We start from the raw sequence: 144,179 nt of genomic DNA, 5'->3' as shown, positions 1-144,179 counted from the left end.
AGGAGCTAATGCAAACTGCATCGGGCGATACCAGGCAAATAATATACTTTTACTAAGCATTTACCACTATTTATTACCATCATTACTATTTTAAGTGATGGTCATCCTCCTCTCCTGAGCAATAAGCTGCAGGCTCCTGGCCTTGAGGAAAGGCTGCGTCATCCAAAGGGGAAATACAGTAATACCGCAAAGCATTATCTTCCTAACCTCCAGTTTTTAATATAATAGTTCTGTTTGTTTGCTGGCTTCTCTTGGATTTTTGAAATACAACAGAGACGTAGCTATAACGTAACAGTGATCGGTTCCACATTTAGAGGAAAGCCGTGACTGTCTGTCAGTGAGACTTCTTAAAGTAACATAGATGTAAAGTCAAGCCACACTTTTTACCCACTACCCTGAGAAATATTGTCATTCAACTCTGGGCATCCATAGCCATAAAAGGGTATTGGGGGGATAGTGATCTTTTTAAAAATTTTTTTAGAAGTTTATTTTATCTATTCTGAGAGAGATAGAGTGAGAGAGAGAGAGAGAGAGAGCACACAAGTTGGGAAGGGGCAGAGAGAGGGAGAGAGAGACAGTCCCAAGTTTATAGTGCAGAGCCCAACATGGGGCTCAAACCCATGAACCGTGAGATCATGACCTGAGCTGAAATCAAGAGTCGGTCACTTACCCAACGGAGCCACAGAGGCGCCCCATAATTCCCTGTGTTCTTAAGACAAATACACTTAGGTCTTTGGCCCACAAATAGATTTGAGAGCATAAGGAGGCACAGATAGAGCTATCTCTTCACAGTGGCATCAGACAAATGATGGCTTTAGGGGAAATAACGTCTGAAGAAGACATCCACTTCCTATTAAAGCCCAATTAGAGAAGTAAATCAGAACACAAAGACTGGATAAAACTGCTGGTTTCATAGACAGAAAAAGTTTAGAGGTTTATTGAGGAATACTCGTATAGTATTTCTTTCTAAAACAAAACAAAATCATTATCACAGAGGTTTGCTTCTGCAAGCAGCCACAGCTGTATACAATATGTAAGTATCGATCTCAGGCTCAAAAACCACATGAAAATAAAGTTAAGAGCCTGGCTTACATCTATCAAATTTTGGGTAATGTCAAGGTTATGCCAAGTCTCCCAGCCACAGAACACCCCTGTGTCATGCCAAGGCCCCTCCACTCATCTGGTTCTTTATATTGGGCTGTTTGATCCCCAGTCGGTTTGAATGCCTCCAAGCAGAAGATCTGGAAAGCAGAGACTGAGGTTAAAAATTCCACTTAGTTTTCATTTTCTCATCCCTTGCAGTAAGCACGACGTCTATGAGCCACCACACTTTCTAAGTCTTCATCTTTGAAGGAGTTGCCATTCTAATGAGTAAGAACTTGGAGAATGAAAAATCTGAATGAAACATGATGGTGGTATTCCCCACTGCAACTTGGGGGGGACTAAGAGGGAAACAAGATCAGACCAAAGAACATCCAGGGGATAATATGATGAGATCCCTGCCCTAGACTGTGGATTTGGAACAAAGGGAAGCCTTCAGTTATAGCTAAGCAACTTCTGTCTTTGAGTACTTATTTTTAATGTTTGTTCATTTTTGAGAGAGAGGGAGAGAGCAGGGGAGGGCAGAGATAGAGGGAGATACAGAATCCGAAGCAGGCTCCAAGCTCTGAGCTGTCAGCACAGAGCCTGATGCAGGGCTCGAACCCACAAACTGTGAGATCGTGACCTGAGCCGGACTTGGACACTTAACCAACTGAGTCACCCAGGCAGCCTGCAAGTTCTGTCTTTAAAATGGACTTGGGGTTTTCCTCTAATGAAGAGTGCAAAAAATTCTGCCGTGGCATTGAGTGTAAATAGTGAATAGTCGTCGGAGGCTTCAAGTTTAAACTAACAAAGTGACAATTACACGTTGATTGTGTAAATATCCTCTACCTAAGTTTATCATGCGCCTTTCCACATACACGATGTATGTACAAGAGGCAAGAAACATTGTCTGCTCTGACAGGTCTCTCAGGTGGAGGAAGGTGGCTGCATAACAAATTGAGATAGCACAGCTTAAATCCCTCATGGTGATAAATACTGAATATGTCTCTACATATTTTGCTGTGCTGGGCGTCAGCCCAAATTCCACCTCACGTCCACTCTGTGACTTTAGGGCAGTAGTAACTTCCCAGCCTGTTCTCCATCTCTCTGCCAGTTACATAAAAATAATTACTAGAAAGAGTTATAAAATCATGTCGGTTTCTTCAAGCTTTTGGGGAGTCATTGGTACTACCAATCAATACATTCTAGAGCAAAAAGGAAAAGGAAACAGCTCCTTATATTTGCCAAACTTTCGCAAGTATATATTGATCGCAGTTTCTACGTCCTGCTGTTCATGCGGCCCCTCTCATCACAGACGAAACTGCCGTGTAGTTAATCCTGTCACTCTGGCCTCGTCTAGAAGTTTCTGTTCTATTCTAGTCTGTTCTATTCTATTTCTGCCTTCAAAACCTTTGAAGTCAAATTATGAACTGCTGAGCATATCATAGATGCAAGGCACTGTATACAATAAGGAATCTGATCTAGGCATAGGTGAAAACAGGATCATTGTTAGTTTCCATGCAAGTACAAGATACTGTTTCCGCATTAGCAAATATAATAAAGCCGATTTATGGCACCGTTCAAAGAATGAAGAAATGAAACTTTCTCAAATGAAATAACTGCCTGTGTGTATATTTGGGATCTGGGATAAGTTCTTCCCTTCCCTGAACCTCCATTTCCTTACCTGTAAAATGGGGCAATAATAATACCTAATTCGTAGGTTTGCTATGTGAGAACTGGATGAGGCAGCATGCATAAAGAATTTAGGAGAGCCTTAGGGCGCCTGGGTGGCGCAGTCGGTTAAGCGTCCGACTTCAGCCAGGTCACGATCTCGCGGTCCGTGAGTTCGAGCCCCGCGTCAGGCTCTGGGCTGATGGCTCGGAGCCTGGAGCCTGTTTCCGATTCTGTGTCTCCCTCTCTCTCTGCCCCTCCCCCGTTCATGCTCTGTCTCTCTCTGTCCCAAAAATAAAGAAAAAAAAAAAAAAAACCAAAAAAAAAAAACGTTGAAAGAATTTAGGAGAGCCTAAATCATGAGTGCTATTATGGGCTCACCTGCGCTAAAGCCCCAGTACTCCAGAACGTGGCTGTATTTGGGAATAGGGACTTTTAAAGAGGTAATTACGTTAAAACGAGGCCATTATTTACATTAGTAATGATTTAATATGACTGGTGTCCTTATAAGAAGAGATTAGGACACAGAGACACGAGGGGTGCATGTGCACCGAGAGACAGCCATCTGTCAGCCAAGGAGGGGACTTGGAACAGATCCCTCTCTCATGACCGTCAGAGGAAACAATCCTGTTTGGCACCTTGGTCTTAAACTCTTAGCCTCTAGAACTTAAAGAAAATTCATTTCTGGCGAATAAGCTGCCCAGTCTGCAGTATTTGGTTACGGCAGCCTGAGCAGACGAATACAACTGCTCAGTAGATGTTTGCTCTACAGAGAGGGTAAGGGCAGAGCGAGGAAAATGAATACGTACATGGAACACTACAAGGAGATGTGGTCACCACTTCCCCTTGGGTTGACCTCCCTGGATGATCTCAAGGAGCTCTCTCTCTCCGGCACCAGAGCAGTATCATTGGATTGTCTTCTCCAGTCGGCAAGGAAATTCTGGAAAGAATTGCAGGTACTCGCAGACAAAGGAAGAGCAGAGCATCTCATCGATATCACTTTATACATTCATTTGGAAGAAGACTGGGCTTTAAGTCATACCGAAGTAACACAAAACACAAGGAGCCCTTATTCTCCCCGAGACGCTTGACGATTTGCATGTATAAATCAAGAGTGCATTTTCAAAATGCTTGGCTTCTTTTATGAACGTCTTGATTTCTCCAGGCCAAAGTATCTTAGAATCCAGAGTGCAAAATAAAATAAGCCAGGACAATATGTATCAGAGTCTATTCACAGGGACCTAATTGGTGCAATCATTAAACGATATGTTCTCAGCCAGTCAGTTGGGTAATGCATGCGAATATGTAATTCCTTACTACAGACCCAGCCTGCTGATATATGTCTTTCTGCAGTCAGGTCCAGGAGGCTGAGGGAAGTCAGGCTTAGAATTCTGTGGCATCTCAATATCTCAGTGTTATCTCAACAACAACACAAATTCAACAAGGATCTAATAGTGTATTGCTGCCAATATCTGGATCTTTTTATTGCTAAGTGTTCCTTTTCCTTTGCTTGCAGCATAGTTTTAAAATCATGTAGTGCAGCTTATATTATTTAGGAGAAACTAGATGATATCTCTGTACCCTGAGGTCAGACCCCAATAGCCATCAGTTAGCCCCTGACTGCTGTGGGCCGGGCACATGATGTTTTAAGTACTTCATTAGTCTGGGGCCATGTTCCCTGGGGCTTCCATAGAACAAAGGGTATTATGGACGCTTTCCAAATGTTCATTTGTTTTACATCATTGTTATTAAATGTAGGCAGGCCGAGTAAGAAGGAGAAGCCTAGGATTTTCGATGGCACCTTTGAAAATTTCCAGTCCAGGGGTGGCAAATAGATTTTATTTCCATTGTTAACTCTTATCAATTGATTGTGGCTTCACCCAGAGCATGATGTTGAAACTGTGCCAAAGCCAAGTGTGGACTCAACGGAAAATAATGCCAAGGTTGATACTGATGTCCTCTGTGGGCACAAGATTGGGGAGTGGCAGACTTAGAGATACGAAAGTCTTACTCTTTCTTCTTATGTAGGAGGAAACTGAGCTCCAAAGACATTAAATGATATTCTGAAGATCACACAATTAGTTAGCAAAAAAGGCCAATATCCTGACTCCCTTTCTACCGCATCACTGAAGACCAATGCATGAGTATAGCTTAATTCTGCCCTCCAGGTGATAAAACCGGTCTTCGTCTCTGATGAGACTGTAATCCAAAAAAAGCCTCCCGTCCCCAACACACATATCACCCTTCTTCCCTGAAGGATAGGTTTCCTCTGCATTGACTTAGAGGTATTTTTCTCCTGAGACCCTTTTCATGTTAGAAATAGGAGATAAAGTTTGTCTCCAGGTTCTATTTACTCATCTGTAAACGGGAGAGTAATACACAAAGTCTGAATTCTGCGTGAATTTCCATTATTAAAGCCCTTTGAGTTCTTTACAAAAAGAATTCAAACCTGAAAATCTCTTTGGTTATCGGGGAGCCTGGGTGGTTCAGTTGGTTAAGCCTCCGACTTTGGCTCAGGTCATGATCTCGCAGTTCATGGGTTTGAGCCCTGGGTCAGGTTCTGTGCTGACAGCTCAGAGCCTGGAGCCTGCTTCGGATTCTGTGTCTCCCTCTCTCTCTCTGTCCCTCCCCCGCTCACACTCTGTCTCTCTCTGTCTCTCAAAATGAATAAACGTTAAAAAATGAAAATAAAAGAAACATTTACAAAAATTTCTTTTGTTCTCAATATGCCAAATACAGGTAAGAAAATATAAACCTTATATATGTAAACACAAAATGTTCTGCACATGAGTTGAGTGAACCACGGGGGGGAAAGAAGTTTTAAAAAAGGGTAAAAATCTAGTGAACCTTCTTAAGGAATAAGAGCAAGGAGTTAAATTCTAATTCTTTGTAGCAATTATTTTTTCCCCTTGGGAAAGGACATTAAGAACTTTTGCACCGTAATGCCATCTATTTTTTATTGCGCCAATGAACAAGTACATCTTTCCAAACTGCCACTATTCATCACTTTTAAATAAGAATAGATGAGTTTGAAAAGATATGAAGATTCATTAGTCCCAGCTCTAAATATTGCAGGTGAAATTATTTCCATCCATTGCGGCCTACTGCAGACTCAGAGAAGTGGCACATGATATCCTTGAAAATTATGCTTCCGAAGAGAGTGGCCCTTGTTTGGACAAATGCAAAGGCAACAAGACCCTGTGTTTGTTTCCCCAACATATCACGTATACGGCCAGATAAGGAATACCATTCAATCTCATGGGAACGAGTCCTTTCTATATATTGAGACCATCCAAACAGCTGGAAGAGGATGTGATTATTGACACGACATTTTAATGGAGTTCTGTAGTCAGCGGGAAAGTTTTATTAAGATCTGCTTCCAGGGTGCCTGGGTGGCTCAGTCGGTTAAGGGTCCGACTTCGGCTCAGGTCATGGTCTCGCGGTCTGTGAGTTCAAGCCCTAGGTCAGGCTCTGTGCTGACAGCTCAGAGCCTGGAGCTCGCTTCAGATTCTGTGTCTCCCTCTCTCTCTGCCCCTCCCCCACTCATTCTCCCTCTCTCTCTCTCTCTCTCTCTCCCAAAAATAAATAAACATTAAAAAAAATCTACTTCCTGGAGCACCTGGGTGTCTCAGTCAGTTAAGTGTCCAACTCTTGATTTCAGCTCAGATCCTCATCTCGCGATTTGTGAGTCTGAGCTCCACATCAAGCTCTGCATTAGCAGTGTGAAGACTGCTTGAGATTCTCTCTCTCTTTCTCTCTCTGCCTCACCCCTGCTCTCACTCCCTGTCTTAAAAATCAATAAACATTAACCAAAAAAAAAAAAAAGGAAAAAGGCGGTCCACTTCCTTCCAACCACATTAACCTCCAGAAGGCAATAACTGGGGTAGTATTTACTCCCGAGGAAAAGGCATGAGGAGTCATGAGTTCTCGTGAGCACTTACCTACCCAGCGCCCTGCTTGGAGATTTACATTGATTACCATATTCATTGCCACGACACCCCAAAAGGGTAGATATAATCTGCAGATAGAGCCAGAGATACTGAGGGCATCGGCGGGTTGAAGCAGTTCAGTGCTCTGGAAGCAGGACTAGACTGTCCCTTGACTCCTTTCCACCAGCCCAACCTGAAGGCTGCTCTACGCTATACTTCCCGGCCAAGCCCTATCCCTCAGAATCCTAATTCTTTGAAGATCTTCTTCCGAGACATCCAAACCTCTACTCTAGCATTGCCATTTGATTTACCTCCACATGCCCAGGTTCCAAATGGGAATGCCTAACTCCCCCATACGTAGGAAGGGCTAGTCCTACATACTTTCTGGGGGTGGTGTTTTGAGCTTGCCTGAAATGTACACAGAGAGTGAGACACGACTAGGGAGAGATTATCATACCTCATTTATGACGTCGATTTTATCTTGCATGTCACTAGGCTTCTGTTACTTACTCGATCGAGGGCAAGAACTATGTCCTGCAGCCTGACTCCCCTATCCCTCCAGTACCTAGTCCTGTGCTTTGCACATAGTAGGTGCTCAATACTTGTGAGAAGAACGACTGACTACCTGAATGACTTAATGGGTGGATCATAGCTCACTGGTGGAGTGTCCTCATGTGCCAACCCGTTTCTCCCTTTTCACTCACCTTCTACCTCCTGAGCCACTTCATAGGCAAAAATGCAACCTCCTTCCCTCTCCTCTGCTCACCAGATGTGCCCTCCACTGTGTCACCCTCTACCGACTTGCCACAGTGTAATGAGGGCCTAATGAGAATGACTCAGCTCAATGTTGCATCTTGAAGTCCCATGACCTTTTCTTCTTTATCATTTGCTCATTGCCAGTCCGAGTGACTCAGCTTTTGGCTTAATGGAAGTGGTGACTATACAGCATAGAATTCTCCGTATCTGTATCTATACCAATAATTTATTTATATATATACAAAATAATTTTATAGGTAAATTAAGGTTATATATTTGAACTCTCTATATTCATATTTATAATCACACACACACACACACACACACACACACACACACATTTTTAAAACTCTCCCACAGCCATGATCTCATTTGACACAGCACCTTCTGAGACCACCAGGACATACCTCACAAGTCTTATCTTCCAGGAAGTAAAGGTGACTTTACCAAAGTCACACAGTTAAGCCATCAAGTGGCAGACACATGTCCCACTTTCTTTTCACTACCACCCATCTCTTCTTCGATCGTTGGCTGACCTTGTTTCCATTCTTAGGGCAAAGACCTAACACCCGTGCCTCTGTTTGAGTCTAGCACAGTAAATGTTATAAACTTGACTGTAGCCTCTAAAAGTGAAACCTAGCTTTGAAAAAAAAAAATTTACCGGAAATATCGAATATTTTAAAAACTCCCATCTTACTGAAATCTCATCAGGGATGGACACTCACATCCATTCATTTGTGAGGACTTGGGGGTTTGGAAGTAGCATAAAAAGTATCATGGGAGCTCCCAGAGGTCTTTGTCCCATTGAAGGGTCCATTGCCGAATATGGCCAGAGAACAGTCCTACAGCCAGCGTGGCTGGGGCACAGGTGAGCGGCTGATGGGCCAGATGATCTGTTTTGAGAGAGAGGGAAATTCGCCTTGGCTGGAGTGGTGGTGAAAGGGGGTTTAGCAGAAGACAGAGGACAGATGTGACAGATACCTGACTGAGAGTGCAGAATTACTGGGTCCAGGAGGGCACTAGCTTGCTATGTGCACTTGTGGGACCACTGGGATGCCCAAAATTTGTATTTAGGCCTTGTTTCTATTTAAGTTAGTTTTGTAACTGTTTTAAAATTGTTTTTTTCTTGGATCCATTTACCTGCGTGTTAAACGGAGACAAATTTGCCAGTTCTTAGCTATGGACACTGAGGAAAAGTTTTAATTTCTCTAAGTCTCATATTTCCACTTTTGGGAAATAGAAAGCCTGTAACCTGCTGCACAGCATTGTTGTGAGAATCAAATGAGATGATCTAAGTGAGGCCTCCAGGACAATGCTTGGCACAGAGTAGTTGCTCAGTTATTTATTTTCTAGGTGGGTTTACATGCTCATCTGTCCTTTATACTAAACATACCCTTGGCAACAACTGTCTCGATTCCCAAAGTCCAGATCTCCTGGAAACACTGACAGTCATTTCTTCAGTCTAGAGGCTAGATAGATAGATGGGTAGATAGTAAGTAACAAATGGGCAGATGGGCAGAGAGAAGGAGACAGAAATTGAGAGAAACACGTAGTACATACACAGATGGAGAGAGATACCGGTGGAGAAAATCAAGTCAGAGACGGGGAGAAAAAGGGGAAGAGATGGGAAGATAGATGGAAATTGATAGGGAATTGAAGTATTGTTCTTGACTCACTCCCACCTCCATGAGGCATTACCGTTTAATCTCTCTGAATCCAAAGGCTGAGTAATCGCAAATGGCATTTGGACCCGGAAGGTTTCACCGCAGGCCCTGGTTATGTGTATTTCTTTCTTGTCACTGAGTAATGATATCACAGGAAAGTGGAGCTATGAAGTAAGGAAGAAAAACTTGCAAACCTACTCAGATAAAAATGGGCCCAGGGACGCCTGGGTGGCGCAGTCGGTTGAGCGTCCGACTTCAGCCAGGTCGCGATCTCACGGTCCGTGAGTTCGAGCCCCGCGTCGGGCTCTGGGCTGATGGCTCGGAGCCTGGAGCCTGCTTCCGATTCTGTGTCTCGCTCTCTCTCTGCCCCTCCCCCGTTCATGCTCTGTCTCTCTCTGTCCCAAAAATAAATAAAAAAATAAAAAATAAAAAATAAAAATGGGCCCAAATGAAAACTGGAGAGCTAAAGGTATATGATTTCCCCCAATCTAATTGTACATTTTCAACCTTCTTCCCCTCTCCCCGACACCTCCTCTCCCCTGCCAAGCGTTCCCATGACCTCAGATTTTATGTGTAGCTGGGAGGTAACTAAAGTTAGTGTTTATGTGGAATCCAGGGGTGTTAAGAGCAGGGTGAATTCACACTGGGTGAATCGGGATAGAGGCTGGTAGGAATAGGTTCTTGGAAGAAAGAGCCCAGTGAAGCCGAGCCCATCGAGACTGGGTGCCTGAAATAATGGCACACACCTCCTATACCTGGAGCAGGGAAAGGTCTCAGGCAATGGCAGTGTCCTCACTGACCATTACCAATTCACAGAAGGCACGTATGAGAAATGGACATGACAAGTTTGAACCGAGTGGCCCCCATGCATGTTGTGACTTGGGACTGATGACAGCAGTTTACAGGGTTTATGTCCTTTGATGGCCACTGGCTCAGTTCTTCCCAGCCAGACCCTTGGAAGAAAAGTTTCATTCCCAAACTTTTCCAGTTATCAGGAATCCGTTTTTAAGCACAAAATACTTCATGCCCCCCGTCCATGATTATAACTGTAGCTAACATTTTATCATGTGCCAGCCTTGCTTAGGTGCTTTCTGTGTGTTGATTCTGTTCATGTTCATTCCATCTTTGTTAGGAAAATAGCCTGTCATCTCACAAAGGAGAAATCCAAGGTAAGGGGAAGTCACAGGACAGGTAAGGGGGAGCTGAGTTATGACACCATTCCACAGTCCCTGCTCTTAACAGCTACGCTACCCTCTCACTTGATTGTAGGTGAGCTTTCATTGCAAAACAAGTCACATAAGAATAGAAGGATTCCATACACATCCAGCAATGCTTTTAAATTAATCTCATAGAGCTGAAAAAAATAATACACTGGAGGTATTATGTATCAGATCCATAAACAACACTTGAAACAGCACGGGGGTGTGTATTACTTCCTATGACGGCAGCCTTTGCCGTGGCGACGCATGGTCAGACCATCCCCATGCCTACACGGCCCCAGGGCTCGCTGTTCCAAACCTTATCATACTCTCTTGGACATTGGCTATCTATCGGTTGTGTCCTTGGGGTCGGGACGGTGTATTCTTTGTAATTGTAATTTATGCACGCATCACTTCTTGCCCATTATAGGTGCTCAGTAAATATTTTTGGAGTGAATGAGTGCATAGTTCGGTATCTAGGTCCTCCCTTCTCCTATCAAGGCTATTTGCAAGTACAGATGATTTGGAAACAACCAGCTTAGAAGGTGTAATCAATGATCGTACCAGGTCTTTCAAGAGAGGTAGGGCTGTACAGGAGCACCCCCGAGAGGGACCAGTATAAAAAGCATGGCGCAAGGTGGGTTCCTGGAGCCCTTTTCCGCCTATTTGAAGATGGTAACGGACATCATGATCAATAAAGGGTGAGTGTCAACAGATACCTTCAGGGAAGATGGCAAGCTCTTTGGCCTGTCCCGGTCTGAGGGTGCTGCACGTCTTGAGGTTCACGTGGAACATAGGGCAGAGTGGGAAGCCCCTTCGCCAAGCAGCGAGAACCACATTGGCTGCCAAAAGGAGGACTTGAGGTGCGGTCAAGCTGCCAGGGCCTCTGACCCTGACTGGCTGTGGAACAGAGGTTTGCACCTTCAGGTCAAATTCTGGCCGACCCACGGGGAACCTTTCCCTCCCAGTCTTCTTCCAAGGGCATAACACTAGGTGGGGTTCACTCATTGGTAATTACAATGAGTAACACGGGGAGATTTCAAGTTCGGCATTATGGATGTGAAACCAGACATTGTGGGGTCACAGGAACCTGGGGTTTAGCTCGAGAGGCCAGTGCAACTCTGTGTTCGCTCCTCTTGGGTATGTCCCCTGAGGGGATGTCTGGGGCATTTAAGTAGCCCCTGTCACTCTAAGAAACAGCCAAGAAAACCCAGAGGGCCCAGTCTGAGTCTAGGATGGGATAAAAAAGCATTCTCAAAAGAGAGCACATTCTGTGTTATATCATTGAAAATGATCCATGAAAACTGGACAGCAAATCACTGATGTTGAGATTTTTTGGTCTGGACTTGGATTATATGTGCAGATTTCATTTATTGCTCTTTATAATATTAATATTAGTATCCTAATTAATATTAATATCTCCAGAGTGCCAATCCAATACAGAGAAAGGGATACAGAGAATGTGCCCAAGTAGTGTCCCATTACGGCGGACTTATATCAGAGTGGACTACTGGGCTTGAGTCCTTGCCCAGAAAGCCCATTCTGAGCTGACGACATGCTTGTCCTCTGTTATCTGACATCCCGCTCGCCTTTACGCCACTGCTTGTGACCCTTGGAGAGCCTTTCTTGACAAAATGAAGCCTGGTGCCCACCCCATGCATTCAGTAGAGCCGCACAGATTAGTCATTGCCTATTGAAACTTTAAGCTTCTTAAAAACGAGATATACAGAAAATGAGCATGGTCACCGTGTGTCAGATGTGCGCACGGAATCAGCCGTTTGATTTCTAGTGGAAATAAATCAAAAGCAGACACTTCTCTTGACCACAGATGAGACGGTGTCTGGAGCCAGATAGCGGCAGGTTGCTGAGTCTAAAGTGCACATAAAATCCAATTGTAAGTTGGCTGACCACAGAACACGACTGGATTCACTTACTGCTAATTAGGATGAATAAAAAGAGACACTAGGAGATGTGAAGCTTGGGATTATGGGTAGTGAAAGCCACTTGATGGGAGGAAACCAATTTTTCCTGGTGTTTTGGAAAATCACTTCATACGGAGTCTGGTCCGTTATTTATGTCCTGAAAATTGCACGCAGGAAGGACCAAGCATATTCTGATAAAACTACACCCCAGGAAGTCCCATCCGAAGGGATCTTAAAGACCCAAGCAGGGAAGAGTGAGTGGGTTTGGCTCCCCGTTAAAGAATGGATCTTCTGTCCCTGGCCTGTACGGAAAGACATTTTCCTTCCGCCCCAAGTGATAAAATGCATGCCAATGAGCAATGCTGGATACCGTCAGTTGAGGCTGGTGTGATGGCCAGATGGCCCACTTGATTATCGATCATTTTATTTGTACCTCCTGGTGGTAAGTTCTCTTTCTTAGGGTGATTTCACCATCCCTTCACTGTATTTGGAAAGGAAATGAACGGCCAGGCTCACGCAAGCTAGGAGTGACTGTCAGGAGGTGTGAGGCCAGAAGAAAGCAGCTACATGGAGTGCTGGTTAATAACATAAAGGAATCTTTTGTGGGAATTCTTACTCCATTATGTTGGCACATCCCTTTCCCCCGCTCTCTGGCCAGCAGTGATATGGGAGAGTTATTTTAATCTTAACTCTATTTAGGGGATTGGAGTGTTCCAAAGAGAAGGAGAGAGTTTTGCTGAGTATTTTAAACAATTGATTCCAGATGGATTCTCTTTGTATCATTTATGGAATTGTTTTTTCTAAATGAATTCTAAAGATAGAATGTACGTATTCACCGCAGACTGAAGAATGTGAAATATTAAGCAACTTGGATGGCAAATGTTGTGGTACCCAGGTGTCACTTTGGGTAAATGGTCTCATTTTCCATTTTTGTTTTGTTTTGTTTTTCTTGGTGCATCTACAACACGTCTGAGATGGTAATCCTCGTAGGGCAGGGATTACAGGATCAATCTACAGGATGAGTTATATCCACATCTCTGCCCAAGTACCTACGGGTACTTGCCATAATAATAAATGATTTTTATTTCAAATTAGTTTCAGGAGCAATTTTACTTTCAATGAGAAGTGTAGCAGTGGCGGGGGGGGGGGGGGGGAGAAAGAAACAGAGAGATCAAGAGAGATAGAGACACCCAGAGAGACCCCACAGGAGTGGGGGCAGAGAGAGAGAGCCTAGTGGAGAAGCCAAGATTAAAAACCAGGATCTGATTCCCACTCATGTTCTTCTGCACAATGCCCCTTTCTTTTTAATGGTAATCATTAAATAATCACCATGCAGAATGGTTATCACCAAATGACACCATGGGCGTCAAGACAAATGGGACAGCCCCAGCACCCCTCAAATAGAATGAATGCCAATTATAAGCTTCCAGGATGGCATACTTAACTGCACAGGCATGAATACCAACTGTCAGCTAAAGTTCCTGAAACCCTCCATCCCTGCTATACCCATGGACAGAGTGGAATTACCTGTGTTGTCTTGCTCTGGGCCATCAGATACAGGTGTCTTGACCCACAACAGACTGAACCAGAGATCGGCTCCTTGACTAAAAACTACAAGACATATGTGGCAGGCCAGTGGCTCACAAGGTGGTCAAGTGCCACATCGATGTGCTCCTTTTTGGATGAAGATCGGTGAGCCCAGTAAGAGCTTCTTTCTGGAGGAACTGACAGGTGACATAAGACATAGAAGGAAGAAAAAGAGGCAGGGCAGCCATGGAGGAAACCCAAGAGTAGAGAGAGAAGCAGATAGAAAGTAGCACGGGTTGAGAATGGCAGGCTCACTGGATTAGGTGCCAGTGCTGTTGACAGAAAGGACAATAGGGCACCAGAGCTCCTGAAGATCTGGAATGATGCTTTGATTCTTTGTGGCATCTACTGTGGGAGAGCAAAGGTGGTTTCCTGACCCTCCTCACTTCCCCAAATATTCCCTGCTAGATCCCCATCACCTGAGGTAGCTCAAGCCTATCTCTCCTCCTTGTGACCTAAAGTACTTATAATGGTAATAAGTATAAGAAACACCTGATTGCTGTATGTTAAATGTGTGAGTAGGTTGTTTTAGTTAATCATTTCAAAAACACTATGAAGTAAGTATCCTAATGATACTATCATTTTATAGATGAGTAAAGTAAGGTGAAGGGGGTCAAGTACAACAAAAAGTCTTCTTATTGAATACAGTAAGTGCCAAGAATTAATCCGTTGATTGAAAAAACCAATTGAAACAAGGAACTGTTGGGGAACCTGGGAAGCTCAGTCGGTTAAGTGTCTGCCTCTTGATTTCAGGTCAGGACGTGATCTCTTGGTTCGTGAGTTTGAGGCCCACCTCAGGCTCCACTCGGATATTATAGAGCCTGCTTGGGATTCTCTCTCTCTCCCTCGCTCTCTCTCTGCCCCTCCCCTGCTCACTCGCTGTCTCAAAATAAATAAATAAACTTAAAAAAAGAAACAAGGAATTGTTAGAAACTGATTCACGCATACCTTAAACATTCTGTTTTTTCAAATGCATAATATACATCAATTCGATAAGGGCTTTTCTTTTGGTAGAAGTTGCTGATGGGATTCAGGGCTGTTTTCCTGCATAAAGCACACATATAACATATGCTTCACATTTTCCACTTTCAGTTTCTCTGATGTGAAATAAACCTGGAGACCCAGGTGAAACAATCTGATGCAGAGTCTTTCTAGATTTCTTTTTTGCTTTCTATAATCTTCCACAGATATTTTCCCAACATCCAACTGGCAGGGCTCACGCCTCTCCAGTCCTTCCAAAACTCTCAGCCTAGTGGTCACCTCTTTTCCTACTCAATTCCATCATCAGTTATATTAAATGAAATTATGTAATGACATTGGTATCAAGTGATTTGACAACTAATTGTCAGAAACTCGTCTGGTAGAAGCAAGAATGTATGTGTCTGTTACAGAAGATTCTACTCCAAGATGGTGTACCATCTCAGATGCTCGTGCAGAATCCACGTCCCCTCCCCTTGAACCTGGAGGAGCGTTGGTAACTACCTTGAGAGTATGGCAAAAATGATGCTCTGCGACTTCCAACCTTAAGTCACAAAAATGCCATGTACTTCTGCCTTGTTCTTTTACAGCCCTGCCTCTTGGACAGCCACATGCTGCCAAGAAACCCCAGCACACTGTAGTGATGCCACATGGAGAGGAAGCAAGGCCCTTTGCCCGTGGCCTTGAGTGAACTCCCAGCCGATACCAACACCACCTCTCCAGCCCTGTCTTGAGCCGTCTTGCCAGCAGATCCTGCAATCCCAGCGGAGCCCCTCTTTTTTTTTTTTAATTATTTTTTAAAATGTTTTTATTTGTTTTTGAGAGAGAGCACACGAGCAGAGGAGGGGCAGAGAGAGGGCGAGACACAGAAGCAGGCTCCAGGCTCTGAGCTGTCGGCACGGAGTCCGACGCCGGGCTCAAGTTCACGAGCTGTGAGTTCATGACCTGAGCCGAAGTCGGACACTTAACTGAGCCACCCCGGCGCCCCAGCTGAGCCCCTCCTATACCTTACACCGAGTGGGTAATGAGAGGACCTCTCTTCTGAGCCCTTCCCAACTACAAATTAGTGAACAAAATAAAAGACCACTGTTTGAACCCATTCAGTTTAAGTGGTTTGCTGTGCAACATTAGACCAGCTAATGAATGTTTCGGGTCTCATTAGTATGTTTCACAGGAGGAACGCAGAACACGCATCAGCTAGAGGGTCTGCTAAGCCAACATCCTCTGTAACTCTTCAATGATTGGGTAACTATTAAAAGCTAGAGCTTAGGTTTGAACCCAGCCGTCTGACTTCAGAATTATATTACTATGGTCCTACAAAAGACTTTTAGAAGCCCCTACTAAACCGTACATAACAGTTGGTGATACATAATAATGTGTAGTATGTATTATCCTAACTCCATGCTTACAGACAAGCTCTTAATATTTCCAAGGTTCAAGGCAGGAGGACAGATCCCAGATGTCTAATATTTAGAAGTTAAAAATGAAGGCAAAAACTGTCAAATCAGTTTCATCCCCTTTACATACACCTTCGTGAAATCTCAATGGTCAGTTGAGTTCTTGGACCCCATGGCTATACCACTTCTCCTTCTACCCCTGGATTCTTTCCTTACTTACACGTGTGGTCACACGTGTGTGACCTCCAGCTTGTACTACCCGGCTTCATTCACACATGCCTCTTCAGCTCTGCTTGGCCAGCCCCAAGTCCTAGGGATGGTCACGCTGGAGGGACAGTCAGTCCTAGAAGAACGAACCCAGGAAAGAGGTCCGTGTGAGCTCATGAAGTAGACACGACCAATTTAGGTAGAAACTTCTGGGAATTCAGTGCTTGGTGCACGTTCTATATTGACATTTGGGCTCTGGATGGACTCTGGGTCCCTTGGCCAGGTCTTCTTGTGCCATGTGGAGGAGTGTGGCTAGAAGAGGTTGCCAGTGAGGGCCACGTGACAGGAGCTCCTTTCTTCAGGTCTAAGGATGGTTAGTCAACTCCACCTCCAAACCCTCTACCCCGCCCTCTTTCACGATGTCTGGCCCATAATTGAGGACCGATAAATATTTACCAGATAAAGTAACCTTGTCCCCAGAGGCAAGCTTTACATTTTGAATCTTGGGTGCTGCTGGGGTTTCAGACTGTCAGCCCGGAGTGAGATCATAAAGCCGGGACAGGAGCCAGACTCCCACACATCTCTGAGCCCAGCTCAAATTGATTCTAAGTGACTCTGAAGAGCCAGCGGGATGGATGAGAATTAGATTCGGCTCCATGAACGGTGGTGCAGACAAGCACCAGACGCTTGACAGTGACCCCTGAGCACTGACCGTCCCAACCTTTAGTCCTGCCAATGAATTTTCCACTGACACTGACAGTCTGCTCTAATCTCTCCTCGACACCCACACCCACCTCCCTACCCAAGGACACACACCCTTCTGGTAATGACAACCGAGTAAAATGGAAATGATTGGAGTTGAGGGCTGTAAAACACTGCAATCATGCAGTTAGGAGATTTATGTAAAAAGGGCTACTCATCCTGACTATTTCTTCAGAGAAGCCTCTGAAGAACTACAGAACCTTCCAAGTCTGACACCGGTAATGGTTGGAGAACACTGTTATTTACCAGACCTGTAAGTCACAGACCTGTGAATACGTCATAGACCCAAACCCCCTTACTTTGTTTTACTGCTGTTTCAAAGCACGTTCTCTGCTACATCCAGAAAATTCATTACCCATGGAAGTAGTTGTTTTAGTTAATTGGACCTAGGTGTTTTAATATTATTTTAGTCCAAATAGAAAAGACTTGAGTCCTACAGTCTTATTTAAAAAAAAAAAAAAAATCTTGTCTGCCTTTTTGATTAAACTTGGTGCAAGGTACAGCCCAGGTATTTTAAGTAAAAGTGGAGGGAAGAAGTGGAAGAACATTTTCAGCCTCAAATTCTGTCAAATTCAGAATCCGAATCTATTGACCCTTTTATCTATACACCCTTTTATTTGGAAGGGTGTTAATGCAAAATCTTCATAAACATGGCTAGGTGAAGATTTCTAATGGAACAGAGATTGCTGGGGCCTAATTCCCCTAGGGTGTAATTCACACGTGCCCTCCGAATTCTGTTTCCTGTAAGGCTATCCGATCTAGGGCAGACAGGAAAGATTAAATCTGTGAGAGATAAATGTCACACTCTCTTCCTGAACATCCTTCTGACATTTCAAACCTCCATCAGCCTCAGGAAATCCATCTCTGCCTAGACTCATGATTGGTGTTCCGGGCACAGACGTTGACAAAGAATTACATAAATTGGTGTCTTAAATGGTACTTTCATCTATAGAGATTTTGGGAGAGTTTCATGAATTTGGGGATATATATATCTATCTATCTATATATATATATCTATATCTATCTATATATATACATATATATGTATGTATACATATATATATATTTTTTAAATATTTATTTTTGACAGAGAGAGAGAGAGACAGAGCATGAGCGAGGGAGGAGCAGAGAGAGAGGGAGACACAGAATCCGAAACAGGCTCCAGGGTCTGAACTGTCAGCACAGAGCCCATCGTGGGACCTGAACTCACAAACCTCGAGATCATGACCTGAGCCAAAGTCGGTCACTGAACCGACTGAGCCACCCAGGCGCCCCCATGAATTTGGGGATATAAAGTAAACTGCAGAGAAGTAATTCACTAACTATTAACTAGTAATTAATACTTTTTTCCCTCTATGTCCATAGGAAACTAAAATGTAAGAGAATAATTTTCCTTCCCTCATCCCTATGGTTATGTTTACATCTTTTTCCTGTTGTGAACTGTTTTCTGTTTTTGTTTTGCTTTGATTTTTTTCTTCAATTGTTATTTATTATTGTTACTATTACTTTTCCTGAGGAAATTATACTGGGTCCTGGAAAGGGTGGGAGCTGAGAGATACAGGGAAGAGACATAAGAAAGGATAGAATGCCCCCCCCCAAATATGTCCAAGTTCTAAATCTCGAAACAGCAGATTATGTTACTTTACACGGCAAAGGAGACAAAAGACAAACATTTTCAGGGTGAATATAAAAACAGGATTCCTGGGGCACCTGGGCAGCTCAGTTGGTTAAGCATCTCATGGTTGGTGAGCTCGAGCCCCGCATTGGGCTCCGTGCTGGCAGTTCGGAGATGGCTTGGGATTCTCTCTCTCTGCCCCTCCCCTGCTTGTGCTCTTTCTCTCTCTCGCAAAATAAATAAACTTTTTTTTTTTTTTAAAGAAAAGCAGGATTCAGCTACATCCTGTTTTCAAGAGATGAAATTTAAGTATGAAAACACAAACAGTTTAAAAGTTAAAGGATGAGAAAATGTGTAAATAAGACCGTTTAAGAAGACTGGTAGGGCAGAATTAATGTCAACCAAGTAAACGCCCATATCAGCGATAAAGAACACTCCCTAATGCAAGAAAGGATGAGACACAACGACCCTATGTATATGCATCCATTGCTAAAAGCAGGGCTTCAAAACACATGAAACAAAAATAAGCTAAACAGAGAAATAAACAAAACTATATAAGAAGTAATTGATTTAAATGTAAACTTAAAAAATATTTAAGGATATAGTTTGAGCAATATTGATCGGTGTGTCATAACAGAAATGTATAGAATATCACACCCAACAATTGCAAGAACATAAATTTTTTTCAAGTGTCCATGGAACCTTCACAAAATGGAGTACATTGAACGTGACTACAAATTAATCGTCCTTCCTCTTGTCGGGAGGTAGAATCCATTTTCCCATTTTTAAAAATCTGAGCTGGTCTTGTGATCCGCCTTAGCCAATGAAGTATGGCAGAACTGATGTTATACCACTTTGGAGTCAAGGCCTCTTAGACTTTGTTCACCCACTTTTGCACTGCGGCGGTAAAGAAGCCTAGGTTAACCTCTGATATTGAAAGAGAAACCCAGGGGACCCTGGGTGGCTCAGTTGGTTGAGTGTCCAACTCTTGATTTCGGCTTGGGTCATGGTCCCAGGGTTGTGGGGTCAAGCTGCAAGTTGGGCTCTGCACTGAATGTTGAACCTCCTTAGGATTCTTTCTCTCTTTCCCTCTGCTTCTCTTCCCTGCTCATGCTCTTTTTCTCTAAAATGAATACAATTAAAAAGAGAGAGAGAGAGAGAGAGACAGAGAGAGAAGCCCAGCCCAGCCAGTGTCCCTGTTAAGCCCAGCCCCCAGACAACCCTCCATTTGAATGCAGTCTCAGGGTGAGATCAGAGGAAATTAGCAGACGAATCACGCAGACAACCAGCAGAATCATGAAAAATAATAAATTATGATTTTTAAACCACGAAGCTTTGAGGTGGCTTATTTTTTCAGGTAGTTTGTTATACAGCAGTAGATCTCTGATACACTTAAGAAAGACCATATACTTGACCATAAAATCATCTCAGTAAAGTTCAGTGGATTTAGATTATACAAAGTGTCTTCTTAACCACAATGAATTAAATTCTAAATTTTATAAATTGATACCAAGAAGAGATTTAGGAAGTCTACAAATATTTTGAAATTAACCACATAGTTCTAAATAATCTGTGGATCAAAGAAGAAACCACAAGGGAAATTATAAGATATTTTAAATAGGATGGTAGGGAAAGCAGTATGTTAAGAGATATGCAATGCCGTTAAAATGGCATTTAGAGGGAAATTTGTAGTTTTAAGTGCTTACATTAGAAAAGAAGAAATCCTTTAATTCCATCATCTAAACCTCCACCTTAACAAGCTAGACAGCCCAACTGAGGTGCCTGGGTGGCTCAGTTGGTTGAGTGTCTGACTCTATTTTGGCTCAGGCCATGATTCCAGGGTCGTGGGACGGAGCCCTGCATCTAGCCCCATGCTGAGTGTGGAGCCTGCTTAAAATTCTCTCTCTCCCTCCCTCTGCCCCTCTGCCCCCACTCATGTTTTCTCTCTCTCTCTCTCTCTCAAAAAATAAAATACAAATTCAAATAAATAAATTAAAAAGAAGAAGCCAAAGAAGAAAAAATTAAACTCAAATTTATAAAACTGAAAGAAAGATACAGTTATTGCTTACAGATACAGATTTGACTGTGTATATAGAGAACACCAGGACAATAACAACAACAAAAGCTTTGGAGACAATGAGGGAATTTATAAGGTCTCAGGATACAAGGTCCACATAGCAAAACCAATATATTTCTACATACTAGCAATAAATAATTAGATAAAAGAAAACATGATCTACAAAAACAGAAACATGAAATACTTGGAATAATTTTAACAAAAGAGGTAAAGGAACTCCACGCTTAAAATATAAGATGTGGTTGAGATAAAACAATGAAATCCTACACAAATGTTAGTGTATTGAAAGACTCCACAGTGTTGCCTACGTGCCCCTAAGTTCGTCTATGACTTCAGTGGAATGTCAAACAAAAGCCCAGCAGGCTGGCCGATGCAATCTGTCCTGGTCTGTGGAGGGGGGGGAGGGGGGGAGGGGGGCTTCAGCCTCACCCCATATTCTAGAATTCTCTCAGTGGTGTCTTGTTCTTGAAGAGTTGTTATTTGTTCTTGTGAGGGAGAGTCAAGTCAGGAACAACCTCTGTCGCCATCTTGGTCTGGAGGTTACCTTCTTCAGGAAACTTTCTCTGAACACTAGGTTTGAGTCATGTGTCTTTTCTGAAATTTTCTTTTCTGGCATCAAAGTGCTTAAACCACTTCATTCAACTGCCAAATTAATGGGCTTCCTCCTCCCTAAGATCACAAACTTCATAAAATCAGCTTATCTTTTATCTTCTGTTCCCAGGCAGCCTTCCCTCACTTGTCACCTCATGAGCAACCCCTTGGGCTTGTGCCACTGTGGCCCACTTTTTATTGTCCCTCCATCATGGCTGCCTCTTCTGATTTCTTCCTTATCTCTTTCTGGGGGGCAGTCTCTCCAGCCCATGTGGGGAGCTGGTCCTTAGTGATATACCAACAGGAACACCTCGGAGCCTCACTGTGTGCCTGGGCCATAATACTTTGAACAATGGCACAATGGGGACGGTGCCACCTTGTTGTCTAAGCCAGGGATGATGAATAAGGAAGGCGAGGTAGAAAAGTAAGTATCCCCAGAGCTGCAGCTAACAAAACTAATCACATCGTGCCGTTAAATGGTGTCGAATTGTGTTACTTTTTCTTCTCCTGGTCTCTGAGTCTATGCTTTGGCTCTTTCTTATTACTAAATCTTGACTTTGCCAAGAGTCTCATGGGAAGCGTGTCCCACGGAGCATTTCCAGCTTCTGGCCACATTGTCCTTGTTGTCATAACAGCTTCTGGGCAGATCTCCTGTGTTCCCAAAGCCCCAGGACAGCTATGCTAGGGAGCTAGAGGTATGACTACATGAGACATTTGTCTCCATGTTTCCACTCACAGCTGAGGCTCCTTCTGTGGCCCGGCAGCTAAGATGGACATCCGTGCTTGACAGCCCCAGAGAGCAGGGTTTTTAATCACCTAGGTCACCATTTCCACCCTACGCTCACTAGGCTCCACGCCCTATATGTCTTGGAGCAAATCTCTTTTTTCTACTGGCAGCCCTAGAAAAAGATACTTTTCTTCCGAAAGGCCACGTTGCATGCAGAAAAACTTCTCAGAAATATGAAGAAGTTACAAGAAAATTAAGTGACCTCTAACTTATTTTGGAAAATCAGTATCAAACGCTTTGGGGTAAAGTTTATGCATCACCAAAATTTTGCAGGAAATCATGCATAGTTTTCATTCTCCCACTGGCTCCCAGTGTCTATACTTCCTAGAGGGAAAATCCCTTAAAATAACTTTGAAGTCTTTGACTAGTTTATTAGATAAATCCACTGTGTATAAAATGGCATCTTTATGAGGTAATTAATTAATCTCTAGGTTCCACCGGGGCTCGGAACTTTGAGCTTTGCTATAAATTATGGCACCTCCTGCAATTCTGAATCACACACACGTTATGGGAGCATTTTTTTTCTGAACTGATAAAATGGGATTGAACTGCCTCCAGTATCTTCTTAAGGTTTTAAACCAATTATTTCTTAATATGTTGGACATCAAATTATTTTTATATGATATCATTTATGCAAACACGTCTTGAAAATAAAAAGCCAAATTTTGCCACTGAAGTCTGATAAATGATGAGCCTGGCAAGAAAAATTTTAAGTATCAGATATTCGTAAGCTACTGTCATTAAAATTTGCAAATCAAAAAGAAAAAAAAGAAGCAAGCTACGCAGGAAAATATGGACAAATTATGACCTTTGTGTAAAATGACACTTCCATTATTAGATGATCGCCGATCTAATTCTGGATTGGCAAAGACAAATTAATTTTGCTATTTCACTCCATAGATAAAGGAGGATTGATTAGCACATCATCAAAAACAATAGACTATGCTAGTAGTGTGGGAAAAAAAAGAAAAACAAAAAGGAAAAGGATAGCAGTCCCAGGCTGAAACAGAAGCAGTAGAGAGAGCTTGCTTTATTCTGGCATTTGTTTAGTTAATGAGACATATGGAATAAAAAAAAAAAAATTAATCATGTTTAAGAAAAATCAGATGATAGTCTTTATTCTGGGAAGTGTTTGGGAGTATTTTCAATAATAGAGACACTATCTTCCACTTCACAAAATCTCCGATGTGCTTTCCTCTTTGGAATTGTGGGTTTCGCTGTCTTCTGGGAGAGGGGAAGAGAGCCCACTCAATGCCCCCAGTACTTCTACTGCATTATCTAATTTATAGTGGTGGCACCTGCGTGTGATTGCTGCCTACTATTTCGTTTTGTAGGATTTCTCCGAACTCTTTTGAGGGTATGACCAGTGTCCATTTATTTTAGCCGTACCTTGAGAACAGAGAGTGTCGCCCATAGGAATCGGGTTAGAGGGGGATGAACATCCCCCCGAGATGACCTTGCCACGTCTGGCCACCTGCAGCTTGAACACCGTCTTCTCAGGGTTCCCTGTGGAGTTCGGACCCTGCTACCTACTGAACCCCATAGAGATGGATCATGTCTTCCCAGGCATCTTCTGCCCCCCCAGTGAGAAGCCTCTCACCATGACTGAAACATGCCTCTCTTTTACCCCCAAGGAGCCGTTCCCAGAATTTCTTCTCCATTTGTCTGGCAAACTGCTCACGCTTCAGCACCCAAGTGATGCCGGCTCCTCGGGGATTCCTTCCCTGGCCACCCCAGGGAAATCTGCTCCTGATCTGCCGCTTTCATTTGCTTGCCTGTATCCTGCCACATATGCTGTGGCACATGTCCCCAAAGTCTCCCTGCAAACCTGGGTCGTTCTGTGGCCCACTGCGAAAGTATGTGGCACACAGGAGGTGCTCTGTGGATGCCTGTCCTTCAAATGAGTGGTTGGAAAGAGACAAATTGCATACAGGTCTCAGTGTTTCTAATATTGGAAAAGATCCTAAAAATAAGGCATTTCGAACTTATTTCCTTACGTCGGGGATTTTGATATTTAAGGGAGCCCACGTTTGAATTACAGACTTGGCAACTGGAAGTTAATTATTTATATCGTAACTCGTGGTACATATTAACATTTTAATTATTTTTAAACAGTGAATTCAATTCTTTCAAGGTACGTCTCCTCCCCACCTGGAGTATTTCTTCTGAGTTTTTATGTAATCATTTCAGAGAGGGTACGTTTTATTGAGCGGAGGTTCTGCCAGATCCTTATTCCAACCTTGACTCGGGTCACATGTGGGTGTGTGACTGTGTGTGTGGGCGTGTTAGGAGGTGTGAAGGTGACGGGGGGAAACAGTGGGTGTGGGCAAAATGTGCATCCGAAGGTCAGGGTGCTGGAAAGCAGGGCAGCCTAGGGACGCATATTCCTTTCCAGGTTGACAGGCTCACTCTGAACTCTCTTGGCGACATCTCTACCTCGTGCACCCCACACTGGGCGGGGTGTCCCACCCATTACGCCTTTTTGTTTCTAGTGAGTTGATGGAATACGAAGGTGTATGCCAATTAGAAGGGCAGACTTGCTAAATACGGAGCAGTGATAATCTAATCTGTGTCTGTCTCTTTATCCGGTATTTTTAATGCGATGCTCTGAACAGTTCCCACAATTATTCTCCATTAAACGTGTTGTTGACGACGACTCCTCTCCGTGATTAAACTGTCCAGGACAAACATCAACACCTGCGGGGCACAAAAAATGGGTTGTTCCTTTGACAGCAGATTGGCATTCCTGGTGTCTCTATTAATTAATCTGTTTTTCGGTCCCAGGGGGCAAGATTCTGAGCGTCCGGAACCAGATTCATAGGACTGACTGCTACCTCCCAGTGTCTTCCCCAGGACTGTGCTTGTGTAATATCAGAATTTAAAAAGTGACATACAGGATGGGAATATTTAACACTCTCGCTTCCTACAACTGCCCCCTTAACAGTGGTTGCGTCTTCCTTCTTTCATGATTTCCTGATTCCTTTTTCCCATTTATGCAAATGAGCACAGCCTTAACTCATTTGCGACAGTTTTTAAACTGGGAAAATATTCTTTCGCGTATTGGTGGGATTTGCTACGTAGGAATCACAGTGCTACCTGTAAACGTTAACTATTCTAGTATGAATCATCCAAAGGTCATTTTTAGAAAATAGAATGTAAAGCGTTCTTATTTCATATGCTTTAAAATCTACTCATCAGTTACTTCCAATGACTTACATGTTCAACTCATGTTCCAAAGGAAAGCATGACCGCCTGCCTCTTCATTTATTCTGTCACTGCTCATTAAAATGTGCCATTTCCCTCCATTAGGAGGATTAAAAGGTGGAAAATCTCCAGGTGCCACTAGTTAGCAAACCGTTCCTAGGGAGTCAATAGCCTCATTTTTCTTTTCCTCTTTTCACTTAAAAAATACGTATCTACTGAAAGAAAACATTTCTCGCTGCGGGTGAATATATTTCCCAGGACTTCATTAAAGCGAGTGATAGCGTCCGTGTTTAAATGATTCAGTAGGTATATAAGCTTTTACAGAAAGAAAATCTAATTAAGATAGCGCTCACAGACTTCAAGACACTAATAATTAACCCAAATGACTGCCGTAGGTCTGTAAGAGGGTTATGCAAATGTGAGGCGGTGGGATTATTACTTCACAAGCAATGATGTGATGTTTTGGTGAGCTCTTATGGTTATAAGTATACAGAAGGCCCTGCCCACTTGTATATAATAGCAGTAAGTTATACGTACTGGAGGAGAACTATTTTTTCCCCACTCATCTTTAACTGTTTATAAGCTCTCTGTACTGTTTCACAAGCTAGAAAGCAAGCCAACATTCCTAGAGCTTGCATTCCTGGTGACAGATTATTCCATCCCAGCAAAAAAGTCCCGCTTACATCTGCCAGTAGATGTGAGGCACGAAGAGGACCAGTCCACAGCATCGCCCAAGCACCTGGGATCTGCGAACCCACAGGCACCTTGGCATCTGCCCACGGAGTTCTAAGCTCTTCCCCGTTCGTAGCATGCCTGAAAAACTACACATGGAGCAAAACGTTTGATAAAAAATATATTTAAAACAAGCAAGAAAAAATAGTCTCGGCCTTCAGGACAGCTTCCATCATTCTTTGAACCAAGTAGGGTTAAATTATATGTATAATGATTTCAAGTACCAACTTATAAAAGATGTGGGAAATCAGAAAACAAAGAACCAGAGAGCTATTTTTTTTTTTCAGAAAAATGTATTTGCAATTCAAATGTTCATATAAAAAGCATAAATTTTAAAAAGTTCATAGATGTGTGTTTTTAGAAGTGCTGTGGTTTCGCCATTCATTGCAATTACATTCCAAGATGTGCAGGGTGGTCTACGCCACGCCGCCTTACGCTTTTGTCACACAGAAGTCACTCTCATCACAACCTCCCCTGAGCTGTTATCTTCGGACAGATCTTCATGGGGCCTCATCCGATTGAACAGGTGCAGTAACACGTAGCCACACTGAAACCTGGGGGAAGTTAACTGCGTCGGGTGGACCAAGTTCCTGTTCCGCAGGGCCGTCAGTGGCAACCATAAAGTCCTGCTTGTGGAAGACTCTCCCCGGCTACTTTCTTCGATGTCTGTGGCTTTATCGTAATTCAATACATCCCAGTGTAAGTTAACAGCCCGCCAGCGTTTAAACACTCTGTAAACTGCAGCTCCTTCGTGGACAATGAGACCTAAAAATGGAGGTGGGGGGGGGGGGGAACAAAGGTTCGTCATAATCAAAAGTTGGTGGTTTTGTATACAAGTAAGGCATTAAAGAAATAGTTCTCTGTTACTCATTGTCACAAAAAAAGACGGTATCCTGACCACTCAACTGTCACGGCTAACGGCAAGCTACTGTCCATATTACACAGGAATAACCAATAGCCAAAGAATAAGAATACACTAACGTGCACAGAGTAAAGTTATCACGGGTATAATTAACCTGCTCCATCGTGGCTCAGAACACACCTTGGGCACTCATGTTGCCTTAAGAGAATCATTAGGCTTATTGATTCATTCATCATGTATTTGCGGACTCATTGCGGGGCCAAGTAACGTGTGGAGGGCTTGGTTTCAACGGACACCTTAATTTGGGAAAGAGACAGATGTTAAAGTCAACATCATCTTCCCAGTGCCTAAAGCACTGTCTCACACCGAGGAGGTATGAGACGACTTTTCCTTCTTTTCACTCTCTTCAACAACTCGACAAAAATGCATTGGGCACCTACGTGAGAGTTTCATGTATATTACCTCGTCCAGTGTTCGCCAAAGCCTTAATAAACGAGTATGAGCATGTCCTGCATTTTGCACACAAGGAACCAGCTCAGACGCAGAGAACTAGTAGCAGTGGCACAGGGATTCAGACCCAGGCAGCCTGGCTCCAGAGACCTAGGTCTTTGCTGCTATGCAGTAAATGGGATGATTACGCATTTCAGAGACACTCTCAGGAAAATAAACAAGGTAATACAAGAATCTCAGGGACCATAAACTCGTAGTCTGTAGATCGGATATGGTGCCCTGATACATGGCTCCCACTCTACCCAGATCCCACCACACCCTGCATTTTTCATACATCGGCATTTCAGCATGTGGCCCAAAGCTTTTGAACTGGTGACCCCTCACTAAAAGAAATTCCTTGGGGGAGGTCCGGTCAGATTGGGAAATGAGAAGGAGCTCTTCTCCTTCAGGAGGATGAAATTCCATTGAACGTCGGTGGAGGGATGAATGCAGAGTCTTTTTTTTTTAGGTGGAATAGGGCACATAATTACAGCATGTCAGTTGGCCACAAGCACTGTTGAATGAAAAATTGGAAAGTGAGCAGATCCTACCTCCCAGGATTTAGACCTTGAGTCTAGAGAAACTCTCAGAAATGTGAACAAGGAAGCATGTTCAAACATGTTTGTCGTGTAACTGTTTGTGTTTGAGGGGGAAATAGCAAACAGTCTCAAAGTACATGCGGAGAAGAATGGATAAATCGTGTCGTATGGATCCAGTGGACCATGGCAACGAAACTGAAGGGAACAAAGTCGCATACACGAACATGTATAAATCTTAAAAGAGAGGAACTCTTAAAGCCATGTGAAAAAAAAACAACATGAAAGTTTCCGAAAGAAATTACTGGGGTAAAGAAATACTACCCATTTTTACAGATTCAGATATATAGGTAAAAAGTATAAAAAGATGCATAAAAAATAATCATGAAATTTGTGACAGTGGAAAGGAAAGAAAAGAAATGAGATCCCGGAGAGATTTCAAATAGGCTTTTTGGCTGTATCTCTAAGGTCACTTTTTTTTTTCACGTTTATTTATTTATTCTGTGAGAGCAGGGAGAAAGAGAGCGCGAGTGGGGGAGAGGCAGAGAGAGAGGGAGAGAGCGAATCCCAAGCAGGCTCTGTTCTGTTAGCATGGAGCCCAACGCAGGGCTCGATCTCATGACCATGAGATCATGACCTGAGCCGAAGTCAAGAGTCGGACGCTTAACCAACTGAGCCACTCAGGTGCCCCTCTAAGGTCCCATTTTTTAAGCTGGGTGGTGGTGATGTTCAACATATTCTGTATACTTTTTTATGCCTAAGTCATACTTTCTAAAATTACAAAGAATTTATTAGGAAAATTTATCTAAGACGTATTGAGGCACAGAGAACTGAAGTCAGGAGACAAGTAGGGAGATCACCACATTGCAGGCGAGGAGCAGAGTGGGCACAGTAAGGGACAGAGTAATACACTTGTCAAAGGAAAACAATGATAGAACTAGTAATGCAAGAAGGGGAAAAATCAGTCTCATGTTATCAACCTAGAGGAATGGGTGATTGAAAGGATGATAGTAATCTTTCCAAAGGTACAACGAGTAAGGGTTTTGAACATGGTTTTTTTGGGGAGATTACTTCATTTTCTTTTGGCAGCTAAAACAATGGCAGGTAGGTGATGGAGATACCCAATTTTTAAATATCACAACTACCTAATATCCGAATTTACCACTCCCTTACCAGGACAAAAACTTCTGACATGCGTGACTTAAGAGAATTCCAAGGATGTTGGCATAGGCCACTTAAAACATGCATGTGGTTTAATCAATAAAAATAAACAAATAATAATTGTGTAACACCACCAAAATAATGAGAAGGAATGTAAACTTCTGTTAATCATAGCAACTGCAAATAACTATTTTGATCAACTCTATTTTTCTAAGGACAAACTGTCACAACTGATCAGATATTCTGGGGAAACAGCCAGAATTAGAAGTAAAGACTACCAGATAGTAATCGATGATTCGATTATTGGCTTTCTGAAATCTCTGTGGGCAATGATTTAATTTTTCTGGTTCTATTTTTCCTCATCAAAACACAATTGCAATACCTAATCTATACATTCAGCAGGATAGTATGAAGACAAATGGAAATTCATCAATTATAATGCACTCAAATTTCCTCGCGATGGTGGCTCTAAAGACACAAGACATTATTATTAATTAAAAAGTCCATAGTGAATCTACGTGACGAGAAACATTCATTCACACTAATCACAAAACCAGTGCAGCTTGCAACAGGTTTATTCTGGAGAAGTACAGTGATGGGGGACAGCTTCACCCCAGGAAATCACTCATTTCACAGGATCTTGTTCTTTTTTTTTTTTTATCGATTTCCTTTGAAAGGCCAGAAATCAGATCATTTACTAGAGCTTAACGTCACTTTCTGGGAACGCACTCCTGGTAGCCCTTTTCTAAATACATAAATCTACCCAGTGTGCAGAAATAAATCCCACAGGCCTTTCTAGTACATTCTGAATTTAGAGGGAGCTACTTGAAGTTTTCAGGAAAACACGGTCCTCTTGAATTTTCAGTTCCATGTTCTGCTTCTTCATTGCACTTCAAGTTATGAACGATGCTTAGATTTTGTTTTATTTCCTATAAGTGTTGGGAATCACTCCTTGCCCTTTAGAAGCTTAAGTTTTCTTGAAATAGGAGGAGGGCGATCCTACCCTTGAGGTCCTCTCTAATATGCATCTTTCCCTTTCTTCCTCAAGTCTTCTAGACTTGTAGCAAATGCCTTTTGTACTCAAGGTAATGAGAACATAATGGTACTAAGATCGTCAAAATCCAAGAGTAAAGATTCATTCAACTCTAGTCCATATGTTGAAAATCCAACTAGTGAAATTCACGCTGCCATACTTTCTTACTGATGAGCTTGTCTCCTCTTGTTTCACAACTGAGAAATCCACTTCCTCCAGGACCTTCACTCTCTGAGTGATACCTTAAGTTAAGCCTTAAAATGAACGTGTCATCTTGACATTTCAGGTCATGTAACAACAGGCTTAGATTTATTTTTTTCAAGAGTCACTAGACCTGAACGGAAAAGCAATGATAATTTCTATAAAATGTAAATATGAAATATTTTAGGACACTTGCTACACTAGTTTTTAATTTTTTTTAAGTGTTTTAATTTATTTTTGAGACATGAGCAGGGGAGGTACAGAGAGAGAGGGAGACACAGAATCCGAAGCAGGCTCCAGGCTCTGAGCTGTCAGCACAGAGCCCGACGCGGGGCTCAAACTCACAGACTGAGATCATGACCTGAGCCGCAGTCGGATGCTCAACCGACTGAGCCACCCAGGCGCCCCGACACTTGCTACATTATTAATAGCATGGATGTCAAGGGGTGATTCCTGAGAATTTGGGAGTTTGAGAGTTCAGAAAGCGTGTGTGTATTAAGTGTTGGTTGTTTTTGTTGTTGTTGGTGGTGGTGGTTTCTTTTTGTTTATTTATTTATTTTTTATTTCTTTTTTATCATTTTCCTCCCAGTAACATTTAATTCGAGCATCCCCTTATTGATGTGCAGAGGAACATTTTTGTTAGGGAATAATATGCTTCAAAAAGAGAAAGTTCAAATGTTTCTGGTTTCACTAAAATAAAAGCAGAGGGGTGATGTGTGGGTAAAATATATCCCAAATTTGTAAGTGGTGTGTTGGTTGAATTTTTTTCTATGGTAGCAGAAAATGAATTAATTACCCAAATACATGATGGGGAAGACCATCAAGGTCCCATGTTCACATGCTCACATGCACAAGCATGTACACACGCACACGCACACACACACGCGCGCACACACACACACACACACACACCACTTGTCCATATTTATTGCAACACAAATGATATGTTGCAATTAACAGAGACTTGCAAAAATTATAATCAAATACAAACAAATTTTGATATTAACAATCAAACTACTGATCAAATCATTTCATTTTTTTGTGTGTTACCAGTCTCAGCTCTTGTTCAAAGAGGTTTGGTTGATTTTCAGAACTTAAATTATCATCAAGGATCTATTTTGTGCCAAGCACTGTGCTAAGTGCTTTATGTGCACGGTTTTCATTTTATCTTGGCAGTAACTCTACAAATAGACACCACGATTGAATAACTTGATGGTTGAGGAAATTGAGACTTAAATGTAATAACTGTCCAACATCAAGACATAAGAATAAGAGCAGAGACTGGGGCTCAAATTTGTCTACATATAAACCTTGTGTACAATAGTCCTATCCATGCTAAATTTCCAATGCAAGGCGGTCTCTCAGAATGAAGATCAACTAAAAGAACCCTCGCTACGGACTCAATGTATCCTTCCAAAATTCATACCTTGAAGCCCTAATCCCTAATCCCTATGTGGAGGTGGGACCTGTGGGAAGGTAATAAGGGCTATTTTGAGTCATGAGGGTGAGACTCTCATGATTGGATTAATGTCCTTATATAATCTGGAAGAGACAGCAAGGAAAGGCCATGTGAGAACACATGAGAAAGACAGCCATCTGCAAACCACAGTGAGAGACCTAACCAGACACTGAATATGCTAGCACCTTGACCTTGGACTTCCCGGCCTCCAAAACTAAGAATAAATGTCCTGTGGTATTTTGCTATAGAGGCTTGAACAGACAAAGCCAGACCTTGCAGACCTACACCATCCTCATGGAAAATATGAGTAAATTAAGTCCTGGAGACTGTGATTTGGACAAAGTTATACCATTAACTGCCATTTTTAATATCTTGTAGGTCACTGACACTGTTATATCTCTAAAAGCGCCAGTGAAACAGCCCCTTCCTCCTCTTCCCACCCACAGGAAGAAAGTTGTTGAAGACAACACTGTAAGTGGTGACAGCTTCATCTGGGAAGCTGCCTCCACCTTGAGGTTTCCCAAGAAGTGAGAGGTTCTGATGAAACCACAAAGGAGCACAGGTGAAAGCCCTGTGTGCCGTCCAATCAAAACAACCTTTGGGAGAAGCTAAAGAACTTGCAATGCACAGCACACATTTGGCCAGAAAACGCTCCTGACTGTGAAAATGTCCAAGATTTTTAGACTAAATTTCACCAGTGTCCATTGCCAAGATCTCTTTCACTCTGTCTCCCTCTTTTTCTCTCTGCCCATCTCTCTCAGTGAAAGTTACACATACTCTATAAAATATAACCTATGTCATTCTGAGAAGTCAGTGGGCAAGAGAAGAAGAATGGAAACTTTGGGTGGGAACTTTGGGTCCCATTTAATCCCATTTAAGAACAGTTTAGAACCAGTTTCAAAAAATGGACACATTTAAAAACATTTCTTTAATGTTTATTTTTGAGGGGGGAGGGGCAGAAAGAGAGGGAAACACAGAATCCGAAGCAGCTCCAGGCTCTGAGCTGTCAGCACAGAGACTGGCATGGGGCTCAAACTCATAGACTGAGATTATGACATGAGCCGAAGTCGGATGCTTAACCAACTGAGCCACCCAGATACCCCAACATGGACCCATTTTTGACTCCTTAATTGCCACTACTTGAGGACCAGAGCATGGTTGTATAAGAAAGATCAACTAAATGAGACTGTGGTCCAAGATACCCTTTGATGCATAATCTTTGCTGGGGTGTCATAAAATGCATTAATCTTCCTGGCTTATTTTTCCCAACCTACCCCAAATTTAAATGCTGAACATTTAATGGAAAGTTAGATATGAGTATAGAGGTCAACGCTTGGACACATAAATCATTCCCCCATTGCTGAATCTTGTTAATATGAATCTTGAAGAAATAAGCATGAGTGATTACTTCTTTGCATAACGAATGCTTTTTGTTGAACTAAACTATATGTGGAGCTTAAAGAAAAAAAATGCAAAAATATGAAACTTAGAGATGAAAATTGAAAGACAATACATATGCCCTCACTGAAGTCACTAGACTCACACAACAAAGCCATCAGAAATTGGTATCTTAAAAGCCAACTGGGGACTACAATGTCTTGATTATACATAGGGGTTTTTGTGCAAGTCTATTTCCAGTGTTGCCCAGATCAGAACAAATAATGTGTTTTACACATAAAATGCACTTACATCTATAAAAAATGAGTTAATTTTCCTATTGTAAATTATATATATTACATATATATGTAGGTACATTGTATCTATGTATAATATGTATATCTTATACATATATACATAAATTCACAGAACCAAGTTGAGGATGGCAGGCTCATCACGAAAGCATAAAGTTCAGGAGCCCAAACACTCAAACTGTTGGTAATAAAATCTTCTGTGTAAGAAATGTAATAAGAATAAAAATTACTCACAAAGTTCCCACAGCATGAAAACCCTTGCAACTAGGCGCTGGCTAATTCCCAAATACTGATGATCTGACCCACCCCAACTGATGATCTGACCCACCCCAACTGATGATCTGACCCACCCCAAAGCAGAGTATGTAACAGTACACATAAAGAAATGATTACTAGAATAGCGAAAACCCTACGTGATTGCTTCTCTGAGAGCACACAAAAGAAAATTCACAGTGTCTGTCCTCTGACCCGCTCACTACTCTCTATGTCCTCCCGTCTGCTCAATGAAATCTGTAGTCCTCAGCCTTCACGCAAAGAACACAGTGGGGCTGGATCCTCAGGGGGTCCTGGATCATCACTGATGTCGATGACATCACTGCCTGGTGGTAGAACAAGATGGCAAATCCAAATTTCATTAAGGAGTATAATAGTTTACTAACTAGTGGGGAGTGAAGCACACTGTTTTCTGAAAGGTCTTGACATAGGTTGAATTTGCTTCCTGACCTACCACCTCTATTTCAGTTAATGACCATCCCCTGAGTCAATTAAGCTAAAACCTTGGAATCACCTAGACTCCTCTATGCACTAAATTCTGCTAATTCTATCTTCTTAGCAAATCCGAGATAAACCCATAAGACAGAGAATTCTCCAGAAGGATCATGCTCCTACATTTTCACAATGAACTATTATTAAATATGCTTCCTCATCCATAGTCTCTCATAATTTCTTCTCTGGCCCACTCGGAATTAATCCTTCCCTCCTACCTTCTGCCATTCCACACAGGAAATACCTGCCCTGTTTTACCTATTACTGGTACTGGAATACTTTGTTTCTATGCGTGTGACTTCAATCAGCTGTGTGATCTCTGAGAACAGAGACCTTATTCTTACTTCAATGCTTGAAACATAGTAGAAACTCAATAAATCTTTGCGAAATGGGAGGGGATGAGAAAGAGGTGAGCAGGCATCCCTAGGATGTAAAGGGGAACAAGGGTCAATTTAAGTCTAGTCATGAAAGTGCCACTAAAACAGTGTTCTTTAAACTGGTAGAGTAATGGGGCACCTGGGTGGCTCAGTCGGTTAAGCGTCCGACTCTTGGTTAGGGCTCAGGTCATGATCTCAGGGTTTCATGAGTTCAAACCCTGAGTAGGGCTCTGAGCTGACAGCATGGAGCCTGCTTGGGATTCCCTATCTCTCCCATTCTCTCTGCCCCTCTCCTACTCTTGCGAGCTGTCTCCGTCTCTCTCAAAATAAAAAAAAATTTTTTAAATAAAATAAAATAGCAGAGTAATATCTTAAGATATCACACTGAGACATGCACTCTAAGACTAGAGATGAAAAAAATTTAGGAATCGGGGCCCACGTTCCATACATACTTGAGCATATGTACGGGTACACACACACACACACACACACACACACACACACGGCCTGGCAGGGGGTAGAAGAGCTAAAATCCTTCACTGGGAAGCATTTTCAGTCCAAGTAAATTGTAGCCAACTCCCCCGAGGTCTTGTTGACCTGGTCATCAAACATCTGCCTGAATCAAACAATCATGAACCCAGCTGGTCATAAAATGACCACACTCAGGCTGAAAGCCTAAGTGACTTATATGCATTTGTCTCTGCTATTTCCAGGCAAAACAGGGAGACTAAAAGAGATGCTCCCCATTCATCTGACCGCTTGCTGTTCTAAGAAGCCAATCCATCAACGAATGATTTTAATGATTTCTCTTATATCTTAGTAAATAAGAAACTCCTGATCTTTCAATCTTTACTAGTCCTGCCTCTCGAATCCACCTTTGGCATAGTCACAGAACATTCCTCAAAAGCTGCAAACTTTCTTACATGTTATAAAATACATGATATGTTTTTTTTTTTTTTAATTTTTAACGTTGATTATTAACTTTTGAGAGAGAGAGACAGAGTGTGAGCAGGGGAAGGGCAGAGAGAGAGGGAGACAAAAGAATCTGAAACAGGCTCCAGGCTCTGAGCCGTCAGCACAGAGCCCACCGCCTGCATTGAATTCATGAACCATGAGATCATGACCTGAGCCCAAGTCAGATGCTTAATTGACTGAGCCACCCACGCACCTCGGTAAGTTAATTTTTTTAAAGGATTAAAAGAATTCACTGGAGAGAAGAATTGTTATATCATCTAAGCTTCTACCCAAAAGTGCTTGAGAAAAAAGTCACCTAATGAATATGGTTATTTCAATAAAAGAAATAAAAGAATTAGTCCAATGTCCTTATAGATGACAAAGGTATCCTAGAGCCCTCCTATAACTGGAAGCAAGGATTAGAACTCCTTTAATTTCAGCCAAACACAACTTCAAGTCTGCCTTCAAATCATGAACCGATGAAACACCTTGCAGCAAAGGGGTAACATCATGTGTCATGGGATCAGCAGTGGACAAACGTAGTCACTGAATTTCAAAATTAGAAAATACTGGGTATGATTTAATCTAGCCCTTTTGCTTTGGGGGATGAGGGCTCTGAGTCTCACAGAAGTGACATGGTTTGCCCAAGTGTCCACAGTTAGTTAGTGCTGGAGCCCAGAACCAGAGCCAGACCTTTGATGGCTGGTCCAGTGTGCTTGCTCGTAAGAACTCAGACCCCAGGAACCATCCTTGGCCAGAGCTAGTCCACACTGGTGCCTCTTTGGCCCAAGGGATATGATACTATGAAGTAGATAGAATCAAAATCTCTTCAATAACACCAGAGCCTAGGATGGTCAAGTTCTCCTCTGGTCTGTATCTTAAAGGGCACACGACAGCATTGGGAAGGATTACAGTGACCTTCACAATTTATGAAAGTAACTCCACAAACCCCAGTGTAACAGTATTGTGTTAAAAAGTCCTACCAATGTCCATTTGCTGTGTTAAAGCTTTTAGAGTTAGAAATCTACGTTGGTAGATTTCCATTTGTTTCCCACATTCTAAGATATGGACCAAAAACAATTCTGGGCTCCAGGCTCTGAGCTGTCAGCACAGAGCTCGACGCTGGGACCAAACTCACGGACGCCGAGATCATGACCTGAGCCGAAGTCAGACGCTTAACCGACTGAGCCACCCAGGCGCCCTGAGCATCCGACTCTTGATTCCAGCTCAGGTCATGATCCCATGGTTGTGGGATGGAGTCCCCGAGTCAGGCTCCGCACTAAGCAAGGAGACTGCTTGAGATTCTCTCTGTCTCTGTCTCTGTCTCTCTCTCAAAATTTTAAAAATTAAGAAAAATTTAAAAACAGTTCTTAGAAGGAGACTATTAGTGGAGACTGTTTTCCTCGTGGCAAGTAGAAACAAACACAGCTAATTTTCCTTCTTCGCCAATGGACAAACTGTCTACTGCAAACTCACAGAACACAATTTTATTAATCTCTAGAGTAGATCATATATGTATTGGTTGTTCTATTTCTGAGGGTGAGAATAATACTTAAAAAGATCCAAATCGAAATATCTAGTTACAACTCTATTTATCGTTGCGACTTGTAATAGGCTATCTCCTCTTTGTTGGCTTTTTTTTCATTTCTCTTAAATCATACAGGCAGTGGGTAAAAATTCCAAACAGAAGCTACCACCTAAATAAACATGAATAAACTTTCTAACTCTTTGATGTCATTCACACATCAGTAAGATTTTTGTAATTGAAAATATTAATGGGATTTTTAACCTGAATATAAAGATGCTCAGACCTTAGCTTTCCTTAATATTCTATTCTGTGATCCAGCAACAAAATCCAAGGGTTAGAGGGGATTCTTTACATACATAATTCTTATCAGGCAATTGTTTCACTCAGATCAGTCAAAAGAAAGAGATCGCTTTTGGTATGCTGTATTAAATATCTCCCATTCTCCACTGTTTCTGTATGTTCTGTATGGGTCCATTAATTTAGAATAAATGAGTAAAGACTTCGCAAAATAGCTACATTACTTTGGGCTTTTAGGGAAAATTTTTCTCCATGTCTGATCTAAAATCAGATCCCCCATACCTCAAATAAATATTTATTCCTGTTGTTATGCCTTAGGTGTTTGAGACAGCAACTCAATGTGGTTTCACTTCATGAATAAACAACAACACTTTGTAAATTAGCTATTCAAGCTCAGCATATAAGAAGGGGTCCTGACTAAATAATAAATAGAATTGACCGAATCACATAAATATTCGTACACAGGCTCTGGGAGCGACAAGGTCTGGATTCCAATGTCAGGTCCCTCTTCCAATCCGGGTGACCTTGGCAGAACTACTTAATGGCGCCTTCAGTTTTCTCATCTCTGAGATGATATAGTGGCAGTACCTACACTTAGTGGAGCAATGTGGGGATTAAGAGTGACATTTGAGGAAAAGTACCTGGATTAGGAAACATAATCTTACCTATTATTGGAGATCATGGTTTTTAAAACCTCATTTCTACCTATTTGGAGGCCCCTGAAAACACATACGGGCTTCGTCTCTATGCCCATCTCTGTGGTTCCTCATGACCCAAGTTTGTCGCCTGCTCCCTGTCAGCAAACCCATAGTCCCCAACCTGCCGTGATGTGCGCATCATCTAGAAGAATCTTCATGTTCACACTTCTCTTCAGTAAATAAGGTTCTTTGCTGCAAAACAGTCCTAAGTCAAGAGATTCCCTAAAGAGGCGGGTGTCAGTTCTGAAGACCAATCTCCAGGTTTTTAGGTTAGAGGGCCTGCCTCTTAGTGTCCTGGGTCCCACTGCCATGCAGTCTAGTCTGATCTGTCCTCCCAGGAAAACTTCCTGTTCCCACACCGAGGTGACCCTATCTCACACTGGCCTAGGGACACACTCAGATTTCTCTATGGTTGCTGCAGCCACACGTGAGCCTCGTTGTATTTAAAGTCCCACAACTACTCTTCGGGAGAACAGTAAAGTCACACAAAAGAAAGAGTCAAGTTGCACAAAACACACGTATGGCCACGTGAGCCTATGGTGCGGCCACAGGAGATTTCCTCTCCTGGCCCCTCAGCCGCTCTCAACAATCACAGAGGATCTGTCCCCTGGCTCCTGGCTCCCCTAAGCCCCCTCAACACACAGGACTCCAGGCCCATGTGGACGACCTGACCTAATGTACATGCCCCTTGCCCTCTGCTGCCCCTCCTTCACTCCAGCCTGGGGCCCTTCCCTTCCAGAAACCGTTCCAACTGCTAGCTTTGAAACTCTCCCACCCAGTGTGGACAACCACCCTCCAGGGCTTCTTACCCATGTTCTTCATCTCAATGCATCCTCTTCTACCTCCTGAAGACCCCCCCCCCCCATCTGCTACTTCTTTCTGGCTTTGTTTCCTCCCCCAGTACTGAGAAAGCACACCCCACCCCATAATCACTCTCCCAGAAAGGGGCCTGGGGGTGGGGGGGAGGAGGGAGGGCAGTGAAAAGGTAAGGTCGACATTGCTGCTTCCTCTCTCTGCAACTCTGCATTACAAACCCCCTCTGAGCCCAGCCTCATAGTTCACCTCTCTGCACCTGCTCCTCATCCCTACCAGGTAAAAATACAGAGCCACATGGCTGTGCAGACTGGGGGCTCCAGCCTCTGGGGGGGGGGGGGAGGCGCTCCATCATACCCAGTGGTCCTTAATGCTCCAAAGCCCTCCACCACCGAACTTCATTTCTAAAGCTCCCCTCAGACTCTTCCCCATGCTGCCTCTTCTCCATCTCAGCAGATTGTCTCATAGCCCTCTGCCTGATTTGCATGTCTCTGTGTTCCTCAAACTGCTGCTCTTCTCGCCCAGATCACCTTCCCCTGCAGCCAGTGGCTTCAAGTACCAGATACAAATCTCCAGCTCAAATTTCTATCCTGAGCTCCAGACTGCTATACGCAGCCACTGCCTGGCCCTATCCACTCGATTCCTCAGAAATTCTGCAAAAAGAAAATGTTCAAACAGCACCTATCATCTTTCTCTCCCATCTACCATTCAGCCTCTGTGAATCACACCTGATGGTCCCTCTCCCTTACCCCTGACCTCCACCCCTACCTCCACTGATCTGATCCCCGTTATCTGGAGATGAACCTCTTTGAGTTCCAGCAGCTGCCTATCAGCCCTGATGTTGGCCTAATCCTTCGCCTGGATTATTACCTTCTTGCCTTCCCAGCATGTCCACCACACTCCCCTGACCCCTTGAACGTCCCCTGCTACCAAGGCTCTTTCTTCACTGTCAAGCTGACCAGTCACAGGCGGCAGACCACCCTCCAGGGGCTCCCTGAGCTTTCACGGTTCCGTCCCAAATCCATGCTCCAGCCACAGGGTCCTGCTAGATGATCACACCTTATTTCCTCATTGCTACTCCCCAGCAAGCGTCTTTTGCTCTTGTCACACCAAATTCCACAGGAGTCCTCCAAAATACATGTTTTCATGTATTGACAGGTTCAGGCAGCTGCCTCTCTCTGGCCCCCTTCGTGCTCTTCTTTAGACTTTAACTCAAGATTTCTTCCTCCCCACAGACTTTGCTGCCTCTAAGTATGGTTAACCAACATTCTCCCACCTACTCTCACATGCATTTGTCTCCTGACACTTTTCATGTTGCATTTTAATTGCTTAGCTCCCTGGCCCTCTCCAGCAGCTGAAGAGCAGGGAGCATGTCAGGCTGCATAAAGCTCTTCTGGAAAGGGCCAGACAGTGAATACTTTAGGCTATGTGAACATTATGGTCTCTCAATGACGAAGTTGTAACTACTCATCGATGGCACATAAATGAATGGATACGTCTGTATTCCAATAAAGCTTTACTTATGGGCACTGAAATTTACATTTGATGTAATTTTCATATGCCACAAAATAATAACCTCCTCTAAATATTTTTTAAATTATATCAAAAGGTAAAAAACATTGTTAGATCATGGGCTGTTCAAAAACAGGCAGCAGACCCATGCTATTAATATCGCTCTCCTGCACTCCAGGCTTATAACGACATAGTCAACACTTAGCAAATGTTGGCTCAATAGATGACGGGGACCCATTTGGCTAAATGGCCTCCAGATGAGAGAGATGGCTAAGAGCGTCACATTTTCTCTGGAGGAAACAGAAGTCAACAAGATCAGCATATTTGATCTGTTGCTTTGCTAACTATGTCAATGTTTGCCCCAGAGAGCTTGAACTTTACAAGGTCAAAGGACAGGAAGGCAAGGGGTTGTGTCTTCTCTCCCCGAGGAAGCCTAAAGAGTTAATTCGCTTTGAGAGTCCATTGCAAGCACAGCACTGAAGGTCAAGTGCCAAAAAACAAGTTCCCTTCTATTTTATTTCCTGGGGTTTTAAAGGCAGCAATATCTCTGATAACCAACTATGATAATAATCTTTAGAGAAATTGGTAAACAGTATGATTAAGGCATAGAAAAGCCTTTAATTTGTACCTCCAGAGTAAAATGCTAATAATGGCATACTTTTCAAAGCATATACATGATAAAGATTTGGTTTTCCTCTAACAATTTTGAATTGCAAAGCACCACTCTGCCTCTCTGAGGGGCCTGGCCTCAGAGGTCAGAAAGCGAAGGCTCAGATAGGAGGCTGGGACTGGTGTGGGAGGATGCACTCCTGTTCGAGACTCTTTCGCGACAAAGTTGCGGCATTTCCTAGCGCATGATGCCTGCTAAGACATTCTGTGTTCGGGAAATAACATCGATACTTGTAAAAGACTCTGCTCTGTTTAAGGAATGATTCCCATCAAGCTAGCAGCACGTGCAAATCTGGTAGTGGTCCTGGCTGCAGCAGCCGACCTCAGAACCCAGCCCTCTGCCTGGGAGGAAGTTTGAAGGGAAACCCAGAGGGGCTCCGGGCAAGAGCAGAAGGAGGCTTTTGTCCTCCCTGCAGGGGTACCGATCCCCAGTCAAATCACAGATCAGGGAATGGAAGCATGTCTTGAGAGCGGAGGTGGCTGATAGTCTTTTCCTGTCTTGGAGGGAAAATTGAAAATTGTGATAGGAAGATTAAAAAAGGAAGTACCGGGCTAGTCAACTTTCCTAGTTATTCTGCCAAACAGTGTTTAAGTTGAGCTGCTTTTTTTCACATGCCTTATGATTCACGCAGATGCTTCCACATTGGTGCTTCCTAGGAAACTCTGGGAGAGGAGAGCGGTGCCGCCCTCCTACACTCTGCCTTCCGCAGCCCAAAGCTCTGCCCGCAGCTCTGAAACAGCCTCTGCGGGCCCACTACGTGCTGAGGACCTACTGACGTTCAAAGCTCTGTTCTCTGGAATGATTCTGGTGGCTCAGATCTCAGACTCCGTGGTGGTGGTGGTGGCGACAGGGGTGTAGTGCCATGAAAGGCTGGATGTGGGCTCCCGGTGTTTTGTGATTTAAAAAAAAAAAAAAAAAGTCAACATATATTTGGAGTCTTAGGATCAAACTTACTGACAGTTTTGAATGGGGTGGAGCTGCCCTGCTGGTGTGACCCTGAGAAGAGGTGTGGAGCCTGTGGGTGGCTGACAGCTATTCTCCCCCATTTCTCATAGAGGAGGCCCCCAGAACCACACTGGATTCTGCGATCCTGGCTCTCCTACTCTATCGGGCATCCTTCACCCCTCTGCGCAGGACAGAACCTACACAGGCCCTGAAGAATGCTGGTGAACGAGACTGTCCTCTTGGTAATTTTACGTTTCTCACTCGAAGCTATTTGATAGATTTTATATTTATCCATAAATATTTTGTCTCTCTGCAGTGAGCCAAGGGCTGCACATTTTACAAACTTTGCCCAAATTTCTTTTTCAAACTCACTCATCTATACGGTCGATGACCCTGTGTGACAATCTAAGAATTGAAGGCTCCCCTGTTGTCTCCTGCAAACTCATTTTTTTTTCTGCTCCACATCATGGCATATTCCAACTTCCAATGCTAATTTCTTTCAAACTCTTTAAGTAAATATCTGTTTTTCACCTAAAATGCTTTAGGAACTTCTGAATCATGCTGTCAAGTGCCAGAGAGCATGGAAAATTTTAAACAAGAGATAGTCCAACAGTCATTTATATTTTGCTTGGAATGCATTAGAATTTTTCTTCCTTAGTTGATTTACTTTCTTAATCACGCTTTGCTTATGCTAATTGGTTTATATTTGTTGAAAACAAGCCACAGGAAGAAAGAGAATCTAAAAGCCTCATTTTAGAAAGAAACAACCCTGGCATGAAATACACAACTGGCGGGGCACCTGGGTGGCTCAGTTAAGTGTCCGACTTCAGCTCAGGTCATGATCTCGCTGTCCGGGAGTTTGTGCCCTGAGTCGGGCTCTGTGCTGATAGCTGGGAGCCTGGAGACTGCTTTGGATTCTTTGCCTACCTCTCTCTCTCTCTCTCTCTCTCTCTCTCTGCCCCACCCCCCAATGGTGCTCTGTCTCTCTCTCTCAGAAATAAACATTAAAAAATTTTTTGAAATAGACAACTGGCCATCCTCAATGGGGAGAACTCATTTGTGGTAACCAAGAGTTTGATTATCCTGAAATTCTTGGTTAAAAGTCTTCACTTTTCCTCATACAATATCACAGAATTAGAAAATGTACGTTTTAAGTTTCATGTCAATGAAAGGTTCAATGATGTGTTACTTTTAGCTGCTCTGCCTGGGGAAAAAAAATAGCACAGTGAAGCAGTATGGAAAGTAAGACAGAAATGTTACCTTAGCTTTTAAAAATGTAAACACGTGTCTCCGATATAATCAAGGACCATAAGAATATGTGGTATTTACTTATTTGAAGTTCTATAATGAAATGTGAATACATTACCAACTGGTAACTCTATATCGTTTTCTTATGTGTGCCCAAGAACCTTTAACTAGACAGATCATCAACTGTGAAAAACAGATTTTTTAAAAGGGCTATAATAATAACTACAAGAATTCATATGTATTTTTTTAAAAAAATAATTAGGTTTCAAACAGAGTGAAATAAAACCTCACGTTGAAGGATATAAAATTTCTGCAGAAGGAGCATTTTTCAGCACTGACTATATAATTGGTAGATTAAGGAGAAGATATTTTGATCTGATCCTCGTTCAAGTATATAGCAGGTTATTTTTAAAAATGCCCTAATCTCTGCAGTTTTCAAAAGCAGGACAAGAAAAACTACCATACTATACTTTATATCATTATTTCAAAGAGCTCTGAGAGGGATTTTTAGTTCCTGGTGGGTACATGTGTTTCCTCCACTCTGGATGTCTGTGCTTTAATTTGTTTATTTAATAGAATAATATGGAAAACAAGCAATAACAGAGTCAGTACTTTAGCCACAGACCCAAGTGATAGAGGGAGGCAATTTTCCTTAAAGCAATTTCTGGGAGCACTTTCTGCATGAAAAAAAGAGACTGAGAAGTGAAACTCCTTGAGTGTTAATGGTATCATCGATAGAACTGTTCTCGAGAGGCAGCGATCTTTGACCTCGATCCCGTCTTCTGATTTCATTTTCAGAAAGACGAGGTGGGAGTAATCACAGGGCAGAGCTAGTCTATGTTCCTGCCCACCGCATCCCAAAAGACGCCACGCAGGACAAGCTGCATTAAGAGCACGGCTCCGTGTGGCCGTTCTTATTTTCTTAGGTAAAACCACCCCACAAACCTAAATAGTTACAAGAGACTTTAAGGAAAGCACTCTAATGGTATTAAATATAGCTCAAACTACCAATGAAAATGTCAAAAAATGGATATCCATTTTTGGCAAGGCGTGGGAAGATGGGAATTCTCATATATCTGGGGTGAGTGCAATATAAGTCAAATTTAGAGAGCCAAAATTAGAGAGCCGAAACGGGGCATGTGCTTACTACTCAACCCAGACTTGGCACTTCTTGGAATCCTGCCTACAGAAATACCGCTAGGCAGCACTGTGTCTAATGACAAAAATTGGTAACAACTTGAATATCCGTCAGTAGAAGTTAAGTAAACGGCTGTACATCCATTCTAATGGGGAAAGATCTCTAGGTCATGGTGCTGCATGAAAATGACTATGTTTTGAATAATACGAATAGTATGATCCCACTTATATTAAAACACCTATGTGTCTATGTACCCATACACATGTTAACCTAATGAAAAAGATCTGGTGGATGTACACCAAAATGTTGGGGGAGGGGGACCTTTCTGCAAAGGGAATGACATAACAGGGCAGTGGGAGTGAAGTCTTTTTTTTAAACTTTATATATGCATAAAATGGGTTTATTTGAATATGTACATGTTTATACTATGTGGACAATTAAGAGATTTTTTAAAAAGAACAAAGTGATCCACGTTCTTAAATTTTTTTAAATGTTTTATTATCCATAGATGAGAGAGAGGGAGACAGGGTGCGAGCAGGGGAGGGGCAGGGAGAGAGAGGGAGACACAGAAGTTGAAGCAGGCTCCAAGCTGTCAGCACAGAGTCTGACACAGGGCTCGAACCCAAGAACCGCGAGGTCATGACCTGAGCCAGAGTCGGATGCTTGACCGACTGAGCCACCCAGGCGCCGCTTAAATTTTGTGGCCATAACCAGCCCCTTCCATGGGTATCTCAAGGAAGCTCAAAACATATTCCAGACATGGATTCGGTCCTAATTTAGAGTGTTAATGAAATTAAGCATAAGCACTGCTATCCCGAGTTCAGGAATCCCACTAACTGGGTTCTAGCTTCATTTTATTGCTTTGACAGAAAATTGAACTCACCTCATCAGGTTCTACCAGACACTCAAATGACTTGGTAACTACTGCCCTCACTTTTTGGATGCAAGTTCCTCAAATGACTCCCTTTCCTCATGGCTGACTCTGGGTCACTACTAAATGCATTCCTCTTACGGAACAAGCTTCCTCTGAATCAGTCAATGGAAGCGATAGCCTTTTAATTTCTCAATGTGCAGAGTATGGACTTAAGAACCAAATCCTGAGCCCAAAGCCTTCCACCATGCATTTGCTTTTCATTTCTGGGTTTCATAACCTTCCTTTGCCCACCGTGCAAATCTTCTTAGGGGGGAGCCAACACAAACGAGCTTGCTTTGACTATTGTCCCTAACTTACTGTCCCAGGCTAAAACATCTCAGTGATTTAAATCCTTTATATTAGTTTTCCTGGTACACAATTATAGTTGGAATGTCAAATATTTAAATACTTAAAAGAGCTCCCCCTGTATGATATAAAGTTACCTTTTTGTACTTCATTTTCTTAAGACACATTTCCCTTTTATGGATCTCCGTCGACCTCTCGACCACCACCCTCTGACCTTTAATATCTTCTCTTAACGATCTTCAACTCATTCTTACTTTCTCCATCTCTCTTGGCACACGGCCACTTTGTGATTTAGTAAATACAACCTGGTTATATAGGCTATGGGGATTGTGTTCATCGAACCCTTACACATTCAAGTTGAATCATCATCTAGGATCGGTACTGTCCAATATAATAGCCACCAGCCACATGTGGCTATTTATTTAAATTTAAGTCTATTTAAATAAAATTGACTTTAAAATTCTGTTTCTCTTTCTCACGAACCACATTTCAAGTGTTCAAGAGCCAAACGTAGCTAGGGTTGGTCGTCCTGGACAACAGATACACTGCAGTGAGTTCTACTGGACAGCCCTAATCCAGGCATTGAAATGACAATGGCACCTAGAACCCAGGGAGAATTCAAAACTTTAATAGCAAGAAAAAACTGAATCTCGGGAAAGCAGGAAATGTATCAATTAATCATGAATAAAAGCAAAAACCAAACCCACTATGTGTAGAAAGAAGTTAACGAATTTCCCTGAGTAAATACATTTTCTACACATCTTTACATTTCTATTGAACAATCCAACAACAACCTCTTCCTAAGCATTACAAACACTGGCTGGATTATAACATTTGTTGATTCAGGAATAATCTACGTATTTTCCGAATTATTTTTTTTTTTAAACAGAAGATTTATGAAGCTGCCAGCCTGTTCCTTCTCACTGAGGTATAAACAAGTTTGAAAAGCTTGGGCAAACAGGAATGTGGGAATGTTCCCAAGTACTTTAACGCCCTCCGAAAGGGGAGCCAATCTTACCTCCTCCACCAGTGACAAGGGGCCATCTCCCCACTTGCCATGCATGTACTCATCCATCAGCCTGCTTGGCTGTCACCTCCCCGTGAAATCTGCCTGGAACCACCCCCTCCTTGCATACAACATCCCAGCAGTCATGTCTCCCGGCTTTGCCCACCTCCTGTGCCTGCTTCCAGAACTGTGCACATTCCACCAGATTCTAATTACCTACTGACATGCCTGTCCTCTTGTGTGGCTGGGAGCTCCGGGGGGTGGGAAAATGACCCACTCGGATTTGTATTCCCAGCACTGAGCACTGTGTCTGACACAAAGAAGGTTCTCAATAAATATTTATTGACCTGAGCAAACTGGGCTCAGAGGGTAACCTGCTTTCACCCTTAGACTCCTGCAGTCAGGGGGATTGGAGGCGTAATCAATGTAACCTACTTTGTTACCATCTACATGCAATTAACAGACCCTTGAATTAATTTGCCCAGCTATTATTGGCTATGATCCAGTTGGCTATTGACAACCTGCGTGTGTATTTGCTAACTTGGCTATAGTCGTTTCCCAATTTCTTGAGGAAAAAAAATAAGATACTCTCTGAAAACGAACAAGGTTGTTCAACCTGAATTCTTTGACATTTTTCAAAAAATACAAATAAATCCTGGGGCGCCTGGGTGGCTCAGTCGGTTAAGCGTCCGGCTTCGGCTCAGGTCATGATCTCGCGGTCCGTGAGTTCGAGCCCTGCGTCGGGCTCTGTGCTGACAGCTCGGAGCCTGGAGCCTGCTTCAGATTCTGTGTCGCCCTCTCTCTGACCCTCCCCCGTTCATGCTCTGTCTCTCTCTGTCTCAAAAATAAATAAACGTTAAAAAAAAATTTTTTTAAATATACAAATAAATCCCGCAAGGGTGATATTTGGATTTAATGAGTTAGAATGCAATGATAGGTTATTGTCATTATTTAAAACTTCAATAAAAATGCACTCTCCAAAGTGTAAGCCAGGAAAATGTTGATTGGTTTGTGTGCCTAAGAAACTTGTCTTCATTAAATGGGCAAATACCCAGATTTCAAAAGGAAAGCCCACATATGTCCATATTCTACCAAAAATCATTAGTCCAAAGGCCTATGCGTTTAAAACCAAAATTTAATAATTTTGATTAAGAAACTGGCATTAGCAATCAAAATTTAAGATAAGGTAACTTGGTACTAAATGCAAGCTTTGAAAACCAGGATAATGGGGGTGCATGATTCTGTCAGTTAAGCATCCTACGTTGGTTCAGAACATGATCTCATATGGTTTGTGGGGTCCAGCCCCGCATTGGGCTCTGTGCTGACAGCTCAGAGCTTGAAGCCTGCTTCAGATTCTGTCTGTCTGTCTGTCTGTCTCTCTTTCCTCTCCCCAGCTTATGCCCTCTCTCTCTCTGTCTCCTAATAGTAAATAAACATTAAAAAAAAAGAAGAAAGGAAAGCCAGGATAATGATTTCCTAACCAGGATGTATAAATATACGTTCGTTTTTTAGTGCTGTAATGATATCAAAGCCAATGGGACTTTTTCCCTCCACGTTCGACTGGAAGCCTAATGGTTTCTTTGTTTTTCATCTCTCCTTTTCGTATCAGCGGAATACCACATTTTATAACATTTATGGTGAAAAAAAATAAATACTATCTATCTCTGAATTTATTAAGGAATTTGTAGAACAGTTTTGTGACTCTTTTTTATTTAGAGCAATACCCTAGAGATTATATTTGTATAGAGATTTAGCATTTCCAAATGCTTACAAGTGCATTATCACATTTAATGCAAATTGTTCATACACGTCATTAGCTCCATTATTCAGGCAACATCTGCTCAGTTTACATATTATTCATGACATTTCCCCCCCACACCTCCTTTTTCCCTTCCTGGCCTGCAATTTGATCATTTTCTTTCCTATTAGTCTTGTGCTAGTGACAAGGGAGGAAGGAGGAAGAGAGGAAATTCTGGCTAATCCTATTTTAAAATGTATAGGGTTCTTTTAGAAAAAGTGACTGAAGATATTTAAACTGCTAGTGAAATTAAGGCTCTGGTGAGCACAGGCATTAACGTGCATGATTTGAGTTGCTTTAATGTTTGTGACTTATTCAAATACCTTTAATCTGTAACTTCCAATTAATAACCTAATTGGTTCTAATCATGATTTCCTTGATTTGGGCCTGTGTGCTAGGGATTATTATTTCCATCCAGGACACGGAGAGAGAGAGTTGATTAGTCCCCGCGGAGGCCACGATTGGAAACCGAGTCACTGGACCCCAAATTGCACCATTCCCTGCAACCGGCATCCCCCAAGCTTCGCCGTGCCTCAGAATCCCAGGGGACTTGTGATGCACAGGCGGCCGGGGGGGCCCCAATCCTGAAATTTCAGATTTGGCAGGTGAGGTGGAGCCTGAGAATGTGCACTTCTTAAGAAGCCGCGGTAGGACCATTGCTCTAAACCACGGCTGCCTCTCTCAGCTCTTTTTACGCCCCACCGAGCTGCAACCACATCAGAGCAGGGACAGTCCCCTCGAGACCGCGTGGCCCCTCCATGTGCCCGCCCCCCACTGCCAACCAGACACCATCACAGCGCCAGTGTGATAACTGCATAATTACACGCCACATAACTGCTGCATGAATTGCCTTCCACTTTCTCTTGGTATTGGGGAAACAGCAGATCAGTCAAGAGGAACGTGCAAATAACCTTTTTTTTTCGTAGGGATCTGTTTAAGCCAAAATGTTTGCTCCTTTTTCTCTTCTAAGCCACTGAATGTATTAAGCAAAACAAAGAGGCACAGGTGATAGGAGAAACTGACCCCCAGCCCCCATCCCGCCCAGGAGTACTTTGTGCCCTCGAGGCACCTGAGTCACTTGACCACGTGGTAGGACCACCAGGGGTCTGTCCCTCCTCTCCCCAAATGCACAGACCACCACCGTCACCAGTCAATGCCTTCCCAGCTTGGTGAAAGGGGGCTGATTTGCTCTCATGCCATAGAAATAAATGACCTTATTTTGCTCCCCCCCCAATAATTTCTTCCACTCTTCCTTCCTTTACCTTGCAAAACAAGTCACTTCAAACGGGCATTACTCTGTTAAATTTTTTGCAACTTGGGTATATAGACGCTATGCTTTTTGAGGAAAGCGGCCCGATCGTGACACCCCAGACAGTTAAGTACCTGGAGACCCGAGATCCCGTGAGCCACAACGTTCTACCCCAGATCCCACTGGTGAAAGTAAAACAGCTGTAAGAAATGGATTACTGACAGTTTGTTAATGTTCAACGGCATGGTCTTACCTATGCACACTAGATCCATAAAACCATACATTCCATAGCAGATTTGAAAAAGGATGTCCTTCCTCTGCCACACTGCATAGGGGCTGAAGGCAGACCAGAGGAGCCAGGTCATACTTGCTATTAAGAACAGGGATCCTAGGATTACAGCAATCATCTGAACTTTCTCAACCAGTGTTATAGAAATGCTTTGCCACTAAAAGAAAAACAGAGGCATGTAAGAAAAAGGTGCTGTGTTCAATTCAAAAAGGAAAAAAAAAAAACATTTTCAGCCCCATGTTTCTTTTCATAATGTTAGACGCTTTTCGATCTGATCAGCCCCCAAATGAATTTTTCCATTTCATCCCGGCTATAAAAAATAGACAAGCAGATAAAGATTAATGAATTGCCTTAGCTTCATTATTTTCAGTAATTCACCACTCTGCACATTTAATCTAGTTTTATTCCAGATAACAGTACTGCGAGTGAATGGCTGAGGAATATTTAGTACCTGGGATCACATTATTATCTTTCATGCATGCACAAAATTAAATATACTCCGAAGATATGCGTTGAAGTCTCCTCTATTTGGAAACTTATTTTGCTTTTTAGCACATTTGGCTACTGCAAAAAAAGGGGAACTGTCTCTTGCTTTTGCAAAAAAAAAAAAAATGTAAGAAACAAATACATAAGTTACATAAGAACATCAATGCAAAAGTCATTAAAGTAATACACTAGAATTCTAAAAGAACTATAAAATTGTACATTATCTGTTACTGGTACATTTCATATAGTCAGATATTACTGAATTTTAATTATCTAGTGAGTGATCTGTGAAGCCATTTTTTGTCAAGATTTCGAATTGGTAAACAAATGGAATATCTTTGAAATTCACAAACCGTGTAAGTACCACACTAGTCAATGGGGAGAATAATTTGGTATCCTAAGTATCAGTATTTGTGAGGATTTTACAGTCCAAATGATCAAAAGTCTTTCAAGAGTGTTATCAACTTGAAAGGATTAATTAGTCATGTTCTCCCTTTTGCATAATTGAGACAGAAACAAGACTAGGATTGCTATTATGGTTTGTCAGTAAACAATGAAACTCAAAACAACCTGCACAATTTTATTCTGTGTGAAAGGGCTCTGGCTGTTGCAACATATGGCTTGTCAGAAGAATTCCTAAACAGTTTAAATAAGCTTTAAAAACAAATGAGCTTGAACAACCGGCATCCACTGGGTGAATCCGATATTTCCTTAAACTCTTTACTTACCTTAAGTCTGAATATGTGGATCCCAAATGGTAAGTTTGTCACTACCCATGACTCCCTCTTCTCCCTCATTGCTTCTGTCTCTCGTCATAAATAATTTATATATTATATTCAAATATGCATTTTTACCTTGCATATTCATAGATATTATTAAACTCTACATTTATTAAAGATTAAATACAAAAATGCATATGAAACATTTAATTCTCTAGGGTCATTTATTTTTCTTTTAAATATTTTATTTTCTTTTATTTATTTTATTTTAATCTTTATTTATTTTTAAGATGGAGACAGCATGTGAGCAGGGGAAGAGCAGAGAGAGAGGGAGACACAGAATCCGGAGCAGGCTCCAGGCTCTGAGCTGTCAGCACAGAGCCTGACGTGGGGCTTGAACTCACGAACCATGAGATCATGACCTGAGCCAAAGTCGGACGCTTAACCGACTGAGCCACCCAGGCGCCCCTTCCTTTAAAAATTTTATAACCAAATGACCATTCTGTGGAATTCCATAAGAAACGTATTTCTAATGATTTTAAGATGCAGATTTGATTATCAAAAACTGGCTTTTGCTTTACAATTCTGGATGAATAATAATTAAATTAGTCAATATGATTTTATCATTACAAATGAATCAATTTACTTCAAGCATGTATTCGAAGCTATTGTTTTGTTTTGTTTTTTTCTGGCTTCCTGATGTAATTTTAAACTGCCAGGCAATTGAATTTAAAGCCATTTTAGCAGCACCTGGGCGGCTTAGTCCATTGAGCGTCTGACTCTTAGTTTCAGCTCGGGTCATGATCTCACAGTTCGTGGATTAGAGCCTCACATCGGGCTCTGTGCTAACAATGCAGAGGCTACTTGGGATTCTCTCTCCTTCTCTCTTTGCCTCTCTCCATCTCGTGCTCTCTCTCTTTCAAAAATAAATACATAAACACTGAATTTTTTTTTTTTAATTTGGCGTCACCAAACAGGTGTGAAGTATTAGTTGTTGTCTTAGTTTAGTTTTGGTGCTCGTTAAAGTTTTGCCTTAAATACCACAACACGGGAAGCTAAGGAGAAAATAACTTCCAACCAACATCCATCCCAGATGGCTGCTATCACATCTCTGTGCATTATGGTGTTCTATCAATTTATTAATCATGTCAGATAGATGAGAACAAAGCATGCTTTTAAATCCACGAGGCAAAGGAACACAAGTGGTATGTGTGTGTGTGTGTGCGTGTGTGCGCGTGTGTATGATTTTCATATGGTGAACAATATGTTCCAAAATACATAAGCCAGATTCACTGGAGTCTTGGGTAAGCAGCGAGCGGTAAGTAAGAAGGATTTATCAAAAGTGGTCTTTACTGATACCTATTTTCCTTTTTCAGGAATCCTTTATGTTCCAGATTCATTCCGTAATTTTAGCGGAATTAAATTTAGACAGCTCAATATTGTACAATTCATTATATTGAGCTTCAATCAGGCTTAGTAGTTAATTGGTCCAAGACTGCCCGCGTGGCAATTTAGCGAAACATGGTGGTCATAGGCAGATGTGGTGAGGTCCTACTAACCACTTAGATTTGGGTGAACTGATCAGGAGGGACGGATGAAGCTGAAGTGTTTCCTGGGACACAAGAAGTTGTGGTGGTTCACATCTGAGAGTCAGCAAGACTGAGAGGGCTGAGAGGCCACTCCGGGTTGGGCAGCTTTTTTTTTTTTAAGTAGACTTCACACCCAGCCCAGAGCCCAATGCAGAGCTTGAACCCATGACCCCAAGAACAAGACCTGAGCTGAGATCAATAGTCTGACACCTAACTGAATGAGCCACCCAGGAGCCCTGTGTTGGGAATCTTCTGACACATGAAGCTTAACTACTTCCTGGCAGGGAAGGAGAATGAGTGAATGGACAGACTTACCAGGAATAAGAACCATTGATGTTGCATACTTGTTTGGTGACACCAAATTGAAAATGGTTTAAAATTCAAATACCTGGCAGTTTGAAATGAAGGTGTTTAAAATTACATCCAGAAAGCCAGGGGAAAAAAAAAGAGCATAACTCTCAGTTCTCATACCCTGAGATGCTTATTTATTATTATCATAGAAATTATTTTGTGTTGTGGAGATAAGAAATAAGGTCAGAAATAATGTTGAGACTTTGGAAGTTTATTTCTAAAGAAGGAAACACTGCTCAAACGCTATAAAAAGCTTCCTGAAATTTTTGGCTTTATATCAGTCCGCTGATGCAAATATGCCAATGAGTCTGAAAGGCGTCGATGTTCTTCATATACTGATGATCCTTAAAATTAGCACCATTTATCTGAATAGCTAATGAGGGCAAGCCAGTATTGAAACCAAAATCATTAAACTGATTATGAACATGGGGATTTTCCCTTTGAACGCTGATGTCATCTTGGCAATTTCTTTGCCCGTTATATAATGTTCTTATTATTGTTACCATTATGCAAAAAAGTGGGATTGTTCACATTCTTCCCCCAGGAAAAATAATGTTGCTTTCCACCACTAGGAAACACCCACCTGGCGTCTTTGCCCTAGAAGGCACACATTATCTAACGGGCTTAGCCTCAAGAAGCTGTGTTAATGGACCATTAGCTTAGACAATAAAAATAGAGGATGAGTCTCTCGAGGCTATCCCAATGGTATCCCAGGCTTGGATTTCAGACTGTAAGACATTTCTGATATTTGAACAGTATTTGTCAACTGCTGAACATACTTTTCACCTCTAAAACTTAATATGTAAGCATATGTAATATGCGTGTTTATTTACATTTCTTCCCAAGTTTGGAAAGGTAAGTACTATAACAATGAGCAGATTGACTCTCCAGAATTGCTATGATTTATTTCTTTCCATAATATTGGAATATGTTTGACTTTTATCTTCCTGAAAAGATGCTCTCACTTCTACACAAACTATTGGATGTATTGTTTCTAGCAAAAGTGGGACCGAGCGGTTCCTCTTTTGAAAGTTCATCCTCATGCAGTGTACTAGAAGTGATTTAATAAACATAGTCTATGGTTATATAGGGCCAGTATGTCCCAGGCACTTTTCTAGGAGGTTATGCATATTGACTCATTTAATTCCTACAACAACTCTGTGAGGAACGTACTATTACGATCTCCATTTTAAAGATGAGGAACCTGAGGCAGAGAGAAGTCAAACAATTCACCCAAGGTGATACACCTACTAAGGGCTAAGGCTGCCATATAAACCCAGGCAGTCTGGCTCCTAGGTTCACTCTCTTATAGACCTGACCCATGAACAACACGGGGGTTAGGGGAACCAACCCCCTCTCCAGCAGGAAACCCATGTATAACTTCTGAATCCCCCCAAACTTAACTACTAATGGCCCACTGTTGATAGGAAACCTTAGCAATGACATAAACAGTCGACTGACTCATACTTTGTGAGTTACATGCTGCGTTCTTGTAACAAAGTGAGCTAGAGGGAAAAAAATGTTAAGAAAATCATAAGGAAGAGAAAATAACAGATTTGCAGTAGGGTACTGCATTTATCCAAAAAAAAAAAAAAAATCCGTGTATAAGTGGACTCACGCCGTTCCAAGCTGTGTTGTCCAAGGGTCACCTGTACCATACGATAATTCTACTACGCTCTGATGACAGTTAACGGCTCACACCCTGTTTTTGCAGTGACAGCACAATTTTCCTGGTAACAGCTTCAAGTCTGTCTTCTATGGTCTCCTGAAATAGCTCTCCAGCTGGACTGCTAGCCGTGAGTCATGCCTTAGTCCCCCGTGGCAGCCCCAAGTCTACATTCCTAATGAAAGGAGTCCCAGGAAGGAAGGCTACGCATATGGCTCAGCACATATTCCGAGTCCTTGGCATATAGCCGTTGCAGGAAGGATGAAAGGAAGGGATAGAGGGATATGATGAGGAAGAGAGGGAAGGAAGGGGGAAAGAAGGAAATGAGGAGGAAGGAAGGGAAGGAGGGAAGGGGGAAGGGAAAAATGGAAGAAAGAAGGAAGGAAAGAAGAAAGAGGGAGGGATGTGTACGTTCCTCAATTCTGCTTAATCTGCCTGCCTGTATTGTCCCAAATGCATGTACTTACTTTTTATTTTGGTCTCTCTCTGCCTTTGAGCATTGTTCCTTTTTCAGCATGCCATGCCCTTCTCCCCTTCCTCACGGGCTGAAATCTCTCACCCATCCTTAACTGGCTTTAATGCCACCTCTTCTAAAAAGCCGTCCCCGCCTCTCGTGCAGATTCCCCCGTCTGGACCCCATAATCCACTGTTTCTACTTCTGTGTGGTGTGAATTTCTCTCTTGGATCCCAGGTGATTATCTCCCTGTTGTCCACAGACTGCAAGTTTCATGAAGGCAGAGGCTCAGTCTCATCCCCCCTGATACTCACCAAACAGCTCTACAGACCCAGGAAATGCTTCACTACATGGTGTCCTGGCTTCAGTTTCCATCGTCTATCTGACTGTCACAATGATATTCTCTGCACCTCCATTCTAGTCTTGCTCCAAGATAAAGTTCCAGCTCTGGCCAAGCCACCAATGAGTAGAGAAGTGAGAATTTAAACTGTGATCTGTTTCCAAAGCCCAAGTTCTTTCTAAAATGCCCTTCTCTCCACCTGCATCAACTGACACATCCTATATTTCAAAGTGAAAACAAACTGGGCATAACTATACCTCTATAAAAATTATACCTCTACAGTTAGGGAAAAGTCAACATATGCGAAAAGCAGTTCAGCACAGCAGAGTCCCAACGAAATATCACCGATCACTTTCTAAATGGCATTCAATACTTCTTGAGTCTGAAATTTGCAGTTTGTTAACTGAATGCTAACATAAAGAAGACAACCTCAAGGAGATGTATCGCTTTTATTTTAATGAAGTTTGAAAGGAAATAAATAAATACACATTGGAAATTATTTAATATTCTCATTATACATGGCTGTTCAGAGATGCACCAAGAAAGGCCCACCAGTCCTAAAAAGACACAGACAACGTACATGGCCCGGAACTGGGTATCGTTGTGTGTGAGGGTCCATGTCTGTGTGGCATTCTTCCCGGAAAATTAAATAACTACCCCAATAATTACCACAGACTGCTGTGAAACCATGGCAAAATGGTTGCCTTTCCCAATGAAGTCTAACTGATTAGCACAGATTTATAACTTCCTTCAGAGAAAAAAGGATGAAAGAAAAAGCTGGGAATTTTCTTTAAAGAAGTGACGGGAGCCCAAGCCAAGGTAAGAGCAAGTCGTCTCCTGGTATCAGTCACTTCCAGCCAGTAAGATAAGAACTGGAGAAAGGCATACGCTCCATCAGGCCTCCAGGAAGCTATTTAGAAAGATGTACCTGTCATTCCGTTGTCTGAAATAGTTAATGCACCTTCTCAATTTAGAACCCAATTTCCTCCCCGAAAATAACACATGCTCAGAGGGAATGAAATTGAACTCAAGGAAAGTAGGTTCATTGAGTGTGCATTAAATCCTTCATTCTAAAACTGTTTCACCTTTGTTTTTAAAAGGCAGGCCAGATATGAATCATAAGCTAATAGATTTGTAGTATGATGATTTATAGCATGCAGTATGACAGGTGGGATCACTTACCAGTGTCACAGCAGGGAGAACCTGTTCTTAAGAAATGTCCTCTTCAGAAAAGTGAATTTAGCTAAAACCTATTTTCAATCATCTTTAGATGGTATTTAAATTGAGCCACTATAAGTTGGGATTTGAAATGCTGGTAGAAAACATCTCTATGTGTAATCAACCTGACATGCGGATACGACATTCAGTTAGTTATATGCCCCTTCTTTGTAGGGTTGTATTTACAAGCTGCATATTAAACGTGATTTCATGCTTCGGTGTGGGTCTTCTCTGCTAGAAAAGCATCCTCATAAACTTATCAGAGCTGAAATGATAATCAGGCAGAAGAGAATTTGCTTTGCCTGAGAAAGGTGAAAAATTGTTCTTTGAGAAAAGCGAAATCTAAACAACTTAGAGAAAATAAATAGGAAAACATGGAGCTGCTTCTTTAAAATCGTTAACAAAAACGGACAGAACTCTAGCAAGGCTAATTAAGAAATAAAATTGGGAATATAACATGACTGATCCTAGAGATAAAAAGAGTCATAAGAACATATCATAAACCATCTTATGCCAATTAATTCAATAATAGAGATGAAATAGATAAGTTATTTGCAAAACATAACTTACCAAAATTGACTCAAGAAGAAATAGAATGTACGAATAACCCTTTACAAAATAATTGTACTTATAATTAAAAGACTTCCACAAATGAACAAACACCTCATGGACCAGATGGTTTTACTGGGAAATTTTATCAGACATTTCGAAAAAAGTAATATCAAAGTTACATATACTCTATCAGACGACAAAAGAAGACAGAACATTTCCCAAGATATTTTATGAGGTCATGCAAGACCCTGATACCAAAACCCCAAAAAGAAAAATATGCATATAAAAAAATTCTAGACTAATATTCCCTATGAGCATAAACGAAAACATAATCCTCTACAAAATACTAGCAAATCCAGTAGTATATAAAAAGAATAATGCATCATGAGTGAGCGGGGTTTATCCTAGGGATGAAAGATTGATATAACAAAATGTCAATCAATGTAATTAACAATACTAACAAACAAACAAAAAAGCAAAGAAAAAAGAAACAGATCTTACCAAAAGATGCACAAAGTTACATGACAAACACCCATTCATGATGAAAACTAGGAAAGAAAGAAAACTTAACCTGTAAAGGGCATGTACAAGACTTAAAGCTAGGATCATACTTAATGGTGGAGGAAAAGAAAGAATGCTTTCCCCCCCCAAGATCAGGAACTGGGCAGAGATGTCCACCCTTATTACTCCTATGCACTAGTGAACTAGATAGACATCCTTGTCAATGGAATAAGTTAAGAAAAAAAAAAAAAGGTTTCTATTTGTAGATGATATGATGATCTATGTAGAAAATCCTAGAAAATCCACAAGAAAACCTAACAGAATTAGGAAGTTAATTTCGCAAAGCCTCAAAATACAAGGTCAATAAACAAAGATCAATTGTATTAAATACTCCAGCAAAAAGTTGGAAAATAAAATTACAAAAAATAGCGCTACATTAAAAATACCATAAATCATAAATTACTTAAGACTAAAATGTTTAAAAGATAATCTACAAGTCACTGCTGAAATAAAGAGGACTTAAAGAAATGGCTTTCATGAAGACTCACTATTGTTCAGATAATTATTCTCCCTAAATTTAGGTTCTACAGTTAAAGGGGAAGAAAAATAGTATCCAAAGCACAAAGGTTTCTTGTTATTGTTTACATTTTCAAAAAAAGAGGCCGCTGCTCTAGAATTTAAAATGAACACCAATCCGTTGATATTATCAATCTACTTTTAACTCACAGTGATTAAAAAAGAAAAACAAATCTCCAAATCATGGGTTGCAGTTTCCACAAGAATTTGGCAGAAAACTCTCTGGACTCACTTTCTTGTAGGGAATAGTCTTTAGTGCCACTCCCAGAGCTGGCGGTAATGCATATTCTGCAGGGTGCTGTGTCTTGACCACAGAGCATCATTTGGTTTAATTCAAATGCTTCGAAGTAGATCATGTGACCAACAGGAAAGCCGAGAAGTGGGTGGGCAGGTCCCCATGTGTACCAGGGCATGTTGTGAGGGCTTCGTGCTATGGTATAGGGCTCAGACCACCAATGAAAGTTTTTTCTTCCAGAAACCTGGAAATCCCAAGAGGTTTGACAAGCCATGTACCAGGACTACAGAGATGTACTCGATATGGTTTGAGGCTCAGGGAGAAGAAACTGAGAACCTCAAGGTGAGGGCCACCTTGGGGGTTCCCAGAATGGACTGTCAAGGACTCTGTCTGTGTCCTAAGATGAAATGAAGAAGGAGAGAAATTTTCGTCCCCCAGAAGAAAGCCCCTGGGAGAAGGTGGCCTTTAAGACTTGACTCTGGTAAGGAGATTCTTCTCAGCTTTCCTCACAGCAATTGGGCTCAGTTGTGCTAGACATATGAATAGGCGAGGCTGAGCTTTGACTTCAGGGCCAGGAGAATCAAGTCCTGGATGAATTGGGACAAGGTGAACCTGGTCCAAGGCCAAGTACCAACTGTCTAAAAGAGTTGGTCTTAGTAACTAGATTTTGCTCCCATATGAATTAAAAGGGACCCCAGATCCAGAGGTAGGCCAAAGTGACCAGAGAGCCTGCCAAGTTTGAAAACTTAGTTCTAGGGGGGAAGGAAATTAATCTAAAGTAAAAGTTTGGTTACTAAGTGAGAAGCAGAATTAGCAGAGCCCAAAGATGTGGAGTGGGGAGGGACACTACATGGGAGGGGCATCTGTGAATGTCCAGGGACCAGGATACTAACTACATGAGTGAGGTGGTCCTTCTAAAGAAATGTGTGTCCAGAAAAACCTTGGTAATAAAAGCTGTCCTTTATCTCGATGCCAAATCTTGGGCTAGGACACGAAGTCCCGAAGAATAGCCTACCTGGCTGTCTCTAGAGTCACAGGACGATGGTAGATCAAAGGAGTAGAAGGTGTAAAAAGTTTTCTTATAGGAGCTGAGTATCCTTATTTGGAAGGTGTAGTCTGAGAAAATCTCTCAAATGACTGTTAACAGAAGGAACAATCTTTGAACTAACAAGCATTAATTGAGCAACTATAGGGCACAGAGTCCACACGAGAAATGCCAGATTCTAGATCTCACTTAAGAAAAAGCATATTGATTCTCCCTACCCCCCCCCTTAATTCTTCCAGAACTATTCCCTATCTCATCTCTCAGTGTTACCTCTTGTTCAGTTGTTTCGTCAGCTATAGATTTTCATAATTGCCAAAAGTCTTGTGAATCCACACTTAAACAGTCCGAAAGTTAAGATAAAAATACACTCTAGCTCTTCAGGGTTCGAGAAATTATACTGCCTTCCCCCTCTCTGTATTAATTCTTTCTGTGACAAAAGCTGGTGCTATCCATTATTTCAAATCAGGGAAATCTGTTCCAAGAGCCAACTTTCTAAAAGAGTCAGTCTTAGTAACTAGATTTTGCTCCCACATGAATTAACAGTGTGTCTGTATATAATGCATTTTCAGTTCATTACTCTTCTCAATATTTGATATTAATTATGTTTAAATACAGGTTCCCGAGGATATTTCTATCTAAGTAATTAGTAGGTGGTCATGACCATATTTACGTGTCATCTCCACAAAGAGTTGAGAGCTACCTTTGCTAAAGCTTATTTAAACTTTCAGTGCATTGTTGCTGTGTTCAACCTTGATTCTGAAGCAGAATTTTCACGGAAAGCAGCCATCTTTCCATTTTAAATAATTGAGCTCATGTCACCCGAACACTGTATATTCTGGTGGTCAGACATAAAGGTGTGCACAGAACTGCACCCTCTTTAAATTTCTGATGTGTATAAATGGAACCCTTCAACATACACTCACCAGCTGCCTGGTACATGGCAGACCTTACAGGAGTTAGTGGACTGAGGAAAAATCCTCTTGCTATGAGAAACACTATCTAAGCATTAAAAAGAAGCACGAAGGGCAAAAGGTGAGCTGAGTGTGAACACACGGGTAAGAAGAGTCTGCTCAGCGGAGAGTATGGTGAAGACGTGGGGAGAGACGGGACAGGCAGACAAGAAGAAGCATGCGCAGAGGAGCTGGCAAATAGTGGGGGTTTCATTGTTGCTGAAGAGTAGAACCCATGTGGGCAAGTGGTGTGGGAGCCAGCTTGGAAGGGGCTTCCAGAATTGGCGATGCAGTTTGAACTTTATCCTATAAGGCAATGGCTATTAGGTAATGACAAGAAAGAGCCACGTCTTATGACAAGATGACTCAGAGAGGTTTACCTGCCTACTTCTGCTCTTGCTTCTGGTGTTTCCCAAAGAGGGACACGATACATCCCATCCCACACGCTCTCCTGCCATGTGGCCTTGCCAACCCTTATCAAGAAGGAGCATCAATTTCTCCACTCCTTCGAGTAACGGATGCTTTAGCCAACAGAATATGGCAGAAGTGACCCTATGTCAATTCCACGCACAGATTTTAACTGCCTTCGCAGCTTTTTTCTGAAGAAGTGTGGCTCCCTCAAGACCGCCATGCCGTAAGAATCTCAAGCCGTGAGGAAAAGCCCAAGGAGTACAGGGGCATTAGGCACGTGAATGACAGGTGATCTGGGATGTGGCTTCTCCAGCCCCAGAACCTCAGCGGATACCACAGGGATCACAGACGAATCACCCAGCTGAACCCTTTCCAACTACAAAATCATGAGCAAAAGAACCACGAAGTACTGGGATAGCTTTTTTCAATAGCAAGAGACCAAGCGGAACCCATCCATTCACGGATCATTCTTTGCATTGCGGTAATTGCGGGATGAGAATTAGAAAACCAGACTCTTGGTGTTTCGCCCCCTCACTCCGGCTCCCCAACTCTCGACCCTTCTCATCCTCATTTTTAAAATGAAATTTCAATTAGATCAATTAGAAGTCTTACTTCTACTCTACAATTCCCTCAAATATGCCTTTTTATTATATAACTTGCGTTCACACCTTTTTTCTTACCCCTCCATCTTCTCTCCATATGTACTTAGGGTTTTTGTCCTTAAAAACGTGAGAAATATTTGGGGGGTAATGGAAATGATCTAAAATTGGTATGTGGTGATGGTTGCACAAGCCAATATACTTACTAAAAATTATTGAATTGTGCACCAAAAAAATGGATGATTTTTATGGTATGTAAGCTATGCCTCTCAAGAAAACTATTTTTTAAGCCCTCAAGAAATCCTTAAAATAGCAAACCGAGTGAAATCTTTTCAGCAATTACTTGCTTGGTTGGTGTGTGCTATCGTTTACAAATGTTTTATCCTTGAAATGTGTTTAATTTTTTAATTAAATATAATTTCTAGTGCAACCCAACAGAGAGGGGACCCCTAAGAAGGCCATTTACCTGAATTCACTCTTCTCAGCTTTTCAATTCCTAGAAAGGTGCACACCAGATAAAGAGTTTGGACTCTGAGGTCAGATTCGAACACCGGCTCCGACATTTCCACTTCTTTGCTGTGGGACTTTGGACAAGAACCTTTTTTTCCTCATTTAAATTGAGATCCTGGTAACTATCTCAAAGGTTGTGGTGAGGATTAAATGATAATGCACACATACACACACAACATACACACACGTACATGCACTACATAACATATACACACACACACTGTATACACGGGGCACATAACCAGTCCTCCTTCAGCTATAATTATCATTCCAAAGACAAAAGAGCCCTAATTGACAACTTCTCTGAGAAAGGGAAATCCCTGAGCCATCTGCTTCTAGATGCTTCTAGAAGAAGTCTGACGGAAGAATGGTCAGCAGTGTGTCTGAACAAGGCTGCCCTGCCCCGCTCCCAGTTTCACCCTAAACCATGTCCCATTTCCCGACATCCTGCCACGGTGAGCATGTCACTTTGCTTGAGCACAAAGAAGTCCTTTCCGCAAACAAGAACTCTCTTAAGTGAGATCTGGCAACTCATTAAGGGGGCAAAGGGGGGAAGGAAGAGCTATGATATCTTCTCATATTTATTCTTTACTTTCAGCAATACTTTAATAAAGCAAAGGCCTTCCCACCAGCTCCAGGAATTCCTCACTGACCCATAGTTTTCTCACGAATAAGGGTTTTATAGGAATAATAAAGAAGAAGCTTTTCCTCACTCAAGAGATATCTTCCCTCTGCGTAAACTTTAGGCCATTCATTTACATTGCGATTGAGAAGCCACCGTGTGGTGGGCCAGGCAGAGTGCTGGACAGGACACTGCCACGAGATGCGCTCGCCCCTGCCCTGAACACTTGACTGCCGGGTGAGGAATTCGGACTCCCCACCAGCGACTGCAGGGGACACCCCAGCAATCGCATCTTTGCAATGACGCTATCAAAATGCATAGCAGAGATACACTTCATAATCAGAAGCCACAGCAAGCATAGAGGAGGAGGTAGTGTGCGCTCTGGGGTTTTAAAGCATCAGCAGAAGTCACTAGGTGGAAAAGAAGGCGCCAGACAGAAGACCAAATGCCTGTCATTCTCTGGCTTTAGGTCTGCTTTAATTTCATCTTCTCCTTCACTGGCCTTTCCTCATGGTTTTGAGTTCTCCTCCCACACCGAGTTTTGCGAGCCAACGGCAGTCCAATGGTGACTTCCTTTGCCATTAATGTGAATAATCCAGTATGACATCTGATCTCCACCTTCAAGTAGCCCACAACCTCTTGAGTGATTAGACCGATGCCTGGCAAGCAGGGGGCGGGGAGGACATACTGTACAAAGACAGCATGTAATTGAGCCCACAAGTTGTGCAGAAGAGACTCTGGGTTTCATAGGAGGAGTCTTGACAGACAGACAGACAGCAACACAATCTAGAACAGCTTCCTGGAAGAGACAGGCTGGCCTGTGAACGGCAGGGGGAATTCAGAGATGTGAAAGTTTAAGCTAAAACCTTCCAGAAGGAGCCACTCCAGCAAGGCTCCAAGGAGGGAGAATGAGCAAGAGACGCTCTTGTGGTGCCGTTTTAAAAAAAAGGGCCCGGAGGATAGCTTGGGTGGCTCAGTCCATTAGGCGTCCGACTCTTGATTTCTGCTCGGCGGTCCAGCCTCGTGTTGGGCTCTATGCTGAGAGTGCAGAACCTACTTGGGATCCTCTCTCTGCATCTTTTCTGCCCCTCCCCCACTCATGCTTGCTCTCTCTGTCTCAAATAAAGAAATAAAACTATAAATAAATAAATAAATAAATAAATAAATAAATAAATAAATCAATCAAGGGACCGGGAGTCTAGGATGCCAGAGAAGCTATCTGAAAAGTGAAAAGTGTAGTCAGTGAGATTTGGCTACATAACATCCAGCGACACGACCAGTGTTCTCCCCATGTGGTCCTGTTGTATATGACGACCTGTTTACACGTCTCTTCCCCAACCAACCTCTCTGTGAGCTCTCTGCAGGCAAGGATGGACCTTACTGATGTCTGAGTCTTTGCCACTTGGCCGCGTGGTGGCCTGTTGGCAGAACTCAAGGAAATTGGGTCAAGAACTGAGGTTTGCTTTTGCTTTGTCTCTTCACGTGACTGACTTGTTTGGACAGCATGAAAGGACCCAAAAGCCATTTTAGCTTTCTGATTCCAGCCTGGTGGTTCTCAATGAGGTCTGATTTTGCCCCCACTCACTCTGCACGGGTCATCTGACAATGTCCGGAGACATTTCTGCTGGTCATTACTGGCCCTACTCGTGTCTAGGGGACAGAGATCAGAGACGCTGCTCAACATCCTATGGGCTGCAAGCCAGCCGCCCCAACAAAAAACGTGTCTGGCCCAAAATGTTGACAGTGCCAAGTTCGTGAAACCCTATTCTAGTCTATCACACTTAAGACCAAAATAGATGTTGGGGCGCCTGAGTGAGCGTTCAACTCTTGATCTTGGCTCAGGTCATGATCTGATCTCACAGTTCGTGAGTTCAAGCCTGGCGTCAGCCTCTGTGCTGACAGCGTGGGGCTTGCTTGGGATTCTCTGTCTCTCTCTCTCTCTCTGCCCCGTGCATGTGCACTCTCTCTCTCTCTCTCTCTCAAAAATAAATCAACTTTAAAAAAAAAGATGAAAATAGATGCCGTGTTTGGATTGTTGGGGTTCTAGTTGTATTCTCTTCTGAACAGAAAGCATGTGAAAAGAAATGAGGGGGAAAGAGCCGGATTCTTTTCAAGATAATTGCACTTAGTTTCCTGGGAAACTTAACAGCAGAGACATCCAAGGTATGCCACGGGTCATCTCATCAGCCAGCAAACTCCATTACATGGTTGCTGCGTCCAGAAAATGTGTGAGGAACGGTGCAGAGAGGATGTTGTCAGATGGTGACTAATGTGCTCATGTGTCCGAGGTGCCTTAGTTAAAAACAAGTTCAAAGTCTTTGTGATTCTGCATGAAAGAAGCTACATGTATATATTAGCATTACATGCTACTTTTAAAGTGAATGAGAGATGATTCAATAAAGCACTGATGAAGGAGGGCAAGGCATGCTGCTTAAGGAAAGATTTCTTTATAGCATGGGAGAGATGGATAGGGAAGGAAGGAAGGAAGGAAGGAAGGAAAGAAGGAAGGAAGAAGGGGAGAGAAGGGAGGGAGGGAGGTTGGATGAGTCAGTGGTCGATGCATTGGTGGACAAAGAAACAGACTGAACTACCCTCACCCAAGGCCACTGCCAAGGTCACTATAACATCCATAATGCTGTAGAGCCATCCCGCATTGTGTCTCCATACACTGTAACCCCCCAGGTTAGTGGCAACAGTTGGCCTTTTCTGGTTTTGATTAAGAATTGGAAGGGGCGCCTGGGTGGCTCAGTCAGCTAAGCTTCCGACTTTGGCTCAGGTCATGATCTTACGGTTCGTGAGTTTGAGCCCCACATCAGGCTCTGTGCTGACAGCTCAGAGCCTGGAGCCTGCTTTAGATTCCTTGTCTCCCTCTCTCTCCAGCCCTCCCCCATTCGCCCTCTCTCTGTCTCTCAAAAATAAATAAGGATTAAAAAAAGTTAAAGAGAAGTGGAAGAAAGCCATCCACAAAGATTAGGGTGGCACCAATATTCTGGATCAGGTCACCTTTAGGTAGAGGAAACTGCCTGACACAATAAATTACTGTGTTGTAGAGGGGAAAGCTCTAGTTCTGAGAGGAATGGTCAGCACTGAAGAAAAATGCGTCCATTGAGGGCCAAATTCAGCCTGTGCCGGATCCGAACATACACAATTTAGAACCTGTCCTCATAAAAGCACATTTGGAAGGAGGCAGACAGCTCCTCAGAGGCCCTTCATTTTAAGGACAAGCCAAGAGTGGTACAAGCCGAGAAGGCTCTGGGGCAAGGCTGCCGAGCTGGCTGATGGGACATGGGCCCCAGAATCGGTCCAGGGCTCCTGGAGCTCAGCTGTGGGGACCCGGGATTTACCCTGCAACCTCACCCTTTCCAGATGGGCCATCTGCTCCTTCCATGTTGGCTCTTAGTCTCAGTCACTCTTAGTCTGGTCCTGCCGCTGCAGGACGGTCAGCCCGTTCCTTATGACGGCGGCAGAAGCCTCCTGCCCCAGGACCCTCGACCGCGGCCAGGGCCCTGGCCGCAGGTGAGGTGTGATACAGAACCGCACCTGTACTCCATCTGGAAAACATTCCTGAATGAGGAGTGTCACCGAAGGAATGACGATGAAATTATCCTCACGACAGCTCAACTGGCTTTTAAGCAGCTTTGCTGATGAACAAGATTGATCTGACAGAAGATGCGAAAGCAAATTTTCTAGAGTTTTCCCTCCCCAGAAAGAGATTTAGAGTGGGGGAAAAAAAAAAAGAAAGAAAGAAGTGGTTTGAAGATAAGAGGGCTTGAGGGAAGCACTATTGATATTTTTGGAAATCATATTACCATGTTGTTGCTTTTTCCGAGGTTATGTCCCTAGTGTAGGATAATTTATTCTTCAAGAAACTTCTTTGACAAGTTTTGCAAGTGAAAGTAGGAGTGCACACCCAGAGATGAGCACGCTTTGCAAACAGCAAAATAAGGCAACTCGCACCCCCAAATAATTAATACATTATGAAATAGCTGCAGCAACATTAAAAGGGCCCCCCCTCCCCCACCAACACACACTAAAAGAAATAAAACCTATATCTGGGCATTTTAGGGCACAGAATAGGAGAGGGCGGGCAGGCACAGGGTTGTAGTGATGGGTACAGAACCGGGAAGGTCCTTTCTTAACATCGGCCAGGGTAGAGGAAGGGGACCTACTGGTGGCCGAACTGTTCCCAGGAAAGGACAGGCTCCAGGTGGAGAAAAGGAGCACGCAAGGTCAGACCTGTTCCCTCGCAGAAGCCCCAGCAGCCTGGGACAGGAAGGAGGGGAAAGAAGGAAGGGGAGGAAGGAGCTGCGAAGCAAGAGATCCCGAGCGAGCACGGCACAGACGTCCACAACCAAGGTGGCCGTCGTGGTGGCGGTGACGTCTGACATTAAAAAGCTCTCGCCGACATGAAAAAGCCAGGACAACGGGCAACACAAAACAAGGCCCCTGTGCTTCCAGGGAGCTGAGGCTCGTGAGAAAAGCGTGCTCTGGGCTGTGTCTGTCCGGCAGCCGCAGAAGCGGGGCTCTGGGTGAACAGCTTGCCGGAGACAGCCTCTGTGTCGTGTGTGTGCGTGAGTACACGTGTGCGTTCATGGCGGTGTGTCTGTGTCCACAGACTGCTGTTGCCGACGGTCAATGTCAGAAGCCTTAGTGCAGCCTCAGTGTAGCTCGATGGACCTCAGTCAGAGTCCTAACCGCTGGGGCACCTGAGTGGCTCAATCCGTTGAGTGTCTTCTGACTTCGGCTCAGGTCACGATGATCTCATGGTTCGTAAGTTCAAGCCCCACAGGGGGGGCTCACTGTTGTCAGGGAGAAGCCCGCTCCAGACCCTCTGTGCCCCTGTCTTTGCGCCTCCCCGGCCTGTGCTCTCTCAAAAATCAATAAACAGTTTTTTAAAAAAAGAGTCCTAACTGCATTTTCTGCAGCACCTGGGAAATCTGCTTGCTGTTTCAGAGCCTCAGTTTCCTCAAATGCAAAACAGCAACCTGTGGGAATGCTGTGAGCAGCACAAGAGATAAGTTTTACACAAACACTTAGCAGTGTCCTTGGAACATAAGCACTCAATGAACGACATCTAGCTATTAACTGTTAAGAGGGCGGACCTCCCAGAAACTCACCAGCTGAGCTCTGAGAGAAAGCAAGCCCAGAGATGGTTTCTCAAATGATTAAACACAGCAACTACTACTCTTTTTCCAGGATCACTAGAGTGACTTATCAGTGAAGTCCCATTTGGGGAATATATTTTCTTTCTGGTTCTCAAGAAAACCTGAGCATATCCTATTTATATATTTTGTTACTAGTTTAGAAAAATTTAGAATGTTCGTAATTTTAAAGGCCTCCTTTAAAAGACAAAAATGATAATTTTGGGTTGGGACACTGAGCCCAAGATCACATAGTTCAGTTTCAGTATATGTAAGATCGTTTTGCACAAACGAATCATTCAATCGTGTCCCTGGTCTCAAAGGGGACCAGACGTAATGAAGAAGACCATCCATCCCATCTACTTTTGAATTTTTCAAAATTCACTGACATACAGGCTTGTAGTCGTAGGTGAAGAACCGCGTCTTTGTATATGAAGTGCACAACTATAATACAATTTAATAGAACCACATAATATAAAGTGGATATGTATTTGGACTAAAGAATATTAGAGTTTTGAAAAAAGTACATAGAAACCATCTAGTCCAAATTCCCATTTTACATAAACTGGGACCAAAGGTAAAGTGACCTACCCAAGATCACGCAGCTAGTTAATGGCCAACATAACAAAAGTTATAGATCTGTTTTGTTATTAGTACAGACCTTATTTATTATCACAATTAATAATAGCAGACTCAGAAAATGGTGTGATTTTATATTTCTAATTTCCTGCCCAGGCAGTAATAGTTACTGTATTCCTTGAGGTCTGACAAGAAGATAATGCGTTCCATATCAAAAGCTGAGGAATTGAAGAGTGATATAACCAGAAAGCACGACGGGTAGGGTATCCATGATAGGCAATTGCTCAGACATGGCCGACACCCCTAGTAAACTAAAGTCTTGGCAATATGTGATATATTTAAAATAAATCTTTGGCAGACATATTCTTTTTCCTTAAAATTATTAGTAGCCTAACATAATTTATAGAAAGCTCTTTGTATATTGGATTGGCAATATTCAAGGTATCCTATGCTTTCTTATTCTTTTGGTGATGGGGAGTTGAGACCTCCGTTCCAAAAGAAGTAAGTTATATCTAACGTACAGTTTACCATTTCTTTTTTTCTTTTTTCTTTTTTTTTTTAAGTGTATTAATTTTGAGAGAGACAGAGACAGAGAAAGTCAGTGAAGGGTACAGAGAGAGAGAATCCCAAGCAGGTTCCTCACTACCACGGCACAGCCCGACATGGGGCTTGAACCCATGAAGCTGTGAGATCGTGACCTGAGCCCAAACCAAGAGTTGGACACTTAATGGACTGAGCCACCAAGGCGCCCCCAGTTTACCATTTCAACGAAACAACTGTGTTTAACGTTAACCAGCATTCAAATGAAAAGCATGACTAAAATTTGGAATATTTCCAGGCATACTAAAGAAATACACTGCTGTTAGCGCTCCATTTTTAAAAATATAGTTTTATTTATTTTATTTTTTTTAAAGATTTGATCTTTAAGTAATCTCTACATCCAACACAGGGCTCAAACTTACAAACTTGAGATCAAAGAGTCGCATGCTCTACCCGCTGAACCAGCCAGGCTCCCCCAAAAGATAGAATTTTAGAAAAATGGGGGCACCTAGGTGGCTCATTCAGTTAAGCATGTGACTCTTGATTTCAGTTCAGGTCATGATCTCATGGTCATGAGACTGAGCCCATGTCAGCTCCACTCAGTGTGGGGCCTGCTTACGATTCTCTCCCTCCCTCTCTCTCTCTGCCTGTCCCCACTTGAGTGTGCAGGCCCAGCTCTCTCTCTCTCTCTCTCAAAAATAAAATGAAATGAAATAAAATAAAATAAAATAAAATAAAATAAAATAAAATAAAATAAAATAAAATATCATTTTTTAGGTCATAGTCTACCTTCTCCAACTAAAAAAATATACAGGTATTTGAGTGAGGATGAAAAGGGGCATAATTAAGGAATGACCTTATTAGAATCTCAACACCACGCTGTCTCTGAGAAATGGTTAGCAATACAATCCATTTTCCTAATTCCAACATCTTACATCAAGGGAGTATTTTTTTTATTTTCAAAGGAAGGTCACTGTCTTACTCTTTCACAGAGTAACAGAAACCTCGGTTTTAAGATGAAAACCGAGATTATACAACTAAAGAAAAAGGCATAGAAAGAGTCTAAAATCTGAAAAAGGTTTTTTTGGGTTTCATTTTTGCACTGATCATGTTTGTGCATTATTTTCAACACGTCCTTTTTTTCTTACTTCCAGCTTGTTTACCACCCAGGAAAGCATCCTTGCTCTTGATGGAGTTGTAATCTCCCCTTTTCGTCCAGAATTGCCGCTTTGCCCAACCGGTAGATGCAGAGAACCTACCGGCAGGTATACTGGGGCTGGCTCTCCTGCAATTCTTTCTTTTATAAACAAGAAGAAATGCCTGCCTGAATTATTAATATGAACATGAAATAACAATATGATTTCCCATATCTTCCCTGAGATTCTATTTACTTGGGTTATTTGGATTGTTGTTTTAAGCATAAGACAACAATAAAAACAACAACAACAACAAAACGAATCCCTGTGCTGTGGAATCCAAACCCAGCAACCAAGCTTTTCTAGTTGCTACTATTCATCGGTAGCATTTAACTGCACACCATGGCTCACGCTGTTGCGACATTCAGCCTTTTGCGCTGAATACATTCCTGTCACCAGTGAGGTTCATGAATAGGATTATGAGTCTTGACTTTGCAGTAACATTTTTAACGAAGGCCGGGGTGGAACTTTGCAAAGGGCATTTTGCAGTAAGAATAACTTAAAATGAAATATTTAGCCAATCTACTTATTAAGATGAAATTTGGGAGTCTAATTTAAACCATTATTTTGTAACGAGTGCCCTCTCCTTCCCTAACGCGTCCATTTCTGTCATAACACTGGCACCCAGTAGGCACTTAGATTCTCTTCCTTCGCGTCCCTGAGTGGCATTTTGTGCGCGCCTGGCTCTCTCCCCAGCAGGGGAGCACCGTCAAGTGCAGCTTGATGTCACGGCCTCATCGGTTTACGAGAAAAGAATGAACTCATCAGTAAATCTGAATCAAGAGCCCTGCAACGTAGAAGACAGGACAGAAGCAATAGCATGAAAGGAGAATACTTTTTGCTAAACAGGTATTTTCAGGAGGCATGTACATTACCCGTGGTCTAGGAGTTTCGTACGTTGGGTAAGCAGGAAGGAATAAAAAGATTTAAATAACAATTTGAGAACGTTGAAATTGAAACCTAGGACTTACTGACTTCGGGAATTTTTTTTTTTCCTAGGACAATTTCAATATGAGCAATTTTGCTGACACTGGTTTTGCATGTGCGTCTCTGAGAATTAAATGCTCTCGTAAGCACAGGTTGAAATGCGTCTTGTGAGGTTGCACATCATCGGGGGAAAGAGGGGGACAGTTGAGTGTGGCATGATTCTAGCCTCTGGAACATGCATGTACTTACTAATGACTGTCAGAAGAGACCCTGCAGGCAACGAAGGAAAATCATCCTCTTTGTGTTTGAGCGTATCAAGTCAGTGAATGGTCTTCTTGAAGTTAGTGTCCTGAAATGAAGCATTTTGACCACGCGATGCCTTCTGACTCTTTGCAACCACCAAACCGAATCTGGCTCTGTGAAATCCAATTGACTGTACTTCAGTGCCCAGGTCCTGGGATTCTCTCTCACCAGGAAATATACTGCACAAGATATACTACCTTCACGACAGGTTCCCCATCTAACAGGCAACTAAGATTGCCTGATTTTCCATGCTTATGATTTCCTCAAATAACTCTAACTATCTCAAATGGCTTCATTCTTCCCCCAAATTGCAGAGAACTGTTAGTACAGGTGATACAGGAAGCAGTCTCTGCCACCATACGAACTTCGGGAAAAAGAAAAAAAGAAAAAAAAAAGCCATGCTGAGCTATGGATTACACTCTGCTTACTTTGATAGAGTAAATAGATCCTATAAACAAGGTTAGCAAAATTAATCTTAAGGCTCCTGGAATCATTAGTAAAACCTGCTATCCTATTGCGTATGATGAAAAACATTTTTGGAATACTTGGAAATAATTCAAAGGTATACCCTCATTCAACGATGAACAACTGCACAAAGATATCTAAACCTGTGGACAAATGCTTCAGAAATTGGATTTGGGTGAGAGACCGGAAGAACACCTTCGCAGCAAGAAGTGGTTTTCTAGAAGTAGTCCCATCACCTCGTGCAGGGGTGAGAGCGTGTCGAGGTTGCCCAGCTAGGACTTTTGAGGAGGACAGCAATGGTGGAGAAGATCTAAACTAACACAATGTCAAGCTGGCGATTAGCACCGCAGAGCAATTATCAAAGACGAGTCAGAAACACGCTGAAAAGGACAAATGTGTTAAATACTCCAGTGGTAACTGCAGTGGGGATCTTACCAGAGATAGGAAGAGCGAGAGAAAGGATGGGATTTGCAGCTGTTCTGGCTGAAAAGAATCACCTAACTTCACACATGGAGGAGGGGGATCGGCGAAGCACCAGGACCGCTCTGGAAATTTTCTCAAATTGATTTTCTTCAATACAGAGATAAATAAAATATGACTAGATCGGCTCTGCTATAATATGGCTCATTTGGGATGCTGTGAATTATTTATTCCTGACTGTACCCACTCGGCATGTTTATTCACTAACCTTTTAAAGCCATCTCATAAAATGGTGCAAACTTTTCTGAAACTGATTTATTTCGGTAGGCATGCCTCACGACTAGCTTCTTTGCTCTCCTGAAAGATTTTTGTGTATGCATCCACAAAGGGGATCATACGTTTAGGAAGTGCCCTACACAGAGCAGCAGAGCACAGTCATGTCCCCATTTGGACTGGTCCCACAGGAAGGCCACGTAGGCCTTCTGTGATGACACCGACGCCTGCCTTCTTTAGACTCGGTTGTCTTCCAAAACAACCTAGGAAGTAAAATTCACTGGTTCATCCTACCTTAGTGCTTACTATGTGCCTGATGCTGGGCATATGTTGGTGACAAGTCAGGCAAGTTCCTGCTCATGTGATAACTACAGCAGAGCAGAAGATTGCAGACACTAGACCAAAGTGGCACAAAGAAAGTCAGCGTGTAACTACGCATTGTGACAAGGGCCATGAGAAGAGACACGGGCTGCTCTGAAGGAGGAAGGCGAACGGAATTCTTTTGGATTTGGGTGTTCAGGGAAGCCTGTTTGATCAAAAGGCACTTTATCCTACTGAGAGACAGGTAAGAGGAATTCATTACGAGAAGAGCAGAGGGAAAGGTGTGCCTGGCAGAGGGAAGAGCCCTGAAGCACCTGTGGCGATCTGGAGGCACACGCCCACCTGCAGACACCGTGATGTGAAAGGAGCTCACAGACTCAGCCGTGGTATGGGCCAGACAGAGCCTGGGGGCCCTTCCAAGGGCTGAGGCTTTCTCCCAAGGTCACTGGGGAAACAACCACCGAAGTGTTTTAAGGCAGAAGATGATGTTTCCTTCATTGCCTTGTAGAGGATAGATCTGAGCAGGGAAGAAACAGAAAATCCATTCAGAAGGCCATTCAACTGGTCCAAAGAAGAAGCGGCCGTGATTGGGGCCAGACGGTGGCTTCAGAAGGCAGATGCATGGAGGTACAGCACATTGAGACGGGCGGGGACAAACTTTGAGGGGAAAGGCCGTGAGTTCTGTTAGAGACATTTAGTTTGAAATCCCCATTAAGTATTCAAGCGACGACAGGGAGTAGGTAGTTGGATTTACGAGCACGAAAGAATGACCATATTTGACAGAGGAAGGAGAACCAAGACAAAAACCAAAACAAAACTGAGCAGTGGGTGAGATGAGGGGAAGGAGGAAAGAGGAATCCGGGCAAGCGAGGAAAGGAGGGCATCGCCCACTGCGTCTTGCTCTGAAATGTCTGAAGACTCCTCTTTCAGGTCCTGACTGGCTTCCGCAAGAACAGTTTCAGGAAAGTAATGGAGGCAGAAGCCAGCTCCGAGGGGGTTGGAGAAGGACAGGGAAGGGAAGAGGCAGAAGCAGGGAAGGGGGCGGTGCCGCTGAGTGCCGGGGCCAGGGAAGAAAAGGAGAGCCGTGGCTGAGTGGGTCAAAGGAAGGTGTATTTGTCATCTTGGTTTTTCTGTTCCGTTTCTTAGAATGAGGCTAGGGGACTACAGAACTCTGTATAACTGCCCTTGGAATAATCTCGAGAGGACACAACTGAAGAGTCAGGGAAGAGGTGAAAAACAATTGAGGAGCAAAAGCCCTGAGTTGTTGAGGGACTGAGCTCTGGAGCAGGAATAGAAGGATGGGTCCTGAAGAGGCAGATATTTCCTCTGGCATCAGGTGCAGAGAGCATGCGGAAAGCATCACCCTGACGCTCTTTCTCCACAAGACTTGGAAAAAAAAAATTGATTTTAATTTTTCCGAATTCCTAGAGCCATGAATATTGGAAGCCATTTAAAAATGTTGGGGCGCCTGGGTGGCGCAGTCGGTTAAGCGTCCGACTTCAGCCAGGTCACGATCTCGCGGTCCGTGAGTTCGAGCCCCGCGTCAGGCTCTGGGCTGACAGCTCAGAGCCTGGAGCCTCTTTCCGATTCTGTGTCTCCTTCTCTCTCTGCCCCTCCCCCGTTCATGCTCTGTCTCTCTCTGTCCCAAAAATAAATAAAAAAACGTTGAAAAAAAAAAATTTAAAAATGTTAAAGGATGCCTAGCCATGAACATGATTATGTTTTGAGATACTAAAGTCCTATCAGCCAACAAAGCAATTATGTTTCCTGACTTGCTGACAATACCATTTAAGAACGCTCAGATTCTGAGTTTATCCCACCAATTATTCCTCTAAGGCAAAAAACCCAAGGCTCTGTGTTTTATTACTTCTATTTATAGTAATAAAAACTCAACCCACAGATTCAAATAAACACACAGAATGCAATGAAGCGAAATGAACTAGCTTAAAATGCATTACTAAATAACCCTCCACAAATGGATTCCCCTCGGCTTTATGTCCGTGCATATGCCGCTAAGTGCTCAACTCAAGGACGCTCCCATCCCAGCAGCCTGGTCCAAGGACAGCAAGCAGAGGCCTGTATCAGCACTGCATGCCATGATCCACCCAGAGCCACTGGGGTCCCAAAGAGTTTCTGAGAATGTCTATTAGCTTCTGTAAGTTCACCTCGGAAATAGAAAGTCCAATCGAGTCATTTACTCGTTCATTCATTCAACAAATATGTATTGACCGTCTGCTATGTGCCACGCATGGTCCTAGGTGCTGGGAACACTGTGGAAAATAAAGCATTCCTTACCCACAAAGAGCTTTCATGAGGTGACAAAAAGAAAGAATAAGCAGGGGAAGCCACTCAATGTATACATAGAATGTGGTTGTTTCTCACCACCTTCACTGCTATCCTCTCCCCGGTTCAAGCTGCCACCAAATCTGACTTAAGATTATTACAATGGCCTCTTAGCTGGTCATTCAGCTTCCTGGTCCCTCTATGGTCTCTTCTCCTCAGAGCAGCTACAGAGGGGCTTTCCTTTTCTTTTTTTAATTTTTAAGAGAGAGGAAGAGAAACAGAGGGAGATGGAGAAAGAAAGTGCATGTGCAAGTGGGGAGAGGGGCAGAGAGAGAGGGAGAAAGAGAATCTTAAGCAGTCTCCATGCTTAGCACGCGGCCGAGGCAGGGCTCGATCCCGCGACCCTAGAATCATGACCTGAACTCCTATCCAGGAGCCCCGAGAGAGACTTTGCAATTACTGAGTCAGATCATGTTAAAGCTCTGCTTCAGGCTCTCAGATGGCTCTCCAACTTACATTACGAATGAAGTCTAAACTCACATTTACAACGGACAAGGCTGCACCACTCTCTGGCCTTGTGTGTAGATTGCAGAAACGGCTATGATGCTTTGCAATTCTTCCCATCAAGGGGTGGAGCCAATTCCCCACTCTTTGCCTTTGGGATTGGCTGTGAGACCTGTTTCAACCAATAGAATGTGGCCGAAATGACTTGGCCATGTGAGCAAGCATCCAGATGTGGATCGGACACAAGCCATCTCACCTGAGGTTTCCGGTCAGTACCAGCTTCCTGGCAGCTGCCAGAGACACATAAGTGAGCCTAGTCAAGACCGACATCAGAACTGCCTAGCTGAGCTCAGCCAAACCGCCGACAAGTTAGCAGCTAACTTTGTGTGCCTCTGAGCACGGAATGACTCAGGATGAGGGGTCTGGGAATGGTGAAAAGAATCGATGATAAGTTGTGAGGTGAACGAAGTAGAAAAAGAAAATGAGGACCTGGTACGTAGAGACTGGGGCCTCAGCATGAGAGAAGCCAGCAAAGGCAGGGAGGAAAAGAAAGCCTAGGGCGTTGGATGGCCACCGTTGATGCAGACACTTCTGGAACTTATTTCGGCTACAGAAAAGGAAGGCTAGTTCGCACAAAGCTCACCCCAAGGTGTCTCAGTAGTCTGAACAAAAATCACTTCTCAGGGTGCCTGAATGGCTCAGTCTGAGTGGCCGACTCCTGGTTTCAGCTCAGGTCATGACCTCATGGTTCGTGAGACCACCCCCCCCCCACCCCGCCCAGGCTTTGTGCTGACAGCACGGAGCCTGCTTGGGATTCTCTTTCTCCCTCTCTCTCTCTCTCTTCCCTTCCTCCACCTGTGCTCTCTGTCTCAAAAATAAATCAACATTTTTTTAAAATTACCCCTCTTCCTTATGAATCCAGGAGAGGGCAGAACCGTGAGTCTGGGGGCCAACAACTGTCAATGACGTTTGACATGAGACAGAGAGTTGAATCTGGAGCTGAGCATAACGGATGATGGGAGACATGCAGGGAATATAAGAGTACGTTTTCTAGAAGTGAAGCCAAAACCAGAGGCACAGCCTGCTACCCTACGTGCTCTATTAGTAAAGATTTCTACCTCCCACAGGGAATGATGAAAGACGCTGCCCCGAGGAACCTCACAGCTAGGCACTTTAGGGTAAGTAAGAACAGGCACTTTGGGGTGCGGGGCTTGTCCCCAGCCTGTTTGGTCTTAGTTGCATAGTCAAATTAAAATATAAGGCAGCCATGATTCTTGGAAATGCAGTCACCAATTCAGGGCAACCGAAGTCTCAAGAGAACCTAGATGGCCTAATGCAAATTTGTAGGCATGGTGAGAACTATAAGGTTTATAAGACCTTCAGACAGATTCCGAGCGCGTGAATGAAACCGGTCTGCCCTATTCAAACGTGATTTGAAACTATCTTTGTAGAAACAGTGTAAGAGACTTGTCTCCGTATTATGTATATTACCCTTTGAAAAGGTCTTGGTAATTATCATGGGTTTGCAACCGAGGTTGCCATATTTCCTAGGCTCAAGGAGCCCTTAGTAAGACAGTAAACTTTCTCACGAAGCTCCTAGTCGAAAAGAAATTGCTTATAGTCCCGCTTATTAAATAGCTGGATCCAGACAACTAATAAGTATTTATTCCCTAACTTAGTAGCCATTTGAAAAAAAAAATAATACAGGTAAGTGTCATTATTAAATGACTATAAATACTTGTTACAGACACGTGACCCTGCCGCTCAGTACTGTACGTCTCAAACTTTAGACCGAAATAAGACGCTGTCACTTCCATTCCCTGTTCCACCTGGGCTGTCGAGAAGCACTTACATTTTATCACAGCAAATGCGGAAAATCTAGCTTCACAATGCATGACATCATCAAACGGAATGTGCGAGATCTAATGTTGAAACCTGAAACCGGAAGCTACTTCGAGTAGTAATTCGCCCAGTGCCCGACAGGTGGCGTTGTATTTTCCTTGACATTTTAACAGTACCTGGTGGTGCCCCTGGGAAATCACAGGAAGTAAGTTTCCGAGCCAGGAATTTATAGAATCATTAGTTTTTATCTAGTCCACAACAATGCATTTAGGGGCAAGATTCTTAATTAACGATGGAAGATACAAATCCACATTTCTAAAACTCTCTCACTCACTCGCTAGGTTCTCGGCTTTTTGTCAGATATGATTAGATTCGTTCTTTCTTTTTTTTTTTTTTTCTGGAACTATGACTGAACTGGTACTAGGAATGCCAGCTTGGCCATGTTCTTATTGTCTGATTAGGTCTCCATTATTATAATTTCCTTCAATCCAAAGTTTCTTGGCAGGAATATTTTTCAGTCTCTTGCCAGTTCTGTGATGGGTGAAGTGCCGTTGAAAGCATGTATTGTAATCTGCAATATCAGCTCCTCAGGGCCCTGATAGCAGCGATATGTCACATGACCCTGAAACGCAATACGTGTGTGGTGTGAGGGCGTGCCGAGAACTCGTTTTCTGGAACACTGCTGAGGGTACCTTCCTGATCATCTCATGTTGGAATTGGGCACTGGCACAGACACCAACTGTGTATCAAACACTGGTAAAGCTGCTGTTGTGCACTGGGGATCATCTATGCAGCTCTTTAGAACGGGGACGGCATGCGGTTCAAGTTCAATAAACCCTAAGAGATTAGCATTTTCTTGGAGCCCTCAGGGCTGTAAAGAGTCCCCAGAATGGCCCTCTGCCACGTAATTTTTAAAGCATGGAATCACTCTCTGGCAATGCTTGGGCTGCCATGAAGACTCTCGTCCCGAGTCTGGCATCCAGGGATGGATTTGGAGTTTATAGGGACTGGATACCCATGGCCACCTCTCAGCTGTGAACCCTGGCTGTCCATAGTTCACGCTGACCACGGCTTCATCACAACACCAAAGGGACCCGTGTCAAGAGACCCAGCATATGTGGCCTGACTATGAAGAACTCTAACTACACCTGCTCGATGAGAGAGAGAAAAGCCACACAAGTAAGCCAGCAGAAGTTTAATACAAATCGCTTTCAGGTTCAATTGATAAACACCAGTAGGCCTGAGGTAACCCACATTTTTACTTTTCTCCATGGGAAGAAAGTCACAGCAGAGACCTGATGCCCCTGAAATCCGTAGATACCAAGTCAACGTGATGAGAATTTCCTCGCTCTGATTTGTGAACATAATGCCTTGCTTGCAAATCTTGAGAAAATAAGCATTATGAGTGTTCATGGTGAAAGATTCAGAGAAACCCTTTAACTTTACAGTTGTTACTTTGGGCTTCTTAAATACACATCACCCCAACTAATAGTTACTATGCACGTTAGGTATTGATCGTAACCTGGTGCTTCAAGGAGAAATTGCTAATGAGGGAATAATGTAACGTGAAACCATGCATGGTTTTAAGTTGGGGGGTGTTGGATGGAAGGGACACGCAGAGATCTTTGACATCTAATAAAAGGAGAATCAGAAATTAAGACAAATTATTTTCTCATTTGTACTGTGCTCACCAATTCCATGAATTCACATGCCAAGAATGTACCATATAAACACCGCTAATTAACAACTAAATCATTTACAAGAAAACGTTGGCAGATAGACTAATTTTTAACACATGAATTATTTTGTAATTTATTTCAAATTATAATACTTTGCATTTGGATTTAAGTTTTTAGTTGCAAAGCCCCGATTTGAGAGCATTCTCATTGCTAAAACAGCTATTTTTTTCAGTGCCTTGCGTAGACATTTTACAAATAAGAACTTGTTACTTATAAGAATGGGGGAAAATAGAGGCGCCTGGGTGGTTCAGTCGGTTAAGCATCCGACTCTGGTTCAGGCCATCATCTCGTGCTTCACAAGTTTGAGCCTCCTGTCAGGCTCTGTGCGGACAGCTCAGAATCTGGAGGCTGCTTCGGATTCTGTCTCCTTCTTTCTCTGCCCCTCCCCCTACTCACACTCTGTTTCTCTCTCTTTCAAAAATAAATAAAACACTAAAAATTAAAAAAAAAGAATGGGAAAAAATAGCATTATACGGTATATTTCCTATGGCAAGGAAAGCGAAATTATATATTCTCCCTCTGGACTTCTCTTTGGTCCTAAATATTTGGTTTCAAATATTCAGAATTTCTCTTGTAGGAGAAATGTGGAGTTGAGATTCTAGTTACAGAGCTGAGATTCTGAAAGTACTGACATTAAATCAATTTGTCATGTTACCTGTTCCCCATAATACCCTTCATTGTTTGTTCCAACCGTAAGAAATGGCATCTTGCAAAGGTCCTGCTTTGGTTAGCATCTGCTTGTAATAGGCATGAACATTTTACAACGAGTCAAATTAAAAACTTGATTAAAACATTAATATTTCCTTTAATTAATATTCGGGAGGGATATTTTTAAAGGACCATAAATCTTTAATAACATAAACCTATCGGGGTGCCTGGGTGGCTCAGTCGGTTAAGCGTCCAATTTTGGCTCAGGTCATGATCTAACGGTTCTGTGAGTTCGAGCCCCGCATCAGGCTCTGTGCTCACAGCTCAGAGCCTGGAGCCTGCTTCAGATTCTGTATCTCCCTCTCTCTTTCTGCCCCTCCCATGCTCACACTCTCTCTCTCTCTCTCAAAAATAAATAAACATTAAAAAAGAAAAACAACATAAACCTATATACTTACATTATCTCAACTCAGTAAAAAAAAAAAAAAAAAAAAAAAATCTCCCCTGGTTCTTCCAAATAATGAATAATGTAAATAATTAAAGTGCATAATATTTAAAATTAGATCATTAAAGTAGCATATCTAGAGTAAACTGGTTAAACATTTCACAGGACATGGTGAAAATTTGTAGGACAACAGGAATTAATGGAGGCTGAGTGGGGGCTGAGTATTCAGTTAACAGTTGGGTAAAGGAGTCCCAACTCACTCTAGGTTATGTTCATCGTTGGGATTCAGGCACATACTCCTCGAACATCCTGCCTTTCTTTGCATTCAGGTTAGAGCCATGTGACTAAGTGGCCAATAGGATATGAGTGACCAGATGCCAGCCACACCGGGCCTAGCCATAGAGTCATCTTATGTGTTTATCTTTCTCTTTTCCTTCCCTTTCTTTGCAAACGTATGCTCAAACCCAGCTCCTAAGACCCATAAGCTAGTGTGGCAGGGGATGGGGTGGGGGGGGGGCGGGTAGGGGAGGAGAGGCTGTGTGCCAAACTCTCATCATTCGCCCCTCCAGATCTCATTTCTGTCCTTTCCTTCCCTGTTCTCTATGAAACCGTATTAGCTCCCCTGCCGTCTGGCTCCTGGATGGATGGGGTCAATGGGAGGGACCTGGAAGAAGTCAGAGGGCAGAAGCGGAGAAGTCAGAGTATCTGCTCCCCGCTGCTCCCTCCCCATCTGATCAGGAACATGGCAGTGGCTCCATTCTGCTATCCTGAGCTCATCTCCTCTGCAACAGCTACAGCTCCGAAAGCACTCTGGGAACTCTCCACCTCCTACCTCTTGTTGGTTCTCCTGACCCTGTCCATCCCACCCACAAAACCCACTGAGTTATCCACCTGTTTCCTACCAGGGCTGATGCAGGCTACATGTAATTTCAAAGGCTAATATCTTTATTGAAATTTCAATAAGACCCCAGACACAAGGCAGTACTATCGGGCAATGCTTGGCAAGCAGAGAAAGTAAGGATTTTCTCTTAGTCAGACTCAAGGCACAACGCAGCTTGACTAATGTGCAGGCCAACAGAAACAGCCTGCCCGGTGCATCTGATCTCTAGTGGATGAATGGGCAGTACTCATACCTCTGGGGGGGGGGGGGCTGGTGAAGGGACGCCAGAAAGAGCACCTATCTGCAGGCAGTCCAAATGTGGGCACAAGAGGCTGTATCTGGGTACTTCTGCACAGCTTTTCAAACTGCTGAACAGCTATTAGCTGCCAAGGCACACTCAGGCCCAGTGACAGTCCCTGGGGACACCCAGAAATATACAGGAAAGAGTATGAAGCCACTTGGGGTCCCATTATAGGAAGGAGGGATGAGAGCCAGAAAAACAGAATCAAATGCTCTTGATTTCAGTCACCACCTATGTAATTCTAAGCTGATGTGGCCTGAGAAGATAATCTTTCCTAGAGAAGGTGGTATAGGGAAAGTCTCTGAACAAAGAATGTGCCCTAACAAAAGAAATAACCTCCTTGGAATGAACTAGAGTTCACTGGTTATATGCCAAACTGTGTGTGTGTGCGCGCGCGCGTGTGTGTGTGTGTGTGTGTGTGTAAAAACACCACTTTCCAATGCGTATTTCAGAGCTCATAAAAAAACTGATCCAATATTCAAACATTTTGAAAAAAATGTGAGCAAGCTTGGCCATCTGTTCATACAAGTGATTCATAAAACATCATTTCCAGATGGATATCTACGCCTCAGATATTCATTTTTGTGCCTTGTTGTTTTCATTTACAAAATAGTCTCTTTTATTTTGTATGTAAAACCCCTCCCCTCTCCACGTTTATGTCTTTACACAAAGAAGTCCCATTAACCCTTGACTGGCAAGCATTGATTAGAAAATAAGCTCTTTTAAAAATTATTTTATAGAGAGAGACAGCATGAGTGGGAGAGGGGCAGAGGGAGAGAGAGAGATAGAAAGTGAGAGAGAGAGAATCCCAAGCAGGCCCCACCCTCAGTATGCAGTCCAACTGGGGGCTAGATCCTATGACCCTGGGATCATGACCGGAGCCGAAATCAAGAGTCAGGCACTCAACCAACTGAGCCACCCAGGCGCCCTGAGAGGACGAACTTTAATACCATCATGCAGTCCTTTATGTGGCAATGCAGAACTTATAAACTGTTCGCCACAGTTCGTGCACTTGGCATGTGATTGACATGAGCTGGTTCTCCACTGCTTATCTTGGCACACTACTTTTTCTCATTTCTGGAGTCAGATGTCTTGCTAATATAATAATATATGTCACACTGTCCAAAGACATGTATAGGTATTTAAAGTTGTGGAATAGCTAGGAATGTTTTCTATTATTTTCACACTACTACCAATGTTTCTTTGGTTATATTTTCATGATATGGCTCAGGAAAGCTTTTTCTAGCATACTTTGGGCCCTTCATTTTTTTTTTTCTATAAAGCAATGTATTAGAATAAACAATTTTTAAAGTCACCGTTTACAAGGGGAAAATTTAGTTTTTAAGTCAAGTGTTTTATATTGAAATAGCTACGTCAAATTTAATTTTACTTAATATAAAGATGGCCCAATAAAGATATTTAAAATATTTATCTTAGGGTTATTTTACATTCACATTATGTCTTCAGTAAATTATTTTTCAAACAACTCGCTGGTTCAGCAATATTTTATTTTTACATTAAGTCTCAGCAATTCCAAAAAAGGTTTTATAAAAGTTAAATGTAGAATTGAATAAGATATTTGCATTGCTCTGCTTGAGGGTTTTTTGTATTCCAGGTATTTCAATAGAGAATGAGTGATTTCCAATGGACATTCATTCCACTGAGCTACATAATTCGTCTTAAGGTGATTTTATGACACCTGTCCCCACCTACTTTTATCTTTACATGGCACTGTGGATATGTTACAGAATGAGGAATGCCTATCAGTGAGATAAGGACCAAAAGAAAAATAAATCAAAATAAAAAAAGAGCATGCAGTCAAATTTGTGCTATGAAATCCAATATGGCTAATGCTAAAATTTCCATGCCTCCTCATTTTTAGCATTTTAAGATACATTTCCTTTGCAAATAATAGACGTAATATTTCATCAGTTACAGAGCAAATGAGAGGTAACTATTGTTCCCAAGATTTTGTCTAACTGCATTATGTAAATACAGGTAAAATCACATGTTAATAAATTCAATAATTATATGTAGCTTCAGTTTCAGAAATGTGATCTATCTTTCAGCTAACAATTCATATTAACTGTGGTACAGATGAAAATACCATAAATTCTAGGGGATCAACACACACATATAATAGTGTGTTCATATTTTTATTAAATATCTATTAACCATTAGCCCCTGTTTCTAGCCAAGGAAGATCATAAGCTCTTCAGTGAGACTGAATGTGCACAGACCTTGAACTTGAATGCTTCTGCTATGCTAAATATGCTCACAAATTCGAATATTGTGGTACAAAATGTCGTGCCTGTGATACTTAGGCATGAGAAGTGGTTTTGTTGTTTTGCAGGTTTATACAGACCCGTGGGCTGTTAGGGAATACAGTCAATGCAGGGATGCTACTAGACAGAGGACAAATCACTCTTTGGAAAAGAAAACCTCCTTGGTTCTGGTTAGATAGATAGATAGATAGATAGATACAGATATAGATAAATATATATATATATATATATATATATATATATATATATTTCCTGATGATAATATTCATGAAAGAGACATAAAAGGGCAAAAGGCAGTAACATTATCATAGATGAAAACAATCAAGAAAGCACTATTAAAGGACATCAGAGATGCTGACCATATGCTCCTTACTTGTAGTTATTAGGGTAGAAGACAATCGTCACCACTCACAGATCAACCCAGTATCACTTCCAGAGTTGGAACCAGAAGCTGACGACAGCCTATCTCCAGATATGTTTAAGAGACACCACATTTTCCCTGCTCATTGAAATTCACTTCCTGAATCCTTTCCTATCTGGCAAAATTTATTTTAATCCATATGCCTGAAGGCTCATGTTAATTTACCATGCAAATATGATCTGCTGGATCCTTCATTTTAAATAGATGAAATAACGATGAATATTTACACATGCCTTTAAAAATGCATTTTAGAGCCAGCAGTACCTTCATTATTCCACTTAACAAGGATAGCATGAAGAGGTAAATAGAAGGGAGGGGCAAATTAACATGAATCCACATGTAATATTAAGGCAAGTGCCTCAACGGTCAGAAGTAATTCTTTTTAAAAAGTTCAAGGGGCATCTGGATGGCTCAGTCAGTTAAGCATCCTGATTAGGGCTCAAGTCATGATCTCACGGTTTGTGAGTTCAAGCCCCACATCAGGCTCTGCAATGACAGTGGGGAGCCTGCTTGGGATTCTCTCTCTGTTCTTCTCTCTGTCCCTCCCCTGCTTATGCTCTTCTGTCTCTCAAAATAAATAAACTTAATAAAATAAAATAAAATAAAATAAAATGTTCAAAATTCTAGGGCACCAAGCTGGTTCAACCGGTAGACCGTGTGACTCCTGATCTCAAGGTTGTGAGTTCAAGCCCCATGTTGGGTATAGAGATTACTTAAAAATAAAATCTTTAAAAAAAAGTTCAAAATTCTAATCCTAATGGAGATAATTCCTAATTAATTTGTAAGGAAGAAAGCGAACAACCATCATGGAACACATAGTATTTGGTTCAGTAAGTAGTAACATAATCTCCATCAGAATTACCTTGTACAGAGAAAGGGAAGCAGAAAATAGCAAATGACAGTTTGTTATGGATGGATTTCTAGACAACAAGAAAGAGATCCTGGAAATATTTTAAACTTTGAAATATAATAAATAGACAAATGTATAATTATACCAGGAAAACAGTGAAAAAAAATTGTACTGTGGGAGTAGCAAAGGAAGGAAAAATATAATCTAAAACAAAACGTAATATTATCAGCAGAGCAACGTGAAGACCTGGGAGGGTAGGTAAACAATAAAAGGCAACAGATTAAGGGGATCTTGGTGTAAATCCTGTTTTTCAGTTCCCCACTCTGGAATCGTGAATGAATCAGTCCCAACCTTCTTGGGGCCCAGGTTCCTCCGGTTCAACTTGATGATCTATCAGATCCTTGTCAGTTCAAATATTCTGGGAATGTTGCCATTTCACAAAGGACAACCTAAAGAGAAAGCTCATTTTACTTTGCGCTTAAGAATCGGAATACACGTCCTTTTTTTCTCCCCTAAAATTCCTACTCAGTTCTAATTTCTGCCAACTTCTGATGTGAGGTATTAAATAGCGGTGATGCGGCACCAGTTAAAAGAGAGCTACAGTAATTAAGCCAGGGATGGCGGAAGGTAGGGTAAAATTCACTGACATCGAAAGATCCGATAAGAAAAGCAGATGTGAAGCCACTGACTGCTTCCTCGAGTACAGTCCAAGCCAGCTACAGAGGATTCCTTTCACCCCTGATCCGGAGCCCCACGGCAGGAGCTCAGAGCACCCCAACTGTGGCTGGGGACGCTACCCAGGGGATATGGGAGAATACAGCAGGGGCAGCTCCTCCCCTCGCCTACAGAGCAGATTAGCCGCCATGTTCAGAACCAAGTAGAAAACAGTTATTCTCAAGGTGTTTACATGGCCCAAGAGCAAAGAGAATGAGAGGAAATAATGAGCTGAGAAGGAGAAGGGACGAAGTGTGATGAGCAGTCATCTGGATGGCTGATATTATCAATCTTCAGGCCAGTTATGTGTGACTTACTGGTCCAACTTAGTACCTCTTTGGGGGCTCCATTTCTTGCTGGTCTAGGAGATTCCATTTTGCATCTATCTTTGACTTCTTCCTCCTTAAAGTGACGCTCATAACCTTCCTCCAGTGTCTGGGTTGCCAGAAAAAGATGAGTCAGTGTTGGAAAGCTTGAACATGGAAACCTGGTTGTATTAGGAATGCTTTGTTACAAGCGAAGTGCTAGGATATGGAAAAATATTGAGTAACAGGCAAATAAGGGGCTGCCTTTGGATGTGGTTGATTAAAATTCAAAGTGTCAGAGGGTAATACAGTGTGGTGTGCTAGCCTGGAGATTGAGAGTAGGACAGCTGATGTCTTATGAAGGGAACCCAAAGAACATTTTAGGAGACTTCTTAGAAGCTTCAGAAATATGAAAGAAGGTATGCCCTGCAAAAACTGGAATTCGAAAATAACGAGAGGCAGTCCTCAGATGAAAAGTCAGTAGGAACAGACAGAAACAACCAGCTAGGACAGGGATAAAGATAAATAATTGCAAGGAAATTAGAAGACATAACAGGCCGATCAAAACCCACAGTGCAGGAAACAGTTGGCATTATGAGGAACAACAGGAATTGATGCAATCATCAAAAGCCTCCTGGAAAAAAAAAAAAAGCTTCCCTGTGCTGGAAAAAAAGCAAAATTATTTGTTGACTGTCTCTTGAATACATCATTTTGAAATAAAAGGATGAAGAAATATCCTAAAAATATCCAGTAAAAAAATAAAAACAAAACCCACCACCACCAAGAAACTATGCACCTACCAGAAGAATAACCACAGGTTAAGCACTCCTGCCATTGCCTTTTGCAACGTATTTTTGCAGTTCACTCCATCAAGAGGTAAGAGTCCATTTCACCATCCCTTGAATCGGGTCTGGTTCTGTGACTTATTTTTGCCACTAAGAATGTCAGAAATAGCTGTGTACCAGTTCCAAGCCTTTCTTGGAACCCTGCCGTTTGAACAAAATCAAGCTAGCCTAGAGACGGAGAGAGAGCCCAGCTATCCTCGTCCAGGTCACCAGAGCTCAGCCAGCCTGCTGGTGCCTTAAATGTAAGAGATCTCGGCGAAAATCAGCAGAAGAGTCTCTCTACCCCACAGTGGACCACAGAGGCATGAGAGAATCCAGCCAAGGCCAGAAGAACACATAGACTAGCCAAAGACTAACAAACAATAAGAAAGGATTATCGTTGTAAGCCACTGAGTTTTGGTGGGTTTTGTTACACAGCACGAGCTAACTAATCTACCTAAATTGGAACAAAAAATTGTAACGTGCACATGCACACACACACATCTGCGAGATAGAAGAATGTTGAAATATTTAAAATGCTTAAAGGAAATAAGCAAAATTCTAATACTCCAACAGATAATTTGGCAAAGATCTCCTTAGACAATTCACAGAAAAAAAATTCATACGGCTAACAAACATCCACAATCTACTCAACTCTACTGATACGCGATAAACAAATGAAGGCAAAGAAATGTTTACTACGTTAAATTGACAACACAATTTAAGACTCATATAAATGTTAAGGCTGGCACAGGCAGGCGAACACTCAAACACACTCCTTGTGAAAAGGGACTATGGCCCAGCCATCGTCATCAAGCTCACATCAAGTCTTGAGCCTCAAAATGCTCACACTCGTGTTATATTTTTGTACCCCCAGTTTTTCAAAACAAAACACTTAAAAAACAGGGCAACTGGGTGGCTCAGTTGGTTAAGCGTCGAATTCAGCTCAGGTCATGATCTCACGGTTTGGGAGTTCGAGCCCCGTGTTGGGCTCTGTGTTGACAGCTCAGAGCCTGGAGCCTGCTTCAGATTCTGTGTCTCCCTCTCTCTCTGCCCCTCTCCCTTTAACACACTCTCTCTCTCTCTCTCTCTCTCTCTCTCTCAAAAATAAATAAATATTAAAAAAAAATAAAAATTAAAAAAAAAAAACACTTAAACAAACCAAAAACCTGGCACCAAAAAAGTCTTCATGCTCATCTATCTATTAACTCTACTTCTTGGACTTTATCTCAATGAAATATTTATGCATATGTACAAAATTTAATAACACAAGAATTTCAACCATGAGAGAGTGACTAAGTAAAGTTGGGTATAGCCTTAAAATAGCCTTATAATTTAAAATTTGTGGATCATTACAAAAAACACATGTGAAGAATATTTAAGAGAATGAGATAACATAGCAACATAAAGAGAAAAACTCGATACCAACTTTTAGGTGTTTACAGCATGACTGCAATTTAATACAATTATATGTGTGTGTATGTATATTTAAGACTAAAAGCAAATACAAAGCCATGCTAAGTAATCTTTGTACCTCCAGGATTAGGATTTGGGGTGATATATCACACACACACACAGAATTTTCAAATTCCTTATAGTAAGCATACATTCATTTTATCAGTACAACGAATAAAACGTTAAAAAAATTTTTTTGGAAAAAAAAGGGGGGGCGCCTGGGTGGCTCAGTGGGTTAAATGTGTGACTTTGACTCAGGTCATGATCTCGGTGTTCATGATTTCGAGCCCCATGGGGCTCTGTGCTGACAGCTCAGAGCCTGGAGCCTGCTTCAGATTCTGTGTCTTCCTCCCTCTCTGTCCCTCCCCCACTTGTATTCCGTCTCTCTGTCTCTCTCAAAAATAAACAAACATTAAAAATTTTTTGAAAAAAATAAGTACCTCCCCCACTTGTATTCCGTCTCTCTGTCTCTCTCAAAAATAAACAAACATTAAAAATTTTTTGAAAAAAATAAGTACAACCAATAAATTCACTTTTTTAATGATTGGTTACAGCTTTGGGTGAATTTAGAGGTCAGTTCTCGACCTGGTGCATTTTATAATCTTTTCATCAGTGACTAGACATTGGACAGTATATAAATTTAACAGCTTTGGGTCCTTTACCAAACCAGGAGACTTTATGAATTCAGAATGACATTGTTAAATGCTGAGGTAACCAGAAATAAAAAGACGAGATGTAAGAGGGACCTCTGTTGGGTCATTAACAAGGATAAGTTAATTACACAATGTAATAGATAACAAGTGTAGGTGTGTCTGAAACAGATCTAGGAGTCAGCAGACCAGAAACTGAACATGAATTAGAAACCTGTGTATAGAATCAAGTACATTATTGAAACCTAAAATGACAAGTAAAACATGAGATTAATTCCTCCCCACCCCACTGGTCACATATAGTGTTTTATGAATATCATCTACAATTTTTGGATTCACAATTTAAGAAGAAAGATTCAAAGGAAAACATTATAAATAACAGTATTTCTTCAGAAATGAGATCATGTAGCACCCCTCCCACCCCCCCCACCCCCAAAAATACTGTTGGAAAGATTTAAATCTTGGGACAGATGAAAAGTAATCATTACACAGCAATGGCCAGTGTAATTATTACACTGGCAATGGCCAGTGGTCTCCACATCTACATATGGAGCATAAAATGTTCCTTAGAAAGTGTGATTAAATTATGTAATGATCACGTCATCTCCCTCCCTCAAACCAGCACCATCCTCCAAACCCCAGGTAATCACATTATATCGAATCGGTTCCCCAGTGCAAAGATGTGGGGAAAGATATCAAAGGCAATAAGAATGAAGGAATGGAGGGAGAGTGAAAGCAGAGAGGGAGTAAGAGAGAGGTTGGGGGAGTGAAAAAAAGAAAGAGAGGGAAGGAGGAAGAGAAGGAAGGATGGAAGGAAGGGAGGGAAGAAGGAAAGAAGGGGGAAAGGAGGGATAAGGAAAGGAAAGGGGGGAAGGAAGGAGGCAGGGGGCAGGGAGGGAGGAAGGAGAAACTTGGAAAGATCCGAAATAGGAAGAAAGGTGCTCATCTGAAAAGACACAGGGAAAGCAGACATGGTTGTCAATCCTAGCCAGCCATGTCTCTTACCGTGCCTCAGTTTCTCATCTATAAATTAAGTAATATGCTCTTAAAAAATTCAAGGGGAAAGTGGTAGCAGATAGTATATTTGTACAAATGGTGGCTCAAAAAAAAAGTGAGAGCAAATAGGACAAAGAAAGAAAGAAAGTAGGGCGAGAGAGAGGGAGGGAAGGAGGAAGATGTAATTCAAGGAAATGTTTTGAGAAATAAAGAAACAGATTGAAAGTATACATTGGATGCCAGAAATAAATTTGATATATAACAACAGACATGAAGTTCGTAGACTTCAGTGATAAAGAACAATCCTCTGGGCAACCAGCTAGGAGAAAGAGATAAATTTATCTCGAAGGGAAAAACATCAGCTAACCTTGGGCTTCTCCCCAGCAACATTCAATATTGAGACATGGCAGAAGGTCTCCAAAGTCCTCAGGCAAACAAAGTCAAGAGACAAATAAAAACCCTTAGCAAAATGACTAGTAGTGATCCCTGGCTGCATGTAAGCAAGGAACGGAAGTTAAAGCCACCGTGAGCATCAGCTCTAGAACACAACGGAAATGGCATGTACCGTGACCACGTAGAAATAGAGGAGGCAAAGTGTACCAACGGCCTCGACTCTTACAGCCAGGGTAAAAATGCCAGACTTAAATCTGGTGAAGGAGGAGGAGAAGAAATTTAAGTACATTAAAAATATAAAGGTAAATAGAGAATAGCTAAAAATATATAGTATAATCAACTAAAATTATGCGGTAGAAGGAAGGAATAGAAAGTAGAAATAAGTGGAATTATACTTATTTCTTCACGAGCCCTGGGAGGGAGCATAAATAGATACTGTCTAAAGAAATATAATTAACTAAATATATCTATGAAGGTACAGTTATAACGGTTGTTCCTAAAAGAGTTACGCCGTAACAGATAGGAACTTTCCAAATAAGAGGAAAAAACATACAATTAAACTAAGACCATGTAATAAAAGTTAATAAAAGAAAGAAAAACATAAAATGATTACACAATTAAGACCAAACACATCTATTTTATAAATATACGTATTGGCACTGTATTAAGAAATCAAAACAAAAAACCTCCAGACTGCTTCCCAAGGGGGGGAAAAAATAGATGATAGGCTCTATTGAAGAAACACGTAAAATGAAAGTGACGAAGAAAAGTTGAAAATAAACGGCTGGGCAAAGACATGCCAGGTGAGTACCAACACAAACTTGGGAATTCTGATGGAAATTTCAGACACATTGACTTCAAAGCAAGTAGCTACTTGCAATAAGAAATAGCTACTTTGAAATTGTAGAGGCTGCTGGGGCGCCTGCTTGGCTGTGTCGGTGAAGCAGGTGACTCTTGATCTCAGGGTTGTGGGTTCAAGCCCCACACCGGGTGGAGAAATTACTTAAAAATAAAATCTTAAAAAAATATATTTAAAATTGTAGAGATTGCAAGCCCCAATGAGCATCCAACAGTTATAAATATGGCATCTTCGTTTATACAGCAAAACCCATATGAGGTACAAGTGTAAGAAATACAGATGTATTGAAATTTATCTCTTTCTGCAGATGAATGATCACACGAACAAAAAATAAGAATAAAATCACAAGGCTGTTCTGATATATAAATAGAATTCCGTGTCTTAAAACAGAGAATGTGACTTCTTTATATATCTCCATAGAATATCTTGACACTTAATTAGACCAAAAATAAAAGTTTCAATCAATTATCAAAACAGAAATAAAATAGGGGCGCCTGGGTGGCTCAGTTGGCTAAGCATCCTGACTCTTGATTTCTGCTCAGGTCATGATTTCATGGTTTGTGAGTTCGAGCCCTGCATCAGGCTCTGTGCTGACTGCATAGAGCCTACTTAGGATTCTCTCTCCCTCATACTCTCTCTGCCCTTCCCATGCACTCTCTCTCTCTCTCTCTCTCAAAATAAATAAATAAACATTAAAAAAAAGCAGTGAAATAAAAATTCTGCCCATAATGCAATAAAAATTAAAATCTGTAACAAAACCAGAAAATCAAGGAACCCTACCATCTGCAAAACATTTAAGCCTCCAAAATAAACTTGGTGTCAAAAATAAAATTAAAACCAAGAATATGGAATATACAGAAAATAGTAACAATGGGATGCTCTATATCAGAAACTCGCATACAGCTGTGATGTGCTCAGAGAAAAATTCACAGACTAAACTACTTATATGCATCAATAAGAAACCGAGCCTTTTTTTTTCAAGTCAAGAAATCTAAGACCAATATATGAGATTAAGCCATTAACTCACCAAAATAAAGAAGAAAAAAATTGAGAATGCAGAAAGAACCATAAATTTTTCATGGAATATGTGAATCATAAAAACTACTGGCCTCCTAAATATTATAATAAACGTAAAGCCCCAAATGAATGGATGATGTCATACATAGCCAATTGCCACAAATGAAACTGCAGTGTTTCAAAGAATAACCCCTCCCAAAATGCACCAGATTTAATCAATTTCACAACTGAGACTTCTACCAAACCTTAAAGGGACGGATAATTTCAAATCCATTTACAATACACATAGAAGACGAAGGGAAGGTTTTGATTCTAAAAACACCAGCATAACATCCACATCAATACCTGAGACAACACATCCACACAAAGAGAAACTACAGACAAATTTCACTTATGTTCTCAACGCAAAAATCTCAAAGTAAATAGACACAAGCTGAATTATGCAATACAATGGGGCTTCTAACAGGCGTGCAAAGAATGTTTAGCATTAGAAAACGTGTCAATATAATTCTTCATATCAGTAAGTAAAAAGAGAGAAGTTCTCCATTAATGCTAAGGAAGAATGGGACAAAATTTCATAAAATTTAAAATTTCTCCATTTTTTTTATTTTTAGACTTAATAACATCGAAAAATATGGACACATCACCAAGATCATAATAATGAGTAATATAATGAGCATTTATAAAGTGCATGTTATATGCCTGGTGCTGCTATGAGTGGATGTGCACCTAGTCAAAATTGTTCTTTTCTCCCTTTTTCTAAAGTAATGGCTAAATAAGGCAATGGCAGGGGGGATGAAGGGGACAGCAGACAGAGCCAACACTGTAGGACTCTGGATTTATTCTGAAAGCTGAAGGAATCATCTGGTTGCCAAACCAACAGAAGAAGTAACATCTAAGCTCCACCTCCCAGAATTCTTTCAACGCTGTTGAGAGTACCTCTTGGAGACTCTATATAAAACACTCTGCTCTTATCTACTAACTGCTGTGTAACACATCAGATGGCAGACACAGTCATTCGGCGTGCACTTATTGAGTGCCTGCTGGGTACCAGATGCTGTTCTAGATGTTAAACATTTACCGGTACTGATAAATGATCCTCACCCAGCTCACTTTCTGGTCCTAAATCTAAAGGCAGAAAGAACGTAGCAGCGTAAACCTTCTTTATTAGTAGTAAACACTCCCCAGATCTCAGGCGCTGAAGAAAATAAAAACAAAACACGGCCCTTTCCTAAGGAGCCTAGAGTGTCCACAAAGACGTGAAGGCTGTCTGGAAGCCAATGAACTGCAAATACCCTCCACCGCGTTCTATTGGCAAAATGAAAGAAGGACGTCCTTGGAAAGTCATCAAATAAAAATGTAAGCGAGTCACATCCTTTCAAGGCCAAGGAGCTTGAGATACACTTGTCTACACAGCACGTTCACTTTAATATTTTGAAAAAAAAAAATGACATGTTTTTGAAAACCATAACATCTATTTTCCATTCATCTTGAAATTGTGAACTGAAACTCAAGAGCCAAGAAACACATGAGAACAATATACTCTGACCTTGAGCAACAAAAAGCAGCATTTGCCTCTTAAAAGTCTATATTGCATAAAGTACTTTCTAGTGTCCAAATACTGCACATTCCTTACCTCGCGGCACAAGGACCCCTACAAGGCGTTCAGCAACCAGGATGTTGCCTAATTTTTAGGGAGATTTTCTTTTCCGTCTTCCTGGAAAATCACTTTAATACAAAGATTTTAAAAGGCAAAACAGAGCCACCCTGCGTTTTCCACACGAGTCCCTGCCAAAAAGTTAGAAGACAGCCTTATGATCCTTTTTAAGAGGAAAAACAGCAGATTCTATCTTAGTCACACAGTATCAACTCAGGCCAAAATGACTAAAAACCTCGCTGGAAGGAGTTGGCATCACTATTTCCAAAACCAAAATAGTTATCAACAAGTGGCTAAAATTGGGGGGAAATTATTAAATTGGACTGTATTTTACAAAGACAAGCCATTTCTAAGGTGAGATTTTAAGAGTCAAAGGCATCCAAGAACATACAAATCCTAGCATGGTTTCCTGCTCAACCTAAGTACGTATCTACGTCGTCATCTCCTCCCCTCGAGCTCACTTGACTTGTCACTTTTAAGGACATTAAAAGTAATTCCACTCTAGGACCTTCGGGACAGATTTCAAAAATCCCTCTTCTGGCCTCAACGGTGCGTTAAGCCAAGTAGATGGCTCAAAAGGTGACCACATGACAAAATACACTGTAGTGTCCAAGAGTGCAGCCTGGTCGGGCCCTGAGGATTCACACTGCCTACAGCCATCACTGCTCCCATGACCCTGACTTCCTCTCCACTGGTAACGCCATTCAAAAGGAAGCACTTTGTGCAGGTTACCTGCTAATGTGTACAGGCAAATAGCGTCAGACCTTAACAGGGGCTAAACACCCTATGCCCCTGTGTCCTCCTTTCTCCTTTCTGTGTTGCGTAGTTGCCCTCTCTGTCCTTGGAACTTCAACCTATTCAAAGCTCATCTAGCTTGCCCCTTTGTTCTTTCTCTGTTTCGGACTCCTAAGACAGTAGAGGGAAGAGAAGGGTGACAGGACACCATGGATATGGAATCAGGCAAGGAGGCGGGACCTGGGTGGCAGAGGACAGCTGATGGGAAGACACGTCTTGCCCTGCCCTCTGCTTCTATTTCCCAGGCATTCCCCGTCTCTCCAACAACACCCTAGATTATGGCAATTCGGCTGCTCTGTGCCACCTCGTCACCTTCCAGGAGCTGGCTCACCGTGCCACTGAATGTTGACGATCGCCCCTCTGAAATGAACTTGCTCTGCCCTATTCCTTTGAAGGTTCGGTTGACCTCTCAAGCAGCTAATCTAAAAGAATGTGCCCGTGGAAGAAAACTGTCCCACCCAAGAGCCAGGCCCCGGTTAGCGTTCCAAGGAATGCGGCATTTCTCCTCAACTATAATGTAGTCTTTTTACCTAAACCAGAGAGGTTGATTACAAAATAGAGCAAGGCCAAAGAGAGAGGCAAGCATTTGGGAGTTTTGTCCAGACCCAGGGCAATGAGTTCAAGGTGCGGTCATAATCCTCAGGCCTCGGTTTAAGTTAGCACCCCCTCCGCCAAAATAAGAGACACTCCTTAGACATCCTGATAGCAAAATCTCTTCAAAATACTGACAGGCTTCCAGAGGCAGTTTTATTTAAATGGACGGTGGTAGATTCACATTTGCATGACTCCCCCAGGCTCAGCAGGGAAGGGGGCTCCCTCTCTTGTAACTGAAACTTGAACTGGAAGAAAGTGGAATTCCTGGTTCTTTATCCCTGAACAAGTGAGACCTCCTCAAGTCTCAACGGACCCATGTGCAAAATGGGATGATGACAAAATTAACACCTCGGATTCTTCACAAGGGATTAATGAACTAATGCGTGCGAAAGCACTTTATACATGGAAAAGCGAGACGCAGATGTTCATTATTATTTCTCGTTATTATTTTTCAACCAATGAGGTTGGTAAATGCAGAAGTTGAGAATATGTTCTCGAATTCTCTCTGGATATTCGTTAAAGTGACCATCCGTGCTCTTTAAAATGGAATTTTATCAACTTGCTGCATGATGCCCAGATCATATAACCTCTCCCAGCGTCCCATCCACCTCAATGGACAACCACCAGTGGGTGCTTACCGTCTCCCCATCACAGGATGCTTTCCAACAGCATCACCCACACACTCCTTGTCTTCTGCCTTCGTTCTCCTCTACTGACTGTTAAATGTATGCTCACTGACCCTCTCTCCTCTTTATCCCATAATCCTACCTCTTGTTTTTCCATCGGCCTGCTTGATTGACTTGGGGGTTTTAGCTTTTAGTTAAAGTGCGAGTTTTGATTCTTAATCAAAGCAACATATTGCAATCTGTTTATCGAGCACACAGAGGAATGCTCAAATGGGTCACATGGCTCCACAGCCAGTGAAATTACATCCTTGCTTAATAGCATAGTGAGGCATTCATGGTGCCAGAGTAAGTATATCACTTAGCAATGCCAAGCAGTGTGATTAAGAAATGTTTTTTAGTTCATTATTTGAATTTTTAGCCTATTAGGGAAACATTTACATTAAGTGAGAACGTGGGGATAGCTGACTAACTTTTTCAGCCCTTAATCTAGATTTTAAATGTCATGTGCGCACAGCAGAAAACCTGCACAATTAAGAGTGACAGCTGACAGAAATGAGGGAAAAAAGAAAAAAAGACGGTCCGTGGAGGTTGTGAGAAAATGCCTAGACAAAACCTTCCCGTTAAAGTGTTAGAACTGAGATGCACTTAAGAGTTGCAGGTCGACAGAAGAAAGTTAAATACGTTCAGTTTAAAAAGTTCAAGATCTTCCACTCTTTGAGTGTGGGCTGTACCTACTGACTTGTTTTCGAACAGTTTATCATGGAGTGGGGAGAGAGGAGAGAGTAACTTTACCGTGGAGAAACGTGACAAACGTGACCTCGAGCCAAGCAAGCGAGGTCACCATCAACCGTGATAAGTCGTGCTGACACACGCGCCCTCATACGAGGCAATGACTATGCCACTTCGCCTATGGGGTCTTCCCCACAAAAAACAAAAACAAAAACAACCCACAATCTTGGTCTACCTAAGAGAAGAAAATCAGGCAAACTTAAGTGAAGAGGCATACGAGGAGTCACCTGATAAAGAATCCATAATTTGTCAAGGTCATCAGAAATAGGCAAAGTCTGGAAACGGTCACAGCCGAGAGGATCCTGAGGGGAGACAGCAACTAGACACAATTTGGTGTCCCAGAGAGGACCTTGGAACAGAAAAAGACTGTTAAGAGAAAACTATTGGGATTTTGGTAAAATGTGAAGCTTCGTCAATAATAACGTGCCAGCGTTTCTTTCTTAGTTGTGACAGGTGTGCCAGAGCCATATAAGATGTTTAACAAGGAAAGCTGGGTGTGGGGTGTGCAAGAACTCTCTGTACTAACTCTGTGTCTCTTCAGTAAACATAAAACTATTCTAAAATTAGGAGCGCCTGGGTGGTTCAGTTGGTTAAGCTTCCAACTCTCGATTTCAGCTCAGGTCATGATCTCATGGTGCGTGAGTTCGAGTCTTGTGTCGGGCTCTGTGCTGACAGCGTGGAGCTTGCTCGAGATTCTCTCTCTCATTCTCTCTTCTCTCTCTCTCTCTCTCTCTCTGCCCCTCTCCCACTTGTGCTCTCTCTCTCAAAACAACTAAATAAACTTAAAAAAATCCGTTCTAAAATTAAAAGTTTATCAAAATGTCAAAGAGCACTCACAACTGGAAAACCTGAACTAACTGCTTTCTCTTTGTCGAAGATTTTATTTTTAAGCAACCTCTACACCCAACGTGAAGCTCGAACTTACAACCCCAAGAATGAGAGTCACATGCTCTACCCAGGCATGCACCCCCAAAACGAAACTAATTGCTTTCATTGCAAGCATTTTGTAGGGCTGGAATAAATAACTGGTAAGTTATGTGGTGGTGTGGTTTTTGTTTCTATATCCTTAAATTCCAGATCGGTCCTCACTTTCATCATCTTCTTGCCCTCCTTTGTGCCCTGGTGGTATCTGTTTTTGCTGCCACCAGACAGCCAAGGACAGGACTCCATCATTATCTGGCCAGCTCTACCTCACAGGACCCTAAACGAGGTCTCTTTCCTGACTCCCACCCTCGACCTCCACTCTCTCTTTTCTGGGAAGAGCTGACCCACCCATCCAATGATGTTGATGTATCAACAGTGCTGAAGTAACCTACAACGCTACCTGGAATAATGTTTAAGGACAAAGAAGTGAACTCAGTTGGGAAAGGCCCATAAATCAAGGGCAAAGCAAAATTTCCTGGATTTTTTTTCATCATGCCCAAGGAATGTTAGACAGCTCACTCTTCACCAAGACACCTGGATGGAACATATAAACTGAATCCTAGTACCCTTGCCAGGCTTTCAACGAAATTGCCAACTAAAATGCTTTTGTTTTGTAGGTGTCCATTTCAATCCAGCAGAAAGTTCTTGCCGTGGACTGAATTGTGTCCCACACAAAATTCATGGTTCAAGCCCTAATCGCCAGTGAGACTTGTACTTGGAAATAAGATCTTTACGAGGCATTAAGATTAAAGGTCATAAGGACAGGGCCCTAATCCGAGAGGAAAGTGGCCTTATAAGAAGGCAGTCTTCAGTGGAGAACACAGAAAGAAGGCGGACCTCTGCAAGCCAGGAAGAGAGCCCCACCAGGAACTGAATCAGTCGGCACCTTGAGCTGCACTTCCCAGCCTCTAGAGCTGTAAGATACAAATTTCTGTTCCTTAAGCCACCTGATCTGTGTGTTTGATTACAGCAGCTCAAACTGACCAATACAGGTCTTTGTGAAAGAAAAAGTACTTTTAGAATACAGAACCAAACACTATTATGCTATATAAAATGATTCATGTGTTGAAAAGACCAGTTTGTCAATACTGGGAGAAATGCATTTGGGAAAAAATATAACCATATCCATTTTTCCCCATTCCAGAACAAGCTGTCAACCAAATAAATGCAGAAAGATGTTTTTTTTCTTCCTCATGAATGTCACTGGTGCTGCTTTTCACCAAATCACTATCTCCAGATTTTAATATTCATGCAGTACATGACCCCCGGATGCGTGACCTAGTAATGAATGCCCTTCCGTTTCTAGATAAGATTTATCCATATTTGTCCAAGGGAAATAATAGTATATATACAATTTTACCTTTATTATGCCCTGGGATTTTTTTTTAATGTTTATTTATTTTTGAGACAGAGAGAGACAGAGCATGAACGGGGGAGGGTCAGAGAGAGAGGGAGACACAGAATCTGAAACAGGCTCCAGGCTCTGAGCCGTCAGCACAGAGCCCGACGCGGGGCTTGAACTCACGGACCGTGAGATCATGACCTGAGCCGAAGCCGGACGCTTAACCGACTGAGCCACCCAGGCGCCCCTGCCCTGGGATTTTAAGAGGGTTCTGTGTGGAAGCATTTCAAATCTCTTATATCTAAATTCAATTAACATTCCCCCCAATTTCATAAATGGGGTTCTCTTTTAAGAACAGCAGAAAATTTCTTCAGTTTGTAAATAACCAAAAGAATTGGAACATAAGGTCAACCTCCCTAATCATAAGCAGGTGATGATGTTGTTAATCTCACTGTCAAAATGTCAAGACTCAATTTATTTCTATCTTTTCAAAACAAAGGGCTAGGCAGTGTTCCCGGGGACCTCTCACAGTGGCTTTCTTTATATTTACCAAATCATTCCAACTCCTGGAAGTTGAGGCCTGCTATTCATCAGTTAAGATCACAAATAAGAAAAAAACAAGGTATAGTTAAGCAAAACCTTTCATTTGCTAACAGCATTCTATTTTGTCTCTTTAGCTTTGATGGTTGAAAGTTTCAAAAAGAGTATTCTTGTTGAGACAGAAAGAAGTCAGCTCAGAACTAGAGAACTCTCTCTGGTTTACCACCACTTGGAGAAGGGTAAAGTGACCCCTGGACCCCAGGAACCAGGATTTTGAGGCTCACTCCGCCAGCTTTATGGCCGTGGGGGTTTGGAGTATGTGATGACTAGGGTACCGACAGCTTAAACAGCTAAAAATCTAAAAGGAATCCAAAGTTCTGATTTGAAGGATTGTGAGAAGCAGGAGAAATTCTTTGGGGTTGGCTGTTTCCAAGGTTTTAAGTTTGTGGCACAAGAGCTAAACAGGAGGATCATCAATAATTTCAATGTAGCTTTCTGCTATAACAAAATTTTTTTTTAAATTTATATTTGAAAAGGGGGGGGTGGCGAGAGAGTTGGGGGACAAAGGATCAGAAATGGGCTCTGTGCTGACAACAGCAAGCCTGATGCGGGGCCCGACCCCATGAAGAACCGTGAGATCATGACCTGAGCCGAAGTCAGATACTCAACCAACGGAACCACCCAGGCGCCCCTCTGCTGTAACAATTTTAAAACAAGCCAGCCAGTGCAGAAATACAGGCTGTCGCTGCCACATTTTCTAAGCAGTACCGCTCTCGCCTTCCATTATAGTACTCTGTAGGAGACCGGATAACTGGAAATTCTAGCTTAGCTATTCTGTGCTAAAAATCTGAAAAACATTGAGAGAGAGGCAGACAGACACCGAAACAGAGGCAGAATCTGCTCACTGTGTTCAAGTGTACCTAAGTGGAAATCCTGAAGTATCTCAGTAGTCCTTTGATCGATCAGTTTTCCCAAAGCAAGTAATGTTTCAAAGAACTCCCCTTCATTTGATGTCACGGTAGATGCCTTGTTTGGGGGGCCTGCGTTTAAAGTAGGGCAGTCACAAAAGAACAGGTTTTCACTGGTCAGTCTATGGGGACTTTCAAGAACACCTTGAATCGGTACTTAGTCTTTCTCTGCCTTCAACTATAAAACCCTTCATTTAAAAACACCGCTAATGACAGCTGATATTTATGGAGCGTTTACTCCATGTGTCATTTCGGCCAAGTGTATCGCGTGCATGTTCTCATTTGATCCTCCGAAACCCTGTGACACAGTTACTACTATTATTATCCCCTTTTGACAGTTGAGAAAACTGGGGCACTGAGAGGTTAAAAAGCAGGCCCAACATTACAAGGCCAGTAAATGCGGAGACTCAAAACCTGACCTATGGGCTTAGTAAACCATGCTCCTGCCCACAAAGCTTCTTGGCAGAAGGAGGGGGCCCTGGTTCTAGACAGGGCTCAGTCACTAATTGTCTCGAGGAGCTTGGCTACCCCCTCTCTCCTTTTAGAAAAGAGGGCTGATCTAGAAGGTCTTTAATGTGTACGTTGAATGACCATGAATCAGTCCCCAATTATCTCAGAGGAGAACATAGAGTCTACTGGACCCGTCTTTGCTAAGCAAACATGGTGTGGCACACATAACCATTCCGATCACTCTGCACACTGGTTTGCAGGTATGTGGGCTCGTTGTCTGTGTCTGGAACACAATACGCATTCAACGAGCACCCAGGAATACACTGAATAAGCTGCAGGGCCCAGGTTATATGGTTTATACAACTGTATATTCCAGGAAATGTCTACACCACCTGCAAGGCCACGTAGTGCACCCTCGCCTATGGGGAAATGTCTATAAAGTGAGTTTTTCTTCATCTTCTGCTCCTGGTTTATATTGTACACTTTAGGGAATATTGAGGAAAAATTGGAGGAGAAGTGCAATCAACAGCAGATCTAATAATCAGAGTATGAAGTAAGAGCACTGTTAGGAAACAGAGGACATGAATTTAGTTTTTGTGTCGTTGTGGTATTAAATTTATATATATACACACACATACATGTTAAATTTATATATATATATATATATATATATATATATATATATATACACACACACACATAGATAGATAGATAGATAGATAGATAGATAGATAGATAGATGATTCCATTCCCCTTACAAAAGAATGGCTACCCAGAAACTCACCAAATTCAGTGTCTACGTGGGATTTCCCTCTCTTTCCTTTATTCCTCACTGGTACACATACTCACTAATATTTGACACTCTTTCTCTACCCCTGGCACCAACGTCCAACTCTAATCAGTACTGACCCTTGTCCAAAAGCATGTGAGCAATGGTGAGTCTGGGGAAGGGGGAATAAGCACCCCACCCTTCCAGGACCTGTTCCCCACCTCCACCTACCGATTCTTCCCCAGCCATCACCCAGGCACCCTGCTAGCAGCCCCTCCCATCTCTTCACCCAGAGCCCTCCTTACCACCGCCGTCACCACCCGGCACCCTCCCAGTCTCCCACCCGCCCCCCAGCACTACTCTGTGCTGCCCACCCAGTTCCACTCCTCCCCCAAGCCCCGGCTGGCCTCAGTGTCCAAGGCTTTCTTTTGAAATTTAAGGGGAGTTTTTCCAGCAAGTCACTAGTACCTCTCGTTTTAAAGACCTAGGGTCCAAATGAAATGAAGACAAAAGGCGATGGAAAGCTGAGAAGAGGAAACGGTCCTCTGCCCTTATGCTTCCCGGTGAAGATACGGAAGCACTCTCTCATACTCCTGGTGGGAGGATCAGTTGGCACAAGTCCTCGGCTTTTCGGTAGTCTCCACGAAAGCTATATAGACACGTGCCCCATGACCCAGGGCCTCCTGCCGCATGTGGCCCAAATTCTTCACCCTGCCCTGTGCCCGTGCCTGTCACAGAGCTGGAGTGGAGATGAAATGGGGAGACAGATGTTCCTCCCCTCCCCGGACCCAGAAATCAGTCCACCTAAGCAGCTCCATATGCGGTGCTCAGCATCCAGGCAAAATGGCCTCAGTGGACAAGCCAGAGAAACCCACACGGGCTCTGTGAGTGAAAAAGGAGCGCTGTTCCCAAACAGGTTCAACACATTACCTGTTACTGAGCTGCGGATGGCCTTTTGTACAGCGTAACGGTCAAGTCTGAGGTAAGCACTTGTACTGGAGGTAAGCATTCACGTTTGCCTCCAGTATTTACTCTCCCCAGAGGTAACGCCTGCTGACTTTCAACTCACCCTCACCTCTTCTAGAAACTTCCCTCAGGCAGTCCCCTCATCGTCGACCCCTGTTCACCACATTCAAGGCTTAATCAGGTACCATTTTTTAGTACTATCACAGTGCAGACAGGACAATCCACACTGGGTTGTAATTTATGTGTTTTTAGCCCCCAGTGGGCTGTACGCCCCTCTAGTCTGGGAGCTATAGCTTGCATGTGATTCCTAGGGTCCGCCTCGCTGCTGTGCGCAAATATTGTAGGGTGAAGGCCGTCCCTCTTGCCCGTAATCCTGCTCCTGCCTCTCCACCCAATCAACCCCTGACTCTGGCGAACGAACCAACCCAACTGCTTCCCACCGTGTAAGACCCTCTTTGGTCTCTCTTGCGCCGCTGACCTTTCCCTTCTCTGAAACCCTGTGACCTTCAGTCATTGTAAGTATCTCCCCCAAGTTAGTCCCCAAGAGCTTCTCTTTTACATGTGTCTTCCCAGCTGGATTTTAATGACCAGTGTCCATACTCTAGTAATTTTTTTCTAGGTATAAATTATACATTCACAGATATGTTCAGATATATAGATAGAGGTCTATCTACCTATTCAGCTACTAAGTGGAATTAGAACACACGCATGTTCTGTAACCTGCCCTTTGTCCTCAGTAACAGGTTGTGGAAAATGTTTCCAAGTCAACACATTTCGTTGGCTTCCTAGCACTCCACCGCATTGGGGAGGCATCATTTACATAACCGTGCATCAGGCCTTGTCGATCAGCATTTAGGTCTTTTTCAATATTTCTCTATCACAAACCAGGCTGAAACCAATATCCTCATACGTCCATCATCTCAGACTCCTATAATTATATCCTTACGGTAAACCTCTTAAGGTAGGATTGCCAAGGCAAAGAGTTGAACACATTTTATTTTATATTCAGAGAAACATGTCTAGACCACTCTCCAGAAACAGAGTATCAGTTTATAGGCCCCAAATCCTTTTCCCAGAACCACTCCCCCACCATATCCCACTCTTTGAGACTGACTCATTATTTTGTTTCCTAGAAGGACAAAAGCCTGGCAGCCGACATTCTTGCATCTCCACCTTGGGAGCCTATGCGTCGGGGAGGGGGGAAGAGAGATGGGAGCTAGCGAAAGCCAATATCGCTAAGAGAAAGCCAATAGAATTCTTTCTTCCATGTCTCCAGTTACTGCCACAAGTAAACACTTCATATCTCGCTCTGAACATTGCCAATAAAACACATGAAGAGATACCTAATCTCCCCATTAGCCAAAGGAATGTAAACAAAATAATAATGGCTTTTGGGGGATTTTTTCAGTGTCATCATTTTTGGGTGAAGGCAAAGTGTAGTTGTTTTGCTGATGTTCAGTGGGAGGAAAAGGTAACTGCGTTAGTTAAGTACTTCCAGAACAACCTCAGATAACGCGGGACAGCTGTATTTCCAGTATCTCACTCATTAAGCATGAAAAGGGTTTTAGTCGAGCTTTATATTTTTGTTTATATTTTGCTTACGGTTCTAAATAAATGACTTTCACCAAGTGCGTTTTTTGTGCATCTATTAAGATGAATACACGGAGATAAATAGGCTTGTAAGGGCTGTGATGCAAACCACACAGTGTCTACCTGCCCCCCTCCTTCTGTATCACGAAGAAATTTTTCAGTTTTTGTCCAAACATGAGATCTGTTCCAAGCTTCTGGCCCAGCGAGGAGAGATATAGGTCAAACGCACCTTCCAAGTATATCTATGACACAAGAACAGTAAGTGTTATCAAGGGCCGTGTCACAAACCGTATCAAGCCCCGTTTGTTAATTCATCTTAAAGAAACTAAGCCAAATTCTGGCAGGACCCAGTCCAATACAAAGAAATCCCGATCGAGAAGAGATAGGTATAAAGCCACAAGAGAAGAGACTGCCTACAAACAGCTCTCACAGCAAAATCAGAGATCCATTTCTTCCCCTCAATCAGAGACACAAATGGAGCCCAGGAAGTTTCATCACACCCTCCCAAAGTTGATGAAATAAAGTGTCCCCTGATGGATCCAATTGCAGGAATTGGCACCGTTTCTAAATTCTGCTTCCTCTATTTGGCTAAGAACGGGTCTGTTAAAATATTAAGATATGCCAGTAAGTGGTATCGTGTTTTCTCTCGCCACCTGCAGCTGGTTATGCTATATTCACACTAAATGCATCTCTCAGTTTATTACAATGATAACGCAGCAACCGTGTCATTTGGACCACACAGAGCGTAAGTTACGTTAACGTAGCACGATCATTCAGATCGTATAAAATAAATACTATGACACTAAATGCACACATTTTACAAGCAGTCGATCATCCACTTAATTTCCTTTCTCGATGCATTGTCCAATGTTATACACATGGCTGGGCACTGTGGCGGGTGGAATACTAAGTCAGGGACCAGTCCTGCCCTTGAGCGCCAAGATAAAAATGTGTGCGCAATGACAGAAGCGCAGAAAAGATAAAGTACCATGGCAGTTGCAAGGAGGAGAAGATCACACACGTGCTGCAGTGTTCAAAGATGTCTTGGTCGACAAGTGGCTTTTAGATTAGACTTGGAAAGCCAGAGGGACCTTCTCCATGTAGAAAAGAGAGAAAGGGCATTTCTAGATGGGAAAGGAGTGCTTTCAGCTCGGGAACTAAGACAGGACTTGTGGGTTGTGCTAGAAAAACAAGGATAACTCTTTGGCAGGATCACGGGTTATCGGAAGCACTGAAGGAGGCGTACATTTGGTAGCTTAGATGTCGCTAGCTTGAATAAGACCTGACCACCATGCTGGGAGCATGCACGGCACTCTGTAGGCAACCAGGAGCTCCTGGAAGGGCTCCCAAGAAGCACCCTCAGAGTTGTGTTTTAGGACGCGGAAAGGGGAAAGTCTAAGTGTTTGAGCAAAGACTGCACCCAACATTAAGTGTGATATTCTTTACACTTCAAGACGCTTGTATTCAATATATTGGCTATTAATGGACGGATATATAGTTGAAAGAACTGGTTATGTCAGAGACTGGTAACTGTTGCTCAGTACCCATGCATTTCTTTCTTGTTTAAGAATTCCCAAAATTCAGTTGGTCACAGGCTGGCCAGAACGAACGCCACACATTTCCTAGCTCGTCTTGAAGTTAAATGTGATCATATTTAGTCATATGGCCATCTGTCCCGTAGGCACGGAGCATAGTCTGATGTGCTGTGCACGACTTCTGGGAGATGGCTTCTAGACACTTTAAGACATTTCTAGAGGGATGTGCTTAGCTTTCTTTTTCCTGGCTCCCAGTTGGCACATGGATGCAACGTCTGGAGGTGAAACAGCCGTTCTGGGCAAGAAGATGAACTTGGAAATGGAGGTCGCATATGTCAGGACAATGAGAGGGGAAGAACCTGGACTCTGATGCATGACCTTCACAGCCCAGGAGCATCTTACCTGATACTTCTATGAAAAAAGAAATGCCTGTCTCTTCTGAGTTGCGGATTTTTTAGATAGCCACCACTGGCATCACAGCCACCAATGGGCACCTACAGCAGATCTTATCTGACATGGTTAGGAAGTAATGCAAGGGGCTTTCTGTAGCTCCTTGTCCGAAAAGTCTGTGGGTTTCGCCCTAGGTAAGAACTCCAAGAATTCTGGAAAGGGTGGAGCAAAGCCCTGCTGGACAATCCAATTAAACCCGAGGAACTGCATCCAACAACTGGACAAAACGCATTCTTTTCCAGCACACGGGACACATACTTAGCCAAAAATCAAGTCTCAGCAAACACTGAAAGAATGAATTCTTCCCCACTATGTTTTCTAATCACAAGGCAATTAAGCAAGAAAGCAGAAACACAAAGGTAATCCTCATAAAAAGTTGAAAAATTAATTGCATGATGATTTGTTAATGTCTATCTGCCAGTTAGATTGTAAGCTATGTTACAGAAACTGACGGATTGAGCTGGCCAAAAAAAAAAAAAAAAAAAAAGGAAAAAAATGTAGTGATGTAAATATATTTTTTTTAAATTAATAAGCTTAATGTCAATAAAAACAATGGATATGAACATATAATTCACAAGCACAGAGAAATACCAACGATCAGTAAACATAGAAAGTGATGTTCCATCTCACTAGTAATCAGGGACATGCAAATCAAAATAACAAAGTATCACTTTCCTGCAACATTAATACTTAATTTATTCATAATTAATAATTGGTAATTTCCTATGTTGGTCAGAATAGGGGAAATGACCGCTGTCCTACAATGCTAATGGAGAATCATATTCATTCAGTGCTGATTGTGGGAAATTTGGAAATATCTATCAAAAATTTAATGGTGGACACTCTATAATCCAACATTTCTACATCTGACACAACCTTACAGTAATACACCCAACGTGAGTGTATAGAGTTCACTGCCGCCATTTTACAACAGCGAAAATTTATAAACTAACTAACTGTCCCTCAACAGGAAAACTGTTAAATAGATTGTTAGATTCATTCTGAAGAATATATACATCAGTTAAAAAAATAAGAGGGTCAAATACACTGTCAAATGAAAGAAACTGCATAACAAGTCAGGTAGCAGGAAAGAGAAATACTATAAATACACAGAATTTGTACATATGAAAATAATACATTATTCAGAAAGTCTTAGAAGGTGACAGTCTTATCAGGGAACACTTGGATTGGGGTAATGGGGGTGGGGTTTGGGAGGTAAACAAAAGGAGAGATTATCCATTTTTATTCCACTGGTTTCTATACTACCTGAATCATTTAAATTTTAACATACATTTTAACTACATTACATTTTCCTGAATTACTTGTGTAGTTCAAAACAGTTTAGTAAATTATTAGACTTAACCCAAATCCCATAGTGATTTGTGGTGGCTCATGAACTAGGATCAGGCTCCCTATCAGGAAGCGTTCTTTCCATTTCCCCAAACTGATTCAAATTTAATCCTGTAAATCTTGGCACAAATTAAACTGAAGCACCTCAGAGTAAGACACATTTTTCTAGACTACTCGTTGGTACAGCAGCTTGAGAACGAAACGGGGCAATGCCTCTTAAGCACTTTGCAAACTGCTTGCTGCACAAGTGCTCCATAAATGGTGGCTATTATCAGGAAGGGTCTCTAGAAATAGGGATTGTAGTGCGACAGCAAATGCTTCTTTCCCAAACCATGTTTTCTCATCAGCCATGGTCAGCCTGAGAAAGTGTGTACACAGGGAGGTGCCCAAACATACTCTTAACCTCCTACTCCAGATCGCTGTCAACAACCATACTTAAGATATTTTCAGTCCTGGAAATGACACGTTGGGATCCGCTTAAGTAAACACTTGTCTAATCCACATCACTTTCCATAGCTGTTTGCTTTGCAATCAAGTTAGCTTTAATCCATAAGTATCTGGAAGTGAATAAAGCCATCTCTCTGTTGTGCTGAGTTCTGAATGGATTCGCTGTATATATACAGTTAAAAGATAATAATTGTATAATCTGATGATGGCATCGTCACTTTGCAGGCACTGTTCGGTTCTGATCGGACATCTAGAAGAAATTCCATTATCAGACTCTGATAGCATCTGAGAAGTGAGCTCTCTCACATCTAAAGTGCTAGACAAATTCAGACCCATACTTGACAAGGAGCTTTGTATTACTTTTCATGTCATACCACTGTTACCCATGTATAGTTAGCACCTTATCTGTAGTAGGGGTCTTGCCTTCAAATTACAAACGAAAACCGCCTTCAACAATGGCTAGTATTCTCTCAGTCCTTTATGGGAATAGCAATCTTATGTGAGCTGCTAGGCAGTGGTTTTAATACAGAACATGCAATGCAGATACATTATCAGTGTAAATGTTTCTCTCCTTACTCGCAGCGAAACTTTATGCTATGTTATTGAAAACTGTCCCAGTTTTGTACCAACCCTTTGCCATAAAAATTAATATGCTCAGCATTTGCTCAAGGTTTAGCTGCTGAAAACATGTTATTGACCACGCAAGACAATTTTAATTTACTGTGTTTGTCATTTAGTACCCTATCGCTTGCAGCTGAGAGAAAAAAAAAGGCACTTAATAAATAATATAAATCATTTTTCTTACTGTCCCAAAATCTGATGAAGAATATTTTTCTAGGTGGCCAAACTAAAATACACACTAGCTACCAAGATATCCGGCTATGAATTAACCATGCTAATGTATGCAATTATTATCGTGCTTAGCTTTTTAAATATTCTCTGAAACTTATTTTGGCCTAGAAATACATTTCAGGTTTTGGTAAGGCAGAGGTACTACATGTACATTTTTATGTAAAAGATATTGTTTTTATTTATGTTTTTTTTCTTCACTTAACCCCCCCCCCACACACACACACACTGTAACCCTATGTAAAATATATTTAATGACTGTTACGGCCCCCATCATCATCTAACAGAAGCTTCATATTCCTACAGGCCCCGGCCCCACCTACGGCTCTTGGAAACCACAGTTTAAATGGTTTTCTCTGACAGAACATAACATTCTTTGTACCTCTTGCCATATTCTCATGTACTATTTGATAAATGAGTTACTCAATACAGAAGGCAGGGGAAGTGTTACAAACCAAGTTCTTTGAGTATTTATATACTGTTTATTTTCAGTAACAAATAGGTCATATTTTCTCTGCATCGAGACAAGAGTAACTGTGGCCTCCTTGATCTGGAAAGGGTATGCATGTGAGTTCAGACAAATACTATTTGTTCTAATGCACACTATTAGTGTGCTTGAAACGCCCGTACCTCTAAAGCGAAATTATATTTCCCATTTAGAAAGAGAAAAATTCTACTTATCTCTCCTTTTTTCTTGCTCTATTTCTTTGTTATTTCCAGGGTAACAGAGCCTTTCCTGGGGATTCACAACCAGCCAGAGAGAATCATCCTCCACATCCCCTCCCCGCCATGACGAACCTCAGGAGATGCCCGGTGCCTAGTTACTGCTTAATTACAGTTCCGCTGGTTGTTAACTAAGAACTCAAGCTGCTTGGAAAAATTTTCTCCCTCAAGCAAGATTGCTTGCCATTAGTAAAACAATCAGTAGTAATTAAAAACCTCATTTTCAAATATAGTTCATAAGTTTTACATCAAGAAAATTGCTTCTTGTCTAATTCTCTTTTAAAATGCTGCCCAGAGAAAAGTAAAAGGCCCTTGAAACAAACAAACAAACAAAAACTAAAGCCAAACAACAGCAGCAACAACAAGCCAAAATGCAATGACTGGGTTTCAAATAACAAAACTGCTCCAAATACGGATGAATCCAAAAAAGAGGTTTTTTGTCTTATTGACAAAAATATCGAAAATACTTGATTGTGGATATAGTGCAAATATTCTGGCAGGGACCACTAGGCGCTATAATTATCTTCCATTTCAAGTTGTTGTGCCCAGATAGTCAATGGGCAATCAAAATGTGAGGCACTCCCTAAAATAACTTTAAATGGATTTCACATTCTGCTTGGGTTCACATACTTCACACTCTTCCACTGTTCAAGAAGTAGCTATTCCAAAATCTCTGAACAGAGTAAAGATTAACTCCCCCAAATTGAAAAGTGTCAAGGAAAAAAAAAAAAAAGAAAGAAAGAAAGAAAGAAAGAAAGAAAGAAAGAAAGAAAGAAAGAAAGAAAACAGAAATGTAGAAATGGTTATTTGATCAAGATCGAACAGAGAAAGGAGCCCCTTTTTCGAAACCAAGTTGGGTGAACAACACCAGGTGCCAAAGCCTTTTAAGTAAATGGAAACTGGCCCAAATTTATTTTCAAACAAGATGAAAAGGTAGAGAAACATGTCTAAGGTCAAAGGAATTCTGTGCACTATGAGATCCGTTTCAAGAACACAAGTGGAGTTAACAGGAAACACTAGAGGGCGTAGTTGCATAGTGAAGCTCTTCTGACATCTAATTGGGGAAACGGATACCAATAGTCAGAGGCTTGCTCCTATAAATCCTCAAGACCTGCCACTTCTGACTTGTTTTGAAAAGCACTGAACTTTTAATTGATGACCTAAACTTATCTATTACAAAGGCAATCAAGCAAATACAGAAAACCCAGATAAGGGCTCCGTGGAGAATGCTTACTCTCAGAATGATCTGTCTTCCCTCCTGCATATGTTTATAAATATGAATCTTACTCTCCATGAAATGACCATCACTTTTCTTCTGAATAAAAGATTCTTAATAACCCACTTTGCTTATGGCCTTTGAAAGCCATGGGTTGTGAGTTATGGATGACATTTCCCATCAAATTTAGGGAACTGATTATTCCATTTTGGTTGACTAAGTACCATAAACTCAAACAGAGTGTCTCCATATTATTAAAAGTTTTCTGAAGAGAAGGAAGGAGTGTTTACCCTTCAAAACTCCTTTATATTCATATTCTCTGTCAATGGCAGAGATTCAAATAGATGGGCTGCCCAGCATCCAGTTCACTGATTAATGGAAGCCATTTATTCCAAATGGATTTTGGAAGCCCAGATGTCAGTTTCTGTAGCTCCAAAAGCAACATAAAAAGTCATTTACCCTCTTTTGGTCAATGCATGATTTTCATAGTGGCCAAGTCATGTTCAGTATCTCTTAATTATATTATCTTGAAAATTACAGCCTCAAACATCCATTCTCCAAATAGCCAAGTTTCCTAGATGACAATCAGTTAGATGATGGAGCTTCTCTTCAAAACAATCCACCTCAGAAATTGTATGTTTTTCAACATCAGGATAAAATAAGACCAATATTAGTTTTTTACTTGTTTTATTATCACTATATTTATAAAAATCATTATTAAAAATAATTATAATCCATGGGGCACCTGGGTGACTCAGTCGGTTAAGCGTCCAACTTTGGCTCAGGTCATGATCTCACGGTTTGTGAGTTCGAGCTCCACATCCGGCTCTCTGCTGTCAGTGCGGAGCCTGCTTCAGATCCTCTGTCCCCCTCTCTCTCTTCCCCTTCCCCATTCGTGCTCTCTTTCTCAAAAATGAGTAAACATTAAAAATAATAATTATGATGATGATCCAAGGGAACCTGGCTGGCTCAGTTGGTGGAGTGTGCTACTCTTGATCTCAGGGTCATGAGTTTGAGCCCCATGTTGGGCATAGAGATTACTTTAAAAATTATAAGAATCCAAAGTAGGCTGAATTTCTCATATATCATGGCATTTATTTAAAATCCTACCCCTTGAAAATTCTGTAGATCAAACAGTGAATGACTCAGGAAGAGCAAATTGATCATTTGTGATTCTAAAATACCTCTTTACTACTCTTCTTCTCTTTACATCCATCTGATTGCACTCTTTGTCCTTGCTCCTAAAACCAATGTATTGAATCTTCACCATAATATCCTGGATAGTACAGCGGATTGAGGGAATTGGCCACTATAAAGGCTTTTAACATATTGATGCAAATTATAAAACTATAAGCTATATGTATTGACCTTTCCGGTTCCTAGAAAACTGAAACCCAGAATGAAATGTGTTTCAGTAGGAAAAGTAATCATTCACTAGCATACCCTATTTCTAGAAAGCCATAAATTTGAAAATTCTGTCAATCAAAGTCAAAGATCGGGGATTGGTAGCCTTCTCTGACCAATGTACATAAAAATTTAATCACCTCTTCCCAAGATTTTATAGGTCTCCTTCTTTGCCCGATATTTTTTTCCTTAGCACTTGCTCCTAATTAGTTTGCTGATTATTTGATTTGCAATTTATACCTGTAGAGCAACTGTCTCCCTCTCTGGGTTGTATGCCCTCTGAAGGCAGAGATTTTATTTCTTTTGTTTACTTTTTTGTTCGTCCCCTGCCCCTAGAACAGTGCCCATCAATTAGTAATTAAGTATTTGTTGGATTATTTAAAGAATGAATAAACAACAAACACAAAATCTGGCAGAATTGTATTTGTTACAACACTTGTTCTAATAAGGTTAGAAGTCAGGAATTAATGAAGCACAATCAAATGCCAACAACTTTGAGAATGCTACTTGATTTAACTTTCCCCAACAATACGATGGAATTAATATATATAATGTCACTGCTGGTCACACAGCTTTTGTTAGAGGTTGAGCTAAAATTTGGACCCTGGTCTGCACATTGCTCAAGTCCATGCTTTTTCTATTGTATTATACTGACCCTCATATAATCTCAACCCCTCTAGAAGATGTGTAACAAATATTTTAAAGGATGGGTTTAAGTTACAAAGGCTAATTGTGTCAACATACTCATCCCCAGGACGCTCTGGAGACCTGGAAGAAGCAGTTGGATATGTATGAATGGCAGTAAGTATCTCCTTGATACTTGAAAAGCATAGAGTCCCAAAACTCCTCAATTACTCACACCAAGTCTCAGGAGATCAGGGGAAAAGAAGATGATGAAAAGTCACATAGTTCCTTCATGAATGATGGGAGAGGACAACTGCACCAACACACAGATTAAGAGACTATTTGATTAGGGGTCTGAAACACTTAATCTCATGCAGTACATAATCACCATGATTGCAGAATCATAGAATCTCCTAAGCTGATAACTTCACAAAGAAAGCTAGCTCACCAACTCTTACTGATTTTTCATAAGGCTCTGTTTCAGGAATAACCATATGCAGGTTCAAGCTCCCTTAGCCAACAATCCTACCCTATGCTGTCTGCAAGGATACACTTCGGATTCAAAGACCAAATAGGTTGAAAGTAAAAGGATGAAAATGATATATATATATATATCCAAACAGTAATCAAAAGAGAGCTGGAGTGGCTATGCCAGTGATTGTTACCACAATATCAAACAAAAACAGACTTTAAGATGAAAACTACTACTACAGATGAAGGACATTTTTGTCATGATAAAATGGTCAATCTCTCAAGAAGGTATAACACTCATAAACATATTTGCTTCTAATAACAGAGCCCCAAAATACAAAAAGCAAAAACTGACAGAATTGAAGAGGGAAACAGACAGTTCAATAATAGTTGGAGATTTCAATACCCCACTTTGAACTAGAGAGAATATCAACAGAAAATAGAAGCCTTGAACAACACAATCAACTACACCAAGCAGACATTTATAGAACCCACCACTCCACAGCAGCAGAATACACATGCTTCTCAGAAATGCACGCAACAGTCTCTGGGACAAACCATATGTTAGGCCAAAATCCCTTACCCAAAATACCTTAGGCCATATATGTTTCAAATTTTAAATTGTCCAGATTTTTAAAATAGGATACGGCGCATTTTCAACAGAAATGGAACATTCCACATCCTCAGCAGGGTCTATCTAGGTCAACATCCTATTTTCTAATCACAGTATCTCCACAGCAAAACATATGGATATTGACCTTAACTGATCAATAACAACTATCAATAGCTTCAGGTCAATTCAGATGTTCTATCATCAAATGAATTACAAAAATGAAAATAAAATTTAAACACCTGCTGCTTCTACTTTCAAGCATTTTTCAAGTGGATCCACTTTTTTTCTTGTTTGTTGCCATCATGACCTACTGTTCTGTCCTTCCACCCATTCACCAAGGGAGCCTTCTAACAGCATTCTTGCCTCAGCCCAGCCTCTCTCCAACCCAGTCTCCACAAAGCAACAAAAGACATCACTCCACTGACTGAGACTTTCCAGAGCCTTCTGCCTGCCCTTAGAATGAAATGCAAATTCCTCATGAATGAGGAAATGCATGAATGAAATGCAAATGGCCTGAGTGGTGAAGTGCACCCCTGCTTCCCTGAAGACATCATTTGCTCCTCCTCAGTCATGGTCCTCTTTTTCCTCCCTCGAACATACCAGCTCTTTCCTACTCACAGTCTATGGTTTAGCTGCTCTCCCTTTCAACATGCTCTTTAGAGTTTTTCAAAGGTGGGATTATCATCAACCTTTATGTCTAAGCTCAGATGTCATTTCCTCAGGAAGACTTTCCCTACCCCTTCTATCTAGATGGACTTAGGCTTCCCCATATTTTTTTTTTTAATAAACTGAATTTTGGAGCAGTTTTCGATTTACAGAACAGTTGCAAAGATAGTGTAAAGCGTTCCTTTGTAGCGTGCACACAGGTTCCCTCACTGTTAACATCTTACATCACCCTGACACATTGGTCACAATTAATATGCTAACAGTGGTGCATCACTTATTAACTAAGCTCCACACTTCACTAGGATTTCACTAATTCTTCCCCGATGTCCACCTTTTTCTGTTCCAGCATCCCATCCAGGACACCACCGCATTACATTCAGTCCTTACATCTCTTTAGCTCCCTCTGGTCTGTGACAGTTTCTCGGGCTTTCCTTGTTTTTCCTTCGCAATGTGGAAGGGGCACTTGTAGACTATCCCCCGGTTTGGTTTGCGCTGATGGTTTTGTCATTATTAGACGAGGTTAGAGGTTTTTAAGAGGAAAACCGTAGAGGTCAAGTAGTCTCATCACAACATAACAAGGGCATATGTTATGAATATGACTTATCATGCATAAGTTTAACATAAACCTAGATAAGGCAGAATTTGCCAGGCTTCTCCACTGGAAGGCTACTCCATTGGCTCCTCCCACCCTATAACCAATCTACTCTTGGGAAACAAGTCACTAAATACAGCCCACACTCGAGGGGGGCACAGAGATGCGCCTCACCTCCCGGAGGGGACAGTAAACAAATAAATTATTCGGCATTCTTCAGTTAGGGAGATTTGGCTCTTTCCCCCCATTCACTTATTTATCACTTATTTATATCAGTAGGCATTCATGGCTGTTCATATTGTAGTTTGAGTTATAATCTTATACTACGTCATTTATTTCATTCCTCAAATTGTTCCAGATTTTGCCACTGGGGGCTCTTTCACGTTGGCCCTTGTGTCCCTTTGCTGTGCCTCCACCCTTTGGTTTCTGGGCACTTCTTGACTTTCCAGCACAAGCCACTCCAGACCCACCCTGCGTAAGAATAAGCATTTTGTATGTGACTCGTTCCTTTTATTGGAAAATGGTACTGGAAGCTAAGATCTGGCGCTAGGTGAGTTTGTTATTACTGGAGTGTCACTACTGTTAGGCCTTCTCAACAGACAGAGCTGGGCAATGGATAGGCGTATACTAACCCATGCATAAGCACGTAGCTATAAATAGTTGTATCTATCTTAAGCAAAACATGAATTTGTACTGATGTCCCCAACTCTAATCCAGCACCACATGGCTGAGTCTAGTTTGCCCTGTTTTAGTCACTCGCTTTATTTCCATTAGAAGTATTCACAGAATCTATAATTACCTAGTTCTTAAAATTTATTTGCTTATTTGTTTATGGTCTGTCCCTCACCATCAAGGATTTAAAATAAGAAGCAGAGGTTTGCCTGTTTTACCTAGCTCCTGGGCCTAAAACAGTGCCTGCTATATGATAGAAGTTAATATGTTGAATGCATGAGAAAATAATCGACAAAAAAGTATTAATTATATAATTCTTAGTAAGAAATAACAAAGATGAAATATTTTGAGGCTACCCCTTGACACAAGTGAAGTCATCTTCTAGAACAAAAATACACATATTAATCCATTGCTATGCCCTGTTATATCAATAATCTCCACACATTCATCATCACTTAGCATTGAAATTTTCCCTACAAGCAACTCAAGAAATGGTTAGTTTTCTCCTCCTAAAGTTTACTATAGTAGAGCTTAATCATGTCCAAAATGAAAGTAGCATATTTCTGTCTCAAATGTCCTTATCTGTAACAGATACTACCTTCAGTCTCAGTAGGGTGTAGGTCAGAGAGAAGAGGTGGGCAGGAGGTAGGGAGATTAGTCACCCATTGTTATGTGTTTCACCAAATTAGTCAAACAAGTTTCAGTATCCAAGCATCTTTCCCACCATATTCTAAGAACCACGTGTCATCCAAATGTACCCAACAAATCTTGACACAATTAGGTGTAATCTTGTTGGCTTAGCATTTTTTTTCATTTCTTTATACTACTTAAATTGCTGAGAAGTCTTATCTAGATTTGAAAATGACTTTAATAGAAGCCTTAGCAGCAGGACTGAGAGGCCCTCATGAAGGGTACAAGAAAGCAGTTTCAGAAGGATGAAAAGGTGGTTTTACATCCAAGATTTCCTTTCAACTTCCATGAGCGCCTGTGTGATTCAGTCGGTTGAGTGTCTGACTCTTGATTTTGGCTCAGGTCATGATCCCAGGGCCATGGGATTGAGTCCCATGTTGGGCTCCGTGCTGAGCGTGGAGCCTGATTAAGATTTTCTCTCTCTCCCTCTGCCCTCCCCTGCTGTCATGTGCTCTTTCTCTAAATAAAATAAATAAAATAAAATAAAATTAAATTAAATTAAATTTAATTTAATTTAATTTAATTTAATTTAATTTAAAAAAAAAAGGATTTTCTTTCAACTTCCAGATTTGAGCTTGGGAATGCTTGATCCTAGGGGATACAATGTGGGTAAGAATAGATAACCCTTCCTCTCCAAAGGACTGGAGCTTCCGCTAAAAAAGTAAGGGGATAATGTTGTCAAGAAAATAAAAAGATGGAATGAGCATGAAACAAATATTTACTGAATGTTCCATGTATTCCTAGTAAATCCTGTGTTATTTTTCTATTCTACTATAAATATTTTATGTTCTTTATTTTTTCTTTAAATTAATAAGAGATTCCTTACATACATATTTATGTAAAAAAAATTGCAAATGTAACATAGAAAAGAAGTTAATACTGGGGAGTGATTGGGGGTGGGGAGAGAAAAGAAAAAGTACTCCCTTGTGGCTTCTAGAATATTCTTTCAACAAGAATATAAGTAAAATTCCCTGATACTTGTGAGAGAGGTTATCATTCTTAAAAATCTTTTTTGGAGGTGCCTGGGTGGTTCAGTCTGTTGAGCGTCTGACTTTGGCTCAGGTCATGATCTCACAACTCCTGAATTCAAGCCTTGAGTCGGGCTCTGTGCTGATGGCTCAGAGCTTGGAGCCTGCTTCGGATTCTGTGTCTCCCCTCTCTCTCTGCCCCTCCCCCACTTGCACTCTCTCTCTCTCTCTCTCTCTCTCTCTCTCTCTCCAAATAAATAAATATTAAAAAAATAATAAAAACAAAATCTTTTTTTTAACAGGCTGAACCAACCAAGGAGAGCCTGTATAAATTTCTTGAAGAAATAGTTCCTTGTTTATTTGAACTATATCGTAACTCAGAGTCAGGACACAAATGAGTATCATGGCACAAGATCAAGTCCATATATAACAAAGGAGCGCCCAGAGGGTTCCTGTAATAAGAGCTAGATGCCTATGGGAGGGCCTCCTGTGCCCAAGTTAAGCTTTGGCCACTTGCACATAATTAGCATACCAAAATGAGAAAGGAAACCAAAGGGTACATGAAGGCAATGAAACTCTATTATTATGATAAGAACACACTGTCCAAGTTTTAGCCAAGAGAACTGATATAAGAGATAAACACTGGAGAGAAAGCAGGTTTTCAGACGCTAGTCCCCAGAGCATACCACGCCTAAGAGGAAGGACAGAAATCCTCAGTAAATTCTCTTCTGGGCTCTGCCTGTATAGAAATGCTTCCGGTTTGGGCCACGTCTTCCTACGTGAGCTGCTTCGTGCTGAGGCGCCATCCACCTCTACTTACACGGGACCTCATCGGGCTAAGTCATGTAGAACAGCTGTTGAATTGTAAGTTACGCTCTGGCAGGCACCATGTGGTCAAATATCCAAGGATACAGAAAGCACAAGCCATAGCGCAGTCTTTCCTGGAGAGACCCCAGGGACTACCATCCATTTACTCGTAATTATAGGCGATTATCTCCTGCCGGTCCACTCCCTGCTGCTACGAACGGTCAGAAGCACACTCACCCTTCCTCGGTCGCACCATTCTACTCTTACAGGGTCCGAAAATAGAAGGGAACCTAGTTTGTCACATTGCAGTAAAGCCACGTGCCAAGCAGGAAATGAGCAAGGAGAAAAGAGTCTGTTCTCTTCCTCCGTGTCTCTCTGTGTTGGAGTATTGTTATCACCGTAGAAAAGCACTTTTGGAGTTACATCACAACTGTACAAACCGTTTGTCAAAAAAAAAAAAAAAAATTCACCTTGTTTTTAGCCAGGTGACAGATTCCACGCCAAAAGAGTTGTACCACGTAGAACGTTCTTAGCAGCTCATCTATACCCATGATCATACAGCAAAATTTCCGGCAGATTATTCAGATTCTCTGAACAAATGCTAGATGAAATCCTTCAACCAGTGACAACCTCAAGAAAGCAAGTGTGTCACACATGGGTAATTTCACATTTACAGAGTCTTTTTTCATGACATTTTGTTTTGTGAAAAGAGCAGACATGTCTCTCTGGAACCTTTTGTGGGTTTTTTTTTTTCCTTTCAATTTTAGGCTTTTAAAAATAGATCTCTGTATTACTCTTAAGGCTTTTTCCTGTGGTCTGAAGAACTGAACATACTTGCCCGAACAGCTTCAGAAGAGAATTATTAGAAAAGCAATTTAAGAACAAGCTGAAAACTCACAGCCAATAGATGGCTGACGTGCCAGCATCGAACGCACGTTCGATCATTTTCCTTGAGATGTATTCTCACTGCACAAATATGAACATGGCCCCCTGGTTCTGTTCATCCTACTAAGACACTCGTTCATTCATTCATTCACTCATTCGTACTACAAATAGCCACTGAATGACCACAAAGCGACCAAGAAAGAGAAGCCTTCCCAAACTCTGTTGAGCTGTGTTACAGAATTTGTTCCCAAACCCCTCCCACTCACTGATAAGCTTGTCCTCCCACAAGGCAGGCCTGGAAACCCCAATCAAACTCAACATTTTGAAACATTCAAAAGTGGGTGTTCTAAGCATACCTGTTGGGCTGCAGATAGCCTGGGAGGACCTGCTTTAGGGATGGATCTGCGAACACTCTCCAAAACGCATTCTACAACTCAAAGGGACAAGAAGGTGGCCTACTCCAGGGACACTGAGGGCTTCTTCTGGGATGTCTCCGCCTTCTGCTTCTAACTTAACTGAAGCAGCTCCTGAAAATGAAGGCTTTGAGTTCAATACAACCAAGAAACTGTTCGGAAGAAACAATGGTTTTAATATTTAGTGTAAAGTTGATAGCATTTTGTTATGGAGATACAGTCCCACCATTTTCTGAACGATGTAAGTGTATGATGATTTCACTCAAAATTACAAAGAAACATATAAAAATCTGGGGACACTTCACCCATCTCATTTTCTAAGAGGTCAGAAAATACCGAAGTCCATGTTGATACTTAATTTGTTTAAACTGGGGGTTGGCAAACTACTGTCAAACCCATGTGGGCTCAATCCAGCTGGTAACCCACCTCTTTTTGTGGTGCCCACAAGCGTTTATGTTTGAAATCGCTGGGGTGTGGGGTGGGGTGGGGGGGACAAAAGAAGGATCTTATTTCCTGACATGTTAAGAGTATATGAAATTCAACTTCCAAGGTCTACAAGTGAAGATTCACTGGGACACAGACACGCCCATTCCTTTACGCGATGGTTATGACTGCTTTCGTGCTAGGACAGTAACCATAATATTTTAGGCCCTCAGAGCCTAAAGTTTACTGTCTGGACCTTTACGGAACAGATTTGCTGACCTCTGGTTTACATACCAAGATGAATGTTATCAAGTGAAGACATTCTGGAGCCATTGCAAGGTTCCTCTACCCAACCACTACCCAATTTTCTTGCCACCGTAAGTTGCTTTAACCAAAAAGTCTGCCCAGTTCCACCCCAGGTTGGCAGCGGCGGTGGAGGGGGGGGGGGGTTCCTCTTCCAAGGGCAACTGGGGAGGGGCCAAGAAAGTGAAGAAGAGAGGGGTATCAAAATAGAAATACACTTAACCAGAGCTAGGAAGTGTAGAAAAGCAAATGGGTATAGAAGACAGTTCTGGAAAGTACCACCATCCGGGCAACATCATCCCAGTCCTCTTTTGGTAAAGGGTAAAGGTCAACACCAGCACAAGATCCCTCAATGGACTCCATCTGTTTTGACTGCCATCTCAGAACCATCTGGCCTTGAGACAAATGTAACATCACTGTACCCGTGGCCTACACAATAAATAAGATGGCTTATAAGTAGTACACAAAGTATAATTTACATATTTTATTCAGCAGAGAATCATTAATCTGTTCCAGTGAGTAAAATGAAGATTCATGTCTTTTGAGAATTAGTAAGCAAATGGAACAAAAATAATTTCAAAGGCGAGCAAATTGCCTCATGATGTGTTCTTTGTTTATTTTGACATTTTTAATTACCTATAAAATATGCCAACATATGCATTTAAATATTACATTTTAATGTTGTTTCTCAGTTGTTCAGGCATGGTAACGAAAAGCTTCTCCTCAGCTTGCCATTTGCTATTAAGCCCGCAGCGAATGTTAGTAAGAGAGCAGGGGTTAGAGAAAACCAGAGAAAGGGCGGTTCACCATGTCAGCCAGGTGGTATGTATGCAGACATTTTTAACCCATAAAAGGAAAATGCCTTGAAGTATTTTGAAGTATTGCAAATGACAGCATGCAAAAGCGATACAGTTCATGCTCTGATGTCTTCTTACTACATGTTCAAAATCACACTTGATTTTCTATAATAACTTGTCAACTTCTCCTGCTGTGTGTCAGCTACATCACGAGAATGACTGCATCACTTCTGAAGGTAGACCACCCCTCCCGTGACACAGCCCCACTCGGGAAAATAACGACCACAGAGTCCTCGAGAAGTTAAGGTTCTATAAACGCTGTACAAATAAGGTCTGGAACATTAGCCAAGAGGGACCCACCTGGTGCCAACTTCCTCTCTAATTCAAAACTGTCATGATGAGCCCCGGGGTTTTGAGAATATGGGTAGAAATGAAAACCGCTCTCAAGTCGTTCTCCCTCCTAGGAGACTTTGAGTCATTTTTACTGCGATGAGAAGACCTGTTGCTGACAGCACACTGAGTGTTGAAAGGCAAAGCAGTAAGGGAAATGCTGATAAAAAATGTTACAGGCTAGTAAAAATGTCCAGGGGCCTAATATTCACAAAGGTATATGGCCCCCATGCAACTTTCAACACTGTCCGAGGCAAGTTCCTTCCTAGCCCTTTCCTTTGGTACTTGAAGTAAGGGGGGAGAAGGAAAGCTGATGGGCACCACCATTCACTCTGACTGAGGCTCAGCCCAACTGCCTGTGCCTCTTTGTGATTGCCCCCCAGGGATCTCTGGGGCTTCTCCAACCTCCTCTTGCTCACAGGCACACCCCACTCAGTAGTGGCATTTCCAAAGTGTAAACAAATGACTCCTGAGAAAATGAATCGCACTAGTCTGTGCCTGGCCACCTGTGGAAGCATCTCATAACTCCCGATTATGAGTAGACTCCAATAAGGACCCATGGGGAGGGATATTATCTCTGGAGCACATACGCCCTTGTGTGCTGAGATTGTTATATAGCATAACACCTGATTCTTAAAATGCTGTTTATTCATTATGTACAAAAATAAATGTGTTCAGACACTGAGATGTGCTCTCGAAGAAAAAGTGGGGTGTAAACATCCAGGGATAAAGAGTGATATGGAAAGAGAAGTCATTAACTTCACTTTGGTGACAAGAGATTGAAGGAAACAACAGGGACCTGTGAGTGACTGAAGGTCCCCATCTGTTAGCTGAATGAACAAGTAATAATAATCAAAGCTAACATTAAAATGGTACCTATTATGTACTGGGCACTATTCTTAGCACTTTGCATATATTTATGTATTTAGTCTTCAAAATAATGGATAAAATAGATGCCATTATGATCTATTAAAGATGACTTAACTGAGGGCACCTAGCTGGCTCAGTCGTAAAGCCTATGACTCTTGATCTCAGGGTTGTGCGTTCTAGCCCACATTGGGTATAGAGATGACTTTTAAAAAAATGAGTTAACTGAGGCACAAAGAGTTAAGTAATTTGTCCAAGGTACCTTCCATTTCTAGTGTATTTTCCTATGTTTAAGGAGTGAGGTCTTTTATAACAAGTCTTAAGATTCTCCTACCATATGTTACCAAATAAATGTTCTCTCTTCAACCGTCTATATTCCTTGCAAAAAGCACTGAAAGAATTCAGAACCTTGAATATAGCTTAATTAGTTAATGTCACCAGCATCTCAAGATAAAATTGATCTTCTATGTCCTTAGATTCCACTAATTTTATACCATAGTATGAGATTCAAAACAATTAGCTTTTACTCTTAAAATATTATTAATGCGTCATCTTGAATATGCTAATCAATAAAATAGATTCTGCAAGTAGGTAGGAGGGTAAATGCATGTTAATTACTTGGAATGTCTTAATTAACTCCACTGCTAATGATACAGCAATTAAGGCTTAAATATGTTTAGGGGATACATCCGTTTTCTACTGGGTCATGTTGCTGAGAATCGCTAAAACCCAACGGAATGGAGAGTTTTAGACCCAAATTCTCAAAGAATTCTAATCTCAATGAGAAAAACAAGTAAAACTAAAGTTCTAGACTTACTGCCACATGTTTCCCTCGCACGTACACCTGCTTCTGGTTAGCTATTCTTTTCCCTTCTCGGTCCCCATATTCCTCTGAGCACCAGGAGGTACCTCATGGTAATAATCACTTCTGGAAGTGCTTGGGGGTCTGCATCGAGCACCACTGATGAGTCAACCTCCTATACATTTTTTTCAAGCTTGTTTTTTATTTCTGAGCCCTGGGAGGGGAGTTATGATGGTGCCTGTGGACCTATCTGGGCCTAGTGAGTACTTAATACAGAGACCAGGATAGTTAGAGCCATTTTAGAAACTATCTTTTATTGTGGATTAAAGATAGCCACCCTCTTTAAAAGGACAGACTCCAAAGGCGGAGTCTATTTTCCCTCCTCTGAATGTGGGCCGGTCCTGTGACTTGCTTTAATCAAGAGAATACAACATGCATGCAACTGTACTTAAGCGATCTGTAACTTCTGCTTTCATGCGCTTGGAACTCAACAACCTCTTGTGAAAAATCCAAGTCACGTGGGAAGAGAACCGGGGTGCCAGGTGACAGCCCCTGATGAGCGTCCAGCCAACAGCCAGCACCAAGAACAAGTCACATAAGTGAGCCGCCTTGGATGTTCCACTCTAGTCAAACCTCTGGATGACTCCAGCTCCAGACTGACACCACATATGGAGAAGAACCTACGAGCTGACTTCGATCAACCCAGACTCTGAAGAGATAATGTGATTGTTGTTTAAACCGGTAAGTATTTGGGGTGCTTTGTTATGCAACAACAAGTAGTCAAAGCCTTTCTACACCCTGTTAGAGACCCAGGCTAAAAACCAGTTCCTGATGGACTCAGCATAACACAGGATAAGCCACGATAGGCCCAGAAATGGCCATGATGGAATTGAGAACACTTTCCAATATGCGACGTGGTGACTAAGAGCCAGCCAATAAGTCACGTGGTGAGTTAGAGCCAGCCTGACTAAATCTGAATCCTGGCCTTTGATTAGATATGTACCTAGTAGAAGTTATATAACTTTTCTGTGTCTCAGTTTCCATTTGTGTAAAACAGAGATAATACTTTTCCCTACCTCGTAGGAAGATTAAATATCAGTATCAGCATATGTAAAGCACTTAAACAGTGCCTGGCACAGAGTAAGTGTTCAGCAAATGTTCTCTATTAATATTATTATTTATCCTCTCTTCTGTTCTACATCCAAGGAACCACCCACTCACAGCTACAGAGGGCTCTATACTTAAGACATACGTAACCTTCCATACTTAGACGGATGTGGAAAGAAGAGGAGTGCCACAGCATACTGCCTGTTTGATCCTACACCATGAAGAAATGGATTTCTGCCAGGTCATAAAAGCATGAATGTGATAAACGCTAAATCTGATCGGCCTCACACCAGCAAGGGAGAAAACCCAAAAATCAGAGTAAATGCTCAGTTTGTAGGTCATCCGTAACAGAAATGTCAGACGATTAATAAAACTTTATCTGAGAATAACCTGCTCCTAGGTAGAAGAATCCACACTTTAGGAACTTTATAACTGATTTCCACTCATTAAGAGCACTGAGCTTTATATGCATATGACATAGTCCTGGAGGGCTATTTCTCAGGCATGTTCTGTGCTATCATTATTGGACTTATATCAGCTTTGTTTCTAAATATTATTTGGTCGTTAACTCTACCAAACAGGTCAGGTTGCAGAGCAGGGCAGTATCCGCATGTGTCGTAATAAAATTAGTTCTAGTGTATTAGTAACACTGGGTTCATTTTGGTTTGGGGTTTTCGTTGGTTTTGTTGTTGTTGTTTTGATCTCATATCATATACACATTTTGAGGAACTGCTTTTGTTAAAATGACACTGAATGATTCCTTTTATGAATGAAACAAAACATAGTAGCAATCACTTCATTTTGCTATAGAATTAGTAAGCAGTATTTTTTTGTCCTAGCCCTTTGTCTCTTCTGCATTTTAAAATTACATCAAGGACCTATTTCTATTTACTTCAAAATTAATCATCCCACGTGAATTAAGATATAGTAGCCATAAGTTCTTTAAATACTTAGCATTCTGTTTGAACTCTTGAACATCTGGTCATGGTACTTCTCATGGGACTTTTCCACTGGAGGTCCAAAGCTGCCCCTTTCCCATCTCCCCCATGTTTCTAGTCATAGAATTATTGTAGATCCAATTATACGACTCTTATCCTTGTATCTGGACACGGTTCCATGTGTTTTTCAAGACAGCTACGATATATCCATAAATTGATACCCAAGTAATTCAATCAATTAGAGGTCCTGGGAAAATGTGTTAGCTTTGTGCCTATCTTCAGCACGATAACATCACTCCTCCACATTAGTAATTCTTCTTTCCAAATTATTTATAAGCCTTAGGTCAACTTGAAAAAATTCATATTTTCATTTCATGCCTGCTAATCATGCTTCAAATGGTGACTATCAGAGATGCAAATTAATTGCAAACCATATGAAGGATGCACAAATTAAACTCTATGAAATTTAAATTATGAAAGCAGTAGTGTATCAGCTTCCAGGTCCCCCTGCGATCACTAACAGTCTCACTTATTGTATATTATTCAACGCAAGCTGCATTTGTTGATGTAAGCAGAAATAGAGAGATTTTATGACTTTCTTCCCCTCCTAACTTTTCCTTTTTCCTCTTCCTTCCATTTGTCTTCCTTTGTCCCTGTTTTGAATCTCCACTTTTATGTCTGCCTAACTTCAGCTCCAGGTTACCACCAGATCTCATCAGTCACACACTATTCTGCATTAATTTAATACATCATTTTTAATATTTTCAATTTTACATCCCACCGATCGATTCAAAGAACCTGAATCAGCCCCACCATAAAAAAATGAAAGCCTGTTTTGCCAAGGGCATTTGTAGGGTTATGGCAATTGTGTTTTATGTGATTATACACAAAAAGTTTAAGAACATACACAATTTCAGTGGTATTGAGAGTAACAGTTGGGAATACCTCTGAATCCACTATGTACTTGAACACAACAAATAATCAAAGTAGCCAAAGCTTCTAAATGTAACATCATACGAAAAAGAGCCTAGTTAAGTGAAGAGCCTAGTTTTCAGATTAAAACTAAAAGACTCAACTAAAGTTTCCAGACTAGTAAAGTTTTACTTTACATGCATGTGTTTTCCATCAATGCAGCCCATTCATGGCTTCAAAGCTTCAATTAACAAAATATTATAAAAATAGTGTAACGTGTCCAATTAATAAAATCGATTTAACTGAAGTATTTCACAGTTTACCAACCTGTCCTTTTAGAAGCAAAGATGGGTATCATTTTATCGAAGAGCAACAAATTAATAATGGAAACCATTTGAATAAAATGTCTCTTGAGTTCCTCAGATTAAAAAGTGTCACAGATTTTTCAAAGCACAACTCAACAAATGCTTCATCTTGGTTTTATTTGGATTTGCATAAAATGTTTTTGAGTAGCGTTATGTCGGCATCCTTCATAATAACTAAACTCAAGTGCACACCTGTTTAGCAAGATCATTTCAGGAAAAAGAAATGTCACCGATGTTTACCTGGCAAGGCTGTTTCATTTTAATGGCTATGACATGGTATCTGTAACAGCAGAGCTCACAGGTCCAGGAACCCCTCTCACTGATCCATTTCAGCAGGCACAGCTGATGTGTGTACCGAACGGATCCGTCACATCGGCAGGGATTTAACAACTCCCCCTGTAAAGATAACACCTCAGGTGAATATCTGTACTTGTGCCTCTACTTAAAAAAACAAAACAAAACAAACAAACAAACAAAAAAACCTAACACTTGCTTTCTTTTCTTTCAAAGCCATTTACCCAGATGGATACAAGCATCGATCTACATGAGAAAATTAAATTAAATTTTTATACTTCTGATGGGAATGAAACTACAATCTTAAAACTATTTCAAAGATATTGCTTGATGTTATGACATAAATGTTCTACCAACACACAAAATGTCTGCAAGATATAGCTCCCAATACCCTTGGGAGAAAGCTGTACTATTAAACCTCTTTAATAACTTTTAAGTGGATGGTCAGATGCATTTCCTCTGCAGTTATTCTTAATCATTGCTAAAGAAGAAATGCATGGCATCCCTGAAAGTAGCTTGCAGTAGGGTTATGCTTTTATTTTTTCTAAATGTAGCATCATAAATATTGACTTAGGGCACTATATTCCTGAAAGCCTGCATATTCTTATGCAATTTCCTTACTTTTAAAAATACTAAACCTAATGTTTTCTCAGACCACACATTTTGTAAGAGGTATATTATCCTGCTGCCTCCATGATCACTCTCACAGAAGTTTGCATGTACCTCTACGGAGTTTATAATGTTAGAATTATGTTTCTAACAAAATAAAAAATAAGTTATTAGCTAAATACTCTTTCTTTCGCAAGGTCAAAGTACATTCCTATTTCTCTTGTAAACACTGTGACATGCTTCTCACATCAGTGAGTCAACATAATTTGCAATATGTAAAGCCCCTGCCCTTTTTGGTTTTGACGTGACTCACCCCCAGTTTGTATTCTAAGACTCTCTGCCTCCGTAGGCATTTGTGGAAAAAGGATTTGTTTCTATCTATAAACCAAAATCCATGTAGCAATTCACAAAGGAGATACTTATGACTTTATCATTAAAGCACCTGAGGAATGTGTAACTGTAATACCAGGTAAGAAAAATTAAGTGCAGACCCAATTAAACCCTGCATTCGCCACCGGGACATTCTCATTTGCCTTGACAGAAAGGGAAAAGGGAACCCAGGTAGCTGCCGCTGAGTTGGCTGGACTGGACCAGCCGGGCTGGAGAAGAGCCGGGAGGCGAGCGCTGTCCATGGTGCTGAAAGGTCGACCGTCCTGGGCAGGCGCCGGTCCAGCTCGGACCGGAGCCCACCGCCGGCACCTCCGGGGTCCCGCAGGGCCTTCCTTACCTGCTCGGCGCCCTGGAAGCAGATCTTGCAGATGGGCTGGTGGTGCTGGTGCTGGTGCCCGGCGCGCTGGTCGCCACCGCCGCTGCTGCTGCTGCGGCTGCTACACACCGAGCGCGTCTCGGGCTGGTCGCTGGCGCCCCGCCGCTCGCCCTCCCCGCCCGCGCCGGCCTCAGGCTCCCCGGGGACGCCCTTCCCCGCCGCCGCCTCGGGAACCGCCGCCTCGGGAAGGAGCCTCGGACCTTCCCCGGAGTCGCCAGCCGCCGACACCTCCTGGCCGGCGGGCGGCAGGGGCGCGGGAGGCGGCGGCAGCTCGTCCGCGCCCCGGCGCCGCGGGACCACCTCCGTCGGCGGCTCGTCTGGTCCCGCGGCGCGCTCGGGGGACGCGGGCGGCGCGGGCGGAGGTGGCAGGTAGCGTGGGGGCGCGGGGACCGAGGCCGGCTCTCCCGGCGGCGGCGGCGGCGGCGGCGGCGGGGGAGGCGACGGGGGCGGCTCGGTGTCCCCGCTTTCCGCCCCGCGGCGCCGACTGCCGCTGTGGCCACCCTCAAAGCTCATGGTGGTGCCGCCGCCGCCCTCCTGCCAGCCCAGCTGGCGGGCCGGGCTCGGGCTGCAGCCGAGGGGAGAACGGAGGGGGTGGGAGGAGAGAGAGAGGAGTGGAGGGAGGGAGGGAGGGAGGAGGGTGGGGAGGGGGACCCGGGCGCCAGGGGCTAGGGGGCGGGACGGGGAGGGGACGCGGAGGGCCCGGCGGCGGCGGCACAGGTTCCTGCTCCGCGGAGCCGCCGGCTCGGCTCTGGTGGAGGCGGCGCCGAATTCGGCTGCGCGTGAGAGCCGCGCCGGGCGGGGGGGGGGGGGGGGGGGGGGGCGGGGAGGGGGAGGGGTATCGGAGCCGCCCCGCGGGGGAGGGGGGGGTGGGCGGGGGAAGGAGGTGGAGGGAGCCGGCGCGGGGCCGACGTGGAGGAGCGGAGGGGGCGCTCCGGAGGAGGGGGGCCTGAGGAGGCGGGTGCGAGCCCCGTGTGGGGTGCGGAGACCTCGGGCTGGAATTCAGGGAGGGGAGATCCCCGAGCCGCCTCCACCGACCCCGCCCCGGGGCCGCTCACGTCGGTTCCGGGGCGGATTACCCCTCTCCTAACGGCGCGGCACTGCGGCTCCGGGAGCCGGGAGAGGGGGAGGGGTCGGAGGCCACGGGTCCAGAAACCGTTACTGGGAAGGCAAGTGGGCTGCGGCAGCCCTGGGCTGGGTGGGGCCGGGGTGGTCGAACCCGAGACCCGCGTGGGAGTTGAGGTGCGCGAGGCTGGTGTCCTGGCTCGCGGAAGCCGGCGGAGCAGGGGCCCGGGAAGGGGCGCGCGAGCTCGGGGGACGGTAACCGCTGCTGCACGGGGATTGCTCCGGGCCCTCTCAGAGCCTTCTCCCTCAAGGGCACTCTCAGGGATCCACCAGAGCCCTAAAAACCGAAGCCTCTGGAACCTATATCCTCCCTCTGTCCGTCTCGCCCCAGAATCTTCCCTGCGTCCTCCTCGCCCCCTCCCTCCTGCAGTGACTATCCTGGTTTATTTGTAAATATCTTGGTGACATTGTAACTATCTTGGGTCATTTCCTGGACCGGCTCCTCCCAGCTGAACTCCGGTGCCACGTTGTGTGGCGGGTGGTCACTTTCATCCTCGCCCTTTTATAAAGGACTCACATGATACCTCTCCTCCCTGAGAAGTGGCTGTGTCCTCGGGTCTTGTTTCCAGCAGCCCAAGGCCAGTTCTCTGCACTTGCACTCTGGGAAACCTTTCTGGGACTTTTCTATAGGCAGGGCAACTTTCTCCTCAGTTCTTTTCTGGAAATAAACTACCATACCTGCAGGGAACGGGACGGAAAAGCCCGCACATGCAGGCGTTTCCAAATCCGTTCAGTGTAAACTCATAAAGCATTGCATTTACGTAGTGCAATGTGCCTATCCGAGTCAATGGTGATGTTCACTCTTCTAACAGTTTAACGTCTTTGGCGCAGTCGACTCTCTCTGGGCAGTCATTTTGGGCTGCATTTCATAGCCGAAGACCCAGGATGAGACAGGCTAAGTAACTTCTTCAAGGTCATAGGACTACTGACAAAACTTTTGAGTTCCCTGACTCCAGATCTTCCAGCTCAAATACCCAACGATTTTTTTTCCCCCAAACCTTTATAAAGCCTCCTAAAATGGTGTGTCTGGTGGCACCGCGTCCTACTAATAGATGCTCTGAAAGGACTGAGATAAACTAACAGCTGAGATTATTTTTTCTCTTATAAGTTTTGGAAGTAAAAAGTATACGTGGTTAAAAAAAAAAAAAAAAGTCCCAGGTCTTTAGACATAAATTGGTTTGATTGCAAAGCGGGGAAAGAAGGTCGTGAACAAAAAAGTTCAGAAATGCTTTGTCACACGTGGTCCTGAATGAAATAGTTCCCGGGAATGTCCTCTAACACTTAGCGCCCCTCAGACTTGCTTATTTTTGGTAGCAGAGTGGCAGGCAGCAAGCATATTTTTAAAATAATAATCCCTGAATGCCCTCGGAACTTACCACGCTGAAGAAATGTGGTTGTAGATCTGTTTTCATATGTTTGCACCTGTCAAAATGACATTGCACACCGTTTGTATACCGCCACAGGCTTAAGATAGTCATAAGCCTTGATCCTCAGTTATTGAGTTAAAAGCTGTCTAAATTGTCCTTAAAAATCCCCTAAATAATTCAATTAACAACTAGTAAATTTCTACCAGGCAAGACAAAGTACATTAATATTTGAAGGACAGCATACAAGCCGTGGTTTCTGTATAAAAGATGCGGAATGATTCAGACAGCAGAGTATCATGGATAAAAGAGGAAAGAGCCACAGTGCTGGATGTGTCCTCTTAGTTGATTGTTTCTGAAAAACGATGCTAGGAAGAGAAAATTAACTTTCATCGATACGGTGAGTAACCACATAAAAACATTATTTCCCAGCTTCTCTGACCTCCAAAGCTGACCCTTCCCTGAAAAAGGGACATGTGTTCCTGATCTTCATTTAAGACACAGACATCTGATAAAGAATATCAGGGCACCAGCAGGCCACTGACAGGCATCCAATAGCCAACATGCATCTACCAAAATGCTGAAAGGCACATCCAATCTGCTTCAACCTATGTAAAGGAGAAGAAAGATACAAATAATATAACAAATGCCAGAAAAGTCTCCCTTGTCATATCTTAACCCCCACCCACCCACCTCCCTTCACGCACAGGCTGAGTGAAATGTACCCTTCACCAAAACAGTCCTTTCACTATGAAGTTGTAAGCCCTTCAGATACCAGAAGTTTCTTGAGCTGAATCCAAGAATGAAGGAGAGCTAGGAGGGGCCCAAGCAAGTATGTCCCAAAAAGTTACTTGGTGATATTCGTGGATATCTCTAGGAATCCTCCTTGAATTTCCCATGTTGCCCTGTCCTGAATCTATCCTCTGGGGTCACATTAGGGATTTTAAATAGAAAACAATCCAGGCTACACTAGGTCAGAACGGTTTCAAAACGATCTTGAAGCTAGATTATGTGTGATGACCTTGATATGCCCTTCAATAGGAGGGTTAACAACAGGAAAATTAGCCTGGAGAGCTCTTCAGAATTGCTTTGTGATTCTTTCGAGTTAAACTCTTAGAGATGTTCCAAAATTGTATAGTTGGCACCTTTGGAGTGCACTAATTTGTTTTGTTTCTGTTTTAGCTTCTCTTTCCTTCAAATTCCTTCTGTATTTCTTATTTACACCACAAATCCAGACATTTAGTTTTAAGGTAGTCTTGTATTTTCACAAAACTATTTAATGAGACCTTTTTCTCTTTCCCAAACCGATGAAAAATGTTCTTTAAGCTATATCCTATACCATATTTGTAAATATGAATTCATAGCAAATATTCATTATACACATTGAATAATTTAGTGATTAAAAGATGGATAAACCAGCAGGGACGCATGGTAATGGTTACATCTTTTTGCAAAGTGTTTTGGAGAGCATTTACTTGGCTGGGGTGCACTCATTTGTCTCTGTGGTCGCTAAGGACAATACACAGAATCCTCAGTTGCCTTCAAATATCTAAGAGAAAAGAACTCTGTGCTATAGAGCAATTAGGTTATGTTGTATGGGTGGGGGTGTGAGTGTTTAGAGAGGATAGTGAAGTGCAATCTGCGTGTTGTAAATATTCAATGCAGAGCATAGCTTTGTGGTACGTCAGAACTAAAACGGTGTCAGCATCATAGAACAGTGCTATGTGCAGCCCCGTCCACAATGTATATCTCCTACTCTCACCTGTCCACTGAACTTCAGTCTCACGTGTCACCGTGTCTCCTTGACTGACCTACTTAGATGCCGAAGGGCCATTGCAAACCAACCTAGTCCAAAAGCAAACAACATCCCAAACCTGCTCGCTTCCCAACCTTCGTTATGCCAGTAAGCTAGTTGTTCATTCATCCCGTTACTGAAGCCAAAATCCTTGGAGGCATCCTTGACTGAGTTTTCACATCATACGTTCAGTGTATCGGAAAGTTCTTTCAGGTGTACTTTCAAAATATACTCCAAATTTACTACTACTTTTCACCACCCCGATATCCCAATTCAAACTACCATCACCGTGCTCCAGGACTATCATATAGCCTCTTGTTGGGGCCCCTGAGCGGCTCAGTTGGTTAAGCGTCTGACTTTGGCTCAGGTCACGGTCTCGCAGTCAGTGAGTTTGAGTCCCGCATCTGGCTCTGCACTGACAGTGTGGAGCCTGCTTGGGATCTCTGTCTCTGTCTCTCTCTCTCTCTCTCTCTCTCTCTCTCTCTCTCTCCCCCTCCCTCTCTCTGCTCCTACCCCACTGCACTCTCTCTCTCAAAAATAAATAAATGTTATTTAAAAAAAATAGCCTCTTGTCACCCTGCTTCTTACTCTTGAGTCCATCCCCAGTAGCGGCCAGGACGATCCAATTCAAATGTGAGTCTAATCACGCGTGCTCCTGCTCAGTACCCACCAATGGCTTCCCGTCATACGTTGTGCACTATCAAAAATGTGAGCATGCCCTTCAAGTCTTCCTTCTAACTTCTGGCTACCTCTCTGAAGACATGACCATAGCTTTCCTCCCCGCCCCCATTCCTCTTCCCTGTTGTTCACTCCTACCACATTGACCTTGCCAAGTACACTCCCTCTTCAACCTTCTTTGGGCTCCTTATGACTCTTTCCCTCACTTCACTCAGATCTCTGCTCTGAGGCACCTCATCCAAAAGACCTTCCTTAACCTTCTTATCAGAAATAGAACCCTCCAGCCCTATTTTAACTCTGACCCTATCCCGGTTTTATTCTTTCTCATGTCACTACTCAGTATTACATGCAGGCACACCGTTTCATCGCCCGTCATTGTGCTTCACAGATACTGTGTTTTTTACCAATAGAAGGGTTGCGGTAGCTCTGCTTCGAGCAGGTCCGTCAGCCCCATTTGCCCAACAGCACTAGCATTTCTGTGTCACGTTTTGGTAATCCTCACGATATTTTGAATTAAAAAAAAAATTTAGTGTTTATTTATTTTTGAAGGAGAGAGAGACAGAGTGTGAGTGGAAGAGGGGCAGACACACACACACACACACACACACACACACACACACACAGAATCCGAAGCAGGCTCCAGGCTCTGAGCCATCAGCACAGAGCCCGATGCGGCGATCAAACTCACAGACCGCAAGATCGTGAGCTGAGCTGAAGTTGGACTCTCAACTGGCTGAGCCACCCAGGCGCCCCTTGAATTTTTTTAAATCATTATATTTGTTATGGTGATCAGGGATTGCAATTCACCAAAAGCTCGGAGGATGGTTACCATTTTTGAGCAGCAAAGAATTTTTTAATTAAGGTATGTACTTTTTGTTTAGACATCATGCTATTGTATGCTTAATAGACCACAGTGTAGTGTGGGCATAGCTATTAGATGCACTGGGAAACCAAAAACACAGTAGGCTCACTGTATTGTGATATTTGCTTTATTATGGTGATCTGGAAGCAAAGCCACGTATCTATGAGGTATGCCTGTCTTTACATATTGTGTGTATTCTGTTGGCTTTTTTTTTTTAAGATCTTATTTTTAAGTAATCTCTGTACCCAACGTGGGGCTCAAACACACAACCCCAAGATCAAGAGCCGCACACTCTGCCAACCGAGCCAGCCAGGCACCCCTGTTTGCTTCTTATCTAACATCTTCTATTGAAGCATTTGCTCCATTGGAGACTTCTGTCCACTGTGCCTGGTCAGAGTAGTGTTCAGCCAATACTTACTGAACAAATACTGTAAAACCTTGGTTTGCGAGCAAAGTTCATTCCAAAGCACTCATATATCAAAGCTTGTAATCCAAAGCACTCATATATCAAAGTGAATTTCAAGAACTATTGGCTCATTTGGTTAAGTGTTGGACTTGGGCTCAATTCATGATCTCACAGCTTGGGAGTTTGAGCCCTGCATGGGACTCTGTGCTGACAGCTCAGAGCCTGGAGCCTGCTTCAGATTCTGTGTCTACACCTCTCTCTGCCCCTCCCCGCTCAGGATCTGTCTCTCTCTCTCTCTCTGTCTCTCTCTCTCTCTCTCTGTCAAAAATAAATAAACATTAAGAAAAAAGAAGAAATGTTTGCTTGTGTTGCAAAACACTCCCAGAACAAGTTACTCACAATCCAAGGTTTTACTGTATATGAATAACTCCGTCCAGTCAAGCAGGTAATAACCAATCAGTCTCTGTCTGTAAAGCATTGTACATTTGGTTAAACCGTACTTCCCAAGTGAGACCGCAACCTGTAGGACAATGAAGGATGTAGTTACAGCATTTTGGCACACTCCATGTCATGCGAATACGTTGTTTTTTTTTCCATTGCTTAACCAAATTAACTAAAATTATTCTCTTACCAATTTGTAGTTGCTGCCTAGTCATTTGCTACCATGGAGAAGTAATATCAAAGTCTTGATTGACCTTTGACGAGCAGCAGAATACACGACCCCAAAATATATCATTTTGGCAGGTACCTTATTTCAGATTGAAGGCTTTCAAGACCCAGCAGATTCAAGAAAAACTTTGACCTCTCCTGTAACTACATAAAGAATTAGATAGGGGGCATGGCCCAGAAAGAGAACTATTACCAGAGATAACTTTTATCTAAAAGTTAGATGGCAAAGCAAACATCTAATTCCAGAAATCTGCTCTTCACCTTATCCTGTGAATCGCCCTCTTCCCTTCTTCAAGCCCCAGGTCTCTATCCCGTTCCGAAGCTCAGGGTGGCATGTAAGCCACAACCGCCTCACTTGCCTTTGGGTCTCATATTTCATGGGGCTCCCATACCGCCATGATTTGTTTTTCTCCTATTCATCTGTCTCATGTTACTTTAATTAGTAGAGCAGCCAAAAGAACCTAGAAGGGAGGAAAGCGAAATACTGTCTCCCCTATACCTTGATTTCACATTCAATGAAGATGTCAGAAATTTGAAAATGCATGCCCTTGGTTTTAAGGGAAAGTGAAGGAATATGGATGGATGGTCTCCGTATCTGACCAATCAGATTGATCACTCATGGTGCACCCCGTATGATTTTGCACAACACTGCATTCTAGCCTTTATCAGTCTTATCCATAAGTTCGGTACCATACTCTCCTTCAAGTCTATCTTTGCCTCTTCCATCTTTCCATTGTTCTCTGTTCCTGCTGGATTTCCACTCCTAAAGGCTTCTAAATCGAAGCCAACCAGCCAGTCCTCCCTCTACCCTTCCTAGGTGCCTTGATCCTCACTAAGCTCCTTTGATCTCTCCCAGAACCCGCTCTCTTCTCTGAACACTCAGGGATATCTAAACTTTGCATGCAAAATCATCAAAGTTATGAGATAATGAGCTTCCTAATTTCTACCAAAAACACTTCCTATATCTCCCCCCGCCCCCACCAATACTCTGAGACCTTCAAAACAATAAAATAATATATTAAGGGCATGTTTGATTGTAAAACATCATATTCAATTTAAAAATTACAAAAACAAAAAACAGCACCACATTATTTTCTCTCTTGGTCTCACTTCCTTGAAACTTGGAAATGCAGAAGGTATTTTAGCAGACAAGCTGAAGATATAGAAATATGTTGAATTAGAGGCTCCTGGGTGGCTCAGTTAGTTGAGCACACGACTTGATCTTGGCTCAGGTCATAATCTCACAATTGATGGGACTGAGCCCCCTGCTGGGCTCTGTGTTGACAGCACAGAGCCTGCTTGGGATCCTCTCTCTCCCTCTCTCTCTCTCTCTCTGCCCCTCCTCTACTCGTGCTCTCAGTCTCTCAAAATAAATAAATAAACATTTTAAAAATATGTTGATTTATTGTGTACACTGTATATCCTAAACCTGACTGAGATCTGGAATGCAATCACATCAGCATGACCTGATAGAGACTCCAGGCTTTAGAAGGACCTGGAAGAAAGTCAGCACTGATTTCCCTCAGCTGAAAATCATGTATTTTTATAATAACCTCACACGTTAAATTAGATGGTTTTCTTAGGACCTTTATCACATTATGCCTTGCGTTGTGGTTAGGTATGCATTTACCTGGGTGTTCCCCCCCCCCCCCTTGTGCTACATTGTAAGCTACTTGGAATTCAAGTAGATCTGTTTAAATGGACCTTTTCTCTGAAGCATGCACTATGATGGCTGACATTAATGGAACTCAATAAATGTGGGTTAAATAAGTAAATATTAACTGCAATCTTATTTCAAAAGAACTATTATTTACACTTTTAAAGTTTTTGATAGAGTTCCATAAATGACTTAAAGATAGCCATGCTTCCATGATGTTTGGACGGAGAGCAGAAAATTAGTTTGCTAGACAGACAAACTCTTCACACGTCCCTTTATTAGAGTCCCTAAGGAACAATCCAGGATTAATAAGTACAGTGAAGGACAGCTGGCTGGCTCTGTCTGTAGAGCATACAACTCTTTATCTCGAGGTTGTACGTTCAAGCCCCACACTGGGTGTAGAGATTACTTACAAATAAAATCTTCTTAAAAATTAAAGTACAGTGAAACACCCACGTTTCTTTTTTCTTCTCCCTATCCCTGCCCACCCCCCCTCAGGATATTTCTCTTACCACCTGGGCAGCTGGGCAGTTGCCCCACCGTTTTGAGCAAAGTGGAGCTATGAAGCCAGAAACCTACAACGATGTCCTGCTGGAGCTTGGCTTCAACCAGGTACTGACCTGAACCCTGGTTGCTTTCCCATAAAATCCTAGGCTCCCTCTTTCTTCTCCAGGGCCCCCGCCTCCATGAGGGGTACTAGTCTGCTCCCATTCCCTTTAGAGGGTCCCCGTTCAGACAAGAGGTGGAGACAGTTCCATATTTACACCAGATCACAAATTCCACATCCCACTTCCAATTCTACCCCAACCCGCCCCTTCTCCAGACTTTAACAATTTCATGAAATGACCATGATAGACGCAGTCTGCACCAGGAGCTGCTGATCAACCACTGAAGTTAACCTTCAACGCAACGACGCGGCTGTGACGGTCCAACAGCAACTCCTCAAAGGAAGAGAAATGTCGTTTCCAGGGAAATGACTGAACATGACTGACAGACATGAACAGATACAACCCTCCCTGCATCTTGGAATTTGACTTTTAGCCCATTAGATTTGCAGTACTTGTCAGCCCCTTCCTCCTGTCCATTGGAACTCCCAAACGTAGCCCTTCCCAGCTAGGCCAACAATATGAAATTGTACTCTGCAAGATACTGAAATGCAAAACCAAGAGTTATAAACCGCAGCTACACACAAGGCTTCTTAAATGCAGGAAAATTTGAATAACGGGGCATAAGTTAATACAGGTAAAAAGTGTTATTTTGGGGCACCTGGGTGGCTCAGTCGGTTATACATCAGACTTCAACTTCAGCACAGGTCATGATCTCAAAGTTGGTGAGGTTGAGCCCATGTCAGTCTCCTGTTATCGGCGCAGATCCCCATCCCCCTCCCCCCCTCCTCCAGCTTACACGCTCTCTGAAAAATAAACATTAAAAAAATAAATAACAATCTTTGATGCTACAAGCATGAGCTCAATATACTGGGCGGGGCGGGGCGGGACGGGGGGGATAAGTGGATGGGTGGGTGGGAGATTCCCACAATCATGGGCATTGTCAAAAAGGGATTGAGGACAGACCATAAAACGCCATCTTTTTGTAAAATCAGCAATTGCCAAGGGACAACTTTTTGGGTAAAGGACTTTGAGAGATGGATGGACCTCACCACAAAACAGCCATAGTCCAACTAAAAAGATAGGCACATAGACATAAACATGTTACACCGATTAAGAGTTATAGCAGGGAGATTAAAAGCATGCAGGAAGTACAGATAGCAACAGTTCTTCGGGAGAAAGATGGTTATCCTGAGAAAAAGTTTCTCAGGGTGGGTCATTTGGACTGGACTTTGAAGGCTAGGTAGGAGTGTGCCAGGTACACGCCCATCTCAGCAACTAACAAAATCAAGAGGACACAGAACCTGCTGTCAGCATCAGACTCAAGCACGAAGACCAGAGAGACGAGGGAGGGTGATTGAGGAAATGATTCAAGTTCATAAAAAATGAAGACAGTGATAAGCAGGATAACTTATTAGCTCCTGAAATGCTAGAAGAGGAGCACTCCTTCTGTTGGAAAAAACATCACTGTAGAAGGGTTTGGACCATGTAATTCCTAAGAAGTCATTCTTGCATCAAACGTGACCTAGAACCACCTGAGCACCAGGAAATAAATCAGCCTCCAGAAAAGCACCACAGCCCGCCCCACAGAGTCACATTATCAAGTGAAGCCGCTAGATGTTGTATTTGATTTTAAATATAATCCTAATTACTATGCTTGATCTCCCTATCCACAGCAAATTACAAATAACCAATCTAGGAATATAACCCAATAATTGAAAAACCTTGGCGGTAGGGCGCCTGGCTGGCTCATTCGAAAGAGCATGCTACACTTAATTTCGGGGCCATGAGTTCCAGCCCCAGGTTGCATGTAAAGATTACTAAAAATAGGGGCGCCTGGGTGGCGCAGTCGGTTAAGCGTCCGACTTCAGCCAGGTCACGATCTCACGGTCCGTGAGTTCGAGCCCCGCGTCGGGCTCTGGGCCGATGGCTCGGAGCCTGGAGCCTGCTTCCGATTCTGTGTCTCCCTCTCTCTCTGTCCCTCCCCCGTTCATGCTCTGTCTCTCTCTGTCCCAAAAAAAAAAAAAAAAAAAAAAAAAAAAAAAGATTACTAAAAATAATAAATAAATGACTTAAAAAAATAGAGTATTATAAAAAATAATAAATAAAAATAAAAATCTTAGCAGGAAGGGTTCATTTAAGAGCAAACAGCTTTGCACACAGTTTATGAAGCCATGGGGGGGGGGGGGGGAATGTTTGTCTTGTAGTCTTGCGCAATCACTGTTATTCACCATGAAGGGCTTGAGTCCCTGAGAAAAGTTAACAGCCTGGGCAACCTGTAAAGACTGATGAGGCACATGTTCAGAAGATTCCCTTCCAATACGGTAAATTACAACTTTTTACCACTTAATGTAACCAGATTAAAAAATTTTTCTCAGAGGAGTGCCTGGGTGGCTCAGTGGGTTGAGAGCACAGACTCTTGATTTCCGCTCAGCTCATGATCCCAGGGTCCTAGGATGGAGACTTGTATCAGGCCCCAGGCTGGGTATGGAGGCCCCCTTAGTTCCCCCTCCCCCAACTCCAAGTGGGGCGGGGATCACACAAGCTCCCTCCTCTTCCTCTCTCTGCTTCTTTCTCCGCCAGCAGATCACAAGGGGTTGAAGCCAGATCATTTATATACATACGAAATTTATGGTTTGCTCCCAGTGCTAAGTACAAATGCATTGGTATGTAATGGGGAGCCAAAAATGTTTTAGCCCATGAACCAGAGAAATGACGTGATTGTAACACTTTGAAAGAAGATTTATGTTAAAAATGAATGAACCTTTAACTACATGAACAATTCTCTTGCACTTAACCAATGATACCTGAAATGGATTGACCATTTCCTGGGTCAGGCACCATTCCAAGCGCTGAACATGCGTTAATTTATTTAATCTTTGCCACAGTGCCATGAAGCAGGTGCAATTATGCTCATTCTACTGATGGGAAAGTAGGACCGGAGAAAAGGAGTTGTGCCCATCCGGGCAGCTAGTAAGCAGCAGAGGCTGCCTTCTTCACCCCGGGAAATGTGATGCCCAAGCCCATCCCCTTACCCACTCTGCTACACGCCTCCCGTGTCATCTAACTCATAGCAGACCAAAAAGAAACCTGTGTGGCTTGAGACAGCTAAGATCATCAGTGTAGCTTCACCACTTAAAAAACAAGTCTTCAGTTTGTAACCACTCTTCTATGAGTGGACGTTTTTGGATTCCATATACAAGTGAGCTGGACATTTTTGGATTCCATATACAAGTGAGATCACACAGGGTTTGTCTTTCCCTAACTTATTTCACTTAGCATAATATCCTCAAGGTCTATCCATGTTGTTGCAAATGGTAGCATTTCTTTCTTTTTTAAGGCCAAATGATATTCTGTTGCATATATAGAATACACTTTCTGTGTCCATTTATATTTCTTGGCTATTGTTAATAATGATGCAGTGAGCATGGGAAATAAACAGAGGCGTGTAAAAAATATTGAGTGTGAGCAAAAATCAATCTGGTAGCACCCAATCCAGCAGATAGAAAGGAGCTCTGAGAAGCTATGCAGAATGAAAGACTGACAGGCAGAAGGGGTAGAAGGAGCAAGAAAGTTATACGGGGCAACAAAAAGTGGGCTGGTTATTGCAAAGTCACTTTCTGTTAGGGGCTAGCAGGGTTAGCCCGTCTGGTGCTGACCAGGAGATTCCTAACTGACAGGCTTAAGACTCCATTTCTGGGAAAACAGGAACCATAATTAAGTTTTGGATTGGCAATGTGAGGTTTAGCATAAGAGACTCCACTTGGGGCCTGATGTCTTGTTTTCAACAGAGGTAAACGTGACTTTCATCTGCATTTTCACTTCTGCTCCTGAGTAGCAGGGAGTGTTAGGATGGGGCACTGGGGAGGTGGGGCTGAGACGTGCCTGACCCTTTGAGATTGATAGCTTCAAGTATTATGGCCACACTCTTTCAAAATCGTGTTTGGATGCCACTAGCGGAAAGAAAATAACAGAAATGAAGGGTCATCGAGTCGAGTGAGTATGGTACTTCCTATGCTCTTATCTGTGTAGTCTTAAAAAAAAAAAATCCAGGTGTAAAAGGCGTATTCACTTTCATATTTCAGAGAGTAATCCCTTTATAAATCATAATGGAAAAATGGCAACACACACCTAAAATTGGCCCTAATCCTGCGGTTCTCAATAGGGAGCGACTTTGCCCACTTGTATCTCCCAACCCTAGGATTACTTGTCCATGTCTGGAGATGGTAGAAGCCACTTTTCGGCAAGAGGCTTGAGCAGTGGAAACCCGATCAAGGCAAAAGGGCCCACAGTAACCAGCCCCTCTCCAGCTGAATACAGACAGGCCCATCAGGTGACCCACCCAAAATATCCACAGGCCCTAATTAACCAATGGGCTACTTACAACCAGGCACAGGCCCAAAAAAGGAGTATCCCATAAGTCCCCATACAGCCTCACCTTCTCCCTTTAAATACAACCCTCACTCACTGCCTTGAGGCAGATAGTCTCTGCTTTGCTGTCTCGCCTGCAGCTCCGTGGTGGTGCATTCAATAAACTTCTCTTTCCTTTGTTCTGCCCTGGGTGAATCCTTTCACCTCCCATCCCACCAGCTTCCACCCAGTTGGGTCACCCCACGTTTGGGGGCCCTCATCCTATCAGGAGAGATATCACAAAGATATGTTGGGGTGTCTCAAAAATAAATAAATAAGTACATAAATAAATAAATACATAAATACATAAATACAAAACACTCAGAAGAAATCCTTTATCATCCAATATCATGTTAGTAACTCTTAAGACAAAAAGAAAAAATTGTAATGACTGATTTTTTTTTTTTGCAGATTTTTTTATAAGAAGGGGAGCCAAACATTCCACCCCAAAATATGCCTCTTTGGCATAAAGATGATCTGGGACTGATTTTTTAACTTTTCTTATTCAAAAAAAAAATTTTTTTTGTTTATTTATTTTTGAGAGAGACAGGACAGAATGCGAGTGGGTTAGGGGCAGAGAGAGAGGGAGACACAGAATCCGAAGCAGGCTCCAGGCTCTGAGTTGTCAGCACAGAGCCCAACACAGGGCTCGAACTCAGGAGCTGTGAGATCATGACCTGAGCCCGGATGCTCACCCAGGTGCCCCTTAACTTTTATTTTTGAAGAAACTGCAGCCACAGCAAAAGCCCTGAAAACCAAGAGGCTACCCTCTCTTAAGGGGCATTTACATTTACAAGGGAAATCTGCATGTGTAAGGATGTTTCCCTCTGGTAACACAAGGCCAACTCTAAATCCTAAGAATCTTGGCAATGGGGAAGGCTTCAGTTTAGATCTATGTAACAAGCTTCACCTTGTTTCCTGAGCTTCTCCTGGTCACCTCCCCCCAGCATCCTTCTGTCTTAAGCCTTAAGATGATGTTTTCCTGGGTCCCTCCATGTATACCGGAGTCAACTTCTGTTTGTTTTTCTCTTGTTAAGCTTCTATCCCGGGCCTTCTCCACCAAGAATCTAGAAGAGTAGAGGAAAAAATTACCTTTCCTTCCCTACATATGTTATCTGTTGAAATGTTGAAAAATACAGAAAACAAATGAAAAAAATAAAACAGTGACTACTGATTCTATTACCCAAACATAAGTACGTAGGATAGGAGCTTTTCTCTCCACTCCAGAAATGCCTTCCTAGGAGGGATCTTTGGAAAGAGCAGGAAAAGAGCCACAGTCTCCATTGGAATAACAATGTGACAGACAAGGAGTCAAAGGGGTGTCTCTACTACTGAGCCAGAAGTTAGGGTAGACAAATAAATGCTTTCTTTTTCTGTCATAAATGCTTCTCCCTGAAGGGCCAGAAGCATCTGAGCCCTTCCCCCAATCCTCTTCAGAAAGACAAAGAAGAGGGGTTTAGGTGAGAGTACAGAGCTGGGGAGTGAGGCAGAGATTAACTGAAGCCTAGAGGAGGGGACACAAGGACTAAGAACACCTTTATCATAATAAGAACACCCTTAACGTAGTAAGAAATCTCCACAGGCTAGTCTTTAGGAATGCAGACTTATCAGAAAGTTTTCCTAATTTAGTGAATTAACTAAGCCCTGCAGTCCTCCCAAAGATATGGCTCAGCTAATGGAAGTCTACTCTACAGACACTATATTTTGATCATTTTCTCATATCCTTCTAAAATAGACTTAAAAAAAATTTTTTTGACATTTTATTTTTGAGAGACAGAGAGAGACAGAGCACAAGCAGGGGACGGGTAGAGACAGAAGGAGACACAGAATCTGAAGCAGGCTCCAGCCTCCGAGCTGACAGCACAGAGCCCGACGCGGGGCTCAAACTCACAAACCGTGAGATCATGACCTGAGCCAAAGTCGAATGCTCAACCGACTGAGCCACCCAGGCGCTCCTAAAATAGACTTTTTAATGGTGAGATTGAAGAAAGGGCAAAAGGCAAACTGACACCCACATACCACCCCCCCACACACACACCAAAGGTGGGCTACCTGTGACGTCCCTCAGGTCTGCCCAGGAACAAAGGCAGGGGAGCAACAAATGGTCAACTGATAAAGATTTGCGGTCATGCAGGACAGAAACTCAATCAGAGT

General features: G+C 42.4%; 2 protein-coding genes across 2 annotated transcripts; one reads left to right on the top strand and one right to left on the bottom strand.

Annotated features, from left to right (window-relative positions):
• Nucleotides 1-26,437: 26,437 nt before the first annotated feature.
• Nucleotides 26,438-129,101, bottom strand: MARCHF11 (membrane associated ring-CH-type finger 11). Its single transcript, XM_042952930.1, has 4 exons — nt 128,419-129,101; nt 127,029-127,184; nt 50,064-50,256; nt 26,438-26,926 (listed from the first exon to the last, which is right to left on the bottom strand). Exons 1-4 carry the CDS (start codon nt 128,968-128,970, stop codon nt 26,604-26,606), a joined length of 1,224 nt encoding a protein of 407 aa, XP_042808864.1. The 5' UTR covers nt 128,971-129,101; the 3' UTR covers nt 26,438-26,603.
• Nucleotides 128,969-138,451, top strand: LOC122198671. Its single transcript, XM_042903386.1, has 4 exons — nt 128,969-129,010; nt 129,442-129,948; nt 137,509-137,622; nt 137,866-138,451. Exons 1-4 carry the CDS (start codon nt 128,969-128,971, stop codon nt 137,932-137,934), a joined length of 732 nt encoding a protein of 243 aa, XP_042759320.1. The 3' UTR covers nt 137,935-138,451.
• The last annotated feature ends 5,728 nt before the right edge of the window (nt 138,452-144,179 follow it).

Source organism: Panthera leo, chromosome A1 (assembly GCF_018350215.1).
Source record: "Panthera leo isolate Ple1 chromosome A1, P.leo_Ple1_pat1.1, whole genome shotgun sequence".
Lineage (NCBI taxonomy): Eukaryota > Metazoa > Chordata > Mammalia > Carnivora > Felidae > Panthera > Panthera leo.
This window is presented reverse-complemented; position numbering and strand designations above follow the sequence as displayed.

Bases quoted from the DNA above. Each gene is read 5' to 3' on its own strand.
- LOC122198671 (XM_042903386.1), top strand. From the start codon at position 128,969: ATGGTGGTGCCGCCGCCGCCCTCCTGCCAGCCCAGCTGGCGG. The intron at 129,011-129,441 runs GCCGGGCTCGGG...TGGGGTGCGGAG, and splicing joins CCTGCCAGCCCAGCTGGCGG to ACCTCGGGCTGGAATTCAGG. The intron at 129,949-137,508 runs GTGACTATCCTG...ACCCCCCCTCAG, and splicing joins CTCGCCCCCTCCCTCCTGCA to GATATTTCTCTTACCACCTG.
- MARCHF11 (XM_042952930.1), bottom strand. From the start codon at position 128,970: ATGAGCTTTGAGGGTGGCCACAGCGGCAGTCGGCGCCGCGGGGCGGAA. The intron at 127,185-128,418 runs GTAAGGAAGGCC...TTATCTTTACAG, and splicing joins GCTTCCAGGGCGCCGAGCAG to GGGGAGTTGTTAAATCCCTG. The intron at 26,927-50,063 runs GTAAGACCATGC...CTCCATTTTTAG, and splicing joins TATGGATCTAGTGTGCATAG to GTCTCATTGTCCACGAAGGA.